The sequence below is a fragment of the Prunus avium genome, chromosome 4, assembly GCF_965620075.1.
Source record: "Prunus avium chromosome 4, drPruAviu1.hap1.1, whole genome shotgun sequence".
Classification (NCBI taxonomy): domain Eukaryota; kingdom Viridiplantae; phylum Streptophyta; class Magnoliopsida; order Rosales; family Rosaceae; genus Prunus; species Prunus avium.
In genome coordinates this window covers 16711026-16847592 of record NC_142287.1, presented here as the reverse complement: position 1 = coordinate 16847592, position 136567 = coordinate 16711026, and the positions used below count along the sequence as shown (strand labels likewise).

Here is a 136567-nt window from a genome sequence, read left to right as displayed (position 1 = left end):
TCAGTAGACGGAGCACTTCGATTAGCATTATGTGGGTTCATTCCAAGATTGTACTTAAACAAGCATGACAAAGATTAATTGGTACCTTAGAAAATCTAATTGCATCTTCGAATATTAGTAGAATGCCCTTTCCTAACTCAAAATGAAATGTTCTAAAACTTGTCTAGGATTTATTTGTTTGCGAGGATTCAACCCAAAAACACGAGGACCTTGTTCGTTAATGTCCCGACTACAATTTTTACTATCTTAATGTGTGACCCAAAAGAATTAATAGATAATTAATGCTGCTTACATTATAATTAAAAGCCACATATACCTTGTTGTTATCTTCTTTATAAGACCTCAGAAGATACTGAGAATTCCACTTCTTATCTTCGTTAGAAGCCAAATATTGATCATTCTTGACCAACAGCAGTAAGACAACCAATATGTAGACATCTCATCTTCAAACATGTTAGATCCTCCTTTATTTTTCAAGATATGTGGTCTACCACAGCATTCAACATATTGCAAAACAAAACAATTAAGCATATTCTGAATGTTAATGCACATGCAAATGACAAGAAAAGAAAAGAAATAAAACTAAGAGATACATAATTGTGTGCAAAGCACATATTTGCACTAATTAAAGGACCGGATGTTCATAAATCCACATTGAACAGAACAGTTAAAAATGAATTCTAAAAATAGTTGGTTCATATAAAATAAGTAATGTCAATTTTATGGTGATAAAGGCTAAAGCAAATTTATAGCTAATTAGAACCTAAGTTCTACAACTCAACAAATAAAGACAGTGTTAAGTGATAAAAAGGGTTGCGATTCCTCTGCTACATTCTTCATGTTTTGAAGGGAAGAAGATGAACAATTTTCTTGTATCTCATTCAAAAAATAGAAAGTGAAACAGACCTTGCAAAAATGCAGTACAAAGAGGATGACCACAAGATGTTGATTTCATTTTATCACCAGTAACTTCATTTAATCAGATTTGACAGGTAAGCAGCCAAATAAATTATCAGAATTTATGATAGAGTACCACCACATGAACTGAAAAAAAGAAATCAGTTAATATTTAAACAACAGACTACATATTTTTTTAATGTCATATAACTCACTTTTTTGGACTTGGAATCCTGGCCAACTGAATACCTCATCAAGTCCGTAATTGTTAGGACTTGATTCTAATCAAACCAGCCAGAAATTTACCCAACTAAAATTTTCACCATCTTAATGTATGGCCTAAAAGAATTAATAGACGATTAATGTTGCATACGTTATAACAAAAGCCACATATACTTCGTTGTTTCATTCTCTATATCATCACATGAACTAAAAAAAGAAAGCAATTACTATTTAAACAACAGGCTTCAGATTTTTTAATGTCTATATAACTCACTTTTTTGGACTTGAAACTTTGGCCGACTGAATACCTCATTAAGTCAGTAATTGTCCGGACTTGATTCTAATCAACCCAGCTAGAAAGTTGCCCGATTACAATTTTTACCACATTAATGTTTGGCCCAAAAGAATTAATAGATTATTAATCTTGCATACAATATAATCAAAAGCCACATATACCTCGTTATTGCATTACCTATAAAACATAAGAAGATACCGAGAATAGTGACCTTATCATCGTTAGAAGCCAACATATTAATCATGTCTTGACCAACATGCAGTACAAACAGGATGACCACAAGATGTTGATTTCATTTTATAACTGGTAACTTATCCAATCAGATTTGACAGGTAGGTTGCCAAATAAATTATCAAGATTTATGATAGAGTATCCCCACATGAACTGAAAAAGAAAGCAGCTACCATTTATACAACATACTTCAAATTTTTTAATGTCTATATAACTTGCTTTTTTGGACTTGGGAACCTGGCTAACTGAATACTTAATCAAGTCAGTAATTGTCCGGACTTGATTCTAATCAACCTTGCCAGAAAGTTGTCCGACTACAATTTTTACCATTTTAATGTTTGGCCCGAAATAATTAATAGATGATTAATAATGCATACATTATAATCAAAAGCCACATATATCTTATTGTTGCCTTCTCTATAAAACCTAAAAACATACCAAGAATACCGCCGCTTATCTTCGTTAGAAGCCAACATATTGATCATGTCTCGACCAACATTAAGTACAAAAAATATGACTACAAGATGTTGATTTCATTTCATCACCGGTAACTTTATACAATTAGATTTCACAGGTAAGCTGCCAAATAAATTATCAGGATTTATGATAGAGTACTGTTGCGTAGATTTAGCTCCACCAAAATGGATTAAGCTGCATCCTCAACTTGTGATACTCGCAAGTGCACGAACCGTTGGTAGTATAGCATATGTAAGTGCGAGGTCGATTCCACAGGGATTGGTGATTGAATGATCCAATTTAGTTTCCCTACACAAAATAGAAACAAAAACAAAGAACATAAAACAAGGAAGAAAGAAATAAGTAACTCAAGCAAATAAGTTCCCAAGTTCAATTTAGATTAATGGATTGATTCTAGCTAAAGTATGATTAAGCCATGGTGTGTGGTCATAACCTTGTGTTCCTAATTCCCTAATTTGATCATTTGTTGTCTAACCTAAAATTAAGCATTAGGAACCCATTAAGCATAGAAGAACATTTTAAACAACCAAGTATGTATCTAATCCCTGTTGTCGAATGTCCATACATACTCTTCCTATTCATAGTTCAATTCGAATTAAAGCATGGTGTATACTCTTAATTCAAACCAAGATAGCTAACATGCAAGCCTAAATGGTGATCAATCATTCAAACTAGCATATTAACTTATAAGCATAATGAATAAGAACAAAAACCATAATTGAAACTTGGAAACTAATTCAACTTGAAAACTTAAGAAAAGAATTTACATAACAAAGAAAAATAAATTACAACTAAGAAAACATTAAGGAAACTAAGAGAACTTTGAGGAAGAAAGGAAGTGTTTGAGAACTTTGAGGAGGGAGAAGAAAGTGTTTGGGAACTTTAGAGAATTTTGGAAGAACATGTGTTTGAGAGCTTTGAGGATTTTGGAAGGGAATGTGTTTAAGACATGGGGAATTTGGAAGAGAGTGTTTGAGAACTTGGAGGATTTGGAGAAGAAAGTAGAGAGGTGTTTTGAGAGCTTTGTGGATTTTGGAAGAGAGTGTTTAGGAACTTTGAGAATTTGGAAGAGAGTGGTTGAGAACTTGGAGGATGTTTGTGAACTTGGAGAATTTGAGAACTTAGGGAAGGAAGAGAAATGTGTTTGTGAAGTGTTTGAGACATGGAGACTTTTGGAAGAGAAGGGAAGTAGAGAGATGTTTGAGAACTTTGAGGATTTTGGAAGAACATGTGTTTGAAAGCTTTAGAGAATTAGAAGAAGAGAAAGGAAAAGTGTTTGATATTTAGTACAAAGAAAATTTAATAGAATGATCTTATTACAACAATTGAGAACTACAAAGGGAAACTAAGAGAATTTGAGGGAGAGAAGGGAAGGGAGCTCTAGAGAAGTGTTTGAGAGCTCCCCCCCCTTGGGGTGTTATTACAAGCTTAGAGAACTTCCCTATTTATAGGCCTAGGGGAAGTGAAAATCAGAATTCAATAAGACTAATGCATACAACACTTGAATTATAAAATCTGAAATGGTTGATGCACTTGTATTAGAAAATCTGAAATGGGTGATGCACTTGTATTAGAAAATCTTGAATTGGTTGATGCACTTCACCACTAAATCCCACCAGCAGCCCTAGCTCATCTTCATGTCACCATGACCAAGCTTCCAACCATAAATGATAGCTCATACCTAGCTCACCATGACCAAGCATCCAACCAGCACATGCTGAGGTCAGCATGACCAGCAACTTTAAGGGCTTACAACTTAGGCTTCTCTTAATCAAATTAGGACTTTAAGCACTCTACATTTAAGTTCAGAATGTCTTCTTTCCAGCCATATGTTATTTGGGCCAATCCAAGGTCGGAGGAAGAAGTTAAGGCCGAAACAAATTGCTAACTCATTTTCCGCGCTGATAAGATCCATCCTGAGCATGGTTCTGTGTTTGCTAGGTAACGGACTCCAGATTTATCCAATGGGGCTGAATTTTGGATATGTTATAGTACAAACCAATTGGAGCAACTTACATGAAGAATGTGGCCTCATCCGAGCTATGTAGGTTGCTGAAACAAAGCTTGCAATATGACCTACGGAACTGGACTGGCAGGGGGCTGTAGCCATAATGAATTTGTCTTTAAGCTCTTCATCAATTCATCCAAATTAGGCCTTAACATGCTTGAATTGCATGAATTATGTTCTCCAAAGCCATCATTGTTACCTAAAGCTCAATTAACTGAAAGATAAACACAAAAAGGATTAAAAGCACAAGTTTAACTCAAAAACATAACCAAATCATAAGCTAGAAGGGTAAGAAATAATATACAATTATGAACCAATCAAATACCCCCAAACCTAAATTTTGCTAGTCCTCGAGCAAAACAACACAAAACAAAGTTAAAAACAAAACTAGAAGTTAACTAAACCACTTTCGTAGGTAACTCGATTGCATTTAGCATTTGCAACAAGCCTTTAAACCTCTAGGCATCCCTAGTAGGAGGAGTTGTGTCTCCTGAGGGTTTAACAGATACGATACCCACAAACGTTTTACTGACTCTGTAAAACAAAGTAATTAGAAAACTTAAAGATTGTTAGTCCTTAAGCAAAACCAAAAACAAAAACAAACACAAAAACACAAAGAACTTAAAACAATTTTTCCGAACATTTTCTGAAGAGAAATGACTCATGCACATGACTTAAACGTTTTAACAATAAAAGCTCAATTTTTAGACATTATTTACAAAGCGGCAAAGTTCTAAACACAATATGCTCAAAGTGTAGTAGTGTGATAGCCAAATGCAACAAATTCCCCAATCTTAGTTTTCACACAATTTCAAAAATCATACAAAGCATAAGTTCAACTTCAAATCTCACCAAAGTTGTCCTCTCACAAATGAATCACTCAGAAGAGGGCTATAATGCACACTCAGTTATAAACATGAGAATAGAGTTAAACCATAAGGGACTTAACTCGCAATAGAAATATGAAGAACTTGCATTAATATGATCTCAAGAAGGATGTCAAACACTTAAAAGTAGAAAAATGAATGCAATTCAACCACATGACATTTAAGATCAATTTAGGTCTTTAACATGGGTTGTAATGGGGCCAAGGGTGTAAGGTGAGTAAGAAATGAAGGATATGGATAATACAAAGTCCAAGGAACTCGCAATGCAAGAGCATAAAATAATTGTTTACAAGACTTCGAATCATCACGATTAGATTTTTTTCTTTTACCTGATCAAAACTCCTTATACCCTTCATTTACATTGATTCACTCCTTTCCTGAACAACCACCAATTTATTTTGAAGGCCCAAAAATGAAATTTCATTCAACCACCACTTAATCACAACTTTTCTCTTTTCTTTCACCAATTGTGTGATTTTTTTTTTCTTCGAAATTCCCAAACTTAGTATGAAAAACACATCCCAATTAAAGCTCATGAGTTCTTTAGAAAGGTAAATATTTGTTTTTCAGGCTAAGGCGAGGAAATATAATTGGTTAAATGAAAGAAAAGGTTTACATGTAGGCTCAAAATGGTTAACAATGGAAAATCATGCTTAAGCATGCATAAGGTTAGCTTGAAAGGCACAAACGATCCAAAGAGGGCCTTAATATCACTTCTTAAATGTCGTGAAGTCAAATTGCATAAGAATGAATGACTTTTAAGTGTTCAACCAAATCAATAAATAATGAGATCAAACAACAACTTTGATGACAAGAAAATAAGAGTATGTATATAACACTCATGAATTGAAGTACAAGGCTCAAAAGCTCACTTTATATGGTTATATAAGTCTAATTTGTGCTTGATACAATTCTTTGGGTCATGCAAATCCTTTAATTGGAAAATTATGAAACAAATGGCAAGTGTAAAGAAGGTTTCAAACATATCATGCTAGAACAATGCCAAATTTTTTTTTATTTTTTAATAAAGAAAAAAAAACACTAAAATAAAATGAAATCCAATTTTTATTTAAGTCATGCAAACATTTATCACTATCTCATCATAAGTGTTCGGAAAGTGACTCAAAACAAAAACAAAACAAAACAATACTTAAAATAAAAACAAGCAAAAAAAATAAATAATTTTTTTTTTTCAATTATTATTATTTTTAATTTTAAGAAAAACCAAATTTACTTGCTAAACTCCAATACCCCCAAACCTAGAAATGAACATTGTCCTCAATGTTTAAAAATTAGCCACAACCAATGTCATAACAACAAATGAAGGGTATTAAAGCAAATAAAAATCACAAAACATACAAAAATAAAATAAAACAATTACAAAATAAAAATTACAAAACAAACAATCAAATAAAATAAAATAAAATAAATAAATAAATAAAACACGAAACAGTAAAACACTCAAAACAGTAAGCCCTAACAGATAGTCTTACACAAACTGAAACCCAAACAATTGAAAGCCCAACCCAAAATGAAATTAACCCAACAACGGTAAAACCCGACCCAACATGAAATCTGAAGCCCACACGTTTAAATTTAATTTTTTTCTTAAAAAGATAAAACGTGAATTATGAGCGCAAAGCGGGATTTCTAAAAAGAGGGAATGTGGTCCCTGATGTCGTTTCATGGATAGTCACGGGCAGAAAGCAGGAGCCACGTGTCGACGCATAGAGGCGCCGCAGATCCACAAGCGAAAATTACGGGCTCATGGAAAGGCGCGACAACTTTGCTGAACGCGTCCGTTCAGACAAAGCAAGTCATGACAAATGTGTTGGAAACGGTTGGAAAGTGAGAAGGTTGTGGGACTCGAGGAACGCTGGATATTCAGAAAACGCTTAGACGCTGCAACGGCTAGGGTTTGTTTGTCAAAGACTACATCTATAAGAAGGAAAAAGAAGGGAAAAAAACAAAAAACAAAAAACACACAAACTCAGAAACACAAAAGAGAAAAGAAGCAAGAAAAAGAAAAAAAAAGTGAGAAATCAAATGGCTTCTTCCTACCCCTTTTCGTTAGATCTCAACCTAGCTCCACCGACTCAGACACGAGGCCAAGCAGTAGCACCAGTATGGATGCCCTACTTTGCCTCCGCACGGGGGCCTGTGACTGTCAATGACTCAATACTCCTGGACAACGATGTTGCCATTGGAGTTTGCAGAAATTTAGTGACTCCCAAAGATATACGTGTGTTCGGGACAAGGGATGACAACCGAGTCACGAGTGATGCCCTGGCACTGAGCGTGCAGAGTACAGCATGTGTCGCAAGTTTGGGTCATCGCCTACTTGCGAAGTCCCATGAGGTAGAGGTGCTTAAAGCTCAGTTGGCGGCGGAGCGAAGTTTGGTTGAAGACTGTCAGAGTGCTATAAAAAGCTTGAAAAGGGAGAGGTCAAGGATTGTGGAGGTGAATCGACACCAGCTAGAAGTATTGCGAGACGAGAATAAAAATCTATCAAAGATGGTAGAGTTGTACTCTCGCGACATGAGAAAGCAACTGGAGGACCTAGACCGACCGGGTAAACGCAAGCAAGCGGATCGCGAGAGTAGTTACGCTCAAGCTAAGATTGCGATCTTTGGGAGCTCAAGTGATGAGCCCCAAGAGGCTGTGCGTGAAGCCCCGGAAGAGGACAGCCAGAGGGCCAAACTCAAAGCTCCTATGGTCGAGACACCGAGCGCCAAGAAGAAATGATTTCAGTTTTTATTTATTATTTAATTTTAAAGTGTATGTGTGTTTTTTTTTTCTTTAATTGGGAAATAAAAACGTTAGCTATCTCAAAGAAACGATTGACCCTAAATGTAAAGAACGACAATCAAACAAAAACACGAAGACCCAAACAAGATTTTTTTTTATTTTTATTTTTTATTTTTAGTTAAGTAAATACACAAATAACTGCTTCTTCTTTTAAGAGAAAAACTTAAGGATGACCAGTTAAGGGCCTCAGAAAACACAGCCAGGGGTTCCGGGAAGGTTGGAGGGGTCACAATGGTCCCGCTTAAAACCCTAACTTCTTAGACACCGAAGGTGTCGCCTTAAAGAACTCCTAGACACTGTATAGACTGCGGTTGCTCACTGGAGTTACCAAAAATTTAGCTCCTTCAAAGAATATCCTATGAGTTTTAAATTATACTACCTAATTAAATAAAAAACAAAATAAATAAATAAATAAATAAACTGAAATAAACACGCAATTCAAACAATAATTTAAAAGAAGAGTTGGGATTCTTGCACCAGGTGTCCAAGACGCATCTTTAATTTTGTCTCTTCTTCCAACTACATTATTAAGAAACCAGTCAAACAAGAAGAAAATAATTGAAAATAAAATAAAATAAAATAAAATAAAATAAAAACTGAAAAAGCAAAAACACAAACATCAGAAAACAGGGAGGCAAAAGTAAGTGAAAGTGTAGACATGCTCCCTTTTAAAAAAAAAAACGTGCTCGCAATTTGCGCCAGAAATGAAGGGATCCGAGAGAAAAGAGCACAGGATAGCACCCTCGAGATCCGAAGTGCTTTCGGCTCCCTCATCTGCATAAGTCTATTTAAACTCATCTCGGTGAAGTAGAAGAGCACCCCGCATTTCTTCCTGCAAATTTAGAGAAAACATCAAAAAATCCAAAAACAAAACAATGGCATCCTCATGCACTCACCTTGATGATCTTAGCCTTGAACTGTCCCTTGCACCACCGAATGCGCAGATAAGGGCTCCTCAAAACCATGTCTTCCCAAACTCCACATATCATCACGGTACGGCCTCAAACTTTGCTGAGGTAATACCGAACTTTTCTGAGGCAATGCCGAACAGAGCAGCGCTGCTTGGAGGCATGATTGGCAGCAAGCTCACACCGACAGATCATCTGCATGTGGCACAGAGGTCTGACAAAGCAGCGGTGGAGGAGTCCAATAATTTAACTGTTCTCCATGCGGTCTCGGTTACCAATTTGGGTATGCGATTGCTGGCGAGAACACGGGAGTGTGCCGCGATGAGCGAGGAAATAACTTCCTTGAAGGCTATGGTGGCGGACTTGCAGAAGCGGCTCTACTGTGCCAATCAGCACGTGGAAGCACTGCAGAGAAAAAATGAGGACCATGTGGAGCTGCTGCAGATTCTGCAAGTAAGAGACAATAGAGGCATGCCATGAAGATGAAGATGAAGATGAAGAAGTTGTTTTTATTTTTAATTTACTTGAATTTTTTTTTGTTTTTTGTTTTTTTTGTTTTTTTTTTGTTTTACTTTTTTTTTTCTTTGTTTGTAATGTTTGAAATGAAATAAAAATGTGTTTTTAACACTCAGAAATAAACTAACTAACCACACCACGTAAATAAATAAACTAACCTAACAAAACAAAAAAAAGAACATAAAAGAAAACAAAGAACTTCCAAATTGATTTTTTTTTATTTTAAATTTATTATTATTTACAACTAACTGACCACACAAAGAAAAAAAAACAACAACAAAGAAGTTCCAAATTGCAATTTACAAGGAAAATTAAATAAAAACTCAAATTTCAATTTTTTTTTAAACTTTTTAATTTTTTAATTTTTTTATTTTTGTTTTGTTTTGTTTTTTTATTTTTGAAAAAAAACACACAAATATACAAGCAACTCATGGATGACCAGTTAAGGGCCTCAGAAAACACAGCCAGGGGATCCGGGAAGGTTGGAGGGGTCACAAAGGTCCCACTTAAAACCCAAACTTCTTAGACACCGAAGGTGTCGCCTAAAGAACTCCTAGACACTGTATTGACGGAGACGCTCACTGGAGTTACCACGAGTCAGCTATTATAAAAAATCTTTTTTAATTTTTTTTTAATAAAAGAAATAGAAAATTAAAATTACTGAAGTAATAACAAAACAACTAAAGAGAAAGGATTGGAATACTCCCCCTTGAAGCGATTAGGTCGAGCATGATGCATTTGGAGGTCGCGACTTCTCCCACTGCTCCACACTCCCCATTCTTATGATTGAGGTTGCCATCTCTCTCCATTTTTATTAAGCTATCATAAATTGCTAAAACGAACACAAAAAACTTGAAACAGAATTAAAGGATTACGAAATATAAAAAAAAAAACTAAAAATGAAAAGGAAAAATCAACACATGTCCAATTCCATGCTTCAAAGCAACAAGCACCAATGGGTTGTGTAAGCTGGGACTTAAACCCAGTTCTCTTGCTTGTTGGGCAATTGTCCTTTTCTGTTGGACTACAAACACAACTTGTCCATTAATGTCATTAACTTTAAAACTTGAAATTGTCCAGTTAAGAAAAAAAAAAATAAAGTAGGAAAGCCAAATAGAATCAAACAATGTTACCGATCCCCGGCAACGGCGCCAAAAACTTGTTGCGTAGATTTAGCTCCACCAAAATGGATTAAGCTGCATCCTCAACTTGTGATACTCGCAAGTGCACGAACCGTTGGTAGTATAGCATATGTAAGTGCGAGGTCGATTCCACAGGGATTGGTGATTGAATGATCCAATTTAGTTTCCCTACACAAAATAGAAACAAAAACAAAGAACATAAAACAAGGAAGAAAGAAATAAGTAACTCAAGCAAATAAGTTCCCAAGTTCAATTTAGATTAATGGATTGATTCTAGCTAAAGTATGATTAAGCCATGGTGTGTGGTCATAACCTTGTGTTCCTAATTCCCTAATTTGATCATTTGTTGTCTAACCTAAAATTAAGCATTAGGAACCCATTAAGCATAGAAGAACATTTTAAACAACCAAGTATGTATCTAATCCCTGTTGTCGAATGTCCATACATACTCTTCCTATTCATAGTTCAATTCGAATTAAAGCATGGTGTATACTCTTAATTCAAACCAAGATAGCTAACATGCAAGCCTAAATGGTGATCAATCATTCAAACTAGCATATTAACTTATAAGCATAATGAATAAGAACAAAAACCATAATTGAAACTTGGAAACTAATTCAACTTGAAAACTTAAGAAAAGAATTTACATAACAAAGAAAAATAAATTACAACTAAGAAAACATTAAGGAAACTAAGAGAACTTTGAGGAAGAAAGGAAGTGTTTGAGAACTTTGAGGAGGGAGAAGAAAGTGTTTGGGAACTTTAGAGAATTTTGGAAGAACATGTGTTTGAAAGCTTTAGAGAATTAGAAGAAGAGAAAGGAAAAGTGTTTGATATTTAGTACAAAGAAAATTTAATAGAATGATCTTATTACAACAATTGAGAACTACAAAGGGAAACTAAGAGAATTTGAGGGAGAGAAGGGAAGGGAGCTCTAGAGAAGTGTTTGAGAGCTCCCCCCCCTTGGGGTGTTATTACAAGCTTAGAGAACTTCCCTATTTATAGGCCTAGGGGAAGTGAAAATCAGAATTCAATAAGACTAATGCATACAACACTTGAATTATAAAATCTGAAATGGTTGATGCACTTGTATTAGAAAATCTGAAATGGGTGATGCACTTGTATTAGAAAATCTTGAATTGGTTGATGCACTTCACCACTAAATCCCACCAGCAGCCCTAGCTCATCTTCATGTCACCATGACCAAGCTTCCAACCAGAAATGATAGCTCATACCTAGCTCACCATGACCAAGCATCCAACCAGCACATGCTGAGGTCAGCATGACCAGCAACTTTAAGGGCTTACAACTTGGGCTTCTCTTAATCAAATTAGGACTTTAAGCACTCTACATTGAAGTTCAGAATGTCTTCTTTCCAGCCATATGTTATTTGGGCCAATCCAAGGTCGGAGGAAGAAGTTAAGGCCGAAACAAATTGCTAACTCATTTTCCGCGCTGATAAGATCCATCCTGAGCATGGTTCTGTGTTTGCTAGGTAACGGACTCCAGATTTATCCAATGGGGCTGAATGTTGGATATGTTATAGTACACACCAATTGGAGCAACTTTCATGAAGAATGTGGCCTCATCCGAGCTATGTAGGTTGCTGAAACAAAGCTTGCAATATGACCTACGGAACTGGACTGGCAGGGGGCTGTAGCCATAATGAATTTGTCTTTAAGCTCTTCATCAATTCATCCAAATTAGGCCTTAACATGCTTGAATTGCATGAATTATGTTCTCCAAAGCCATCATTGTTACCTAAAGCTCAATTAACTGAAAGATAAACACAAAAAGGATTAAAAGCACAAGTTTAACTCAAAAACATAACCAAATCATAAGCTAGAAGGGTAAGAAATAATATACAATTATGAACCGATCAAGTACCACCACATGAACTGAAAAAAGAAAGCAGTTACTATTTAAACAACATATTTTAGTTTTTTTTAAAGTCTATATAACTCACTTTTTTGGACTCGAAACCCTGGCTGACTAAATACCTCATCAAGTCAGTAATTGTCCAGACTTGATTCTAATAAACCCAACCAGAAAGTTGCCCGACTACAATTTTTACCATATGAATGTTTAGCCCAAAAGAATTAATAGATGATTAATTCGGCATCCAATATAATCACAAGCCACATATACCTCGTTATTGCTTTACTTATAAAACGTAAGAAGATACATTGATCATGTCTCGACCATATGCAGTACCAAAAAAAATGACCACAAGATGTTGATTTCATTTTATCAGCAGTAACTTATTCAATAAGATTTGACAGGGAAGCTGCCAAATAAATTAACAAAATTTATGATAGAGTAACATGAAATGAAAAAAGAAAGCAGCTACCATTTAAACAATATACTTCAAATTTTTTAATGTCTATATAATTTACTTTTGTGGATTTGGGAACTAAGCTGATGGAATACCAAATCAAGTCAGTAATTATCCAGACTTGATTCTAATCAATCCTGCCAGAAAGTTGACTGACTACAATTTTTACCATTTTAATGATTGGCCCGAAAGAATTAATAGATGATTTATGATGCAGACATTATAATCAAAAGCCACATATAACTCATTGTTGCCTTCTCTATAAAACCAAAGAACATACCGGAGAATACTCTGCTTATCTTCGTTAGAAGCCAACATATTGATTATGTCTCAACCAACATGAAGTATAAAAAAGATGACCACAATATGTTAATTTCATTTCATTACTGATAACTTCATCCAATCAAGTTTGATAGGTAAGCTGCCAAATAAATTATCAGGATTTATAATAGAGTAACATGAACTGAAAAAAAGAAAGCAACTACCACTTAAACAACATACTTCAAATTTTTTAATGTCTATATAACTTACTTTTTTGGACTTGGGAACCTAGCTAATGGAATACCTAATCACATCAGTAATTATTCGGACTTGATTCTAATCAACCTTGCCAGAAAGTTGTCAAACTACAATTTTTACCATTTTAATAATTGGCCCGAAAAAATTAGTAAATGATTTATGATGCATATTTTATAATCAAAAGCAAATATACCGAGAATACCGCCGCTTATCTTCGTTAGAAGCCAACATATTGAACATGTCACGACCAACAAGAAGTACAAAAAAGATGACCACAAGATGTTTATTTCATTTCATCACCGGTAACTTGATCCAATCATATTTCACAGGTAAGCTACCAAAAAAGTTATCAGAATTTATAATAAAGTAACACCAAATGAATTGAAAACAGGAAAGACGTTACTATTTAAACAACAAACTTCAGATTTTTTAATGTATATGTAACTCACTTTTTTGGACTTGGGAACATAGCTGACTGAATATCTAATCAAGTCAGTAATTGTCCTGACTGAATTCTAATCAACCCAGCCAAAAAGTTACGACTATAATTTTTACAATTTTAATGTTTTGCCCGAATGAATTAATAGATGATTAATGATGCATACATTATAATCAAAAGCCACATATACCTCGTTGTTGCCTTCTCTATAAAACATAAGAACATACCGAGAATACCGCCACTTATCTTCGTCAGAAGCCAACATATGGATCATGTTTTGACCAACATGAAGTACAAAAAGATGACCACAAGATGTTGATTTCATTTCATCACTAATAACTTCATCCAATCAGATTTCACATGTAAGCTGCCAAATAAATTATCAGGATTTATGACAGAGTAACATGAACCAAAAAAAAGAAAGTAGCTACCATTTGGACAACATACTTCAAATTTTTTGATGTCTATGTAACTTACTTTTTTAGACTTGGGAACCTAGCTGATGGAATACATAATCACGTCAATAATGATCCGAACTTGATTCTAATCAACCTTCCGAGAAAGTTGTCCGACTACAGTTTTTACCATTTTAATGATTGGCTCGAAAGAATTAATAGGTGATTAATGCTACATACATTATAATCAAAAGCCACATATACCTCGTTGTTGCCTTATCTATAAAACCTAAGAAGATAATGAGTATACTATCGCTTATCTTCGTTAGAAGCCAATATATTGATCATGTCTCAACTAACATGTAGTACAAAAAGGATGACCACAAGATGTTGATTTCATTTTATCACCGATAACTTATCCAATCAGATTTGACAAGCAAGCTGCCAAATAAATTATCAAGATTAATGATAGAGTATCACCACATGAACCGAAAAAAAGAAAGCAGCTACAATTTAAACACCATAGTTCAAATACTTTAATGTCTATATTACTTACATTTTTGGACTTAAGAACCTAGTTGATTGAATATCTAATCAAGTCAGTAATTATCCGAAATTGATTCTAATTAACCCAGCCAAAAAGTTGCGACTACAATTTTTATCATTTTAATGTTTGGCCCGAAAAAATTGATAGATAATTTATGATGCATATATTATAATCAAAAGTCACACATACCTCGTTGTTGCCTTATCTGTAAAACCAAAGAACATACTGAGAATACCGCCACTTATCTTCGTTATAAGCCAATATGTTGATCATGTTTCGACCAACATGAAGTACAAAAAAGATAACCACAAGATGTTGATTTCATTTCATCACTGGTAACTTCATCCAATCAGATTTCACAGGTAAGTTGCCAAATAAATTATCAGAATTTATGATAAAGTACCACCACATGAATTGAAAAAAAGAAAGCAGTTATTATTTAAACAACAGACTTCAAATTTTTGAATGTATATATAACTCACTTTTTTGGACTTGGGAACATGGCTGACTGAATACCTAATCAAGTCAGTAATTATCCGGACTTAATTCAAATTTTTACTATCTTAATGTGTGGTCCCACAAGAATTAATAGATTATTAAAGCTGCATACATTATAACAGGGACGGTACTTGGCTTTGGCTAACCTGGGCTACAGCCTAGGTGGCTTTTAAAATCCCAGCCCAAAATTTTTTTATAGCCCAGCCAGCCATCCAAGTGAATATTCTAATCCTACCCTTCTTAGGAATCCTTTGCTTACACTGCTTGCATGTGGGGAATAAAAGGGAAAGCTGCAGTCTATAGCAACGGCACATTGGAGAGAAAAAAAAAAAAAAAAAAGGGAATGCACACAGCCTGTGGAAAAAAAGAAAGGAAAAAAGAAGAAATTTTTTAACTGTAGTTTTCTATCTACTTAGTATGTTTATATGTAAGGTAAATTTAGCCCAGTCAAGTTTGAAATCCTGGGTCCGTCCCTGCATTATAATCAAAAGTCACATATACCTTGTTATTGCATTCTCTATAAGACCTAAGAAGATACCGAGAATACTGCCGCTTATCTTCGTTAGAAGCTAATATATTGATCATATCTCGACCAACATGTAGTACAAAGGGGATGACCACAAAATGTTGATTTCATTTTATCACCAGTAACTTCATCCAATCAAATTTCATAGGTAAGATGTCAAATTAATTATCAAAATTTATGATAGAGTACCACCATATGAACTGGAAAAAAAAAGGTTACCATATAAACAACAGACTTCAGATTTTTAATGTCTATATAACTCACTTTTTTGTATTTGGGAACTTACCTGATTGAATACCTAATCAACCCAGTCAGAAAGATGTTCAACTACAATTTTAACAATTTTAATGTTTAGCCCAAAAGAATTAATATTTGATTAATCGTGCATACATTATAATCAAAAGCCACATATACCTCGTTGTTGCTTTATCTATAAAACCTAAAAAGATAATGAGTATATCGTCGTTTATCTTTGTTAGAAACCAATATATTGATCATGTCTCAACTAACATGCAGTACAAAAAGGATGACCATAAGATGTTGATTTCATTTTATCACCGGTAACTTATCCAATCAGATTTGATAGGCAAGATGCCAAATAACTTATCAAGATTAATGATAGAGTACCACTACATGAGCTGAAAAAAAGAAAGCAACTACCATTTAAACACCATAGTTTAGATTTTTTAATGTCTATATAACTTACTTTTTGGGACTTGGGAACCTAGTTGACTGAATACCCAATCAAGTCAGTAATTATCCGGACTTGATTCTAAACAACCCATCCAAAAAGTTGCGACTACAATTTTTACCATTTTAATATTTGGCCCGAAAGAATTAATAGATGATTTATGATGCATATATTATAATCAAAAGCCACATATACCTCGTTGTTGCCTTATCTATAAAACCAAAGAACATAACGAGAATACCGCTGCTTATCTTCGTTAGAAGCCAACATATGGATCATGTTTTGACCAACATGAAGTACAAAAAGATGACCACAATATGTTGATTTCATTTCATCACTAGTAACTTCATCCAATCAGATTTCACATGTAAGTTGCCAAATAAATTATCAGAATTTATGATAGAGTACCACCACATGAATTGAAAAAAAGAAAGCAGTTACTATTTAAACAACTAACTTCAGATTTTCTAATCTTTATATAACTCACTTTTTTGAACTTGGGAACATGGCTGACTGAATACCTAATCAAGTCAGTAATTGTCCGGACTTAATTCTAGTCAACCTAGATAGAAAATTGTTCGACTATAATTTTTACCATCTTAATGTGTGACCCTAAAGAATTAATAGATTATTAATGTTGCATACATTATAATAAAAAACCACATATACCTCGTTATTGCCTTATCTATAAAACTTAAAAAGATGTCGAAAATACCGCAATTTATCTTCGTTAGAAGCCAACATATGGATCATATCTCGACCAACATGCAGTACAAAAGGAGGACCCCAAGATGTTGATTTCATTCTATCACCAGTAACTTCATCTAATCATATTTGACAGGTAAACTGCCAAATAAATTATCAGAATTTATGATAGAGTACCACCACAAACTACTACAAAAAACACTTTGCGCGACGAAATATGTTTGTTGCGCAAAGTACAATTTTGTCGCGCAAGTTCTGTCGCGCAAAACCCGTCTCGCGCAAAGTATCTTTGTGCGACGAACGATAATAACTTTGCGCGACGAACACTAACGTCGTTCAAAGACACTTTGCGCGATAAATAGTAACCACTTTGTGCGACGAATTCTAACTACTTTGCGCGACGAATAATAGCAACCTTGCGCGATGAATAGTACCACTTTGCGCAACGAATATTATCTACTTTGAGCGACGAATATTATTTACTTTGCGCGACGAACCTTAACCACTTTGTGCGACGAACCTTAACGTCGCGCAAATATACTTTGTGCGACGAATCCTAATGTCGCGCAAAACTTTGCACGACGAAATATTTTTTTTATTTTTTATAAAAATTTAATAAAAAATAAACTAGTTAGTTTGCGCAACGAAATATTTTGTTGCGCAAGGATTTTGACATTTTGTTTTATTATTTCTCTTATATCAATTTCATTATATTAATTTTTTCAAATTTTTACTTTTTAAATTTAATTTAATTTTATGATTTTATTTTTTTAATTACTTTAATTTAAATTGACATATTCAAAATAAAATTACATATGAAAAATAGTGGTCAAATTATCCAATATATATAATATTCAAATGTACACATAAATTAACAAAATACAATAATAAAATCTACAAGCCTATTGTGATGGTAGTGGCGGAGGATATGTTTTTCGACTTTAGCCGTCAAAGTTTCGACAATTCCCTACAAAAAAAAAAAAAAAAAAAAATATTGTCAAATATCAAAAAAATAACATAAAATAATAACAAAAAATTGGCATAAACTCAAAACTAACTCTGAAAACACATATTATTGAAAAAAATTTAACATTTGGAGAGACTATACTATTTGACAAGATTTTGAGTGAGTGAGAATGAGAAGGAGAAGTGAGTGTGAGAGAATTAGAGAAGATAGTGAGAGAGAGATGAAAGAGTGAGTGAGAGTGAGAGATGATGAAAAGAGAGATAAGAGAGTGAGTGAGAGTGAGAGATAGTGAAGAAAGAGATAGGATTTGGGGAGAGGGAAAGTGAGAGGAGTGAGTGTGAGAGAAAGGGTAGGATTTGGGGAGAGGGAAAGAGAGAGGAGAGGTAAGAAGAGTAGAAGACATTGAGAAAATGGTGGAGGAGTGATGTTGGTTTTAAAAAACGGATTACTTTGCGCGACGAAATAATATATTGGTCGCGCAAAGTCTTTAAAAAATATAAAAAAAAAAATTTCCCATTTTTGGTGCCCGCCCAAATTTTTAGGGTTTTGCATGACAAAATTTTGGTCGCTCAAAGTTTTGTGCGACCAAAATATTCCAGGGTCCCATTTTTGGTACCCGCCAAATTTTTCGAGTACACTTTGCGCGACGAAATAATATATATTGGTTGCGCAAAGTCGTAATTTTTTTTTAAAAAAATTCCCATTTTTGGTACGCGCCCAAAATTTTCAAGTACACTTTGCGCGACGAAATAATATATATTGGTCGCGCAAAGTCGTAATTTTTTTTTTTTAAAATCCCCATTTTTGGTACCTGCCCAAATTTTTCGAGTATACTTTGCGCGACGAAATACTATATATTGGTCGCGCAAAGTCGTAAATTTATTTTTAAAAAAAATACCCATTTTTGGTACTCGCCCAAATTTTTAGAGTATACTTTGCGCGACGAAGTACTATATATTGGTCCCGCAAAGTCGTAAATAATTTTTTTTTAAAAATACCCATTTTTGGTACCCGCCAAATTTTTCGACTATACTTTGCGCGATGAAATACTATATATTGGTCGCGCAAAGTCGTAATTTTTTTTTTTTTAAATTCCCATTTTTGGTACCCGCCAAATTTTTCGACTATACTTTGCGCGACGAAATACTATACATTGGTCGCGCAAAGTCGAATTGTTTTTTTTTAAATTCCCATTTTTGGTACCCGCCAAATTTTTAGAGTATACTTTGCACAACGAAATATTATATATTGGTCGCGCAAAGTCTTTAAAAAAATTTTAAGCTACTAATAAATATATATACTATTCAATTTCTTAAGTGTTATACATACAAAATAAACAAATTTAAAGCTACTCAACGATCCAACCGTCAAACTTCTTTATTTATACTTCGAGATCATTTACACCAAAATTCAAAAAAAATAAACATTAAGAGATCAATTAATAGGACAAAACATTTCGACGGTTATAAAAGAAAAATCAAGATTTAACGGTTATTTCAACTCTGATTTTGATGATTTTTTACAGCTACACTCCTTGACCCTATATGAATACAATGACTGCATTCGATCGTCAATTTAAAATATTTACACTAGTAGATACCACAAAATCTTATGTTATATTTAATAAAAGTATAAATAAACTCTTAATTGTTAGTGAATATATTGTTTTGATGGCATATGTATTCTATGAAACTAGTTTCAACGATCTAACCGTCAAATTTGTTTGTTTATACTTCGAGATCGTATACCCCAAAAATCAGAAAAAATAAACATTCAGAGATCACGTTATGGGACAAAACTTTTCGATGGTTATAAACAAAAATCACAAGTTAACGGTTATTTTAACTTCGATTTTGATGATTTTTTCCAGCTGCACTCCTTGACCCTATATGAATACAATGACTCAATTTGATCTTCAATTTAAAATATTTTCACTAGTGATACCACAAAATCTTATGTTGTATTTAATGAAAGTATAAATAAACTCTTAATTGTTAGTGAATATATTGTTTTGATGGCATACGCATTCTACGAAACTAGTTTCAACAATCCAACTGTCAAACTTGTTTGTTTACACTTCAAGATCATATACGCCAAAAATCGGAAAAAATAAACATTCAGAGATCAAGTAATAGGACAAAACTTTTCGACGGTTATAAACGAAAGATCATGATTTAACGGTTGTTTCAACTCTGATTTTGATGATTTTTTACAGCTACACTCCTTGACCCTATATGAATACAATGAACCAATTTGATCATCAATTTAAAATATTTACACTAGTGGATACCACAAAATCTTATGTTATATTTAATAAAAGTATAAATAAACTCTTAATTGTTAGTGAATATATTGTTTTGATGGCATATGTATTCTATGAAACTAGTTTCAACGATCCAACCGTCAAATTTGTTTGTTTATACTTCGAGATCATATACCCCAAAAATAAGAAAAAATAAACATTCCGAGATCACGGAATGGGACAAAACTTTTCGATGGTTATAAACAAAAATCATGATTTAAAGGTTATTTTAACTCCGATTTTGATGATTTTTTACAGTTACACTCCTTGACCCTATATGAATACAATGACTCAATTTGATCTTCAATTTAAAATATTTACACTAGTGGATACCACAAAATCTTATGTTGTATTTAATGAAAGTATAAATAAACTCTTAATTGTTAGTGAATATATTGTTTTGATGGCATACGCATTCTACGAAACTAGTTTCAACGATCCAACTGTCAAACTTGTTTGTTTATACTTCGAGATCATATACGCCAAAAATCGGAAAAAATAAACTTTCAGAGATCAAGTAATAGGACAAAACTTTTCGACGGTTATAAACAAAAAATCATGATTTAACGGTTATTTCAATTTCGATTTTAATAATTTTTACAGCTACAGTCCTTGACCCTATATGAATACAATGAACCAATTCGATCGTCAATTTAAAAAATATATTTTCTAACAAAAACCCAATCCGAACTACAATAATATATTTTTCTAACAAAATAATTTATTTATTTTATTTATTTTTGTAAAGACTTTGCGAGACGAAGATTATTATTTCATCGCGCAAAGTCATCCAAAAAATTTTAAAACTAATTTTTTATTTTATTTATTTTTGTAAACACTTTGCGAGACGAACGAGAATTCGTCGCGCAAGACTTTGTGCACCGAATTTTTATCTTTCGTCGCGCAAAGTCATGCATAGATTTTTAAAAAGACTTTACGAGATGAACCACACTTCGTCGCGCAAGAATTTGTGCACCGAATTTAAGTGTTTTGTCGCGCAAAGTTACTTTTCGAGACGATGCTTTGTCGTCGCGCAAATGTTTGTCGCACAAAGTGACTTTGTGCGACGATTTGTGTTTCGTTGCGCAAAATGTAGTCGCGTAAGACTTTGAGCGACGAAGTTTAATTTTTGTCGCGCAAAGTCACTTTGTGCGACGAATTGTGTTTGGTCGTGCAAAGTTTGGTCGCACAAGGGTTTTTTTTTTACTAGTGACATGAATTGAAAAGAAAAAAGTAGTTACTATTTCAACAACAGATTTCAGATTTTTTAATTTTTATATAACTCACTTTTTTGGACTTGGGAACCTGACCGACTGAATATCTCATCAAGTCAGTAATTTTTAGGACTTTATTCTAATCAACCTAGCTAGAAAGTTGTTCGACTACAATTTTTACCATCTTAATGTGTGACCCAAAAGAATTAATATATGATTAATGCTGCATACATTATAATAAAAAACCACATGTACCTCGTTGTTGCCTTCGCCATAAGACCTAAGAAGATATTGAGAATACAGCTGCTCATCTTCATCAGAAGCCAACATATTTATCATGTCTCGACCAATAACAGCAAGACAACCAACATATGGACATCTCATCTTCAAACATGTTAAACCCTCCTTCATTTTTTATGATATGCGTCCTACCACAGTACAACATATTGCAAAACAAAACAATTAAGCCTATTTCGAAAGTCAATACATATGCAAACGACAAGAAAGAACAAAAGTAAAACCAAGATATACGCAACTATGTGCCAAACACATATTTGCATTGATTAAAAGATCGGATGTTTAGAAAACAACATTGAACAGAATATTGAAAAATAAATTCTAAACATCGTTGGTTCATACAAAATAAATAATGTTGATTTTATGGTGGGAAAACATAAAGGTTCTACAACTTAACAAATAAATATAGTGTTAAGTGACAAAAAACATTGCAATTCCTAGGCTACATTCTTCATGTTTTGAAGTGAGTAAGATGAACACTTTTCTTGTATCTCATTCAAAAAATAGAAAGTGAAACAAACATAGCCAACATGCAGTACAAAAAGGATAACCACAAAATGTTGATTTCATTTTATGACCGGTAACTTCATCCAATCAGATTTGATAGATAAGCTGCCAAATAAATTATCAACATTTATGATAGAATATCACCACATGAACTAAAAAAAAGAAAGCTATTACTAGTTAAACATCATACTTCTGATTTTTTAATGTCTATATAACTCACTTTGGACTTGGGAACCTGGCTAACTGAATACCTAATCAAGTCAGTAATTGTCTAGATTTGATTCTAATCAACCCAGCCCGAAAGAGGGTGTCAATTGGCCACAAGGGCAAGTGGTACTAGTTCACTGGTACACAACATAAAGTTCTAATGACTCGTTAGCAAAGCACAATTCCACATATCACGAGAAACTGAACATACTAAAAAATCATATAGATGTGAAAAAAGAGAAAATGCAATCAATATAGCGATCTGTGCAATCAATACAAGAACAAGCAAAAAAAAAAAAAACCATTTATGGTAAAGAAGTAAAATAGTTGAAGCAGTGTTGATATGGTAAGCAATTCAGCAATCTATGCAATAGCATTGTCCTAATGTTTCTTTGTCTCTGACTCCTTTAAGAAAATATAATCATTCTCAAGACAAAAAAAAAAAAGTAATTACAAAAAATACAACATCAGTAGATATGGCCTCACAGTTGTGCGCCACTCGAATTAAAATCAATTTCACTTTCTTTTTCATGAGGTTTGTAGAGAATCAAGGGGAGAAGAATGATAGAACTTATGCTGTTGAACGGGAGTAGCTGAAGGTTTTTGCTTGCTAAAACCCTTTAGATTATTCAGCTTTGGGAATACTTCGAGCTCTGGAAAAGGGACTAAAATTGTTAGGCCTGACTTTAGAGCGAAGCTAGATTTGGTAAACGGTCTAGACCCACTATTGTAGCAACAATGTTTTCATTCTCAGGCCCAAAGAAGGGTCTTTTAAGACATTCTCTTATGTGGATGACTGGTGTGGACAACTCTCTATTTTTTCTCTTTTGTATGTGGTTTAGGGGCGGGCTTGTTTGCTTTTCATTTGCTTCAAGATTGTTTTTGGTTTGGTGAGGCCCCTGAGCTTGTTCAGGATCTCCTCACTCAAGACTGCACCCGCAACTAATCTTTAATGCAATTGATCGATTTATCTCAAAAAAAAAAAAAAAAACCAAAAAAAGGGGCGGGCTAAGTTATAAAGTGAATTTGCAAAACATGACTACCTTTCAAGAGTGGTTGCTGAATGTTTTGAGAAATGCCGAAATGGGAGGGACTGATAAAGATGAGATATTGATGCAAATAGCCTGGGGCAGGGGGGGCCCGGGGGGGTGTATGGGGTTATGTGTGCAAGGGAGTCTTAAATATCGATGGTCCAAAAACTTGAAAATATTGACAAATTATCGATATCAGTAAAATTTTGATATAAACGAAATTGTGGTTTACTACAATATTTTATACTTTATATATCTATGGTAACTTAGTACATATAAAATAACTATCACATAAATCCCAAAATAATAATTTAGGATATTATCCACTTCAATAACTATCAGATCTAGAAGCAATATGTTTCAAATAATTAAACAATAGTTAAACTAATGAACTATAATGAAGAGTGGATGAGTTTAGGCTGCCTAAATGGATTTTGTTTAACTAAAAATTCAATGGTTTCGCAACAAGGACCAATCTGCAAAGAATTTGCAGGTTTGGGCTTATTTGCAATTTCCTTAAATTGTTAGGGCCAAGGTATAATTATCAAAATGTATGGGACAAAATTGTAAATTACAATAAGTTGAAGACCTAAAGTGTTAGGTTATGATTGAATCCCTTTATGCTTCAATGTTATTTAATTTTGAGGAATGTAAGTATTGACTAGGCTTAAATTGTCTTGGAGGTTATTGGAGGTTGACCTATTTGACTTGGTAAATTGAATGAATCCAACTATGAGCAAGGCCTTAAATATCGAAAGTTTCGAAAATATTAGTGGTCCAGAAACATAGAAATATCGACAAAATGTCGATATCGGTAAAAATTGAATAAAAACGACGGAAATTGTTAGAAAAACATGAAAATTTTCAATAAAACTTTAGAAGATGTTCATTTAGTCAATTATCTATTGTTTTGACACACAAAAATTGAAGAAAATACATTACGTAATGGGTTTAAGTGACTTAAGTAGTGCGAGCTGACAAATGCAGTAACTTAAAAATGAATAATATGCAAGTAATAAAAGGGGTTTATATATTATTATGTAGGTTAAGAGTAAAGGTGGGCTCGGTTTGCTTTGGTTCGGTTTTGAGGTCAAATTGCGCGCCGAACCATGAACTCCAATGTGGAGAAAATTTAAACCGTGAGCCGAACCAATGAGGTGGGAAACCTGCTTACTTCGGTTTGGTTTGGTTTGGTTTGGTTTGGTTTGGTGAAAACCTGCTTGAAAACATGTAGACTCTAAATTCATTCAAACTCAAACATTCATTCAAAACCTGCTTGAAATTCATTCACCATTCACATCACAATGTATTCAAATTCATTCATTCAATCAATCCTTTCAATTCAAACTAAAACATATGCATCGTTCATCATTCACATTCATCCAAAGTTTCAAAGTAAACCATATGCATCATTCACCATTTACAAATTACATCCATCATTCCAAGGGCGGAACCAGGAATTTTTCAACGGGTGGGCTAGCTAAAGTTATTAGCTTAAAATTTCATGATAATTTTTTTAGGCACTTACAATTTCTATAGTCTTTCTAGAAATAAAAGTAAACATTAAATCATATAAACCATGCTAGTTCATAGTTCCATAGACTAATTTTCAATAATTTTTAACATAAACCAAATAGGGTTTAACACCATAGTGGATTGAACATCTAAGGCTTTTTACCTAGATTGACCTTAGGTTCATTCATGCATTCATATCATACATGAAAAATTGTTTTATGTAAAAATATTGACTAAGTATGAAAAATGGATTTTCAGAATAATCATTTTCTCAAGATAATTTTTGGCGGCTTTTATTCCTCACACATCAAATAAGAAAACTTGATTTTATGGGATTTTAGTATGAAGTATATATTGACTTAATGAGCCATCATTTTTAGCCTAAATCGTATTTTGCACTAAAATCGATTTTTCATAATTTGATTTGGTTGGAATTTGATTTTCTAGTATTTTTATTTGAATCCAATGGAAATCAGCCACGTGTATTATACGTTTCCTTCACCTATAAGGTGTCCTTCAAATAATTTTATTTGAGGGATGCCTCAATAGAAGAGGACTAATATATATAGATTGTTATTATTATTATTATTCTTTATATATATACATATATTATTAAGTTATCACAAAGACATAGATCATCTAGCTTTCAATAGAGAAACTAGTCTAGCAGACACACCAGATGTATCCATTAGCAAAATAAGTAGTGTCTCAATCTTGTGATCTCAAAGAAAAGCTGTAAATTTCCTTTCAAAAGTCCTTTCTTTCTTGATCCTCCCATCAATTCCATTCATGAGTTATTGCGAGTCTCTCTCTCTCTCTCTAGGATATCAAAACGATGATTTATTTTATGAGCCATACATCAAACTTGAAATATATAAATGCTGTGGGAACGCATATTTCGGCCAATAAGGAGATGACATGTGAAAAAGGAATATTCCTTAGGTCAACTAATTACCCTAAATTATCTTTGATTTAATAGAGGAATATCTCCTTAAATCAAGGAACCAATTTCCACTAAATCTCTTGGATGAATTCCTATCATCTTTTTGGGAAAGAATAATCCTAACCAAATAAGGATTATTCTCCCAAAACCCTGGCACAAGAAGCCTATAAATACATGGCTATATAAGACATTCAAGGTAATTCTAAATTCTTCTCTAATGCCAAAAACCCTAGAGAAATCACACACACACACACACACACACACACACACACTCTCTCTCTCTCTCTCTCTCTCTCTCTCTCCCCTCACACACTACTAAGGCCACCCGACTCTCTTCATGAGAGAAAACTCCATCTGACAGGACCTGACCCAAATTCCTCTTTGGAATCCGAGCCAAACCCTGTGCATGTTCGACACCTGGCAGGTGCCAGTTACAATTGACCTAATTGCCCTTATAGTCAAATTTCAAATAAAACTGGGGTTTGACTTCTGCCTAAAATTCAGCAGAGTCTCCCCTGCAATTAGACCAATCACAAAATTACACCTGTTAAACATGCATAAAAAAAAATACACCAACTGCCAGCATGCAAACAAATACCTTCCCACAGTTAGACAAGCATTCTAGGGCAATATCAGAGCTCTACACAGAAGATTACAAGTATAAAAAAAATTATACAAGGCCTTACGTTGTCAAGGGATGTGGCGGAAGATGGACTTGGCCCGGTGGTGGCGCACTAACACACGACTACTGCCTGGGGGCGCAAAACATTAAAAAGGTGAGTGGACCAAAAACAAAGTTTTAGAAAATAGCATATGAACATACTAACCCCTTTGTAAAAACAGTTATAAAACTAAATCATTTCTTAAATATATACTTGTGGTGAAATCAATGCATTCATATCTATATCTATAGAGTCAATCACACACTTGATTAAACATTAATTTCTTGAAAGCATTGAAACCACTTTAATCTACCACCTAGGTGTACCCATTTATTATTCCGTCAATTCCTTTAATTTTCGTCAATTCCTTTATAATCCGTCAATTCCATTCTCGTGCCACTGGAGTGATACGTTCTCGCAGGTCTCGGTGACGCAAGGTCAACCCAAACCGCAATCTCGCAGGATTCAAGGGACACTTGGTCCACCTGATCCGCAATCTCGCACCTCATGGTTCGGGCGTCCCTGAATCCTGTGAGGCAGTGTCAAGCATGCTGACATATCTGAAGGCAACTGGTAACATCGAAAGCAACAATTTAATCCGTAGGCAACACATATAAACCGAAGGCAACTTTATTATTCTTGGGTACCTATGGTGGTTTCTAAGAAAATATAATTTTAGAAAAGTTAATGTGAAATGAAATAAATTATTACTTATCCCTGAACTCTGCTGCCATTTTATCTGTTAATTATCTAAAATTCTGGTATGCCATAATCTCTAGGCATTCTCAACTCAGCAGCATATAAAATATAAAAATAAAACATATAAAAGCGACAAATCAAGCTATTAAAACTCTGATAAATGAATAAACTCATTCAAGATCAAATAATGAGATTAAATTGCATAAATCATTTATAAAACAAAAAGGTCCACTCACGAGTGATCTGAGCTAGCTGGACCTTTCGAAGGTCCCTCCTGCGGGTCACCTGATGCCCGGGTGCCTTACTCACTTGATTTGGTGGCCGGAGAAGGGAGAACGAAGCCGGAGAAATTCTGTCAAAAACTGGCTCGTTTTCAACGGATTCCGGTGGATTTGCAGTGGCTGACGGCGGGGTTAGGCTGCGGTGAGATGGCGGGGCTGGGCTGGTTTAATCTTGGCCAGTTTGGTGGCCAGCCATGGTTGGTGGTGGTGGTTCTGTCCAAGAGGGGGCTGCGGCTGAAGAAGAAACAGGGGGGGGGGGGGGGGGTTTGTCGCGAGGAAGAAGAGAGTGAGGAGAGAGAAAGGGAGGAAATTAGATTTTTTTGGAAAATTACAAATTTGCCTTTTTTTTTTTCCGTATTTTCTTCGTTACAAGTCCGATTCGGGTCCACTACGTGTCTACGGACTCGTTTCTTCATGCTCTATGCAATGGTACAATCAAAATTTCCAAATTCTTCCCCGATCAAAAAGTCAACTTAAAACCTAATAAAATATTCTGAGGGTAGTTTAGTCTTTTCCTTTATTAAATTATTAATTAAATATTAATTAAGGTTTGGGTTGTTACACCATCAACTTTAGCTATTGTCGTATCTTTATCAAGATCAAATCGAACTAAGGCATCAGAAGGCCTTTGGTCAACACCCCCCGAGTGTGGTCTATTTACTCTTATTTATTTTGCAAGGATCGAGGAAGAGAGAGAAGGAAGATCGAAGATCAATGAATCAATCCGCGAATATTCCCCATGTGGAATTTTGCTCAAACAGCTGCATGCAGTAACTTCCAATGCAATGAAGAAGAAGAAGAAAAAAGAAGGGATGCCTGGCAAATTCAGGCGGCCCATCCCATTGCTTATTGTAGCTTCTACAGAGTGCTCATCGACTTTGTTTGTGTACCATGACATTAGTGGCGGACGCATGATTGTGACCTCATAGGATCATAGTATAAAAGTCTCAAAAAAAATTTAAGAAGAAAATAACACCAAAAAACAGAAAGATAGTGCTTCCATTCATAATTCATGGAAAAACTAACAATAAAAGCAACAATTATCCATGACGAGTTTTCATCTATCAATTTCATTAAAAATATAAATTAGACTCATTTGAAATTAGGGAAAGCGGCGACAACACATTAACTAGCTGTGGCGGTAAGAGGTTGGGTTGGTGTCTGCGAAGTGGTGGTGGGGGTTGATGGTTTGGGGTTTAGGGTTTGAGAGAGGGAGAGTTTGAATCTAATTTGGGAAGGGTTTTGGGTGTGGGAATGGTCTGCAGTTAGGTAAAGGGGCAGGGTTTATGTTTTTTTTTTAAAATTTTTAATTTTTAAACCTTGCTCAAAACAACGTCGTTTTGGCCAGGCATTTGGAAAAAAAAAAAACTTGTGCTACGCAACCCTTTGGAGCCTTTCATCAAGCACCTTTTGTTTATTATAGGGTCGCCAATCTATTGGCCATACGGTCACCTGAGGACGTCCATAATCATTTTTTCTCGCAACCATGGGTTGCTTGACCCCATTTATCCCGTTGTTCGTGCGTCACTCCATGACACTGCAAGTGTTTCATTGGCTTTTAATTAACTCACTCGATATATTTTTATTGTGATTAATTGCTTTTAGTTAAATAATCAACTCTTTAAACCCTCGAAAGACGTTTTAATTTAAAAACGTCCTATCTACAAATATATATACAATACAAAGGTATGCGTACATATATGTCCATCTCTGAGATATATTTAAATCATAAATAAAAGGCAAAAAACGAATGAGCCAACGTGGGTGGCAGGCTTTTGGCTCGCTTTGGTTGGCCGGCACATCTCATGCTTATTTTGTCATTTTCTAACTTTTAAATTCCATAATTGGTGTTTCTTTCTCTACTAAAAATATGCAATTCTTTGTCTCTCTCCCCAGCCTAACTTCTTTAGTATTTAATCTCATGCAAAAATTAGTTTTTTCACCCTCCCGTGCATCCATGGCGATTCGAAGTTTGAATTAATCCATGATATATATATATATATTGCTCACATCAGATGACTTGATTTTAATTAAAGTGCGGATACTAAAGGTGAAATATAAGATCAATCCAATGCTACTGTAGCTTTGATATGTATTAATTGACAAAACTTAAAGCCACGCGCAGCAGCTCTTTGATGTTTTTTTTTTCACGCGCAAGTGATAGCCTCAACTTTATTGATTATTTGTTCAAGAATGGTTACTGTCATTGTATGAAATTCGTTCAAGTTGGGTTCCTGCATATGTGAATTATGCTTTTTCAGCCAAGATGACAAGTAGCCAATGAGTAGAATCAAGAGATATGTTTCCAAAAATAATTCTTTAATCGACTTTATAACACGGTTAAGTATGACACTTGTACGACATCGTCATTAGGAGTTAGTTGCTGATCATACTGATAAGAATGAGAAACGTGTGTTGAAATTGCCATTAGAGATGGAAAAGCAAATGGCTGAGACTTACACATGTAAAATTTTCTATGAATTTCAAGATGAATTATGGTTCAGTTTGTTATATATGGTTGAGTTGACAAGTGAGATTGACAATTATTGTGTGTACAAAGTTATGAGGAGAAACAATGACCATGGTTCCAAAGTGCAAAAAATTTGATTTTACTTCGTGTAGTTGCAAAAAATTTGAGAGTCAAGGAATCACATGTACACACGTTTTGGCATTTTTAAATACTATGCGGTTCACTTATTTGCCACATCAATACATCTTAAAGAGATACTAAAACTGAAAATTTAGAAAGAGTTTTTGATGATGATGGTCTATAATTAAATGATTTTTTCGAAAATTCATTTCTTGTGAGATGAACTAGATTGTTTCAATTTGCTTCAGATGTAATTGATAAAGCTATGACAAACAAAGAAGCAAGTGGCATTGTAGCAAAAAAAAAATTACAAAATCCGGTTGAGGAGATCAAACCTATAGTTGATGCTACAAGTGGAGTTCTGGAAAAATGTAGTACTACTCGAGCACACAAGTTTAATGAACCACTTTCCGTTAGAGAAAAAGGTTGTGAAAAACGGTATTTTGTAAACTTTTAGGTTTTTTGTAAAATTTCTACAAATTACATATTTCATGAGTTCTTTTAACTTTGTCTTAATAATAAGGTATTATTTGCTTAAAGAGAGAAAAATGATGGGAAAAAAAATGAAAAATTGAGAAAAAGTGAGTGAAGGAAAAAGAAAAAAGAAAAGAGAATGAAACAATTGTGAGAGAAAAGTATGAGAGTGAGAATGAAAAAATGAAAGAGAAGAGAAAAAGAATGAAATAATTGTGTCCAGATTTGGTTTCAAAGTGAGAAAGAACGGATAAAAAAAGAACAAAAAGAACAAAAGGAAAGGCGAAAAGGAGAGAGAAAAGTATGATAAGGAGAATATAATATTAAATTAGTTCAATAATCATTAAAGTTGATGCTGCCATTTGAGGGTGAAAAAAAAAGCAACAAAGAGATGTTACGTGTGGCTTTAAGTTTTGTCAATTAATACATATCAAAGCTGCAGTACCTATTGGATTGATTTGACGTTTTACCTTTAGTGTCCGCATTTTAATTAAAATTCGGTCATCCTGATATGAGTATATACAGAGAGCTTCAATTGAGGGACATCTTTGTAGGGCCCATTCCGTATTGTATTTTACTAATCCAAAATGTCTATTTTGTAGACATTCATTCAAAGATCATCTCTACAAAAAATCACTTGAATCCGATATGTTGAAATATTGAAATTTTAGTACTTTCTTGAAGCACCGTGTTCATTGATTTTGTAGGACACAATTGGATATGGAAACGGTTTCCGATTTGTCCAATGTTTTGCAAGGATGATCTATGAATGTAGACTTAAAAAATAGATGATTTCAATCATTGAAAAATATTTGTAGGAGATCCTAAAGGGTGTCCCTAATAGAAGCGGACTATATATATATATATAATTTACCCTACAATTTTATTTGAGGGATCCCTCAATTACAGTCCCCTCCTTCTATTGAAGGATCTCTCAAATAAATATTTAAGGGACGCCCTTTAAGGTACCCTAATTTTTTTTTTTCTTCCAATGATCCAAACCATCTATTTTTTAAGTCTACATTCATAGATCATCCTTACAAAAAATTAGACAAATCGGAAACCGTTTCGACATCTAATTGTGTTCTACAAAATCAATGACCATTGTACTTCAAGAAAATACTAAAATTTCAATAATTTAATTGAGTAGTCAAATGATATCGGATTCAAGTGATTTCTTGCAAAGATGATCTTCGTATGTGTTGGCACTAAAAACTAAACAGATGGAGATGAGTGCAACTTACAAGCGAGATGGACGATCGAGAGATCGATTGGATGTTGGATGCCGATTCTTCCTGCCCTTGGATGCCGATCCTGAATAAAAAGAAGTCGAGACTCGTAAGGTCTATGGAACCGGTGTGGAACCAGCCTAAGACCCTCCGATGCCGAAGTAAGTTTGTTGTTTTAAGAGCTCTTGCTGTTGACCATATAGAAGTATAAAAGTCAAGCTGAAAAGTCTTACCCCTGTATTGTAGTGGAGGGGCCTATTTATAGAGGGCATTTAGTATGCTCTTAGTGCTCATTTTCGATGTGAGACTCGTGGGAGGGCCTTCTGAGGTCGACACGAGTCCTTAGATATTTTGGGCGGGTACTTCGAGGTTGATTCACTACAATCGGTAAGGGATGCCGATTGTAGACGAGTTGGGCTCGTAATGGCTGTTCGCAGCTTGGAGACAATTCCATCGGTGGCCGATGCCGATTGTCCGAGGCCTTGGGTACTTGGGCGAGTTTTATGAGATCCACGTGTCGTTGTATGAGTGGAGGGTCAGATATGGTACAAACAGTATGAGTATCTACAAAATAGACGGTTTGGATTAATGAAATACAATGTATGGTGGGCTCTATTTTTTGGGTCTTCATTCATATATCATCCTTGCAAAAAATTAGACAAGTCGGAAACCGTTTCGACATCTAATTGTGTCCTACAGAGTCAATGAACACGTCTACAAAATAGACGGTTTGGATTAATGAAATACAATGTATGGTGGGCTCTACAAAGGTGTCCCTCAAACAAGATTATTTGAGGGATCTCTCAACCGAAGCTCACATATATATTCTATTGGGGGACACATTTGTAAGACCCACTTCATATTGTATTTCACTAATTCAAACTGTCTATTTTGTAGATATTCATTCAAAGATCATCTCTACAAAAAATCACTTGAATATGATATCATTTGACTACTCAATTGAATTATTGAAATTTTAGTACTTTCTTGAAGCATTGTGTTCATTGATTTTGTAGGACACAATTAGATGTTGAAACGGTTTCCGATTTGTCTAATTTTTTGCAAGGATAATCTATGAATGTAGACTTAAAAAATAGATGGTTTGGATCCCTCAATAGAAGAATATATATATATATATATATATATATATGTGTGTGTGTGTGTGTGGAGGAGTTTCACTTCGATCAACTTCCAAATTTTTAATCAATTGCCGGCCAGAATTACGTTGATCTCTTCATCTGTTTGTCCTCAAGGTATCCCATTATTCTCAAACTTTCTCCATTAAAATACACCTCATTTGTTTTCTTTCAGCTCAAATACAAATAGAGCACAACAGCTTTAGAAATTGACCAAGGAACTAGATATGGCAATTTCCCTAAGAAACCCATTTACTGGGTTCCTTATGTTCATGTGGTTTTTCGTTCCTTGTTTAGCTGAATCCCCCACACACCAACTCACTTGTTGTTTGACTCTTCATGACATCAACAACTTCACTGCATTCCCTACCACGGAAAATGACTCTGCCGCTAAGAATTACTATACGTTGCTCAATTTTTCCATTCAAAATCTTCGTTTTGTTGATCCCACAGTTCCTAAGCCAATAGCCATCATAATTCCCGAGAGCCTTGAGCAGCTAATAAAGTCTATATTTTGCTCTAGACAAGGGTCGTTGGAAATTAGGGTGAGGAGTGGAGGACACAGCTATGAAGGCACGTCGTCCGTTGCCGAGGATGGGGCTCCGTTTGTGATCATCGACATGATGAATTTGAACCGGGTTTCTGTGGATTTGGAAACTGAAACGGCGTGGGTGGAAGGAGGTGCAACGCTGGGTGAGACTTACCATGCAATTGCTAAAGCAAGCAATGTTCATGGGTTCTCAGCCGGGTCATGCCCAACTGTAGGTGTTGGTGGCCATATTGCCGGTGGTGGGTTCGGTCTAATGTCAAGAAAGTATGGGCTCGCGGCAGATAATGTGGTGGACGCACTTCTTGTTGATGCGGATGGACGGTTGTTAGACCGAGAAGGCATGGGAGATGATGTGTTTTGGGCTATTAGAGGAGGTGGTGGGGGTGTTTGGGGAGTTGTCTATTCTTGGAAAATCCAACTCTTGAAAGTGCCACAAATTGTAACTGCCTTTGTTGTGTCTAGACCAGGCCAAAAAAGGCATGTAGCAAAGCTAGTAGATAAGTGGCAACACGTTTCACCTTACTTGGAAGACGGCTTCTACATTTCATGTTTTGTTGGTGCTGGATTGCCACAAGCCAAGAATGCCACAAGCCCTAGTGGAATATCAGCCACATTTAAAGGGTTTTATCTAGGCCCAAGAAGCACTGCCTTGTCTATCCTAAATCAAGCTTTCCCTGACTTGGGTATTACACAAGATGATTGTACCGAAATGAGTTGGATCAAGTCCATTGTGTTCTTCTCCGGCCTAAGTAAGGGCAGCTCAGTCTCCGATTTGAGAAATCGGTATTTGCAAGAAAAAGGGTTTTTCAAAGCCAAATCTGACTACGTCAGGACTCCGATTTCTCAAGCCGGAATAGAAGTTGCGCTAGAAATACTTGAGGAGGAACCCAAAGGGTACGTCATCTTAGACCCTTATGGTGGGATTATGCACCATGTGAGCAGCGAGTCCATTGCTTTTCCTCACAGAAAAGGCAATCTCTTTACAATTCAGTACCTGGTGGAGTGGAAAGAAGAAGACAATTACAAAAAAGATGACTACATAGATTGGATAAGAAGATTATACAATTCAATGACACAATTTGTGTCATGGGATCCAAGGGCTGCTTATATCAACTACGTTGACCTTGACCTCGGAACGATGCGTTTTGTTGACCCTAGTGTTACAACTAAGGATGCTGTGGAGATTGCTAGGGATTGGGGTGAGAAGTACTTCTTGAATAACTACAACAGACTGGTCAAAGCAAAATCACTTATTGATCCAAGCAATGTTTTCAGAAATCAACAAGGGATCCCTCCAATGTCTTTGGCGAGTCTCAGTTCAGTTCTGCATGCTGAGATTTGATTTAATGTGATCATGTCAAGGGAAATGAAAATGTTCATCAAATTCATCCCGAATTTGATTTCTTTTTTTTATATTCGTAAATTAATTGTATTAATATTGTCCTTAAAGGATATATACAAGGGCTCTCTTCTTTCAAATTCTCTATTTTTTTTTCATTTTTAATTATTGTTTTGCATCATAACACGACCAAATTGCCCTAAAAAAGGGATTCATCTGCCCTACACGTGACACTTTTTGATGGAACAATAGATGAAGTTTTCAAACTTTTTTTATTTATACCGAAAAGAACGAAACCTCTAGGACAAGGAAGCTCGAAGAGGTCAAAAGAGAAGAGAAATACAACAGAGCGGGTAATGGCGATTTTATGGTGAGCACCACAATGGCGATATTTTATATAATTCATAATCCAAATTGATTGAAAAAAAAATACAGTAATGGGATACTTGATTTGACAAAATGGCAGTTATCTAAGAAAAACAAGATGAGGTATCTGAATGAAAATTGCACTAGAGAAACTTTCTAAGACGTGGACACCAGGAAAAGTTATAAAGAAAATTCCAAAAGCAAGAAACCCAAAAGATTCATGTACATCTCTAGTATTATAAAGCCACCATAAAAATGGGACAAGAACACCTTTCAAACAAAACGAAACAAATGTCAAATTTATATTTAAAGTTCAGATGATGAGATGAGTAATATTAATATTGTAAAAAGACAAAAAGAAAACAAAAGAATAAAAAAAAATTGAAAAACTGAAGACAAACTAAATTACAATCTTCTTCAATTTCAACATAATAATCAATTTCCTGATAGTTTTTAAGAGGAATGTCCATACAACTAATATATTCTAGACACAAACTCAACCTTTTTTTTTCCTTCCAACGAAAACCTAAATTTAAAATTAATTATCATGTAATTAAGATCATATTTGTTCTAATATTACACACTAAATTACAATCTATGCCACATGCACATTCAGGTTGTGTGAATGAATGTTACATTTTTTTCTTCATAATAACAATTCCTAATATCTAGCAGTATCCCGAGTCTCTACATTTAGCATCCACGCATTTATACGCAATAAAAAAAAAAAATTTAACCATTCAATTAATCTAATGGAGATGAATTATTCTACCTTAGAATAGTTGTGTTATATTAAAACTCACAATTTGCACTGTATCAAAGAACAAAGTGGCACCAAAACGGCAATAAATAATCAATATTTGTTTTGGTAAATAGTAATAATGATTTTGATAATGCATGAGCCAAAAAAGGTTTTTTTTGAAAGATAGCAGAGTCAAAAAAGGTTAATTACTTAATATCAAGACTAAAAATTTATTGTGGTTCAATAATTTTTAATATTTTGATAGCAAGCTTTGAGCTTTTCTTGTATTTCTTTTCATGGTCTTGCAAGTCAAGGAGAGAAAGATACGCAAGAGAGAAGCATGTGTATTTCCCCTTTCTTCTTTTGAGAATCTCAAAAATATTTCCATGTTTATTTTGTTGGTCGATATGCAATTAGTCTAATTGTGGTTCGACCAAAAAGTACATGGGTTCATAATATATATGGATGAAGGGATTAATTTACGGGTTTGGATAATAATTAATTAAAATAATATAATTATAAGACTGAATGAAAGGAGAGAAGAGTAAAGTGATACGGTGTAATGAGTGAGGTTATAACTACGTTGAGGTGGAATACTTAATCTCCATTAGATTAATCAAATGGTTAAGATTCTTTTAAATGCGTGAATGCTAAATGTAGAAGCTTGGGATCCTATCAAGCATATCCATAATGCTATTTTTTGACTTTAACGTTGAGTAATTATATCCTCAATTTTAGGGATTATGTTTCTAACAATTCAAATCCTAACTAATTTCAGTTCACTCCCATGTCCGTGTTTAACCTATTTCTAAAAAAGAAGAAACAAAATCAATATAAATATACGCTGGGGGTGGTATTTTATATCAATATGCATGTGCAAACGTGCCTACAAAATTGTCCACCTTTAAAGAAACAATAATTTACCTATCTTTTCAAGTAAACTATTTTATTTTATTTTTTTAGAGATGAATTAAAATATTTTTTAGGTACCTATATTTTCCAGGTAAATTAATTTTCAGGTTATTTATTTTTAGGTAAACTAATTTTCAGGTTATTTATTTTGGAAAACGATTTTCCCACTCCCCTTTTATCCACCTACACTCCTTTTTGTTTAGAAAAATGAAGTGTAAGTGGATAAAAAGGGAGTGGGAAAATCAGTACCCTTTATTTTTTCGTAAATTATTTTTCTAGTTATGTACAATAATTTATCTATCTTTGTAGGTAAACTATTTTTTTCTGGTAACTATATTTTTTGGGTATTTTTTTTTTTCGTTTTTTAGGTACCTATATTTTTTTGTCAATATAAATATATGGGATAGGTAAAAGCGTTTTTTCTTTTTGGGCTAAGGACTTATGTCTGTATTTATATGTATATTAATTTGTGGGGGTCTTTTTTGTTGGAAGGCTTAGTTGGACCGGATGGTGTGAATGAAGCCATCAAGTCCCCTTTTCTGAGTTAGCAAGAACTAGCCCAAAGTATCCCAAAGGAGAAGCAAGTCCTAGGGAATACTCTGTTCTTCTTCCAATGGTAACTTTTCTATGTTCAGGTGCTAGTACGTGGTGTATGGCACCTCCGGAAAGAGTTGAGGATGTACCGGAAAGTGTATGACACCTCTAGAAAAAGTTGAGGATGATGTTGTACAGAGATCATAAACGCTTGGCATGAGAGCGTGTTTCAGTGAATCAATATGGAAGGGCTTGGCATGAAAGGCTTTTTGGTGTGGGAGCTGAGAATTCATAAGTTTAGCAAGAAAGAGTGCTTTTGCTGCTCGGATTGGTATAGGTTGCTGGAGATGAGATGCATGTTGTGTTTTTGGAACTGGGATGGTTTTCTGGTTCATGTGCAGGGCTTGGAGTGTTGTTATGGAAGAAGAGAAGCATGATGGAGGAAGGCTTGGGCTTTGTATGTTTATGGCAGTGGGTTTTTTGGAAAACGGAGGATGAGCTTGCCTCATGTTCTTCCCCTTGTTTTGGCCTGTGTCTGGGTTTGGTATTGCCTTCTTTTATAGGCGCTGGAGCTCTAACACCTTTCGATGAGCAATGAATGAGCAATTGAGTAGTTGGCAACACAATCAGTTGGTTTATGGCCGTTTGACTATGGTTTTAATGCCGAAAGGTTGGGAGGTTAAGCCTATAGCTTTTAATGTTGGAAGGTTGGTAGTTGGGGGTTGAGTGCTGGGAAGAAAACGAGTGATCTCTCTATGCTTACCCATGTAATTGGGCTCAAGAAAGTGGGCCTGAGTTTTAGTGCCCCTAAGCAGCCCAAAACTTCCACTCTATGATCCCTCAACAGGCCTTATGGACCCTTATAACCATCCACACCACAACTCGCTTAGCAATCCCCAGGCATGTATGTGGCCTGGGCCCACTTAAGCTTGTTGGGTGATTTGGCAGTAAAATGAATTGCTTGTTGCATGTTATTTGGGTGCTTAATTATTGTCTAGCTTGGCATGGCATAGATATCAAAGCTTGCGTAGGCATCTCATAGACATACTTGAAGAGCCTTCCACTACTACATTTTACTATTTGCGCGACGAAGACGATTTGGTCCGCAAAGCACATTTGAGTTGCACAAAATTCAACGTGACAGAAGCTTCGTCGTGCTGAAACCATCGCGCAAAGATCGTGAAGAAAGACTTTGCGAGACAAAGTTTTTTAATTGGTCGCGAAAACTTGAGCGACGGTTAACCTTCGTCGCACAAAATATTCGTCTCTCAAACCTTTGCGCGACAAAAGCACGTTCGTCGCAAGTACATAGCTCGACGATTCACATTCGTCGCACAGAATTGTAGGGACGAGAGCACTGTTCTTGTCGCAAACATTTGCGCGACGACATGGGTGGCACGACGAAGTTGTCTTAGTCGCTTTTTCTTTTTTGCGAGACGAAGACCTTCGTCGCGCAAAAATAAAGTATATTTTTTTCAAATTTAATTTTATGTTTTTTTATTTTGTAAAAACGTGAATTGGCGCGACAAAAACTTTTCATTGCGCAAAAAATAAAATAAATTTTATTTTACGTTTTTTTTTATTTTGTAAAAAAATAATTTTGGTTTTTTTTTTTGGTAATAAAATGAAATTGCAATAAAAAAAAAATGTAATGAAGAGAAAAAAAATTTAAAAAAATAATATAAATGTATATAGTACAAGAGAAACGTTTAAAATGTAATTAAGAAAGTAAAAAGCTAATAAAAAAATGTTCCAAAATCTACGTGGTCATCTTGCAAATGTGGCTCGGAGGTCTAGGCATTATTGACAGGGGCAGAGGTGTGGTGGTCATGCTCGGGTTGGAGGGGCTCGGAGGTCGACAAGGGACCAAAATGCGGGATTGGAATGCCGGACTGAGCGAGGGACTCTAGAAGCTGTGACATCTGGGTACTATACGACTCGAGTTGGGTCTTAAGCTTGGCCACCTATGCTGTCAAAGCAATCACCTGACTGTTTGACTGCGATGATGAAGGGGCTCTAGGTTCCCGCCGCCGGGCATTCCCCATCCCTCGACAATATGTCCCTGGCCTCCTCCTGAGAGTCTGATCCAAGGTCTCCGTCAAGATCTAAAATCCCGCATCCTGTGGAGGATACACAGACTCGAGCGGAGTATCGGGAGGAAGTTGGGAGGCAGACTCCTGAAGAACCAACTTGATATAGTACAACCCTGGGTGCGTTAGTTTTAACACTCAGAGCAATAGGACAGAAATAAGAGAAGCTGAAGGGAAGAAAAGATAGAAGGCAGGCAGAAATCAGAGAGTTTAAGAGAAGGTCTAACCAATATTCAAAACTGAATTTTAAAGAAATACATAGAGGTATTTATAGCAAACTAAAACCTAGAGACAATAGGATTAAAATCCCCAGCTAAAACAGAAATCCTATTCCTAATAAAATTAGAAACTTAGAAATCCTACTAGAATTTGGGAAACTAAAGAATTTAGGTCCTATGCATCCTGCATCATTCTACTCCGGTCAAAAGAACTCGACTCCCACGAGTTTAACGACAACGGAGCCGACTGTAAGTATGAATAAGAGGAGGACGAGTATCAGAAACTTCAGTTGCTACCAAGTCATCTTGAACTCGACGGAGAAGAGAAGGATCAAGCTGACGAAACTCATCTTTAGTAATACAAGTAGCATCTGTATCTGGACGTCCCACCCAACGAACCAAAAAACGAGACAACCCCCCAAGGGCTGAAGCCACCACTTCATGATCTAAGACTTGTGAGATCTGATCCGTAGGAGCAGCATGGGAAGTAGGCACACGAGGAGCAGCAGGAGGAATGATAGCGGGGGTCATTTCAGTTGCAATAGGAGGAGTAAATGTACGCCGGTATGGAAACAAATCAGATACGTTGAAAATGGGACTAATATGAACATCATAAGGAAGTTCTACCAAGTAAGCATTGGCACCCAACTTGCGAAGGATACGATAAGGACCCATCGATCGAGCATGAAGTTTCTTAAAAGAATGTTTGGGAAATCGCTCACGGCAAACACGTACCATAACATAATCACCTTCTTGGAAGTCTTGAGCGCGATGATGGGTATTGGCTGCAAGTTGGTATGTTTCCGTACTTAGAGAAATTTTCTGACGAACCTCCTCATGTAGGTGACGAATGTGCTCAGCAAAGGTAGTTGCAGATTCCGAAGGACAGGCATCAATAAGAAGGGGAGCAAGATCAATGGGTGGACGTGGCAGTACACCGTAAACAATTTCAAAAGGACTTTTACCTGTAGTTCGGTTGGCAGAATTATTATAAGCAAATTCTGCTATAGGAAGAATAAGGTCCCAATTACCCTGCTTATCACCGACTAAACATTGTAATAAATCTCCAAGACTACGATTAACTTCTGTTTGACCATCTGTTTGAGGGTGAAATGCAGACGAAAACTTTAAAGAAGTACCAAAGAGCTTCCACAAGGTCTTCCAAAAATAACTAACGAACTTGACATCACGGTCTGAAACAATAGAAACAGGAAGCCCATGTAGGCGAACAACCTCTTTAAAAAAATAACTTGGCCACATAAGAAGCATCAGCAGCTTTGGAACAAGGCAGAAAGTGAGCCATTTTAGAGAACTTGTCAATGACAACCAGGATAGAATCATGGCCGCGTGCCATTTTAGGAAGGCCAAGAACAAAGTCCATGCTTAAATCTTTCCACGGGGTATGCGAAATTGGCAAAGGATTGTATAAGCCAATATTTTGCTTTCGAGCCTTGGCAAGTTGACAGGTGTGACATTGGGCTAGGATGTGAGTGACATCTCGCTTCAATGAAGGCCAATAAATCGATCGGCAACTAGAGTGATGGTCTTATCTTTACCAAAATGTCCAGCTAGGCCTCCAGCATGTAATTCCCACACAAGGAAATCACGTAAAGAGGTACGGGGAATGCATAATTGCATTCCACGAAAGAGATAACCATCACGCAGCAGAAAATCAACATGATCACGATGATTTCCAGCAGTAACATCCTGAAAAATGAGGCCAAAATCTGGACAAGAAGAATATTCAGTTTTGATTTTATCAAAACCCACAACTTGTGCAGTCAATGATTGAAGGAGAACGCTACTCGGCTGAGTGCATCAGCAACCTTATTATCAGCTCCCGGGCGATGTCGAATCACAAAGGTAAAAATCTAAAGATACTCAATCCACTTAATATGGCGGCTACCGACGTTACTTTGAGAATGAAGATACCTTAACGCTTGATGATTAGAATATAAGACAAACTTGTTTGGTAACAGATAATATTGCCAATAACGTAGCGCACAGACTATGGTGTAGAATTCCTTGTCGTAAGTCGAATACTTTTGCTTTGCCTCATTAAGCTTCTCACTAAAATAAGAAACAGGATGTCCTTCTTGACTTAAGACGCCCCCAATGCCAACACCAGATGCGTCACATGCTACTTCAAAAACCTTGGTCAAATCTGGACAGCGTAGGACAGGTGCTTCTATCATTTTTTGTTTTAACACCTCAAACGCTTAGGTGGCCGCATGGGTCCATTGAAACTCACCTTGCTTCATACAGTCGGTAATAGGAGCCATTATAGTACTGAAACTAGGAATAAAATGTCGGTAAAAAGATGCTAACCCATGAAAGCTTCGAGTCTCGGTTAAAGTTGAAGGAAGTGGCCAGTTTACAATGGCGTGAACTTTGTCAAGATTAGCACTTATGCCAGCTGCGGAAACAATGAATCCCAGAAATAAAACTTGTTCTTGAAGGAAAGAACACTTCTTCAAATTAACAAACAACTTTTCCTGGCGTAACATATGAAAAATTGTTTGGAGGTGTTACAGATGGTCCTTTTTCGAATGGCTGTAGATAAGGATATCATCAAAGTACACAACCAAAAACTTTCCAATATAAGGATGCAAAACATGGGTCATTACGCGCATAAATGTGCTAGGCGCGTTAGACATTCCAAATGGCATAACAAGCCACTCATACAATCCATCAGGAGTTTTGAATGCTGTTTTTCATTCATCACCTTCCCTAATACGAATCTAATGGTAACCGCTACGAAGGTCAATCTTGGAAAACCATTTTGAACCTACCAACTCATCCAACATATCCTCAAGTCGTGGAATAGGGAACTGATATTTAACTGTGATCTTATTAATAGCTCTACTGTCGACACACATTCTCCAAGAGCCATCTTTTTTGTGAGTAAGAAGCACCGGTACAACACATGGGCTCAGGCTATGGCGTGTTTAGTTTGGCACGTTCAGACGAGTTCATGCGGTAATGAGGAAGATTCAGAAGTTGTGATCCGGGTACAAGGTCGATGGCATGTTGAATGTCCCTCATGGATGGTAATTCTTCTAGGAGGTCATCAGGCATGACAACAGAGAATTCATTGAGGAGTTGATGTAGAGGTTCGGATTTCTTATAGGAAGGGGCCGCAGATATCTCTTTGATCATGAGAGCAAATACAACCCCTGTCTCCCAACTTTCTTTTTCAAAATTGCCATAAGATAATAGAGCCAACCGATGAACTGGTGCATTGTCTTTCTGCGATGGAGAGGAGGTGGTAATATTAGTCTTGGTAAGTTTAATCGCAGGATTGGCTGGTCGAAAAGTAATACTTTTGCCTTCATGTTGAAAAGTGTATGTGTTTTCACGGCCACAATTCTGCACGCGGTGGTCATAGAGCCAAGGTCTGCCAAGTAATACATGTGCAACATTCATAGGCAGTAGGTCCAAATAAATGTCTTCATCGCAGGTCCCTAGCTTAAGGGAAACAAGACACAGCTCAGTGACCGGTAGTTTAGTTTTATCAACCCAAGCTACGTGAAAAGGGTGGGGATGTGGTTCGAGCTTAAGATTAAGACGAGTAACAGCAGACTTGGAGATGACGTTCATGGTACTACCACCATCAATAACCAGTTTACATGTTTGGTTATTGCATGGAACATAGGTATGCAAAATACTAGTGCGTTTCCACGAATCAGGCGGCGCGGGTGCCGAATAGATACAACGCATAACAGAAACCTAATTTAGTATGTCGTCATCAAAACAATTGTCAATTTCTGGGTCATAGATACCCTCAAGAGGTTCCACAATCTCTACATCACAAGGTCGTCCGTGCTAGCGCCGATAGTTAATGTGCGTTGTGGACAACGAGAGGCAATATGTCCTTTAGCATGGCAATGGAAACATTCAATGTGGGAATTATTAGAGACGGTCGGTCCTTTGGTAGGTGGTGCAGTAGGATTAGATGGTCCAGAAAATTCGGACTTCAAACCCGGAGTGGTAGTGCGGGCTTGGTTGGTGGTCGCAGACTGACCAGGATATCTTGGATATCGATGTTGTGGTCGCATATATGTCTCAGCTTCCAAGGCTTGGGAATAAGCATCTTCTAACACATCCGGACGTGACCTATTGACCTCGCATTTGATATCAATATGAAGGCTATGAATAAAACGAGAAACTATGACTGCCAGTTCTTCCTGCACGGCAGAACGCAATTTGTACTCCACAAAGCGAGAATAATAGTCTTGGACTGTTGAAGCACCCTGGGAAAGAGTCCATAATTGATCTAACAATTGGTGACGATAAAAAGATGGAAGGTATTGTTCCCGGAGTTTCAATTTCATCTCATCCCATAAAATCACAGGAGTTTGTCCCAGTTGTTGGAGATGATGCTCGGTAGCCTTCTAGTATTGCTTGCGGCTCCTACAAGTTTGAGTTTGGCGAACCGAATCCGTTGTGCATCGGACATGTCATACCATTCAAAATAATCTTCCATAGCCAATATTCAATCAACAAAGAAAGTAGGATCCCCACGACCATCGAAGTCAGGGGCAGTAGGCTTGGCATGACGGGCGATCTCAAAATCATAGTTTCGGTGGGCGACGTGATGTTCATGTGGTCGGGGCGGCGAGGGCGGGATAGTGGCGTCCACCAGAGGAGAAACCATCGTATGTTGGGTATAATGGGGTTTAGGTGCAGATCCTGCGGAAAAAGTGGGTTCGGACCGAACCATAGAGGTCCCCGCAGAAGATGATGGAAGACCCAGGTGGCCTTGGAACTTGGAATCCTGAGACGGATTGGGAAGGAGACCAGCCTGGAGAGAAGGTGTGCATGAACTAGAGAGAACAGCGGATGTGGAGGATGGTGTAGGAGTCGCGGTTGAGAGGTGGTTGACGAGCAGTGTCACGGAAGCTTGTAATTTGGCAATATCTGTGGACATTGATGAAAATTCAGTCTTTTGATCAGCCATCAATTTGGCGAACTGATTGTCCAAATTAGTGACAGCGGTAGAAATTTTCGCCTTTAATTACTAAAATTGGTCAGCCAAATTGGGAACGGTGATATTGGGAGCCATGACGACCAGTAGAGGTAACGAAGCAGACTAATAGCGGCGGAGCAAGAGGCTCTGAATACTAATTGATGTAGTACAACCCTGGGTGTGTTAGTTTTTACACTCAGAGCAATAGGATAGAAAAGAATAAGAGAAGCTGAAGGGAAGAAAAGATAGAAGGCAAGCAGAAATCAGAGAGTTTAAGAGAAGGTTTAACCAATATTCAAAACTGAATTTTAAAGAACTACACAGAGGTATTTATAGGAAACAAAAACCTAGAGACAATAGGATTAAAACTAAAATAGAAATCCTATTCCTAATAAAATAGGTAACTTAGAAATCCTACTAGAATTTGGAAAACTAAAGAATTTAGGTCCTATGCATCCTGCATCACAACTGGCTCTTCTCCATCATTGTCGCCTGGTTAACATAACATAAAATATTAATTAAAACCTTCATATAATAACCATGAAACTTGAATGCGTAAGATAATAATTAAAATTAAAGAATACTTACATGAAGGGACTCGGCCAACTAATTCTTAGGTCGAACATAAACGTCGCCAAAGACGTCGATCTCCGGGAATTTGGACCCCCCCTGAATTGAATAAGAGAAGAAAAATGTTAGTACGAAAAAAACAAATTAATATTAATGACATTAAAAATTGAATATAAACGAATTTATTATTACCTGCCGCCGCTCCTCCATCCTATATGAGAAGGGCTTGGAACCTGAATGGTGGAGAAGAATCTTCTTGTCCCTATTGCCCTTATTTGCTTTCGCCTTCTTCTGTTATACAAAAAATAAACATATTAGTTGAAATTGAAATGAAATGTAAAAAATTAAATAAACATTAGTAAGAAACGTGTAATAATTTTCAACTTAATATAAAAAAAAATACCACATAATCGGGCTCCTGAAAATGACCACAAAGCCACGCCCAACTATCCTCCCGCCCCTCAAGCTCCTTCGGGCAACCCTCCTGAAGAGCGACTTGCGGATCATCAAATGCCTGAAAATGGTGGTGCAAGTCGCTCTTCCACTGCTTGTACCTCTCAGCAAAGAGTCTATTGACATACGCCAACGACTCATTGTCAAGGTCCTCTAAATTGTAGTTCGTCTGCAATAAATTAATTACATACATTAAGTAATAGAAATATATAAAGTTTGAAGGAAAAACAATTAAAAGGTAGGATACATACCGACAACTGTCCGCGTACCTCCATCCTCATCTCGTCAGGCATGACCTTCCAAGACTTCCATTTCATCGGGCAATAGGTCCGAACAACGTGACCAATGTCGTGGGCCAATGAGCTATGCTGGTCCGCCGTTGGTGCAGCCCGATGCCGCTCATCGTATCCAATGTTGATACGACTGTTGGTCACCCGGGTGACCTTCGTCGTCTTCAATTGGCGACAAGGTCCCCGGGTGTTCTTCTTGGCTGCAAAGAAATATAAAATTAACATTAAATAACAAATCCTACTAAAATTTTGGTCCAAAACAATTGGAGTTCAAGGAAATCTTTACCTGGTTGTGACCCCGACGCACCAATAGCGGATGTTGATGTTGTGTCGGTTGTGCTGGGGGGGCGGTGACGACGCCTGGCGCTAACAGGTTGCGCCACTGATGACGCCGGCGCATGGGAGACCCCAAGACCAACCGGCAAGTGGTCCATTTGTGCTGGAGTAGTGGCAACTGACGACTGAGCCGGGGGAGGCGAACTCTGTGCAGTCGTCACTGCCTTACGACTTCTAATCAGGTTTGACATCTGCACAACTGAACAAGCATCCAAAGTTAAAAATATAGTTACTCTAATATGTGGTCCAAAACCATTTAAACATTTATTTAATTTTTTTTTACCAATGTGTTTGCTAGGTCATAGTCAAAGTAATCAAACAAATAGGAACCCATTCAAGAAAACAAAAAATCCTAACCAACCATCAGACTAAACTCAGGGTCTTAGCCATGGTCCTATTTACTGTAGAAATTACAGAGGTAGGTTAGAAACTTTAAATGTTGCAAATTACTCAGCCCACCAACCCCCTTTTTATTCACCCATCAGATTGAACTTAAAAATCCTTGGTCTTCATTAACATTTCTTGCCATCCGAAACATTTGAGCTCAAATATCGCTTAACAAAATAAAGATGGGTTTCGATCGATGTTATTGGACAAGCATCTTGACCGGTATTCAATATGCTAGGAATGGACATTAAATATTAATATATATATATATATTATACATTGACACAAATTATATAAAAATAGCCTACACAACCATATGCAAATAAGTACAAATAAGTAATTATCAGATTTTTATTTTATTTTATACAAGCGATGGAGATTTCGAAAACACGACTTTGAGTGCATGGATACACATTTTTAATCACTTTAAGTATAAACTCTTTAGAAAGATAAGTGACCATAGGAAGAAAGAATTGAGAAGTTTTAAAAGTCTTGGAGTAAAGTAATTGAGAAGTTTGTAGAACTCTGGAGGATTCTGACTCAACGTGCGGCATGTGTAAATTAAAGTGCCTAGCTAGCTAACAGGCTCAAGGGTCAATTAGTGTACTTAAAAGGGAGCAAAAACGAAAAAGCATAGAAATAATAGAGAAACACATAAACTTGCAATAAAAATAACTAGTAAGCAGGAACAATTACATTTCAACAAACATACCAATCTTGGTCCAAAACAGCTGGAGTTCAAGGAAATCTTTACCTGGTTGTGACCCTGACGCACTAGTAGCGGATGTCGATGTTGTGTCGGTCGTGCTGGGGCGGCGGTGACGACGCCTGGCGCTAACAGGTTGTGCCACTGATGACGCTGATGACGCCGGCGCATGGGAGACCCCGGGACCAACCGGCAAGTGGTCCATTTGTGCTGGAGCAGTGGCAGCTGACGGGTGAGCCGGGGGAGGCGAACTTTGTGCAGTCGTCACCGCCTTACGACTTCTAATCAGGTTTGACATCTGCACAACTGAACAAGCATCCAAAGTTAAAAACATAGTTACTCTAATATGTGGTCCAAAATCATTTAAACATTTATTTAATTTTTTTTTTACCAGTGTGTTTGCTCGGTCATAGTCAAAGTAATCAAACAAATAGGAACCCATTCAAGAAAACAGAAAAACCTAACCAATCATCAGACTAAACTCAAGGTCCTAGCCATGGTCCTATTTACTGTAGAAATTACAGAGGTAGGTTAGAAACTTTAAATGATGCAAATTACTCAGCCCACCAACCCCCTTTTTATTCACCCATCAGATTGAACTTAAAAATCCTTGGTCTTCATTACCATTTCTTGCCATCCAAAACATTTGAACTCAAATATCGCTTAACAAAATAAAGATGGGTTTCGATCGATGTTATTGGACAAGCATCTTGACCGGTATTCGGTATGCTAGGAATGGACTTTAAATATTAATTTATAACATATATATATATATATATATATATATATATATATATATATATATATTATACATTGACACAAATTATATAAAAATAGCCTACACAACCATATCCAAATAAGTACAAATAAGTAATTATCAGATTTTGTTTTTATTTTCTACAAGCGATAGAGATTTCGAAAACACGACTTTGAGTTCATGGATACACGTTTTTAATCACTTTAAGTATAAACTCTTTAGAAAGATAAGTGACCATAGGAAAAAAGAATTGAGAAGTTTTAAAAGTCTTGGAGTAAAGTAATTGAGAAGTTTGTAGAACTCTGGAGGATTCTGACTCAACGTGCGGCATGTGTAAATTAAAGTGCCTAGCTAGCTAACAGGCTCAAGGGTCAATTAGTGTACTTAAAAGGGAGCAAAAACGAAAAAGCATAGAAATAATAGAGAAACACATAAACTTGCAATAAAAGGGACTAGTAAGCAGGAACAATTACATTTCAACAACCAACACACCAAACTAATGATAAATCCATTTCCATGCCAGCACAGAAACCATATCAATCTCTTACATGCAAATGCCACTTGATAATGACAATTCCAATTTCAGATACATAGATGGATCAATATTGTTTTCAACTCCCAATTACTTCTACTTTTTTTTTTTCGTAATATTATTTCTAAGTTAAAACCAATTAAACTTTTAAAAGAAAAAAGGAATTATGAACACCAAAATAGTTGTGACAATACAGCAGAACTAGGATCGGAGAATCAACTTTTCTTAGAAACCCTTTTACACAGAAACAGAAAGGAGGTGAAATTAAATTAGGCCTAGCCTTGGCCTCACCTCAGCTATAACAAAGCTATGGCCCTCCCTCCCCATGCTATATATTTATATATCTTCTCCAGCATCACAATAGACCAGTGGGATTAATATTTCATGATGATTACTAAGAAATCACAACAGACCAGTGGGATTAATTAAATTCTGAGCCAAAAATGAGGACTTTGGTGTTAAGACAAACAAAATATATAAAAATAGCCTACACAACCAGAGGAATTTTACCAGAGGGGGTTTGCAGAGAGAGAGAGAGAGAGAGACCGCTGACGCAGGCGCGAAGCTCGAAGGCCGACCTTCTAGTCTCCGGCGGTGGCGAGATCTAGGGTCTGCGAGGGGTATGGGGGGCTGGGCCGTCGTCTGCGGGAGTGGCTTGGCCGTCGGGTCTGACAGGGGTCGGGTCTGCGAGGGGTCGAAGGAGAGAGGGTCTGAGAGGGATCGAAGAGAGGGATGAGAGGGTCTGAGAGGGGTCCGGTCTGCAAAGGTATAATAGAAAACAAACAAAAGCGCCTTTTTTTTCAGAAGTGGGACGAACAAATGAACGCGTCGCGCAAGGTAATGCCAAAATTATCGCAACCTACGCAACGAAAGAACACATTCACGTCGCGCAAGGTATTTTTACTATTAGACCGCCAAAATTATCACAACTTGAAACCTTGGGCGACGTAGAAGAATATTTTACGTCGCTCAAACCCTAAACTGCGAAAATTATCACACATTGCTCTACGTAGGTAGGTTTGGCATCACGCAAAAGGGGTGTACCCTAAATCCTACACCCTTAATTATCACACATTGCGCGACGTGGGTGTTTACTCCGTCTCGTAAGAGGGGTGTACCCTAAACCCTAAACCCCCAACCTGCGAAAATTATCACACATTGCGTGACGTAGGTGGTTTGATGCGTCTCGCAAGGTTGTTTTATTCTAAAAAATGTATTCTCTATATATCGTTTATTCCTATGAAATACCAGACAAAATAGAATGATCTTAGAAGGATATAATGAAATTCTTTGATTGGTTCTTCCTAGAGAAATGCTCCGTTTTAGTTATTTGATCAATAGGGACAACAAATAATTAATTAATTTATGTTTCCTTATCTTGAATGCAATGTATGAGCAACTCCTTGATTTTACGAGATTCTAACTGCAAGGTTGAGAGTGAGCCATGGATGTGGCGCACGAACGCTCTGTCGGTACTTAAGAAGTACCAAAAGCAAGCATGACATCATTAGGGACATGGAATTAACCTGATTATTAATAATAAAAATTAGGTTGAAACTCATGTAATTAACCTCTTTCTTTTGGTTAACTCGAGAGACAAAAAAAAGGGATATATGGATATATCTCTGAGAAATCTCATTTAATTAGTTGTAGGGTAATGAAAAAATAGGACACCAAAAGAATTTGACCACTGAGCCGTATGAGGTCGGGAACTCTCAAGTACGGTTCGAAATAGAATAAGAAAAAGCCCACTTCAAATTAATAGTAGTTGGATTGCGAGACGAAAGAACTCCCGTTCTATCAAAATATCAAATATTTCTATATAAAAAAAAATTATTTACTTTATTATATTATGATTTATTATGAAATGTTTTGTTTTAATATATGACGAATCTAGTATTTAGATTTGTTACTGAATTGAGTTAGGTGGGTTTACAATGTTTTGTTTTAATATATGATGAATCTAGTATTTAGATTTGTTATTGAATTGAGTTAAGTGGGTTTACATACGCATAAAAAAAATTGTGGACAAAAACAATTTTGTTTTAGAATTATTTCGTAACATTTGCTTTGGCTCGAATAAGTGTTCTGAAGAAACTTCAGTTAAGTTATGCTATATAAAAAAACGAGGATTCTTGAGTTTTTTCTCTCTTGCAAAGTATTCATTCTTCAGTTCCTTTTTTCAAGGGTTTGCTTTGACTGTTAAGAGTAGATAACCCGTTCCATGTGTCTTTGTTTCTATTGCATTCTATATGGGGCTAATAGTTTTCATTTCCCATCTCATGGAAAACCCTTTTCACTCTGCTTAGCCCTATCCCTCTCTAGGGGTATTTTAGTGATAGGTTCTCTAGGAGCTGGACGATCCTATTTGGTCAAATACCCAGCGACAAACTCCTATGTTCCTTTCCTTATAGTATTTCTGAACAAGTTCCTGGGTAACAAGCCCAAGGGTTTTCTTGTTGATTATAGTGACGATATTGATGATTTCCATACTTACTTTTTTTATATTAGTTTTTGGATTTTTGCCTATTGATGATGAATTTTAGTTGTGATTACTTACATGCAATTTGATGATGAATTTTAGTTATAAAAAAATTGATTTATGACATTAAGTTGTTGCAATTTTTTTATAGCATTTTTATATTAGATGATGTGAGGGCTCCAGTTTAAGTTTCAGTAGTGGATACCACAAAATCTTTACACTAACATAATGAAATTACAAAAAAAATCATTTACTATGTTTTACATGGCAAGTCGCAAATAAATTGCATTATTCATCATCTGAACTATAATAACTTTCGTTATCGTCGTTATCATCACTTTCAATCTCCCAATCCTCCTCCTCTATAACTACATCACCGTCGTTGTTTGGGCCCACTTCAACATCGTATCGTGGAAAATCACCGAGGTCAATTGTGATTGATTGAATCGGTATTTCGATTGAAGACACTCCTTATATTTGAAACGGTTCTTGTATAACATTTGTATCTCGAAGTGTTTCGGCATCATTCTCCATTGAAGATTCTAAACGTTGGTCAGCGACGTTATTGACGTCGTTGTCAGTTGGGTCTAGTTCTGGTATAGTGTTGCGTAGATACAGCTGCACCAAAATGGATTAAGCTGCATCCTCAACTTGTGATACTCGCAAGTGCACGAACCGTTGGTAGTTTAGCGTATGTAAGTGCGAGGTCGATTCCACAGGGATTGGTGATTGAATGATCCAATTTAGTTTCCCTACACAAAACAGAAATGAAAAAGAAAGGAAATAAATAAAACAAGGAAGAAAGAAATAACTAACTCAAGCAGATAAGTTCCCAAGTTCAATTAGATTAACGGATTGATTCTAGCTAAAGTATGATTAAGCCATGGTGTTTGGTCATAACCTTGTGTTCCTAATTCCCTAATTTGATCATTTGTTGTCTAACCTAAAATTAAGCATTAGGAACCCATTAAGCATAGAAGAACAATTTAAACAACCAAGCATGTATCTAATCCCTGTTGTCGAATGTCCATACATACTCTTCCTATTCATAGTTCAATTCGAATTAAAGCATGGTGTCTACTCTTAATTCAAACCAAGATAGCTAACATGCAAGCCTAAATGGTGATCAATCATTCAAACTAGCATATTAACTTATAAGCATAATGAATAAGAACAAAAACCATAATTGAAACTTGGAAACTAATCAAACTTGAATACTTAAGAAAGAATGTACATTACAAGAAAAATAAATTACAACTAAGAAAACATTAAAGAAAGCTAGAATTGAGAACTAGAAAGCAAAACTAAGAGAATTTGAGGGAGAGAAGGGAAGGGAGCTCTAGAGAAGTGTTTGAGAGCTCCCCCCCTTGGGGTGTGTTTACAAGCTTAGAGAACCTCCCTATTTATAGGCCTAAGGAAGTGAAAAATCTGAATTCAATATGGCTAATGCATACAACACTTGTTTTATAAAATCTGAAATGGTTGATGCACTTGTATTAGAAAATCTAAATTGGGTGATGCACTTGTATTAGAAAATCTTGAATTGGTTGATGCACTTCACCAATAGATCCCACCAGCAGCCCTAGCTCATCTTCATGTCACCATGACCAAGCTTCCAACCAGAAATGATAGCTCATACCTAGCTCACCATGACCAAGCATCCAACCAGCACATGCTGAGGTCAGCATGACCAGCAACTTCAAGGGCTTACAAATTGGGCTTCTCTTAATCAAATTAGGACTTTAAGCACTCGAAATTGAAGTTCAGAATGTCTTCTTTCCAGCCATATGTTATTTGGGCCAATCCAAGGTCGGAGGAAGAAGTTAAGGCCGAAACAAATTGCTAACTCATTTTCCGCGCTGATAAGATCCATCCTGAGCATGGTTCTGTGTTTGCTAGGTAACGGACTCCAGATTTATCCAATGGGGCTGAATTTTGGATATGTTATAGTACACACCCATTGGAACAACTTTCATGAAGAATGCTGCCTCATCCGATCTGTGTAGGTTGCTGAAACAAAGCTTGCAATATGACCTACGGAACTGGACTGGCAGGGGGCTGTAGCCAAAATGAGTTTGTCTTTTAAGCTCTTCATCCATTCATCCAAATTAGGCCTTAACATGCTTGAATTGCATGAATTATGCTCTCTTGCTCTATTTGCCTACAAAACACACAAAGGGAGGCAAATAACTTAGAAATCTAAGAAACTAAGCAAAAGAAGTAAGTAAATAGGGCATGTATATGTATGAAATTATGAGCTTAACATATAGCATACACGTTCCTCTTATTCATCTTCTGAACAACTTTCCAATCGTTCCCGGCTTTAGGGTCATCTGGATACACAATCTATTTTGCCATGTTTGCCAAAATGTAAGGGTCGTCATCATACTAAGTTCTGTTAATGTTCATAGATAGTAAGCCATGGTCGATTTTAACACTTCCCTGCCTATTTGGGTTTGTATCAAACCATCGACACTTAAACATGATCACTTGGTATTGGTCTTTGTAAAGCAATTGCACGACAGTTGTGAGTTTGCCATAGAAATCAATGTCCGTACTTTCGCCTCCACCTGGGACCTGGACACCGCTGTTTTGCGTACACAACTTGTCATCTCATGTAGTCCCCAAAAACTTGACGCCGTTAACATGGCAACCCGAGAACAATTCAGCGCGAATCGTGCCGAACGCCAAGTTATATAACTCTTCACTGTAAGTGGGGGAATTTGATGATTTCAACTTATTCACCTAATCTTATACAAAAACATTCACATGTTAGTTTGAGAAAATTAAATACTACAATATATATGTCAAATATAAAACACTTATAACTTACATATTCCAAAAACCATTGTGGAAACAATTCACGGTATTTCTTGGCATACAAATGTGATGGATGTTCTTGCTTCCTAATCTCTTCATGCTCATCTAAGTATGCCATTATCTCATCACAATTGTTCAGTACGAACCAATGCACTACTTCCATGTCATTTCTGGAAAACGACTCTCCTCGTACAGTATCTCCAAAGGGTCGTGTGCTTTGGGCAAAAACAGAAAGTTTCTCATTTCTCACACCTTCGTCATTATTGCGCTGAGTACGATTGAAAGCCATCTCCACATCTTTTAAATACATTCCACAAAAAGTAAGCGACTCATATTGAACCCTAGCCTCTATAATTGATCATTCGGGCTTCGCCCTGCTGCGTACATTTTTTTCCAGCTCTCCGAGAAGCCTGCCAAAATAAAACGATACGATACAAATTAGCAAGCATGGGATAATGATGCATAAACAAATGATGAGGATTATATACCTTTTTATTGGATATATCCAGCGATAGTTGACAAGACCAACAAGCAATGCCTCTTCTGGCAAGTGAATGATCACGTGGATCATACTTGTGAAGAAATCTGGAGGGAATATCATCTCAAACTTGCATAGGATTTGGACAATGTAATGGGGCAACTGATTAATGTCTGTCTTTCGCAACTTTTTTGCCGATAGTTAGGAAAAAAATTTGGACAACAACATGATTGGCTTCACTACATCTTCCGGCAATAGGTGTCGAATACCCACAGGAAGTAGGCGTTGCATAAACACATGGCAGTCATGGCTCTTTAGTCCAGCAAATTTACCCCTGTTAACATTCACGCAACGCGCGATATTAGAAGCATACCCATCGGAAAACTTTACAAACGATACAAACTTTAGAAACTCTTTTTTGTCATTCGGTTTCATAAAAAAAATGCAAGATCCTTTCTAACTTTATCATTGTCCCTGCTCATCCATAAACCCCTTCGTATGCCCATTCTTTCCAAATCAAGACGAGCTTTGATCGTGTCCTTTGTTTTGCCCTAAATATCTAGAATCGTGCCCATCAATGTGTCAAAGACATTTTTCTCAACATGCATTACGTTGAGATTGTGCCTCAATTTTAGTTTCGACCAATATGGGAGCTCAAAAAATATAGGCTTGTGCGTCCAGTTCGTATGTGTAGAAGGTCTGGTCCGACTAACAGTTTTCCCAAATGGTGCAAAATCCAAACGGTTAAGCTGTTCCAAGATCTGATCGCCGGACCATTCTCTAGGTCTGAGGCGATGCTCTGTATTCCCTTCAAACTCTTTATCATTTTCTTGCCACTCGTGGTCCCATGACAACCATCTCCGATGACCAAGGTAACAAACTTTTCCAGCGTGCCAACCAGAAGTTACATCTTCCTTGCATACAGGGTATGCCATATAACCCTTTGTGCTCCACCCAGAAACCATTGCATATGTGGGAAAATCATTCACAGTTCACATAACTGCTGCCCGCAAAGTAAACATTTTCCCAGTGGATTTATTGGGCACACCATTTGTCCATAAATCCTTGAGCTCATCAACCAACGACCTTAAGTAAACATCGATTGACCTGCCATGATCCTCAGTTATCAAAACAGTCATCATCATGTATTCTTTTTTCATGCATTTCCAAGGCGGTAAATTATATGGGAATATGAAAATCGGCCAAGTGTTGTGGTGTTGGTTTAGAACCTCGTACGGATTGAATTCGTCAGTGGCAAGTCCCAATCTAACATTTCGAGGATCAATAGCAAACTTGGGGAACATTCGATCGAATTCTTTCCATGCCTCCCCATCTGCAGGATGCCACATCACATCGTTGTCTACCCATTTTTCCTTATGCCATCTTAGCCATTCTATTTTGATATGTCATTTTGAACCTCGACTTATTGCATATAGGGCATATATCCAATGTTTCATACTCTTTGTAGAATAAAATACAATTGTTTTTGCAAGCGTGAATTTTTTCATAACCCAATCCAAGACCATTCAACACTTTTTGCGCGTGTCTATGGTCTTTCGGTAAACAATTGTCCTTCGGAAGCATTCTCTTGAAAACCCCCAAAAAGTAATCGAAACACAGGTTCGACATACGATACTTTATTTTTCCGCGCATTAGCTCCACAATATGCCATGAGAACGGAAAAGCTCTCGCACCCTGAGTATAACACTTGGTTGGCATTTTTTAATAGTTTTTCATATTGTTCGAACTCTGCACTGTTCATTGGCGTAGGCACGTCATCTTCCCCTTCCTGATTGATGTTGGTTGATGCAAATGGAAAAACATCATTTATAATATCCATGACTTGTTCATTAGGATCCACAATAGGTTCAACATTGTCCACTGTTGTGGCCTTTGAAGACGAAGCATTGTCTAATTGTTCCCCGTGATGGTTCCAAGTGCTACATGTCTCAATCATTCAATTCCTTACTAAATGAAATCGAACATTTTCAATTGTCTCCCATAACGTGTTGTTACAGCTCCTATAAGGACACCGGATTCTAGTTGCACCCGGGTTGTGTGTACGTGCAAAGTCAATAAAATATTCAATTCCATTCAAATATTCGTCTACGCATCTATTCGGGTTCTGTATCCACCTCCTGCTCATAATTCCTGGAATACAACAATCACAACAACTTTATACAAAATTATAATATCATCTTATGCCTCCGGTAAGGGCCCTATCTCATGCGGGAATGCATAGTCATGTCATGTAATTTACTACTACATAAGATTAGATTTTGACGTGGATGAATTTCGGCAGCATCTCGATACAGTTCTTGAGGTGTACCGTAGGTTTAAAATACATATGTACCACCCGAAGAACGTACAGAGATGACACCGAAATCTCCACAAATGAAACCTAATCTTGTAGTCATAAATTACGTAACATGACTATGCATTCCCAAACTGTCCAAATATTGGGACAATTCAAGAATTAATTGGACTGCAATCATGCTTTCGCATCCATGCGCGAAATCCAACTAATCCTTTTACGGGAAACTAAGTTTTACTAAAAATAAAAAAAAGTACGAAGTTAATTTCAATTAACTTCGTACATCACAACACATTGTTCTACGTCACGCACAATTTAACAACATAATATAAATATAATTCCACAAAACAATATAAACATAACAAACTAAGTTTAACATAATGTAATTAATTGTATATTTTTAAAATATAAAACGAAGAAAATACATTCTCAATCGTTCTCCACCAATCACTAATCACACATAATATCTCTAAAGACAACGAAATTAATGGCGTTAGTATGAATTTACATTAATACTTTTAAATTAATGATAAAAAATACTTACCCAATGAACGTAGCGAATTCCCAACAGAGACAGAGGCAGAGGCAATCTGCAATTTTTTTGCAGTTTGCCTATGCAATTGCTGAATCCATAATATATTAGACGAAGGATTTTGCGCGACGAAACGGGATTCGTCGTACAAACTTGAGTCGCGCAAAAGATAGCATTCATCGCTCAAAAACTCATTTTCGTTGCACAAATGGTCATTTTAGTCCCCCAAAATACAATTTTTGTCGCGCAGGTATGTGCCGACATCCAACTTTATGCGAAGAGAAAACATTTCGTCGCGCAAATCATTGTCGTCGCGCCAATGCTCCTTTTTCATCATGCAAGTTTTTGGCGCCAAATAACATTAGCCCGAGTTTTTTTTTGCGCAACGATAACGTGTATTGTCGCGCTAAGTATTCTTTCGTGACGATAGATGTCGTCACGCAAGTATTTGGCGCCAAATAATATAATCCTGCGTTTTTCTTGCTAACTTTACGCGACGATAACGTTCATTGTCGCGCTAAGTTTTCTTTCGCGACGATACGTTTCGTCGCGCAAGTTTTCGGCGCGAAATAAAATAACCCCGCATTTTTCTTGCTAACTTTATGCGAAGATAGCCTGTATTGTCGCGCTAAGTGTTCTTTCGCGACGATTGTTCGGTTCATTTTTACACATGATTTTTCATGTTATTCCCCTTTTATTTTGAGTTAGTTTTTGACATTTTATAGCTTTTTACTTCCTTTTTGTATTTTCTTAGATTTTACCTTGGTTAGATTGAAAATGAGCTAAAAGTGCACTACTTGTTATAATTTCTGTTTTTGTTCATTTTCGTAGGTCAACTTCTTGGCCTGGGATCAGCATGCTCCGGTGCTCGGATGAGGTCATGATCTTCTTGAGACTTGTTCCAATGGATGTTAACTACAACATATCCAAATTTGAACTCCATTGGACAAGTATTGCCCATCCAACCGATCCTGCATGTTACCACAGCTCTGAAATCCGAATTTGGCCAGCTTTTACCTCCTTTGTGTTATCTTGATTTTCTTGTTACCATAACTCTTGGTAACAAGAAGTTACCTTAGCTTTGAGATATTTTCTGAAGCAATTGGCATCTTATTGAGGACAAAGCTTCATCATGGCAAGGGGACAATGGGCTAAGGCTTTATCAAAGGTGGTAGTTTAATATTAAAAGGTAAAAGCTGGAAAGGAGGAGAGAGGGAAGAGAAGTCAAAGGGGCAATCTGATTTGGGAGAGCTTGAAACGGGAGAGAAGCAGGATTCTATCATTCCAGACAACTAGAGAGCAGATTTTGGAGATTTGGAGCTAGGAGAAAGCCAAGGTGCAGCCAAGAAAAGTGGAGAAGAAGACTTCCACCATTGATGATCTTGAAGCTTTCATCATTTTCTGAAAATCTGTAAACTCTTTCTAATTTCATTTTGAGTTTGTATTTGAAATAAGTATGAGCAACTAAACTCCATAGCTAGGGCTTAGGTTGAAGCCCTAAACATGATTACCTTAATGTTTTGATACTTGAGTGTATGAATTTCTAGATATTGTTGATGAATTCCAATTCACCAAATTAATCTATCCTTGATGTGTGTTTTTCCTTGGTTGGCCATCTTTGAAAGCATGCTTCTTGAGATTGTTGGGATTATGTGTATCTTCATGTTATCCTAAGCAATAAATGGATGAAGTAAGAATCATCCATGTGAATTGGTTTCTTGAATACCTAATGTAAACACCATGCTATTAGGATTCTTGTGATGTTCATATTCTCTTTGAACTTAATGGGTTCTCCTTGTAATTGAATCGAAGTACGAACCATACCTAGGTTCGGTTATGGGGAGGGCACAAGTATTGTAGCATGAACCATGCACTTTACGTATATTAGAGAGAATCAATGCGTCTTGAGCCACGACCCATGGTCTTGATTGCGAACATTTTCATCAACACGTTTAGAGTTCATCACTTGAGTATTTATGAACATAGGTAGAATTGTTTAGGGTGGATTCCGAAACCCTAGTGTTTGTTACATTTTGATTTCACATCTTGATAATTCATCTCTGCCATTCTCATTTAAATTCGAAGTCCATTTACTTACATGCAATAGAAATAGATCACTTGAACCAAATCAAACCCCCCCCCCCCCCCCCAAATGTGTGTGTGAGTTGCGTGTTCGACACGTTATGTGTCTTTGTTACTGAATTTTATTTGTTTCCGTAATTGTTTTGGACTTTTGGTCCGAGTTGTGTTCTTGCATTTTCTGTGCTGAATCCAACCGTATAAAGAACGTGAATTTTGGACGTACGGTTGGAAAGTTATAGGTCGAAAACTAAACAGAGGTCGGAATTGAAAAACAGAGAAAAACGATTCTGTGAAAAACCGACCGGTCGCTAGTGTCTCAACGACCGGTCGCTCAACACACAATTCTCAAATTTCGATTCTGTGAAAAAACGACCGGTCGCTTTTAGCCAACGACCGGTCGCTAGTCAGTGTTCACGACCGGTCGCAAGTATCAAACGACCGGTCGCTCGTCATATAATTCTGAAATTTCGATTCTGTAAAAAAACGACCGGTCGCTTTACATCCAACGACCGGTCGCTGGTACTGTTCACAGCACATTTTCTTCTTTTGTTTTGTTTGTTTCTTTTACATTTCTTTACTCATTTTTAATTTCCATTTTGCATTTGTGGTGTGTTAAATAAGTGTTCTCTTTGTACTCGAATTAGAACTTATAGGAAACCGACAAGTTCTTCGTGGGATCGACCCCGTACTTGTATAATCTATACTTCAATAGACTCGTGCACTTGCGGGTATTTTTAATTGGTTGTTTGCACATTAATTTGTGTCCTCTTAGGAATGCAACAACGATACATGTCTTCACGGAAGTTTTAAAATACCTCCGCGTTTTTCTTGCTAACTTTACGCAACGATAGCCTGTATTCTCGCCCTAAGTGTTCTTGCGCAACAATATCTGTCATCGCGCAAGTTTAGAAATATAAAATTATTATCCGCCATATTTTGAGCTACGAATGCATTCTTGCGTCGCGCAAGGGTTTCTTGTGCGACGAATTTCTGTTTGTCGCGCAAAATATCGTCACGCAAAGGGTAACGTAGTAGTGTTCGCTTCTTTTGGCTAGGCTTGTTTTAAAATAAAGCAATGCATTGGGCCTAAAATATGCTTGGGCCTTCCTTGGATTTTTTGGAGCCTCAACATAATTTACCTACATTTTCACAAAATTTGCAACTCACCTTTGGCTAAGGACTTACCTAAACTATAGGTAAACTATTTACCTAAAATAAATCAGGTTTTAAGCTTAATTAGGTAATTTTTTGAGTTGGATCCTAGTCATCGGGTTTTACTTAGAAAAATAGGGTTTTAGCTGTAGAAAAATAAATGGATGGATTGCAAGTAAGGAAATAAGAGTTTGAAGAGGATAGCCAAATTTACTAATTCATTTACAGAGTTCAGGCAAATGAGTAAGGGAGCTTTTTATTACTACTTCCTCTCCCTGATTTCTTAGGAGACGAATCACATATTGAAGAGTTCTTTACATCGCCATGAGAAGCAATGTCCATGAAAAAGGTCTTCCTTTTTTCCGTTTGTTCTTTCAAGTTTTGTATTTTTATTTTTATGTGTATAGAGGAATGATTTGAAGAGGAAAAGTGCTCAAATAAGTTATTTTCATCAAACACCTCTGATTTTCTCTTTTCGTCTATATTATACTTCATGTGTTTGCCCCTTTCTATGCTAGTTGTCTAAGGTCTAATCCCCCTAATTATTCAATAACAATAATAAAAAAAATCCCCTAATTATAGTTTTTAATGTTCTCAAATAGTCTGCACTTCGCTGAATTCACTTTTACCATATGGTAGACCTTAAAATTGGACTTTCAACATTGAGGTTGATGCTTGGGGTTTTTTTTTTAAATTTCCCCTCTCCTCCCTTTTTTCCTCCTTTTATTTTTTATTTTTTATGCAAAGGGAGTTTTTGCTCCAACATGCTTTGCTTATGCCTTTAGGAATACCAGTTGGTAAGCAATTTCATACACTATTCTTCAGATTGGTATTGGTTTAGTACATTTTGCCTTAGAGACTTGAGTTTATCATGACCTTGCCTAGGCTTCATACCCTAGAAATCAAAGCTTTCATTCTTGCCCTTCCATCCAAACGAATGGAATGTTACACAACAAAATTGAAAAGACAGTGGTATGTACATGTGTCCAGCCACGTCATCCAGGCCTAACAAACTCGGGTGGTCCTAGAAGACAAGAATCGATGGGCTTACATCTTACTTTTCATCTCATGCTGAATGTTTGCTGCCGTAGTCTCATTAACCATTTTCATGAGCCTTATAATTATATGCAAACAAGATCGGTACATCCATCAATTGGAGAGAGAGAGAGAGAGGGAGAGATAGTATATAATTTGCCTTCGGATTCAGGACAAATTGAGTGATATCGTATGATTGGATGATGAATGACTCGTGCATGCACTATCTCATGGCATAATAATCATGTCGATAGTGGATACCAGTTATTCTAAATGAAATAAAAACATAAGAACCACAAACGGTGCACGAAACATAAGAACCACAAATGAAATAAAAAACATAAGATATCACACAGCACGAAACATGATATCTCGAAGGAAGTGGCGTTGCCTTACCACTCACGACGAATCACTTGTTGATATTTGTGGTTGGGCAGAGTGCAGGCACTACCACAAAAATCGAAGTAGACAACGGGAATCCACCGTCGTCTAGAAGGTTTTTAAACCGTTATGAAATCGACCGCCATATTTTGATACATGAAATAATGACGGCAAATAACCGACTTCGTTAAGACATATAACGTCATCTCAAAAGACAAACCGACGTCATTAAGACATACAACGTCATCTCAAAAGACAAATCGACGTCTAATTACTATAAAAACAGCAAAAAATGAAAACTTCAACAACCTTAGACGACGCTTTTAGGAAAATAGAGACATCTAAAGAGGATTACAAGTCAAGAACTTCATACGCACCGACGTAACAAATGTTAACCACGACTCCATTTGAAAACATACCTCGTTTATAACCTCGACACCGACGTTGTTAAGATAAACTACGTCAACCAAAAACAAAAACCAACGTCTAATATCTATAAAAATGCAAAAAACGAAAAACTTCGACAACCTTAGATGACACTTCCAGAAAAGAGCAGACGTCTAAAGCATATTACATGTCAAGAATTACAAAGTAATCGCCGTAAAATAAATTAACCACAACACAAGTGTAAAATAACTGTCGCTTATAATATCTTCCACGTCGCTTCCCAGGAATACACCACCTTCTTAACAATATTCCACATCACAAATTTTAACAACCGGCGTTCAAAAGCCGTATAACTTCCTAACATGTTAAAAGAATGAAATTATTACCACTATACGACGACGGTGTACTGCGGGAACCGACGTCTAATTGATATAAAAAACAGCAAAAATGACAACTTGGACAACCTTAGACGATGCTTTTTAGAAATCACTGATGTCTGAAGTGGTTAACATGTCGCAATTTTTTCCTCCACCGTCGTAACATTCTGTAACCACGACCCAAATATTACGACATGGTCGATCAAAAAACTTTTCACGGCGTACAGTGGAAGTAAACCACCATAGATAAATGATTGAACGACGATTATTGGAAACTAACTGTCGTGGTTAATCTGTCCACTATGTTTGTAGTGTTCAACTGTCCGTCATTGTTATTTTACTTACCACGTCATAAAGGGTATAGAAATGGACGTGGTTGGCGTTTTGCACGGCGCTTTTAACACCATCATTGAAGTGTGTGTATTCTCTGAGACGTCAATAGTTGTCGTTTTTCTGACGTTTAGAAGAGCTCTCACAATAGGTAATAGAATTGAGTGGCCTTTATTATATGCTTTAGACGATGGTAAGTATTTATCGGTAGTTGTAGTGTTGTCATAAAATTCGTTACCGTCGTGTTATTTGAAAATCTCCGACGTGAATTTTTTAGAGTAACGGCTTATCATGACCGTCGTTGTTGGTAATATCTATTAGCCGTCGTGTAATATGAATTTTAATTAACCGACGTGTTTTTTGTTTCAAATGACGGTTTGTATTTATGTACGGTCTTTTGGATAGTTCATTCCACGTCATTGGTTAAAATACGATGTTGGTTATGATTTAGACGTCTGTTTTTGCAATTTGTTAACTGGACCGTCGTATTTTACATCTTGAACCCAGTATTTTTAATACTGGATTTGTCGGGCCCAAATCCTGCATAATGAAAAAGTGATAAAAATAATGTCAAACATTGAAATTTATTGCAAAATTAATGTAATACAGAGCCATTAATTAATGTTATACAATTAACTGCATAACTAATGTCATACATTACAACAATCAATCAATCCATATATCGTCACACCCATCTCTAATACTTTCACTCCCAAACTCACCCACTAGGTCATCAAATGTGTCAACATTGGGTATCCCTCTAGTAAATGGCTCACACTCAATTCTAATATCACATAGCACATCATCACTAATAGCATCATTATATTCTCTATTAGGCATTGATAACACTACCGACTAACCACGATGCATTGGGTCGTCAACAAAAAAATACTTATTTGACTACAAGGGTAAATCCAAGTTCGTCGACTACAAGGCCCGAAGTGTTATCTATCCAATCACACCTGAAGTCTGGATTCTAAACTTTTGGTAGTCAAGATCCCCCTTGCTTAATTCACTCAATTAGCAATTTAAATTGAAATTGGAATACCCTCGCTTCGATTGTTTTCCAAGAATGTTGAGCCAGGTATGTAAGCCATGTATCTTAGCCAATAGAGAGATGGGACTTTGTCAGTTTGTCAGTACGGCTCGCTCGGCATTACAGATGTACATAGGTTGATCAATATTTTTGTTGTTATAATGAGAGAACTTGGTAGATTTGGAGGGACAATGAGGGCATTGTAGACCGCCCATGCCTTATATTTACTATTTACTTTCAGTTGGAATAGAGAAGTTACACAAAATTTAGAACTGAATATTAGGTCAAACTACATATTCATGTTTAGCGTCCCAACAGAAAATTGGTGGAATTTTTATTACCTATATAAAATATCATCACATCTCTCGAATGCTTATACGTATGTTCGGTTATAAGGCCCGAGGACTGTTTGTTCGTTGTGTGTGACATATTTTGTGCATGTTGAAGTTTAGTGATTTTAAACTGTGTTTTTGACAGGTTGAAAATTTTGGTAAAGTCCGTTTTTCAGGGGAAACTCTGCCGAAATTTCGATATAAGTCTCGGTCATCTTTTTCTTTGTTTTAGGGGAAGAGGATGTTTGTAATTAGTAAGTAGGCCAGACATCGGTTAGATGTTGGAAAAACCACAGGATCCGTCAGGGTTCCGTGGAATTCAGGGTAGATCCTGTCAACTTGGTATCAGAGCACTAGGTTAAATTTCCTGTGGACTGCGCACCTTATGTACATCTTTAGTATTGGGCAGTGTAGTGTGTTCCGTTACGGAGTGAGACCTTTTCGACGTGGGTACCTCATTAGATGTTTCAGGTACGTCTTCTAAATTGTTTCCTTTGATTCTTGATGAACTTTGAATTCCGGGTTTTAAGGTTGCTTGAGTTGGTTTGAATCTTAGTTGCCTCGATTCTCGATTAAGGGAGTTTTGGGGGAATTTAAAAACAGTGAAAGAAAAGGAATCAAAAAGTTAGCATACTTCAATGAGTTTGGGATGTTACCCTTATGTAGCATCCAGGGAGAAATAGTGCAATCGTAGGCATCTCAAGTCTAAGAGCCTAGGCAATCTTGGAGTCGGCTAAGGCCGTTAAAGAAAGTTGAGCTCCCATTTTCGTCTCTAAATCCTAAACTCCCTAAACCCTCATATATAAAATGGAAATCTTACCACTTCTCTCAGTTATTTTGTTGGACCTTACTCGGACACCCATTTAAAGTTGGACATCTAAATGTCAAATTCAGCATTTGAGTCTTCCCACAGAGGAGCCACAAATGGATCTGGGGCTTCAGCTGGGGGAAATGTTAAATCGGCTACTGGAGCCTCAGTTAGGGGAAATGTTAAATCACCGAACTCCGCCAATAGAGTTGGTGGAAGAGGAAGTGTTTGGGAGGAAGAAAGGCTCAAAGATGAAGAACTGAGAGAGGATGAGGAGCTCAAAGTGGGAGATTACTCGGACACTCATTCAAAGTTGGACATCCAAATGTCAAATTCAGCCTTTGAGTCTTCCCACAGAGGAGCCACGAATGGATCTTGAGCCTCAATTGGGTGACATGTAAAATCACTGAACTCCGCCAATAGAGTTGGTGGAAGAGGAAGTGTTTGGGAGGAAGAAAGGCTCAGAGATGAAGAACTAAGAGAGGATAAGGAGGTCAAAGTGGGAGAGGGAGAGGGAGGGCTCAGAGGTCATACATTTTGCTTGACTTAACCGCAACGGGCTGGAACGTCGCAGACTCTGCCGCCGATGGTCCAGCTCCGGTTGCAAGCATTACAGATGTACATAGGTTGATCAATATTTTTGTTGTTATAATGAGAGAACTTGGTAGATTTGGAGGGACAACGAGGGCATCGTAGACCGGCCATGCCTTATATGTTCTATTTACTTTCGGTTGGAATGGTGAAGTTACACAAAATCTAGAACTGAATATTGGGTCAAACTACATATTCATGTTTAGTGTCCCAACAGAAAATTGGCGGAATTTTTATTACCTATATAAAATATCATCACATCTCTCGAATGCTGATATGTATGTTGGGTTATAAGGCCCGATGACTGTTTGTTCGTGGTTTGTGACGTATTTTGTGCATGCTGAAGTTTGGTGATTTTAAACTGTGTTTTTTATAGGTTGAAAATTTTGGTAAAGTCCATTTTTCAGGGGAGACTGCCGAAATTTCGATATAAGTCTCAGTCATCTTTTCCTTTGTTTTAGGGGAAGAGGATGTTTGTAACTAGTAAGTGGGCCCGATATCGGTTAAATGTTGGAAAAACCATAGGATCCGTCAGGGGTTCTGAGGAATTCGGGGTAGGTTCTGTAAACTTGGTATCAGAGCACTAGGTTCAATTTCCTATGGACTCCGCACTTTATATCGAAATTTGACTTCTCGATTAAAGCCGTTAAAGAAAGTTGAGCTCCCATTTTCGTCTCTAAATCCTAAATTCGCTAAACCCTCATATATAAAATGGAAGTCTTACCACTTCTCTCAATTATTTTGTTGGACCTTACTCGGACACTCATTTAAAGTTGGATATCTAAATGTCAAATTCAGCCTTCGAGCCTTCCCACAGAGGAGCCACAAATGTATCTAGACCTTCAACTGGGGAAAATGTTAAATCAACTACTGGAGCCCCAATTGGGGGAAATGTTAAATCACTGAACTCCGCCAATAAAGTTGGTGGAAGAGGAAGTGTTTGTGAGAAAGAAAGGCTTAAAGATGAAGAACTGAGAGAGGCGGAGGAGCTCAAAGTGGGAGATTACTCGGACACCCATTCATAGTTGGACATCCAAATGTCAAATGCAGCCTTTGAGTCTTCCCACAGAGGAGCCACAAATGGATCTTGACCTTCCGCTGGGGAAAATATTAAATCAGCTACTGGAGCCCCAATTGGGGGAAATGTTAAATCACCGAACTCCGCCAATAGAGTTGGTGGCAGAGGAAGTGTTTGGGAGGAAGAAATGCTCAAAGATGAAAAACTAAGAGAGGAAGAGGAGCTCAAAGTGGGAGATTACTCGGACACCCATTCAAAGTTGGACATTCAAATGTCAAATTCAGCATTTGAGTCTTCCCACAGAAGGGCCACAAATGGATCTGGATCTTCAGCTGGGAAACAAGTTAAATCAGCTACTGGAGCCCCAATTGGAGGAAATGTTAAATCACTGAACTCCGCCAATAAATTTGGTGGAAGATGAAGTGTTTGGGAAGAAGAAAGGTTCAAAGATGAAGAACTAAGAGATGAGGAGAAGCTCAAAGTGGGAGATTACTCAGACACCCATTCAAAGTTGGACATCCAAATGTCAAATTCAACCTTTGAATCTTCCCACAGAGGAGTCATGAATGGATCTGGAGCCTCTGTTGGGTGAAACATAAAATCACCGAACTCCGCCAATAGAGTTGGTGGAAGAGGAAGTGTTTGTGAGAAAGAAAGGCTTAAAGATGAAGAACTGAGAGAGGCGGAGGAGCTCAAAGTGGGAGATTACTCGGACACCCATTCAAAGTTGGACATCCAAATGTCAAATGCAGCCTTTGAGTCTTCCCACAGAGGAGCCACAAATGGATCTGGACCTTCAGCTGGGGAAAATATTAAATCAGCTACTGGAGCCCCAATTGGGGGAAATGTTAAATCACCGAACTCCGCCAATTGAGTTGGTGGCAGAGGAAGTGTTTGGGAGGAAGAAATGCTCAAAGATGAAGAACTAAGAGAGGAAGAGGAGCTCAAAGTGGGAGATTACTCGGACACCCATTCAAAGTTGGACATTCAAATGTCAAATTCAGCATTTGAGTCTTCCCACAGAAGGGCCACAAATGGATCTGGATCTTCAGCTGGGAAACAAGTTAAATCAGCTACTGGAGCCCCAATTGGGGGAAATGTTAAATCACTGAACTCCGCCAATAAAGTTGGTGGAAGATGAAGTGTTTGGGAAGAAGAAAGGTTCAAAGATGAAGAACTAAGAGATGAGGAGAAGCTCAAAGTGGGAGATTACTCAGACACCCATTCAAAGTTGGACATCCAAATGTCAAATTCAACCTTTGAATCTTCCCACAGAGGAGTCATGAATGGATCTGGAGCCTCTGTTGGGTGAAACGTAAAATCACCGAACTCCGCCAATAGAGTTGGTGAAAGAGGAAGTGCTTGTGAAGAAAAAAGGCTCAGAGATGAAGAACTAAGAGAGGATGAGGAGGTCAAAGTGGGAGACGGAGAGCTCAAAGGTCATACCTTTTGCTTGACATAAATGCAACGAGCTGGAACGTCGCAACCCTGTCGCAGATGGTCTAGCTCCGGTTGCACGCATTACAGATGTACCTTGGTTGATCAATATTTTTGTTGTTATAATGAGAGAACTTGGTAGATTTGGAGGGAAAACGAGAGCATTGTAGACCGCCCATACCTTATATTTACTATTTACTTTCGGTTGGAATGGTGAAGTTACACAAAATCTAGAACTGAATATTAGGTCGAACTACATATTCATATTTAGCGTCCCAACAGAAAATTGGCCGAATTTTTATTACCTATATAAAATATCATCACATCTCTCGAATGCTTATACGTATGTTGGGTTATAAGGCCCGATGACTGTTTGTTCGTTATGTGTGACGTATTTTGTGCATGTTGAAGTCGGTCTTCTTTTCCTTTGTTTTAGGGGAAGAGGATGTTTGTAACTAGTAAGTGGGCCCGACATCAATTAGATGTCGGAAAAACCACAGAATCCATCAGGGGTTTAGAGGAATTCGGGGTAGGTCCTGTCAACTTGGTATTAGAGCACTAGGTTTAATTTCATGTGGACTTCACACCTTATGTGCATCTTTAATATTGGGCAGTGTAGTGTGCTCCGTTACGGAGTGAGACCTTTTCGACCTGGGTACCTCATTAGACGTTTCAGGTACGTCTTGTAAATTGTTTCCTTTGATTCTCGGTGAACTTTGACTTCTGGGTTTTAAGGTTGCTTGAGTTGGTTTGAGTCTTAGTTGACTCAATTCTCGATTAAGGGTGTTTCGGGGAAATGTAAAAACAGTGAAAGGAAAGAAATCAAAAAGTTAGCATACTTCAATTAGTTTGGGATGTTACCCTTGCATAGCATCGAAGGAGAAATAATGTTGTCGTATGTATCTCAAGTCTGAGAGCCTAGGCAGTCTTGTAGTCGACTAAGGACGGCAAATAAGTTGAGCTCCCATTTTCGTCTCTAAATCCTAAACTCCCAAAAACTCCCTAAACCCTCATATATAACATGGAAGTCTTACCACTTCTCTCAGTTATTTTGTTGGACCTTACTCGGACACCCATTCAAAGTTGGACATCCAAATGTCAAATTCAGCCTTTGAGTCTTCCCACAGAGGAGCCACAAATGTATCTGGAGCCTCAGTTGGGTGAAATGTAAAATCACCGAACTCCGCCAATAGAGTTGGTGGAAGAAGGAGTGCTTGGGAGGAAGAAAAGCTCAGAGATGAAGAACTAAGAGAGGATGAGAAGCTCAAAGTGGGAGAGGTTGAGGTTGAAGGAGAGGGAGAGGGAGAGCTCAGAGGTCATACCTTTTGATTGACATAACCGCAACGGGCTGGAACGTCGCAAACTCTGCTAGACAGCCGCCAACAGTCCAGCTCCAGTTGCAAGCATTACAGATGTACCTAGGTTGATCAATATTTTTGTTGTTATAATAAGAGAACTTGGTAGATTTGGAGGGACAACGAGGGCATTGTAAACCGCCCATACCTGATATTTACTATTTACTTTCGGTTGAAATGGTGAAGTTACACAAAATCTAGAACTAAATATTATGCCAAACTACATATTCATGTTTAGCGTCCCAACAGAAAATTAGCGGAATTTTTATTACCTATATAAAATATCATCACATCTCTCGAATGCTTATACGTATGTTTGGTTATAAGGCCGGAGGCCTGTTTGTTCGTTGTGTGTGACGTATTTTGTGCATGCTGAAGTTTGGTGATTTTAAACTGTGTTTTTGACAGGTTTAAAAATTTGGTAATGTCCATTTTTTAGGGAAGACTCTGATGAAATTTCGATATAAGTCTCAGTCATCTTTTCCTTTGTTTTAGGGGAAGATGATGTTTGTAATTAGTAAGTGGTCCCGACATCGGTTAGATGTCAGAAAAACCACAAGATCCATCAGGGGTATCGAGGAATTCAGGGTAGGTCCTGTCAACTTGGTATTAGAGCACTAGGTTCAATTTCATGTGGACTCTGCACCTTATGTGCATCTTTAGTATTGGGCAGTGTAGTGTGTTCCATTATGGAGTGAGACCTTTTCGACGTGGGTGACCTCATTAGACGTTTCAGATACGTCTTGTAAATTGTTTCCTTTGTTTCTCAGTGAACTCTGACTTCTGGGTTTTAAGGTTGCTTGAGTTGGTTTGAGTATTAGTTGACTCAATTCCCGATTAAGGGTGTTTTGGGGAAAATTAAAAACGGTGAAAGAAAAGGAATAAAAAAGTTAGCATACTTCAATGAGTTTGGGATGTTACCCTTGTGTTGCATCCAGGGAGAAATAGTGTAGTCGTAGGTATCTCAAGTTTGAGAGCCTAAGTAGTCTTGGAGTCAGCTAAGGCCGTTAATGAAAGTTGAGCTCCCATTTTCGTCTCTAAATCCTAAACTCTCAAAAACTCGCTAAACCCTCATATATAAAATGGAAGTCTTACCACTTCTCTCAGTTATTTAGTTGGACCTTACTCGGACACCCATTTAAAGTTGGACATCCAAATGTCAAATTCAGCCTTTGAGTCTTCCCACAGAGGAGCCACAAATGGATTTGGAGCTTCAGCTGGGGGAAATATTAAATCACCGAACTCTGCCAATAGAGTTGGTGGAAGAGGAAGTGTTTGGGAGGAAGAAATGGTCAAAGATGAAGAACTAAGAGAGGAGAAGGAGCTCAAAGTGGGAGAGGGAGAGGGAGAGCTCAGAGGTCATGCCTTTTTCTTGACATAACCGCAACGGGCTAGAACGTCGCGGACTCTGCCGTCGACGATCTAGCTCCTGTTTCATGCATTACAAACGTACCTAGGTTGATCAATATTTTTATTGTTATAATGTGAGAACTTGGTAGAGTTGGAGGGACAACGACAGCACTGTAGACCGCTCATGCCCGATATTTACTATTTACTTTCGGTTGGAATGATGAAGTTACACAAAATCTAGAACTGAGTATTAGGTCAAACTACATATTCATTTTAGCGTCTCAACATAAAATATCATCACATCTCTCGAATGCTTATACGTATGTGCAAGGAATAAAATGTAGGGCATAAGTTGCAAGATTGGGGGGTAGGGGTTGCGGGATGCGGCGGGGCATGAGGTGGCGTGAAAAGTTGGCCTTTAGCTCCACATGGGGATGGATCATGTATGTCGAAAATGATAATTGCCCCTTGCCAACCAACACTGAAAAAAGACAAGAAGGACAAGGTTATTCAGTGGTTTCCATGAAAATGGGTTCAAGGTTAGCAGAATATGGAAACTAAACCAACAACTGGATATAGCATTGTTTGCATGAGTTAACATTTCATTGAATGTCCAATTTGACTTAGATGATCGCACATTTAAATTTAATTTTCTAAAAAGTAATTCATAATATCCATGTGAATAACAGTTTTTGAACAAGAGGTTCTCCTCACGCCCTATGTGCCAGGTGTTGAGCTGAATCAAACTATACTATTTGTACAAGTAAAAACCTGTAACTCGAGACCGTCCGTAGCTATATAAGCTTTATAAATCTACATTTGAATTAGTTGCAACCCTATCTCACAACAAATTTAATATAACCTTTAAAAAAAATTAATGAACATTATCGTTTAAGAGAACAAGTTGGAAGGATGGACCATGTTGGGAAGGAATGTGAACTCTGTAGGGGGTAGGACATTGAGGACAATGCCAAACCGTATGGCCAATGGTTCCAAATAGATGTTTTCATATGTGTGGGGTTTTATTCAAAAGGTCTTCATGTTATTAGGAGTGGAGTCATTCATTATATGAGACTTTATATTTTGTTAAGTTTCCGATGTGGGATTTTTTGTATTCTTCAACAAATAGGGCCAATGTGGTCTAGCCTAGTGAAAAGAGCCTTGACTTGCGGATCACTGGTATCAGGTATTCGAACCTCCATGACATGTTGATAGTGTGTTTGTGTATGAGAGAAAACCCCCTCCCTATATCACTTGTATAAAAAAAAAAATTGAATAAAAAATACGGTTAGAACCAAGAGCAAATAGATTATCGGGTTATTCGCAGCAATGGTCCCTCAACTATACCCGTATTTACAGTTTGGTCAGTCAATTCAATTATTAGTTGCAAAGGTCACTCAAGTAGGTGTTTTGTTGCACCATTAGTCCTTCCGTCAAATCTGTGACTTTTTCTGTCAAAAGTGAGGGTAAATTCGGAAATTCATGATGCTTTCCTGAAAACATTTTAAAACCTAGAAAAGACATAGTCCTAGAACTCCTCGACGTCGTCGTTTCGGGGAATGGGTTTGTGGCTACTTCGTCTTCGTCTTCATCGTCGGCTTCTGGTATAGGGATGATCCGAGATGTGGGAGAGAAAAGAGACTCGTAGTCGTACAATGGCTTCAATGAGGCTCTGGGTGAGGTGGCCTCCACTATTATCTTCTTCTCCACTTCCCTGGGCTCTGGGTGAGCAAGAATCATGAGGTATCGTCCTAGCAGCCTCTGGCTCTGGTCTGGTACCATAATAACAAGGGAAACTAAAGAAAACAATTTGAGTGGGTTTGGTAGAGATATGGTTTGGGGAGTGTGAATGAATTTTGTCATCAATTTGATGGGTTTGGGTTCATGGTTTCGAGCGGATGAGTGGGGGCAACTAAAGAGAACAATTTGAGTGGGTTTGGCAGAGATATGGTTTGGGGAGTGTGAATGAATTTTGTTATCAATTTGATGGGTTTGGGTTCATGGTTTCGAGCGGATGAATTGGGGCATCTGCACCCAGTAAGCCTTAGCTGGCTCCGTCCCTGTGGCTGCGCACATGAGTAGCTATGCAAGGGAAATGGAAGGCGTGACCACAATCTACTGTGTATATGGCTGTGCCCTGCTCTGTCTTCACACTGTTCAAGCAAATCCCACAGTTGCTCTGCAAAAGTCCCCACATTAAACGAAAATTTAATAACCCAAGGGAGGAGAAGCAAGAATTGGGTTGTGGCAATGGAGGATTGTGGAGGAATGGGAGGGTTGTGGATGAATTTCCGAATTTACCCTCATTTTTGACAGAAAATTTAACAGAGTTTGACGGAAGGACTAGTGGTGCAACACAACACCTACTTAAGTGACCTCTGCAACTAATAATTGAATTGAATGACGAAAATGCAACTATGGGTATAGTTGAGGGACCATTGCTACGAATAACCCTAGATTATCATAGTGCAGTAGAGGAGGTTTTTGCCCAAAAATGTGTAAATCAAATAAAATCAATATGATCCAAGCTAAATCAGATGCAATACGAGCCATTGCTTGTACTTAGCTATGCTAAATATCCGGAAACAAATATTATTATTATTAATTTTAATTTAATTTATGATTTTTAATTTTAAAAAATATTGGTCACGTGCTACAGAGCGACATTTAGATAGGAAATTAAATGGAATTCGAAAACCTTATGAAATTGGTTATTTATAACAAGTTTAAAGTCAAATTAGCGTGATATATATATATATATTTTTTTGGTCTAAATCATGAGGTGGTCTTGGATGGGCCCTAACTATGGGTGGCACCTTTAAGCCTTAACCACAACCCAGACTAATCTCCACTCACACCGGGTCGGCCCGTAAGGGGTAAAGTGTTGGCCAAAGTGGTGACTCCGTACGAGAGCAGGGATCGAACCCTTGACCTCTCTTAAGGAATGAGAGTGCCGAACCACTCACACCAACCACCTTTGTTGCGTGATATATTTTTTTTAATCAAAGATTAGCGTGATAGTACAAGCTGGAAGCGGCACAATTATTTATTTATTTATTTTTGTGTAAAAGAGTGAGCCGAATCCCAAACAAGAACAACTAAACATGAAAATAAAAGCCTGTGTCTAGATCTAGAGGCCCTCCTCCTATTATCATCCTCCATCAAACGGCCCACACCACAAGGTGGGTTTCCAAGAACGGACGTCACAGTTATTCTACTTTAGCCATATTCGATAATAAAAAATAATATAAAAAAACACTTCAAGCCATATCTCATCTTATCTTATATTGACCAAAAACTAGACCATATCTTTATGTCCTATGGCGATTCAACCTTCTTCTTTTTTTCTCTTTCGTTTTCACTTTTGTCCTTTTGTCTTTTTATTTTTAAAGTTGCATACTTCTTTCACATTTTCTAAATTTATAAATTTCAATAAGTTCAATACCTAAACTATTACGGTGCGTTTGGATGAGGAAAATAAATTTAGAATTTTTGAAAAGAGTTAGAATTTTTAAATTAACATAAACCAATTCCTGTGTTTGGATAAATAAATAAAACAAGAAATCTAGAAATTCCACGTGGGAAAAAAAATGGAATTTAGAGGTCATAAGTCCCAACTTTAAATTCTATATGTAAATAGTCATCATTTCTAATATTCAAAGATGATAAACGTTAAATTCCGTGTTTAAATCCATTAGCCAAACAAGAAACTTTACAAATTCTAGAACATTAATTTTCGTCATTTTAAATTCCATCGTTTATGAATTTCTTAGAGCATTTACAATTATGCTCTCTATTTTTTTAGTTAAAATTTAACTAAAAACACACAAAATCTATTTTAGGAGCTTGCTATAAAATTTCAACTAATCACACTCTCTAGTTTAGGAAGTCATAAATGCTATAATTCTTTTTTAATTCAATATTAATTTTAGATTTAAAATATTCATTAAATAAGGCAACATGTAATTATAAGGAGCCACTAGGAGTTTATTCTCTCTCCTCAGATTTAGGGGCTCCTAGAAGTCTCCGTATTTTAGGAGCTTGATAGGGAGCATGGTTGGAGGTGGGTTTTCTCACTTCCTCCCTAAATTTTATCTAAATAGATGGTTTAGGGAATCCATTATGAATGCTCTTAGTACTTTTAAATATCATTATCCTTATCCAAACGCACCATTAGATTATGATTGAATCCCTTCAGGCTTCAATGTTATTTAATTTTGAGGAATGTGAGTAATCTTAAATTGTCTTAAAGGTTATTGGACCTATTTGAATTGGCGAACGTGGTGCGGACTATGGTTAATGAATCCAAGTAAGAGAGGAATCTAGATACGGGTTCTTCACTTGCCTCACAAGCCATTCTCCAAAAATTATACTTTCATATTTTGACAAATTGATTTATACATTTTTGAATATCCATTAAATCGTGTGGTTGAATATTAGAATTTGCGTTGAGCTTGAAATGACATTTGTTTTTGTCTAGAATATAAGTTATGAAGATTCTAAACAACTAGAAAAGAATAATTTTTTTGGTCAAATGACTGGGAAAGAATGATTACCCATACAAGTTTAAAGCATGTACTGGATAAGCGAGAATCACTTGAGAGTGGAAGTACCTCTCACGTGCCTCTTCATATAATCACTTTAAGTGATTTTAAGATTATACAGAAAAGTGATTCTTGATCTATATCTAAAATCAATCCCAAACAAGTCCTAAGTTATCAAGTTATCAAGATTATAAACAACTTGGAAAGAATGATTACCCATACAAGTTTGAAGCACGTATGCTTAATATAACAAATAGAAATAGAATAGCCCCTAAATCACGTATGAGATAATATCAAATAACACAGCAAAAAAGGAAGACTTGTTACTTATACAGACAACTGCACAAAACGCCCAATGTCAACGTATGTGCCAATAATGGGAGTGCAAAAGTTTTAGCCCCCGTAATTTTAAATTTGTTTCTGAAAATGGATAGAAAAGCGAATTCACACGGAAGCCTGGTTGGGAGAGATGAGTATAGACTCACCCAGAATGAAACATCTGGAGCGCGTAACCTTGCATACTTACCGGCCAAGTATAGTCAAAGGTCTTTAGTACAATCCTTCTTCATCCTCACTGACGCGCTCTAAAAGGCCAGAAATATAAAATGAGTACCACCAGAAGATCTTCTGTTTCTTCTTTTCAGTAGGATCAAAATGGCTCCTTTGCTGGATAGAAGCAACTGATTGCACGGCACCACACTGCAATAAAATGAATTACCAAATCAATTAACTGGAAACTGAAAGACAGCAAGATAACTCAAACTATATATAGGATTGAAAAACCAGAGACATACGTGATATACAAACACCCAGCAGAGAATGACGGCAAATCGTCGTATCATCATCATATGCCTCTTCAACAAGATATTGTATTGCAGCATGAAAGTTCTAAAAACGTTCTCTATTTTCTTATAGTTTGTACGCTAACAACTTTCTATGAATGAATCCAACTGCTCCTAAGCCAGATACATGGTGTAACATGAATCCAGGAGGATGCCAGTCTAAGCGATAGGATCCCCAAATTGACGTGAGTAGCACAACTACTAAAATCAGAAAACCAATGACCAACTAATGCATTGTATAATTGTTACCTTCTCGCATCTGAGTAGACAATTATCCTCTGAAAGTGTAGTGTCTGGACTTTTGCACCCAATGCAAATGACATATTCAGCTGAGAAAGAACAATAGTGTGATAAGAAAAAAAAGAAAAAAAAGAGAGAGAATATAGTAACAAGTGCGCAACACAAGAAAGCAAATCGTAAAGGACAAACATAACTGAGAAGCATGCATCATCAATAAGGGAGTTTTCAGAACAATCTCCGATCAATAAATAAATAAATCAATCAATCAATCAAACCACAAAGCAAAGTACTCACTGGCATATCGCCGCAGTAATTCCTCAAAGTCCTCTGCAGGAAATCTTCCATCCACAAATAACCTCTGTTGCTTACGAAGCGTTCCGCTTGCCCCCAGTTCAGCCAGCAAGAAAGCCATGACGTGATCTGGGTGCCTATGCATCCTGTAATTTTAAGGAAGAACGCTTTTAGATGGGATTATTAAAGTGATAGATTGGTAGATTCATTATATGATCAGGGAATATGCTATGTAATCTTTTATTTTTTACAATTATGGACATCCATTAAATCTATAGAAACACCTCTATGGGAGAGGGATATATATAGGTAAAATGAGAAACGGTCAGAAGAGATTTGAATGGACAACAGCAGTTTCAAACAAAGAACAATGAACTGCTTTCTCTTACACCAATTTTTAAAGATAAGTGATTTTCTCATAGTTTACCAAACAGGTTGATTTTCTCATAGTTTCTCATAGTGATTTTTTCAACAATGAACTGCCTTCTCTTATAATCTGCTTTTGTTTAGGAATTATAGCTGTGATTATAATATTTGTTTTCATCATTTGATACTTATATGCTCCGTCCTTGGGGGATATATTGTCCTCCAAGGTTTGTAATAATCTAATTTGAGCTGCCCATTTATGTTGGTTTCTTATTTATAAACAAAAGGAAAGAGATAAGATCAAGTGAATTGAAATAGTGGGATAAAACAAGTGAACATCTTGTCCCATTAAGTTGTACTTTGGTTTCTTATTGAAAAGCAATCTTGGAGTTTGAGCTGCCCATTTACTGATTAGGTTAATGAGATTATTTTACTTGCGTATGACGCTATATTTGAAAATCAAAAGCTGGTAGATGGTTATTTTCATCTTCTTTTGATGTATCCTTCATTGTTTTTATTGAGGCATGTTTTAACATCGACCTCTTCTTTTTTATTCTTTGTGTTTGATTTTCAGGATGCCTTAGATTCTGGAAATTGCAACAGTAGATTCTGGAAATTGCAACAGGATTCGTATTTTGATGAGGTTCCTGACTGTTATGGTATGTATCATTGCTACTAGTGGTCTCTGACATGAAATTCAGAAAGAGATTGAGAGCACAAGAATAAAACCACATTTTATCTCATTCGTCATAGGCCTTAGTTCTCTCATCAATTACTCGGGAAATCTTTCAATTGATCGAAATGTGATGGTTTTCATTCACATGCTGTCAACTTAAACTTAGGACATTTCTTTCCACGTTTGGCTCTTCATTTAGATACATTTGTACCTTTGCTGCAGTTTCTAGAAGTTCTTTATTGAAAAAAAGGTGCGAAATAAAATAATTTTTAAGTTTGTTATTTAAATCGTGTACAAGGTACAAAAGTCTAAAGCTTCATCTCCTACTCAGTGGAGTACAATTTAAAGGAATTGCACAAATTCTCGAACATTAATTTTGGTCATTTTAAATGCCATCATTAATTTTTCTTAGAGCATCTGGAGCGCGTAACCTTGCATGCTTCGCTGCCAAGGATAGTTATTAGTGATCTTTAGTACAAGTCGTGGTCCATCCTCACCGACGCGCTCTAAAAGGCCAGAAATATAAAATGAGTACCTCCAGAGACAACGCATGCAGAGCATAATATGAAAACTGTACGTAGAAATCAATGGTTCAATTAAATGACCTTGTTTCTTCTGTTTCTTCTGTTTCTTCTTTTTCTTCTTTTCAGTAGGATCGAAGGGGGAAATCTGCAACCCGAAAAAATAAAAAAAAAAAGAGAAAAGCTGGGATGAAAAACCACTATACTTGGCTCTAGTCCAAGAGAATCAAGACATCAACTCAGTATAGCTCACTGGACTAGCAACTTGAACCCCCATCACATCACATTCTAGCCAGGTAAGCACAACAATCTTAGTAGAATGCACCACACCAATCTAGGAAAACTTTCCACTCTACAATGAATCAATACCTTTTTCCATTTGGGTTGTTATTAGATCACCATTAATTTTCCACTTTCAGTTCCCCTTTTGTAATACTATCCAATCCTCTTTTTACGCTAAAACTGTGTCAGGGAAATTAGATAATATCTTTTGCAGACTATAATCAGTTGGTATGACAGGAACTTACATCGGCGACCACCTTGTCCTTCCCCTCATTCAGACTGAGGTCTGCCATGTTGATGCTCGGGCTCCTTTGCTGGACAGGAGCAAACTGATTGCACGGCACCACACTGCAATAAATGAATTACCAAATCAATTAACTGGAAACTGAAAGACGGCAAGATAACTCAAACTTCAAAGCATATGCCAGGCTATATAAGGTAGAAACTATGGGTAAACACCCATCAGAGAATTACGGCAAATCGCCGTATCATCATCATATGACTCTTCAACAAGATAATGTATTGCAGCATGAAAGTGCTAAAAACATTCTCTATTTTCTTGTAGTTTGTATGCTAAAAACTTTCTATGAGTGAATCCAACTGCTCCTAAGCCAAATCCATGGTGTACCCTGAATCCAAGAGGATGCCAGTCTCGGGGATAGGATTCCTAAATTGACGTGGGTAGCACAACTACTAAAATCAAAAAATCAATGACCAACTAATATTAGAGATGCTGACGGCATTGTATATATGATTGTTACCTTCTCGCATCGGAGAAAGAACAGACAATTATCCTCTGAAAGTGTAGTGTCTGGACTTTTGCACCCAATGCAAATGACATATTCAGCTGAAAAAGAACAACAGTGTCATAAGAAAAAAAAGAGAGAGAGAGAATATGGTAACAAGTGCGCAACACAAGAAAGCAAATAGTAAAGCACAAACACTCTCTGATCAATAAATAAATAAATCAATCAAACCACAAGCAAAGTACTCACTGGCATATCGCCGCAGTATTTCCTCAAAGTCCTCTGCAGGAAATCTTCCATCCACATATAACCTCCGTTGCTTATGAAGTGATCCGCTTGCCCCCAGTTCAGCCAGCAAGAAAGCCATGACGTGATCTGGGAGAACGCTTTTAGATGGGATTATTAAAGTAATAAATTGGTATATTCATTATATAATCAGGGTTTATGCTATATAATCTTTTATTTTTTACAATTATGGACAGCCATATTAAATCTATAGAAACACCTCTATGGGAGAGGGATATATATAGGTAAAATGAGAAACGGTCAGAACAGATTTGAATGAACAAAGTAATTGAACTAAAGGGAAAGAAACACATCAATGGTTCGGATGAGATAAGAACAATGGTTTTGGTTCATCTGACAAGGGAACTGAAACCTACGTCTTGCACACATCCACGAAATTCAGAAAATTAGTTTGCTCTGGGCCCTCACGAACCCATAACTGTCTTAGGCTTCTCTTTAGACAGCTCATAATCATTCTCCCAAATAAGTTTTATAATCTTATCAAAAGCCTGCAGATATTGCATCCAAAAAACCAATAAAAATAGATGCATACATATACAAATACATAGCTTTAAACAGCATGAAATTGTTAAGCATATTAGATTTCTTTATCAGAGTAAGAGAGAAAGAAAAAGAGCAAATCAAACAGATACTGTGAAATAGGAAGGAGAGTGGAAGTTTTTTTGTAATTGCAACTCAATTTCACATTGGTCAAATGAGGTGCAAATACAAAAATCTAATACTTACATCTTCTACAGAATCCTCCGTCACCTCAAATGTATTGAGGTCTGACATGATGTTTGCTGCGAGACAAGTGAAACTAAATCAATATCTATCAAGCACCAAAATCCACGTAAACCAGAAACCAAACAAGGCCAATATATAACTCATAAAAGATTAAATAAAAAACGCAAAGAGTTCAAGTAACATACAAAGCAAAGGAGCAAACCCTAGAGAGCGAAGAAGGGAATTGAAGTATAATTGAGGGTTACGGAAACCCTAGATATAGAACAAGAGAAGACGCTGGGGATTGTAAACAGAACATGCTATATTAAACAACGCTTTCCTTCTTCTGGAATTGGTTATTTTATTTTATTTTATTATTTTAGAACTAGCCTCTCCGCACGCACTTCCATGCCTGCGAGAGGCTTTTTTTAGAAAAATTTAAATTTATTTTAGAATTAAAAAAGATAATGGTTAGTTGTGTTCTATAAAAAGAGGACCCATTAAATGATTTTTCTTTTAATTTTAATTTTTTAATATGAAAAAGTGTGAATTTACCATATTATCCTCATTTAATTAATAATTTCAATTCTTAATGTTTGCATTAACCAAGGGCATTTTTTGGTATTTTGAATGTTTTACCATTCTCTGCCTTTTGCTTTATATATATAGATTAAGGGGGTGTATCCAATTCATACTTATAAAGACTTTTTTTAAGTGAGTGACTTTCATAGAGTTGACAAATTCTTAAATACTTTCATAGAGTTGATAAAAGTCACTAGTAAATTGGCAAGACTTTTGCTCTTAACAATTAGTCTTAGAAGTATGGAAAAGTCATTCATTTAATAAGCTTTTTAAAAGTCATTAACTTTTTGGATACCACCAAACTTTTAAATACTCTTTAGAAGTCATAACTGAATACCACCAAACTTTTAAATACTTCTTAAAAGTCACAATTGAATACCACTAGACTTTTATATACTCTTTAAAAGTCTAAATTGAATACCTCCAGACTTTTAAACTCTATAAAAGTCATTAAAAGTTTGAATTGGATACACCCCCTAAAAAAGATAACAGGTAGTTGTGTTCCACAAAAATAGGATTCATTATCTGATTTTGTATTTAATTTTATTATTTTTTTAATACAAAAGTGTGAATTTACCATATTATCCTCATTTAATTAACAATTTCAATTCTTAATCTATATATATAAAGCAAAAGGTAGAGAATGGTGAAACATTCAAAATACCAAAAAATTCCCTTAGTTAATGCAAATATTAAGAATTGAAATTATTAATTAAATGAGGATAATATGGTAAATTCACACTTTTTCATATTAAAAAATTAAAATTAAAAGAAAAATCAGATAATGGGTCCTATTTTTATGAAGCACAACTACCAATTATCTTTTTTAATTTTAAAATAATTTTTTTTTTAAAAGCCTCTCGCAGGCACGGAAGCGTGTGCAGAGAGGCTAGTGTTTCATTAACCAAGTGCATTTTCTAGTATTTTGAATGTCTCACCATTCTCTGCCTATATATATAATTTTATTTTTCAAGTTTCAATTTTTAAAACCCAAACAATAATCTAGCCATTTTCTATTTAAATATACTGTAAATAAAGTTATTGGCCTTTTGTTTAAATCTTGTTAGTATATACATTGTAAAAAAGATTTAAATGAAGTTGTAAAAAAATTACAAAAATAAAAGCAATACATATGTCAAATTTGGCTTGGGCCCATATATTGGCTTGTTTAGTGGCCCAATACAAGCATGACCCGATCCCATATGGGCTAGGACCGTGGGCTCGGGCTAGGATTGATGATTTTCATAAATGGACGGGCCCATCATGGCCCGTTTATTAAATGGGCGGACTCTAAACGAACCTGATAAATTTCCAAAAAGTTATGTATGAATTTGACATAATTATTGACACAAATAAGTTCTATTTTACAAAATTAAAGCAAATAAATTGTAAATTATAATATAGACAAAAAATACATAGATTCCAATTCGATACCTGTCAGTGTCAACCCAGCCAATATCGAATTCTAGTTTGAGGCTTGGGCTTGGGCTATTTTGTTCATGGAGCTAGTGATTTGGACCAATACAACAATGGCCCTAATGCACCAATATGGGACATAAAAGTAAATTACACACAAGTTCTCTACAAAATCATAAGAAACGCTAGCAGTCTGCAGATGGAGTTTGAAGCTGCGCGAGTGAGTCTCTCTCTCTGGTCTCTGTTAATGAAATTTAGGGCTGGTCATTATATGTTCATGTAGATGCCTCTTTGAGTAGCCCTATGAATTAATTTTGAACCTGATTATATGTTCATTTAGCTCTTATTAGGTCATCAAGGGTAAAGATCTATTCCCTTTTTCCATTTTCTATTTGTGTTCAAAGAGACTAGGCTAAAATACTTGGTTTAAAATGAAAAAGGTTTAGCACAACTAGTATAAACAAAATGAATTCACCATTTAGAATGTTTTTGTTGTATAGGTTGTGGCTAAAGTTCATTTCCCAAGCATTAGATGCATGTTTCCTTCAACTTATTTGCTACATCAATATATCTTGAAGAGATGGACTAAAAATGAACATTTTGAGAGTTTTTTATGATGACGGTCTAGAATTAAATGATTTTTTTAACAAATCATTTCTTGTGAGACGCACTAGATTGTTTAAACTCGCTTCAAATATAATTTGATAAAGCTATGACCAATGAAGAGGCAAGTGACATTGTTGCAAAAACATTGCAAAATGCGCTTGAGGAGATCAAACCTATAGTTGATGCTACAAGTGGAGTTCCTGAAAAATGTAGTACTACTCAAGCACACAAGTTTAGTTTAACCACTTCCAGTTAGAGCAAAAGGTTGTGGAAAACAACTAAAAAGAGGAAAAGAGAAAGCAAAGAGTAAGGGTAGGCGTTGTCATGAATGCGGAAAAATTGGACAATCACACGATAAAAGAAATTGTCCAATGCTAAAAAATGGGTGAGTATGTGCAATTATTATTCAATTTTTTAAATATATGAATATTGCATCAATCGTCTTAATTATTGTTTTCCTTTGATGCAGATCTTCCACTTGCGATGATGCAAATTGAAATTTATCTGATACATATGAGAGTTCTTCCTCCTTAAGTAATATTGATGTTTATATGTGTGTTAGTTTATTTGCAGGAAAATTGAACACATTCTAATATTTAATTTTCCTCTAACAAGTTAAAAGTTACCTAGAAGTACAAATGTGGGTTGCATACTACAATCATGAAATGGGACATCTTGCACTTGAGTCTAAGGCTCTGCGAATAAACATGGGGACTTGTGAATCTTTTAGATTTTTTTTAATACAGATGAATTTTAACCAAAGAGATGCTGCAAGTACAAGTAATTTGTGGAACTTTATATTTCACGAGTTCTTTCAACTTTGTCTTAATAATAAGGTATTATTTGCTTAAAGTATATTTCTTGCTGGAGCATGTCAATTATAAAGAAAACATAGGTACTCAAACAAACAGTGACAATTGGTTTCAAAGAGAGACAAACCATGACGACAAAAAAAAAAACATATAGAATGAAAAATTGAGAAAAAGCGAGAGAAGGAAAAAATAAAAAAGAAGAGAGAGACTGAAACAATTGTGAAAGAAAAGTATGAAAAAATGAAAAAGAAGAGAGAAAGAATGAAACAATTGTGTCCATATTTGGTTTCGAAAAGAGAAAAAATATGGAGAAAGAAAGCTGCAGTACCGTTGGATTGATCTGACGATCCACAAACCTTTGGTTGAACAAACTCCTCACAATTCACAAACCTTTGGTTGCATTTTAGTTTTAGTTTTAGTTTCTTTGTTTGATGCATTAGCAAAGAAGCTCTCAATCATTTTGAAAAATATCAACCCGCTCTGTTGATACTGTTAGCATATGGACGGTCGCTTTCGGGTCCAAGATAGATAGGGCATGTGCATTGCACATGTTGAGGGGTCTATCAATGCCCAACTGTTTTCCTCTGCACATGGATGAGATAAGAGACCATCAACAATCAGTCCCCACATTTTTCTGACATAGTTACCATTTTAGCCTTGGACAATTGCAATTATGTGGTGAAAAAAATAGATATAGGTAGGTAGGTAGGTAGGTAGGTGACAAATAGATATAAGAATTGGAAAGGAAAACCTCATATTATCTCAGAGAAGACAGGGTATAGTTTTTCATCTTCACCAAACTAGCAGTTACATGGCACCCCAACTAATTTGATCTAATGGTATTTGTCTTTACTTAATTGAAGAAGATCTCACGTTCGATTTGTATTGATTGTGCAATGACGATATATATTTGTGATGAATTCGATATCTAATTGTGACAAACTCATTGTGGTGTTCTGTAACTTTATTTCGGATACGAGGAATTCTCAAATTATCCTTCTCTCTTTTCTTTCCATCTTTCAGATATTTTTTTAAGTGAACAAAGTTAGCCAATTACTATAGAAAACAAAAAAGAACGAAGGATACTTTAGAGTTTTCACAAATTTCACTAAAACCTGAAGTTGTTGGTCTTTATCGTGGCGCAGATAAGATGACGTGAGCCATGTCATGTGCCTCCCTTGTTAAAACGGCAAACATTGTCGTAATCTTACACGAAAGCAGAAAAATTCATTCGAAATTGCATCGTGACCTGAAAACCAATATGTTGAAATTGAAACTGCAAAATGAGTTATAGCTAATGCCCCACTGCAACTGCTTATAAATACCACCACCTTCCTTCATAGCTCCACACAACTCTCTCTCTCTCTCATCATCTCAACTTGCGCTTTTGAACTTCATTTTTAAAAAAAAAATCTCCAATCCAAATTTCAAGACAAAGAAAATGGCTTTTAAGTTAGGCATTTTCATGCTCTGTGTAGCAGCTTTGATGCTTGTTTTACTAGAAGCAAACCAGGTAACCCTAGCACTTCTGCAGCTCTCTCTCTCTCTCTCTCTCTCTCTCTCTCTCCTTACTATAATGTGTTTTCCATTGAATTTTGCAGGCCTCTACTGTGGAAACACCAGCATTGCAACAACAAGAGAATTACCAACCAGTGAGACCATTTATATATATAAATATTATTTTTCTTTGTCATCAGTTCAGAATAAGTTGAAGCTTAATTTCTATGGTTAAATTAAAAAATTTAATTATTCTTTGTAATTTTGCAGTATGGTACTACCCAAGGCAGCCTTCGTCCTCAAGGTGGGTTATACATTTATTTAACTCTTATCTTCTAATTTTGGAGAAAGAGGAGCTATTACAATTTACAAGGCCTAAAAAGTCTATACAAAATATATTCAACCATAAGTAATTAAGAAGTTATAACGTGGGCTTAAATTGGCCACGGGAATAAAATGTTTAAAATGTTACCTGTTATTTTCTTCGTCCTTTACTATTTATCTGACAACCCAGCTGCCATGGTGGCCCACAAAATTAAAAGAAGAAGGGCAATCTAAGGTAAAAAATGGGGGATTTAGGGCAGGTTTGGGAGAGTAAGGATGGAGATGGTATTGTCATACTCGGTTCTGAATCGGCCCGTTATCATCACCATTGATGGATTTACTATGTTAATATATACCTATAAAATATGTGAATATATTCATAATTTAATCTTAATATCTACCTGCATATACATGTTCATAACTTAACTACAAATGTATAATATCAAAACAGTAAAATAAACATTCCATCTAGCATGCTTGAGTAATAAATAACAATCTGATTTTCCAAATGATGTTTTTGTTTCCGTTGAGCTTTGAAGGCTTAATGTGACTAATTAACCTTAAACTTATGTGTTTAGAGTGCGGACCGCGGTGCACTACTCGGTGCTCGGCCACGGCATACAAGAAGCCTTGTCTGTTTTTCTGCCAAAAGTGTTGTGCGAAGTGCTTGTGTGTGCCTCCTGGAACATATGGAAACAAGCAAGTTTGCCCTTGCTACAACAACTGGAAGACCAAGAGAGGAGGACCAAAATGCCCCTAATTAAAATGATACCTACTCTAATTTCTGCATTATATTGATAATATATATAGTTATAGCCAGGTTTTCTTAATATGTAATAACCTTCGAAACCAATGATCAAAAGGTCAAGGTTTGGGGGTTCAACTTATTTAGCTATGCTATAAATTTTAGTAACTTATATTTGGATAATGCAGTTAATGCAATGAAGGAATAATTATAAATGCAAACGTGTGTTAGATCATTTGATTAGTGTAGTAAGCGAAGCGTTGCACTCAAATTCAATCCCCGCTACTTATAAATTATGTTAATTTAAAGTATGAATTGATGAGCTAACCTATTGAACACGCATCCAGACTGAAAGCGATAATTTCAATCTATTGTACACACACAAGGACACAACAACCAACCATGTTACACTAAACTTTGTCTACCCTGAGGTGGCCATGATTTTACTCTTGAGTGGCCCTCTCACAAATATATTGGCCCTCTCATAAAACTTTTCTTGGCTGCCCTCTCAATATTCTTCCTAAGGAAACAATAATTTTATTTTATTTTAACACAAACAATATATTGTTTCCATATGTTTGAGGGACACTACTTCCCTCCTTACTTAGAAGGAGGCATTCTTACTTCCTGCAAATCAAAGTTTGGCACATATACAAAAATAATTCATAAAAAACATAAAAAGAAGAATCTCAACAGACATGTCAAACTGTGATTAGCAGAAAAGTAGGAATTCCTACTTCCAAAGAAGAAGGCAAGTATTTCCCATGTTGGAGAGGCACACACAAGCACTTGGCACAACACTACTTTTGGCAAAAAAACAAACAAGATGACAAATGTGAGGTCAGACTTCTTCCGCAGTGAACAAAATGACAAGTTGTGTGTGATGGCTTCATGCCAAGATGAGCTTGAGGGGAAGTTACCAAAATCCAGAAAGCCCTAGGCACGAGGGGTAGGTTAGGGGTAGATTTTTGTCTAGCAAGTGACATTTTGATGAAAATTGGATGAAATTATAAAACATTGATGGTACGGTTGAAATTCACTATTTATAGAGAATCTGAGTGCTAAATTGATTATAAAAATATAAGGAAAATGCTAGGCGTACCATATTTATATACAACATTGTGTATTACCTTTCTAATAGAGGTGTGCCCAATTGTATTGGTAGGCTCTACCTCTATTAAAGATATGGTATATAATGTGGTATATAAATGTGGTAAGTTTTGCATTACCCAAAAAATAATCGAGGGGGTAAAGTATAAGGGGAAACGGGGATTTACCCTTTTCTTAAATAAATAAAAAGAAGCATGGTGACACAATTATTTATTCATTTGTTTAGTTTTTGGTACAAGGTTGGGCCTAAAAATGAAAGCCTGTCCCTCCAAATGAAATGCTCTACCAAACCAAACGGCCCACACCACAAAGGTACGAAGGTGGGTTTCCGAGAAGAAGACGTAGGTCCCAATCATTCAACTTTAATCTTATATTGACCAAACACTAGACCATATCTTTAATCTTATGTCCTATAGCTATTCAACCTTTGTTTTTCTCTTCCTTTCGTTCTCACTTTTGTCCTTTTTGTCAATTTATTTTCTCAAGTTGCATACCTTTTTTCAATTCAAGTCACATCCTCCATTGCATTATTGATATTAATTGGCATATGCTTTCCACGACAGATTGATATAGACACACGTAGGTTTACATTTCATATAGCTAACATGCGTTGAACCTTTTTTACTCCGACTGCATGTAGGGTTTGTTTGTATGAAATGCCGTAAAAGAAAGAAATTAGATTTGATAATAAGGGGTAAGTTATAAGGGGTTCACTTTATAGCCATCAGATCAATCTCATGGTTGAACTGTTATGCTACAATCGGGTTGAAATTACCCATACCAAAAGATGCAATCCGAAAGTGCAAAGCACGCTCTCTCATCCTGGTTGACCCACACCAAGTCAAATAATATGGGTAGAATATTTTCAGATATATTTCATTCTCCGAAAGGAGGTATTTATAATACAGGTTACAAACCCTAGTAGGGTTTAATTAGGAAATAAGTGGAATCCTAATTACATAATATCTACACAAAAGGTAAAATAAATAAAACCCAAATAGAATAGGACTAGGACTCGCCAACACTCCCCCTCAAGTTGGAGCAAAGACGTCACGCATGCCCAACTTGTCAAGCGAGTTGAGAAAGATACTTGTAGAAACAGCTTTCGTAAGAACATCAGCTAACTGATACTCTGAACGGATGAAGGGGAAGGACACAATCTGCGCATCCAACTTTTCCTTAATGAAATTTCGATCAACCTCCACATGCTTTGTACGGTCATGTTGTACAGGATTATGAGCAATTGCAATCGCAGCCGTATTGTCACAATATAACTCCATGGGTTTATTAGGCCCAAAACCAAGGTCTTTCAACAATCTTCTCAACCATAGTAACTCAGATACACCATGGGCCATTCCCCGATACTCGGCCTCAGCACTAGATCTAGACACACCTTTTGTTTCTTGCTCCTCCACGTAACAAGATTGCCACCCACAAACATAAAATACCCAGATGTCGAACGCCTATCTGTGGCTGAACCTGCCCAATCAGCATCTGTATACCCTTCTACATTTGTATGGCCATACTTGGAGAAAATTAACCTTTTGCCAGGAGTTACTTTCAGATACCTTAAAATACGAGTCATAGCCCCCATATGATCTACACTAGGAGAGTGCATAAACTGACTCACTATATTTGTAGCATACGCAATATCTGGACGAGTATGAGCCAAATAAATCAACTTCCCCACAAGTCGTTGATAACGTTCTTTATCAGTTGGAACTTGATCGGGATATATCCCCAACTTATGATTCTGCTCACTAGGGGTATCAATCGGTTTACAATCCAACATTCCAGTTTCTGCAAGTAAATCCAAAACATACTTTCTTTGGGATAGAAAAATACCATGTTTAGATCTGGCAACTTCAATCCCAAGAAAATACTTTAAATCACCCAATGATTTCATCTCGAACTCAGAAGCCAGATACTTCTGAAGACTCTGTATCTCTACATGATCATCTCCAGTCACAATCATATCATCAACATAAATAATTAAAGCCGTCAATTTACCTTTATGACGCTTTAGAAACAAAGTATGATCAGAGTTACTTTGCACATATCCAAACTTCTTCATAGATGCAGCAAATCTTCCAAACCACGCTCTTGGAGACTGCTTTAATCCATACAAGGATTTCCGTAGTTTGCACACCACACCCTCCTTAGAAGTCACAGGGATACCTGGCGGAGGATCCATATATATTTCTTCCTTGAGATCACCATGGAGGAATGCATTTTTGACATCAAATTGTAGCAGCGGCCAGTCACGGTTAGCAGCTAAGGATAAGAGTACGCGTACAGTGTTGAGCTTAGCTACTGGAGCAAAAGTCTCTGTGTAATCCACTCCATATGTCTGAGTATACCCTTTTGCTACCAATCTTGCCTTGTAACGATCAATGGAACCATCAGCCTTGTGCTTCAAAGTAAACACCCATCTGCACCCAACTGCTTTTTTTCCTTTTGGTAAAGGAACTATCTCCCAAGTAGCATTCTTGTTCAAGGCTTCCATCTCAACATGCATTGCATCTACCCAGTTTTGATCAGATAGAGCATCCTGCAACTTAGTTGGCACACATACACTAGATAATTGACACAAATATGATGCATATGACTTAGATAAACGATGAGTTGACATATAATGGTTAATGGGATATTTAGACTTGGCATGTATATCAGGAGAATATTGTACTTTAGGTTTCCCACGGGTAGTACGTGGGGGCAAAGAATAGGTAGGCATATCACTAGAAAGTACCTCATTATCACAACTTGATTGAGGCAGTGGCAGGGCAGAGGGGGGTCTTGTATCAATTTCATCTGTACGAGAGTTGCTAGTATCACTGTTATGTCCTTCTGAGAGAGGCTCGAAAAATTCCAAAATATCACCTGGCGACCGGTCGTGACATTCCTGGCGACCGGTCGCTTCACTCGTATCGTCATTGTCGTCGCTCGTCGAGGCAGGCGACCGGTCGTTTCCTATGTGCGACCGGTCGTTTTCAGGCAGATTCGTTAGCGACCGGTTGTTCACTTCTATGCGACCGGTTGTTCACTTCTATGCGACCGGTCGTATCTAGGCAGATTCGTTCACGACCGGTCGCTTCCTCCATGCGACCGGTCGCTTCCTGTTCTTCAGAAATTCCTTCTTTATGTCCAACATCTTCCATATTTTTCACTCCGAAACTCTTCAATTCACTCCCCCTCTCCCCCTGAATTGGAGATGAGGGAGATACATAATAAGGCACTTCTTTATGGAAAGTCACATCCAAAGTAACATGCACCTTCTGGGTAGGTGGATGATAACACTTATAACCCTTCTGAGTAGAAGAATAACCAATAAAGACACATCGCAGAGCACAAGGATCAAGTTTACTCCGTTGATGAGAGTAGACATGAACATAAGCAACACACCCAAAAACTTTAGGGGGCAACTTGGAAACGGAGACAGGGGAAACATGGTCACCAAACACATCATGCGGAGTCTTGAAATCAAGAACCCGGCTAGGAGTACGATTAATCAAATAGGCAGCAGACAGAACAGCATGCCCCCAAAGGTGATGGGGAACAGACATATCCAACATGAGTGAGCGGGCAACTTCAAGCAAGTGTCGGTTCTTTCTTTCAGACACACCATTTTGTTGAGGAGTAAAAGGGGTTGTCGTCTGGTGAATAATCCCTTGAGTACGGAAGAAAGACGCTAAAGTATTATTCACATATTCACCTCCGTTGTCTGTCCGAAATACTTTGACCCGAGCATGAAACTGAGTAGACACCATAGTACAAAACTCTGGAAGGATGGAAACAACATCATGTTTATTTTTCAGCAAGAAAACCCAAGTAAGTCGGGTACAATCATCAATAAATGTGACGAACCAACGAAATCCGTTCGAAGTAACGCGAGCCGGACCCCACACATCAGAATGCACTAAATCAAAAGGCTTTGCAGCTTTACTGTCACTTAAAGGAAATACAGTGCGATGACTCTTGGCCAAAATACATGTCTCACACTTAAAACTGGACTCATCACAGGAGCGGAATAAAGATGGAAACAGACGCTTAAGGTAGCCAAATGACGGGTGTCCCAAGTGACGATGCCATAACCAAATTTGTTGTTTGTCTTTGACACTGCAACTTTGAACAGTATTAACGACACGATCACGAACTGGTGCAGAAGGCAATGTCAAATAATATAACCCCCCCTATCCGTTTACCATGCCCAATCATCTCGTGAGTCCTAAGATCCTGAAAAGAGCAATGGGTAGGATAGAAAGTAGCAGAAGCATTAAGTGTATCAAGTAAGCGACCAACAGATAACAAGTTACAATGGATATTGGGAACTAATAACGCATGAGACAAGGACAGAGTTGGGGTGAGAGAAATGGTGCCCTAGCCAATAATTGGAGAGGGCAAGCCATTAGCACTAGTTATGTATGGGTTACGGGTGTTACTAGACAACTCATCAAAAAATTTAGCATCATAAGTCATATGATCAGAAGCACCAGTATCAATTATCCAAGTATTAGAGCCAGTACCTGGAATAGAGTCAGAGACACGCAAATTCGCAGAAACAGCAGCAGCACCAACAATGGAATTATCACCCATGATTGTAGCAGAAACCCAACAAATCACGCAGAGTATACAACAGAACACAGCACAGACACAAATCCGGCAGATGTACGAAGACAGTAGAGGCACACAGTAGAGGCACGAACACAGTAAAGGCAGATGCACACAGCGGAACACGGCAAAAGCACAGGAAATAGAGGCACGAACACGACAGAGCACACAGCGGAACACGACAAAGGCGCAGGCACAAGAACCCTAAAGAAATTAGGGCACACAGTAGAACACGGGTGGGCACAACACACACAGGTCACCAGAAACTAGGCTCTGATACCAAGTCAAATAATATGGGTAGAATATTTTCAGATATATTTCATTCTCCGAAAGGAGGTATTTATAATACAGGTTACAAACCCTAGTAGGGTTTAATTAGGAAATAAGTGGAATCCTAATTACATAATATCTACACAAAAGGTAAAATAAATAAAACCCAAATAGAATAGGACTAGGACTCGCCAACACCTCCTTCCTCCAAAGCCACCCACTCTGCAATATGTTCTTCTTGTCTCTCTCTCTCGCCATCTCTGGTTTGAGGTTATCAAAGAACCAAACTCCATTCGCCAAATATCTTGCAACCAACACAGACATAGAGGGTTTTGAGTCTTTTTTTATTATTGACACTTTATCACCCCAAAAGTTTATTTTCTGACGCCGAACTCCAGCTCGCCAGCCATCTCCCTACTGTCCAATCCAATTCTCCACCCATCCATCGTCATAACCCAGCTCTACTCGAATTCGGAACCCTAGTTTGACCTAGCCAAGCCGCCGCAACTCACGACCTTCGTTGTCGACCTCCACCGTGAAGCCACTATCGCGACTCCACAGCCAAGCCACAGTTGCGACCTCCGTCGTCGTTCTCCACAGCGGTGAGTTCTGATATTGGTTTTGTACTTTCTGTCTGTTATAAATTCATTGATCCCCTTTTCTTATTATTGCAACGGTAGGGGCATTCATGGGCTCCATTTTTGGCTACGGTCCTCTCTCTCTCCCTCTCCCTCTCTGTAAGTCCTCTTCTTCTCCCTCTTCAAATTTCAGTAATCCTCCGTACCACTGACCTGAAACACCTACTTCTCTGGCTCTCTTCTTCTTCATGTCATTCAATTTCAATTTTTTTTTCCTTTCTAAATTCTACTTTAAGGATTTAGGAATTAGGGATTCAGTTGGGCATTTAGAACTTAGGGGTTAATTTTAGAAATTCTAATTTAGGGATTCATTCAATGCCTAATTTATGAGCTGTGGCTTTATGAATTATCAAGTGGACTACTTGTTTTTAATTGATCATTGATAATGGTATTATTGTAGTTTTTAATTGATCTTTGCGTATTTCAGATTTTAGCCTTACAATTTTAGTGCCTGGGTGTGTAGACAGGTTATTAAATTCTTCTAGTATTAATGGAAGTTGTGTTACTAAATTACCAGTACCTACGCTCTTGGTTGACATGGTTGTTCTGAATTGTAAGATTAGCTTACTATTCGATGGACCCACTTGCTGATATTAGGAAATAGAGTTATTAATTGAAATGAATGGGAATGTGCTTGTTTCTTATGCTATTAGATTTTGTGTGAGTGTGATGCTAATCAGCCATTGGAATACACATCTTTTGGTGTTAATATTTGAAGTATTGGAACATGGGAAAGTTGAAAACAGGCATCTTCATGAGATGCTTGAGCAAAATTTGAAGTATTGCAAGAGCATTAAGTAGACCCCCCTTCGTATGGCTTGCTATAAAATGTAACATATGGATCTGCATTCCTTGTTCTAAAGTTGCCCCTGTAGATTATTTGTTTCAATTCATGATTCTCTTACACCTATATAGAAACATAGGATTGGTTTGTTTTTATTTTATCAGGAATTGTTTGTTTTTTAGAAAATGGAGAATATTGGACTGCTTCAGAAAATTTTGGTTGTTCTGTTCACTATTGCCTTCTTTAGGAAGCTTATATAAAGTACATGTGGAGCTTTTGAGTCAGACAATTCCACATTGCCCCATTTTTGGCCAAACCATCTGATGATTTTTTAATGGTTCTTTTTGTTCCTAATCATGTTCCCGTAATATTACTTTGTACAGGAATAGTTACTTTTCTTCAATCTTATCGGATTGGAATGCGGCTGTTTTTTAGTTTCATTGTTCTGTGTATTTCTATTATGGATGTTGTAGTTGTATCTGGTTCTGTATTGATGTTATGGATGTTGTTTGGATATATTGATTATTGGTTGGTTGATTAAGTTCACCCCTTGAGGTGTTTTGATGTTTGGTTATGTCCCTCTTATTTAGTTTAACAGTTTCTTTGTGCTTCATGTGTTCCACATTTTCCGATTTTCTCTTCTTGTGTTCTAGGTTAGGAAGCTCTTTGCCAATTAGTATGAGTTTCTTAGGTCTTTTAGTGATTGCGTTTTTCTTGTCTCAGTTTCTATTTTGTTTTTTTGGTCTTTGTTTCTCCTTTTCGCTAATTTCTTGTTTTGCCATCTCTTTTGCAGGCTTCTTTAATTTTTTTTTAATGACAGTTGGACCTAGATTTTTGAGTTATGGAAGATTGTTGTCATTGAGAACTAGCATCAATTTGGCGTGGGACAACATTCCATTCTGTCACAGGAAGTGTGCTGTAATTATATGGAAAAAAACATGTAACTGAGGAATTATATATTTTAGTCTTGTAATTTAGTCCTCATTCAATGAAATTGAGTTCAATTTACTTGAGAAATTTCAGTCTTGAATTTGTTCTTTTTATATTCGCAAGTGTGTGCAATAGAAAAATCCTTCTTTTTCACAGAACAATGAAAAAATACTTTTACTTATATTATACATTGAAGAGAGAACATTGTATACATTGTGTATTCTGCCCCTGTATTGCCGTTATATTGTCTTCCGATTGTTCTCTTATTGCTGCCATATTACTTTTTTCACCTATGTATTGGCAATTATAAAGTTGAAGTTGTACATCACCTGTACGTATTGTCATCTAATTGTCGTTATATTGTCTTCCTATTGCTCCCTTATTGCTATCAATTCAATTTTTTCATCTCTGTATTGGCAATTATAAAGTTGATGAATATCAGGTTTACGTATTGCCATATGATTGTTGTTATATTGTCTTTGCTCTGTTATTGTTGCCATATCAATATTTTCAACTCTTTCTTGGAAATTATAAAGTTGAAGTTAGACATTAGATTTACGTAGTGTATTTTTTTAGAGCGTAGAGAATGTCACAATGAGTTTCTACTAATTTTCGGTGTATTTTTTGGATTTTTATTTCATTTATTATGAATTTTGTAAGTTAAATTCTAGAAAATTATTATTAAATGGTATGGAGTGACACATGATGGATTTTTATTTAATCTATTATTATCAAAAAGTAATATAATAATATTTTAGGGTACATAAAAATATAATAACAATTTAGGATAAAAAGTAATAGAATAATAATTTAGGGTAAATAATAATATAATAATAATTTAAGATTAATAACAATATAATAACAATTTAGGGTAAAAGGTAATATAATAATCATTTAGGGTAAATAATAATATTATAATAATTCACAGTAAAACGTAATATAATAATATTTTAGGGTAAATAACAATATAATAACAATTTAGGATAAAAATAATATAATAATAATTTAGGGTAAATAATAATATAAGAATAATTTAGGCTTCCATAATTATAAGGAGTTTGTAGTAATTTTCGGTATATTTTTCTGATTTTTAATTATTTTTTTATGATTTTTTAAGATAAATTTGGAAAAAGTAAACAAAATGGCACGTGGCGCAATCATAAGATACCACCTGTCAAAAACAATGCCTGCTCTCCTTTCAGCTGCAGCTAGGTGTGATTATCTATAATTCATTTATTTTTATGTTTTTTGGATTTCACTTCTAAAATTCATAACAAATAAATTAAAAAACCAAAAAATATACCGGAAAGTCCTACGAACTCCTTGTGATATTCTCTACACTATCAAGCTACAAAAATACAATTTCACTTAGAAAAATATAAATTGATGACAAAAACTCACATTTATTTCTCAACGATTTAAAACACTAGTTGATGTTCTATAATATAACACTCATGTTCTTTGATTCGAGGCTTACTGTTGACATAAATATGTGAAATCATGATTTTAGACCTCCATAGTCAAAGACAATGTCGTAAGGAGTTTGTAACAATTTTCGGTGTATTTTTCTGATTTTTAATTAATTTTTTATGATTTTTTAAAGATAAACTTGGAAAAAATAAACAAAATGACATATGGCGCAATCGTATGACGCCACCTGTCGAAAACAATGACTGCTCTCCTTTCAGCTGCAGTTACGTGTGATTCTCTATAATTTAATATTATTTTTCATGGATTTCACTTCTAAAATTCATTAAAAATTAATTAAAAATTAAAAAAATACACCGAAAATTGATACAAACTCCTTACAAGATTGTCTTTGACTATAGAGTCTAAAATCATGATTCCACATATTTATGTTCACAGTAATTGTCGAATCAAAGAACATGTGTGTTATGTTATAAAACATACTTTAGTATTTTGGTTTGTTTTAAAACAAAGTTGAGTTTTTGTTACCATTTTTAAATTTTATAAGTTAAAATTATATTTTTGGAGTTTGAGGTCGTAGAGAATGTCACAAGAAGTTCGTATCAATTTTCGGTGTATTTTTTGGATTTGTATTTAATTTATTATCAATTTTATAAGTTAAATCCTAGAAAAATAGTATTAAATCGTGTGGTGCGACACATGGCGGAAGCTGAATGGGGCGCAGTCAGTGTGTCTGATGGCTGTCCTCCTGTCAGTGCGCCACGTGTCAGTTTTGATACTTTTATCAAATTTATGTTTAAAAATTCATAAAAAATTGATTAAATAACAGGAAAATACACCGAAAATTGATACAAACTACTGATAACATTATCTTCGATTATAAAGGTCTAAAATCATGATTCCACATATTTGAGTTCTTGGTAAGCGTTAAAATCAAAAAACACGAGTGTTATGTTATAGAACATAATTTAGTGTTTTGGTTTGTTTTGAAACAAAATTGAGTTTTGGTTATAATTTTCAAATTTTATAATTCAAAATTATATTTTTGGAGTTTGAGGGCGTAGAGAATGTCACAAGAAGTTCGTACCAATTTTCGGTGTATTTTTTGGTTTTGTATTTAATTTATTATCAATTTTATAAGTTAAATCCTAGAAAAATAGTATTAAATCGTGTGGGGCGACACATGGCGGAAGTTGAATGGGGCGCAGTCAGTGTGTCTGATGGCTGTCCCCCTGTCAATGCGCCACGTGTCAGGTTTGATACTTTTATCAAATTTATGTTTAAAAATTCATAAAAAATTGATTAAATATCAGAAAAATACACCGAAAATTGATACAAACTCCTGATAACATTATCTTCGATTATAAAGGTCTAAAATCATGATTCCACATATTTGAGTTCTTGGTAAGCGTTAAAATCAAAGAACATGAGTGTTATGTTATAGAACATAATTTAGTGTTTTGGTTTGTTTTGAAACAAAGTTGAGTTTTGGTTATCATTTTCAAATTTTATATGTAAAAAATTATATTTTTGGAGTTTGAGGGCGTAGAGAATGTCACAAGAAGTTCGTACCAATTTTCGGTGTATTTTTTGGATTTTTATTTAATTTATTATCAATTTTATAAGTTAAATCCTAGAAAAATAGTATTAAATCGTGTGGGGCGACACGTGGCGGAAGCTGAATGGGGCTCAGTCAGTGTGTCTGATGGCTGTCCCCCTGTCAATGCGCCACGTGTCAGGTTTGATACTTTTATCAAATTTATGTTTAAAAATTCATAAAAAATTGATTAAATATCAGAAAAATACACCGAAAATTGCTACAAACTCCTGATAACATTATCTTCGATTATAAAGGTCTAAAATCATGATTCCACATATTTGAGTTCTTGGTAAGCGTTAAAATCAAAGAACATGAGTGTTATGTTATAAAACATACTTTAGTATTTTGGTTTGTTTTAAAACAAAGTTGAGTTTTTGTTATCATTTTTAAATTTTATAAGTCAAAATTATATTTTTGGAGTTTGAGGTCGTAGAGAATGTCACAAGAAGTTCGTATTAATTTTCGGTGTATTTTTTGAATTTGTATTTAATTTATTATCAATTTTATAAGTTAAATCCTAGAAAAATAGTATTAAATCGTGTGGGGGGACACATGGCGGAAGCTGAATGGGGCGCAGTCAGTGTGTCTGATGGCTGTCCCCTTGTCAATGCGCCACGTGTCAGTTTGATACTTTTATCAAATTTATGTTTAAAAATTCATAAAAAATTGATTAAATATCAGAAAAATACACCGAAAATTGCTACAAACTCCTGATAACATTATCTTCGATTATAAAGGTCTTAAATCATGATTTCACATATTTGAGTTCTTGGTAAGCGTTAAAATCAAAGAACATGAGTGTTATGTTATAAAACATACTTTAGTATTTTGGTTTGTTTTAAAACAAAGTTGAGTTTTTGTTATCATTTTTAAATTTTATAAATAAAAATTATATTTTTGGAGTTTGAGGTCGTAGAGAATGTCACAAGAAGTTCGTATCAATTTTCGGTGTATTTTTTGGATTTGTATTTAATTTGTTATCAATTTTATAAGTTAAATCCTAGAAAAATAGTATTAAATCGTGTGGGGCGACACATGGCGGAAGCAGAATGGGGCGCAGTCAGTGTGTCTGATGGCTGTCCCCCTGTCAATACGCCACGTGTCAGGTTTGATACTTTTATCAAATTTATGTTTAAAAATTCATAACAATTTGATTAAATATCAGAAAAATACACCAAAAATTGCTACAAACTCCTGATAACATTATCTTCGATTATAAAGGTCTAAACTCAAGATTCTACATATTTGAGTTCTTGGTAAGAGTTAAAATCAAAGAACACGAGTGTTATGTTATAGAACATAATTTAGTGTTTTGGTTTGTTTTGAAATAAAATTGAGTTTTTGTTATCATTTTCAAAATTTATATGTCAAAATTATATTTTTGGAGGTTGAGGGCGTAGAGAATGTCACAAGAAGTTCATATCAATTTTTAGTGTATTTTTTTGATTTGTATTTCATTTATTATCAATTTTATTAGTTAAATCCTAGAAAAATAGTATTAAATCGTGTGGGGCGACACATGGTGGAAGCGGAATGGGGCGCAATCAGTGTGTCTTAGCGAATTTATTACTTTTTCTTAGAAAATTCATAACTAAATACACAAAAATCACAATAATGTTCCGAAAATTGCTACGAACTCATTGAGACTTCATCTTCCTACTGAATTCTCTGTTTCATGGTTATGCTACATTAGTATTTTATTATTATTTGTCCTAAATTATTATTATTATTATTATATTACTTTTTAGCCTATACATTTGTTAATTATATTTACTCCAAATTTTTATTTTTATTTTTATTTTGCGTGCGAATAGACCATTTCTGGTGCTAATCAGTTTCTCTCTTCTTCAATTTGTTTTTTTCTTTTTCTTTTTTAGGGTTAAGGGATGTTTTGAAAAATAAAATGGAAATATACAAGCCATCCATTCTACAACATCAGGAAAAAATTATTAAAAGTCATTCACTATTCAAGTTTTGCTTAAGAAACGTGTAACCAAATCGTTTGGGATATGCTAAGTGGGAAAATGTCATTCCCAAGCACCGGTGAAAAGACACCTACTCACTCCATGCATGCCTTTTCGTTTACCAAATATCAAGATTGCAGTTGTGCAAAATATCTGTGTCAGGAAAATGTCATTCGTAGCCGTCTATGATGTCAGTAATCATTCCACTATATAATATATATTATACATTTATATATAAAACGGTTTATGACAGCACAAACACCAGACAAAATAGATTAAAACCCAACATTTAAACAACATTTGTACAATGTAGCCAGCCAACCTTTTTAAAGAAACTGAACCCAACACCCTAAAACTCAAGACAAGAGAAGGGAAAACGTCATCGAAATGCAAAGAGAGTCAGACCGTCAAAAAGTCAATTAATAACCTATTTGCATAGCCATTTTTAGGATTTTCCCGCCATCAAATTCATTGATACAAATGTGATGGATTACTGACTAGTCATAGAAGGTCCCATCAGATACTTTTTCATTTTCCCACACCAAACTACCCATAGTAATGTTATTAAAATGGAACCAATGATGATGGATTCTTATGCAACTAGTTGTCTTAATGAAATATAAATAAAATAATATATTTAAAGCAGTGTCCCCTCAATTTTCAAATTAATATTTGGTAGTAAAATATTATATTGCTTTTCGGGGTAAAAGGTGTCACAATTCTGACGGTACAGGTGTCCAGATCGTGACCAACCTACCCACACACAGAAAAGAATGATATAATTCGATTTGGGCAGAGATGAGAGAGAGCTAAGTGAGAAGTTTAGGGTTATGAGTGAAGGGGTATGACTGAGAACTATGAGTGAGAAGGTATGAGTCGAAGAGGTTTCGGTGAGAAGATCTGAGTGAGAAGATGTACAAGTGAGAAGATTCAACATGTCTTCGTCTTCATCTCCCGCTCAAACAAAGAGGTGTTAGTATTGTGGAGCTGCAATGGTGCTTTGGGTTTCAAAATCAGATAAAAATCGAGGGAAGCCATTTTGGAAGTGTCTAACCTCCTATGTAAGTTTTCATTTCCAGAATATGTATGTGGGTGAAAAAAACCTAGGTCTAACTCTGACAGAATTATTTTGCATATATGATGCCTACAATTAAGGAGCCACCAGTTGCAATGGATTCGAATGGGTTGATGTAACCTTCGCTGAAGCAGAACAACAAGATGACACGTATGATGCTACAATGCTGAATATGCTGAAGTCCATTAAGGGCTTGGTATTAGTTTTATTACTTGTATCAATTGTCATATTATTTGTTCTTTTAATGACCAATTAAGTGCACAGTTTCAAGAATTGTAAAAGTTCTCCCCAAAAAGACAAGTTGCACACACCACCAATGAGTTTCAAACCCATTTTGTAATTTTTGTTCTTGAAATAGGTGGATTGGTATTGAGTTTAAATTATTGTTTGAAACAAAAGCATTTATTTGTCTGAAACCCAGCAAACACTTTCCAAGACTGACTTTAAAAAAATAAAGTCATACGAAGACGATAAAATCACAATACAGGGCCAATACGATGCAATAATAAGACAATACATTTTTTTGAAAATTGCACAATTATTCAGTGTATATAGATTGTTTATTTGCGTATACTTAAAGTTTATTGATTGTTTACTGAATGTATATCGCATGATATTGAATGTTTATTGAAGGTTTATTGATTGTTTACTGCATGTATTTCGCATGTTATTGCTCCGATATTGAATGTTTATTGAAGGTTTATTGATTGTTTACTGCATGTATTTTGCATGTTATTGAATGTTTATTGAAGGTTTATTGATTGTTAACTGCATGTATTTCGCATGTTATTGAACCGATATTGAATATTTATTGAATGTTTATTGATTGTTTACTGCATATATATCGCATGTTATTGCTCCGATATTGAATGTTTATTGATTGTTTACATGTTTATTGAAGATTTATTGATTGTTTACTGCATGTATTTCGCATGTTATTGAATGTTTATTGAAAGTTTATTGATTGTTTACATGTTTATTGAAAGTTTATTGATTGTTAACTGCATGTATTTCGCATGTTATTGAACCGATATTAAATATTTATTGAAGGTTTATTGATTGTTTACTGCATGTATAACGCATGTTATTGCTCCAATATTGCATGTTTATTGGGGGCAAAAGTACCACTCAAGTAAGATTTAAGGAGTTATATTTAAGGGGGAAAACAGTCCTTATTCTTTCTTTTAGTAGGAAGAACAACTGTTAAGTATAATTTCCTATTCAATACGGCTTCCTTATGGTTGGTGTAATTATGGAGTGATGTATATTGCATGTCTATTGCGTGTATATTGCATATCTATTGCGTGTATATTGCTTGTCCGTTGTGTGTATATTGCTTGTCTGTTGCCTGTGTATTGTTGTTTATTTCATTCGTAAGCAATAAACAATCAATACACACGCAATAAATGTACGATATGCACGCAATAGACAAGCAATATAGATGCAACAGACATGCAATATAGACGCACCAATATACATTACTTTTATGGAACATAATTTAGTGTTTTGGTTTGTTTTGAAACAAAGTTGAGTTTTTGTTATCATTTTCAAATTTTATAAGTCAAAATTATATTTTTGGAGTTTTGGGGCGTAAAGAATGTCACAAGGAGTTCCTACCAATTTTCGGTGAATTTTTTGGATTTGTATTTAATTTATTATGAATTTTGTAAGTTAAATCCTAGAAATTATTATTAAATGGTATGGAGTGGCACATGGCGGAAGCTGAATGGGCGCGGTCAGTGTGGCTGACTGACTGTCCTCCAGTGATTGCACCACTGTCCATTTTGATCCTTGTTTTGTTTTGTTTTTTTATAAAAAAATTCGTAAATAAATAATTAAAAATCAGAAAAATACATTGAAAATTGTTACAAACTCCTTATGGCATTATCTTCAATTATTGGGGCAATACAAAGACAATTAAGGGCAATACAATGACAATACAAAAGTAATTAGGGCAATACAATGGAAATATGAAGGCAATTGGAGGCTATATAATGAGAATACTAGGGCAATAGGAGGCTATACATTGGCAATACGAAAACTCCAATAGTCCATCTGAGAGAGAGAGAGAGAGAGAGAGAGAGAGGAGGGGGGAATACAGGGACATAATACACAACGTATACAATGTTCTCTCTTCAATGTATAATATAAGTAAAAGTAATTTTCCATTGTTCTTTGAAACAAAAAAGTATGTTTCTATTGCACACACTTGCGAATATAAAAAGAACAAATTCAAGACTGAGCTTTCTCAAGTAAATTGAACTCAATTTCATTGAATGAGGACTAAATTACATGATTAAAATATAGTTCCTCAATTACATGTTTTTTTTCTCCATATAATTACAGCACACTTCCTGTGACAGAATGAAATGTTGTCCCACGCCAAATTGATGATGATTCTCAATAACAACAATCTTCCATAAGTCAAAAATCTAGGTCCAACTGTCATTAAAAAAATAAAATAAAAAAACCTGCAGAAGAGATGGCAAAACAAGAAATTAGCAAAAAGGAGAAACAAAGACCAAAAAAACAAAATAGAAACTGAGACAAGAAAACCGCAATCAGAAACTAAAAGACCTAAGAAACTCATACTAATAGGCAAAGAGCTTCCTAACCTAGAACACCAGCAAGAGAAAATCGGAAAAATTGGAACACATAAAGCACAAAGAAAATGTTAAACTAAATAAGAGGGACAGAACCAAACATCAAAACACCTCAAGGGGTGAACTTAATCAACCAACCAATAATCAATATAACCAAACAACATCCATAACATCAATACAGAACCAGATACAACTACAACATCCATAATAGAAATACACAGAACAATGAAACTAAAAAACAGCTGCATTCCAATCCAATAAGATTGAAGAAAAGTAACTATTCCTGTACAAAGTGATATTATGGGAACATGATTAGGAACAAAAAGAACCATTAAAAAATCATCAGATCGTTTGGCAAAAAATGGGGCAATGTGGAATTGTCTGACTCAAGAAGCTCCACATGTACTTTATATAAGCTTCCTAAAGAAGGCAATAGAGAACAGAACAACCACAATTTTCTGAAGCTGTTCAATATTCTCCATTTTCTAAAAAACAAACAATTCCTGATAAAATAAAAACAAACCAATCCTATGTTTCTATATAGGTGTAAGAGAATCATGAATTGAAACAAATAATCTACAGGGGCAACTTTAGAACAAGGAATTCATATCCATATGTTACATTTTATAGCAAGCCATATCAAGGGAGGTCTACTTAATGCTCTTGAAATACTTCAAATTTTGCTCAAGCATCTCATGAAGATGCCTGTTTTCAACTTTCCCATGTTCCAATACTTCAAATATTAACACCAAAAGATGTGCATTTCAAAGGCTAATTAGCATCACACTCACACAAAATCTAATAGCATAAGAAACAAGCACATTCCCATTCATTTCAATTAATAACTCCATTTCCTAATATCAGCAAGTGGGTTCATCGAATAGTAAGCTAATCTTACAATTCAGAACAACAATGTCAACCAAGAGCTTAGCTACTGATAATTTAGTAACACAACTTCCATTAATACTAGAAGAATTTAATAACCTGTCTACACAAAATTGCAAGCTGCCCAGCCACTAAAATTGTAAAGCTAAAATATGAAATATGCAAAGATCAATTAAAAATTACAATAATACTATTATCAATGATCAATTAAAAACAAGTAGTCCACTTGATAATTCATAAAGCCACAGCTCATAAATTAGGCATTGAATGAATCGCTAAATTAGAATTTCAAAATTAACCCAACTGAATCCCTAATTCCTAAATCCCTAAAATAGAATTTAGAAAGAAAAAAAATTGAAATTGAATGACATGAAGAAGAAGAGAACCAGAGAAGTAGGTGTTTCAGGTTAGTGGTAAAGAGGATTACTGAAATTTGAAGACGGAGAAGAAGAGGACTTACAGAGAAGGAGAGGGAGAGAGATAGAGGACCGTAGCCAAAAATGGAGCCCATGAATGCCCCTAATGTTGCAATAATAAGAAAAGGGGATCAACGAATTTATAACAGACAGAGAGTACAAAACTAATATCAGAACTCACCGCTGTCGAGAACGATGACGGAGGTCGCGACTGTGGCTGGGCTGTGGAGTCGCGATAGTGGCTTCGCGGTGGAGGTCGACAACGGAGGTCGTGAGTTGCGGCGGCTTGGCTAGGGTCAAGCTAGGGTTCCGAATTTGAGGAGAGCTGGGTTATGACGATTGATGGGTGGAGAACTGGATTGGACAGTAGGGAGATGGCTGGCGAGCTGGAGATGAGGCAAGATTTGAGAGAGTGCGAGAGAGGAGAGGAATTAGGAGAAGTTGGGCGTTAGAAAATGAATTTTTGAGATGATAAAGTGTCAATAATAAAAAAAAAGACCCAAAACCCTCCGTTGTGTCTGTGTTGGTTGCAAGATATTTGCTGAATGAATTTTGGTTCTTTGATAACCACAAACCAGAGATGGCGAGAGAGAGAGAGAGAGAGAGAGAGAGAGAGAGAGAGAGAGAGAGAGAGAGAGAGAGAGAGAGAGAGAAGAAAAACATATTGCAGAGTGGGTGGCTTGGGAGGAAGGAGGGTTAACCAGGATGAGAGAGCGCGCTTTGCACTTTCGGATTGCATCTTTTTGGTATGGGTAATTTCAACTCGGTTTTACCAAAAAGCCAATATTGAAAACTCACCGTTGGATTCATCCAACGGCTCTTACATACCCCTCAAAAACACCCCTTATAACTTTCCCCTCACTATAGAAGCTCCCCAAGGTTGGGCCTAAAAATGAAAGCCTGTCCCTCCAAATGAAATGCTCTACCAAACCAAACGGCCCACACCACAAAGGTACGAAGGTGGGTTTCCGAGAAGAAGACGTAGGTCCCAATCATTCAACTTTAATCTTATATTGACCAGACACTAGACCATATCTTTAATCTTATGTCCTATAGCGATTCAACCTTTGTTTTTCTCTTCCTTTCGTTCTCACTTTTGTCCTTTTTGTCAATTTATTTTCTCAAGTTGCATACCTTTTTTCAATTCAAGTCACATCCTCCATTGCATTATTGATATTAATTGGCATATGCTTTCCACGACAGATTGATATAGACACACGTAGGTTTACATTTCATATAGCTAACATGCGTTGAACCTTTTTTACTCCGACTGCATGTAGGGTTTGTTTGTATGAAATGCCGTAAAAGAAAGAAATTAGATTTGATAATACATAAAACATTAGATAGATTGTATGCACTTAAAATACATAGTGTATTCTTTCGTTACAAAGAACACCATAAGGAAAAAGAGATTCAAACTATAGTCTTAAATGTGAAGCTAAGCATCCTCACTCTCGCTAGAGCTATAAATTCCCTCGAGGATACGGTTTAGGACATCCTGACCAGAGTTGGAGCCACAGTGAGGTCACTGGGGTCAATCAACCATATGGAAGCCATGAAAATAGGCTTGGAGAGGTCCACCTGAACCGGTGGTGCGACCCTATGGACTGCCTTCATACTACTCGATGTTTTGCTTGAGGAAGAAGAAGTGTACTGCACTTTTTTATTTATTTATTTATATTTATTATAACTCCCTACGTAAAATGACGTTGTTTTGGCTCTGTTAATTTTTTTTTAAAATGATCTGGCCACAACGACGTCGTTTTGAGCCAAGTCATTTATAAAAAAAAAAAAGAAGAAGAAAGTTTTCTTTCAGCTTTCCCCCACCCTTCAAAGCCCATTCGACATTCACCCCCAAAAACCCCAATTAATTTATATTATTCTCTCTTCAAACCCTAACCCAACCTCCCTAATCCCACATGTTATAGTGCCCCCGATGTGTTCCCACTGCCGTCGGAGTTATGCCGCCGTCCACCACCTATTATTGCAGCACTATTATTGTTTTTTGGTTAATTGGCATAAATTTGGTTTGAAATTTTACAAATTGAAATCACTCAAAAGCAGAAATCGAAAAAATGATAGATTGAAATCATTCAAGTATATTTGTCCAAGAAAGGAATAACATTTGGAAGAGAAAAAATGGATTAAAAAAAAAAACCTCTCTTAAATTTTCTTTGGAATATTTACATCATCACCACGTAGGGTTTGAATTCTGGATCTGTCAATAATAGTGAGTTTGGCCATTTTTCTTTCCCATGTGCATGCATCAGTCATGAGTTGCCACTAAACTCATTTTTTCTTTATTTGAGGACACAATGATAGTACACAAGAGTCTGCTGCTTTTTGAATATAAATTTGGTATATTCTCTAACTCCAGTTCCCGTGAATGTGATTTTGGACAATTGTACTTGTCTTCTTGTTCATATATTCTACCATGTTGCTTTCCTTTTGACCCGCTTTTCCTTGGTGTGTGTCTACTAGGCATATATATATATATATATATATTTATAACAGAAGATAAGATATTTACAAAAAGTATAGTTTATAACCGACTAATATACTCACAACAAAATTACACTGTTATAATGGGTTAGTCATCGTTATTCATGTGAATTCAACCTAGGGCCTCACCAAATTAAGTAGAGACAATACAATCGGACTAAAAACGAGTTGATGACTAATATGCGTAATTGAATATCTCCGAATATTAATTATATGTTAATTTCACTCGTTAATATATCGACCATCACGTAGTTGTAGGAGAAGTTGGATCACAAATATGACGACGTAAATTATTTCTTCAAAATTTAATTTAAAAGAATTGATTTGTACTGCATTAGGTGAGCAATGTTTTTGTTGCTTTGCTTGTATGATTGGCCCAAAATTGAAAAGCAGAAGGATCAAAGAATAAAGAAAGAAAAAGTAGCCAGGCCTAATGTATATCAAGTTGCAGTATATAGTATTCCTGTCAACTTTTGCCTCAGAATTCAAGTCCTATAAATATAAGCACTCACTCCATTACACTCTCAGCATCTCAAAGTTCACTACAATGGAGCACTTTCGTTTCATTTTCCTTTCTTCTTTCCTCTATGTAAGTTTTCAATAAGGTCCACAAACAAAATCTTAATTAGTAATTAGTCTCGTGTGTGTTTCTGTGTAACCTTCAGTACTTGATTAAATAGGAAAATAATTAAACTTTACTTTTTCTCAAACTTTGTTGCAGGTCATATTGCTGGTTGGAGTCTTTGCTTCTGAAGATGTATACTGGGAGACTTACTGGCAGTCAGCTTTGCCAAAAACTCCAATTCCCCAAGCTGTGCAGGAACTTTTACACCCTGGTTAGCTTCAAATACACCCCAAACAAAAACCCTTTCTTTTTTGTAGCTATATATTTTCATCAAAGTTGGTAAGGATGTAATTTGTGGCACAAGTTTGAGCTTTGTAGTTTCATTATTCCAGGCTAGGCTCATTGGTAAACTTTAGCTACTGCAAACAAACCAGATCTCCTGTCCTCTGTGTGTGTGGGTGCTTTCTTTTTTTTTTTTTTTGGGTTCTTTTTGTTTTTGGGTTTGTAACATATGCCCCTGTTAAGGAAATCAACCAGAAGTTCTGGTCCAGAACTGATACTGACTACACAAAATTTATATACTTCCAGTAGCTTTGAGCAAGCTTTTCTACTAATTGTACCATGAAGTTTACAAGCAAGACTTATAGCAATCAAACAACAGACAGAAGATTAAAATTATGTACAACTTTTGTAGCTGCATATTTAAACTTTTTTAAATGTTTCTTGTTGCTTATACAGAGAACTGGCCAGGGACAGAAGGCAAAAGCACATACACTGGGATCAGCAAGGATGCTTTGAACGTCAATACCATTCAATCCGGGTCTGCATTTCCCACTGCAGGTCCAGATAGCTATGCCAAAGCCGCCACAGGAAAAATCCCAGTTGAGCAAGGCGTTACGACTTTCTTCTTTGAAAAAGATCTGCATTTGGGGAAGAAAATGACCTTACACTTCCCCAAAACCACAAACAACGCTAACCTTTTGCCGCGTCTAGTTGCAAGGGCCCAACCCTTTTCAAGCAGCAAGTTACCCGAGATTCTAAACCGCTTTTCGCTGAAACCCGAATCAGCAGAAGCAGAGATAGTGAAGCAAACAATCGAAGAATGCGAGGAACCAAGCATCGAAGGGGAAGAAAAGTACTGCGCGACGTCATTAGAATCTTTAGTCGATTTCAGTGTTTCGAAGCTCGGGAAATATGCTGAGGTGTTCTCAACAAAAGTGGACGTAGAAAACAAGCAGGAATATAGGATTGCGAGGAGAGTGGAGAAAGTTGGAGAGAGGTCGGTGGTCTGCCATAAGCAGAAGTATGTGTATGCTGTGTTTTACTGCCATGAAATCCGTTCAACAAGGGCTTACAAGGTTTCTTTGGTGGGAGCTGATGGAACAAAAGCAGAAGCGGTTGCTGTTTGCCACACCGATACAAGAAAATGGAACATTAAGCTTTTGGCTTTCCAGCTTCTCAAAATTAAGCCAGGAACTGTCCCTGTCTGCCATTTCTTGCCTAGTGGGAACCTTCTTTGGGTTCCAAACTAGAAAAGATTAGAACCTCATCTTGTGAAAACGATCATGTTTGTGGCAGAAACAAATGTGAGGGAATATATATATGTGTGTATGTATGTGTATTTCTGTGTACTTAACCTAAGTTAACGGTTGTCATGTGTTGTTGGGCGATTAGAAATTTCAGAAATTTCGTTGGCTCACAAACATGTGAATAAATGGTCCATGTCTGCCTGTCTACAATAGTGTTAGCTATATGGAGTTTAATAGTCCATGTGTGTTTAAGCAGAAGAAAACATGGTGTCAATCACATTTCATCTCTCTCTCTCTCTCTCTCTCAGTTTTTTTTTTCCTAGCAAAGCCCCCTGACTGGACGAAAATTGTTACTAAAATCACAACACTTGAGATAAAAATTTCTATGCCAGGATGTCCTGTAGGATAAAAGTTGTCCTAATATTATCAAATATTTACATTCTTTGCCATCACACCTCAAATGTCAACGTGTTTTCCCTTCCAAATTTTACGGGTTTTAGTCTTTCATCGTGCCAACATTATCTTGCATTCTCATACAATATATATATGTACCTAAATTATGCGATATGAGTAATTTATAGATAATAGGTAGATTACCATTCATAAATATTAATAGCTGCAGTCAGTTATGGGTATCACTAGTAAAAAACATCCCTTGCGCGACCAAACACAATTCGTCGCACAAAGTGACTTTGCGCGATGAAAATTAAACTTCGTCGCTCAAAGTCTTACGCGACTACATTTTACGCAACGAAACACAAATCGTCGCACAAAGTCACTTTGCGCGACGAAATAGCATCGTCACGAAAAGTAACTTTGCGCAACGAAACACTTAAATTCGGTGCACAAAGTCTTGCGCGATGAAGTGTGGTTCGTCTCGTAATATTTTATTTTTTAAAATCTATGCATAACTTTGCGCGACGAAAGACAAATGTTCGGTGCACAAAGTCTTGTGCGACGAAAGGTCATTCGTCTCGCAAAGTGTTTACAAAAATAAATAAAATAAAAAATTATTTTAAAAATTTTTTGGATGACTTTGCGCGACGAAATAATAATCTTCGTCCCGCAAAGTCTTTACAAAAATAAAAAAAATAAAAAAATTATTTTGTTAGAAAAATATATTATTGTAGTTCGGATTGGGTTTTTGTTAGAAAATATATATTTTAAATTGACGATCAAATTGGTTCATTGTATTCATATAGGGTCAAGGAGTGTAGCTGTAAAAAACCATTAAAATCGAAATTGAAATAACCGTTAAATCGTGATTTTTCGTTTATAACCATCGAAAAGTTTTGTCCTATTACTTTATCTCTGAATGTTTATTTTTTCCGATTTTTGGCGTATATGATCTCGAAGTGTAAACAAAAAAGTTTGATGGTTGGATCGTTGAAACTAGTTTTGTAGAATGCGTATGCCATCAAAACAATATATTCACTAACAATATATTTATACTTTCATTAAATACAACATAAGATTTTGTGGTATCCACTAGTGAAAATATTTTAAATTGAAGATCAAATTGAGTCATTGTATTCATATAGGGTCAAGGAGTGTAGCTGTAAAAAATCATCAAAATCGGAGTTAAAATAACCGTTAAATCGTGATTTTTGTTTATAACCATCGAAAAGTTTTGTCCCATAACGTGATCTCTGAATGTTTATTTTTTCTGATTTTTGGGGTATACGATCTCGAAGTATAAACAAACAAATTTGATGGTTAGATCGTTGAAACTAGTTTCATAGAATATATATATCCCATCAAAACAATATATTCACTAACAATTAAGAGTTTATAAAAAAAAATTACGACTTTGTGCGACCAATATATAGTATTTTGTAGCGCAAAGTATACTCGAAAAATTTGGGCGGGTACCAAAAATGGGAATTTTTTAAAAAAAAAATTTACGACTTTGCGCGACCAATATATAGTATTTCGTCGCGCAAAGTATAGTTGAAAAAATTGGGCGGGTACCAAAAATGGGATGCGGGAATATTTTGGTCGCGCAAAACTTTGAGCGACCAAAATGTCATCGCGCAAAACCCTAAAAATTTGGGCGGGCACCAAAAATGGGAATTTAAAAAAAAAAAAAAAATTTAAGACTTTGCGCGACCAATATATTATTTCGTCGCGTAAAGTGATCCGGTTTTTAAAACCAACATAACTCCTCCACCATTTTCTCAATGTCTTCTACTCTTCTTACCTCTCCTCTCTCTTTCCCTCTCCCCAAATCCTACCCTTTCTCTCACACTCACTCCTCTCACTTAATCTCTCATCTCTTTCTTCACTATCTCTCACTCTCACTCACTCTCTTATCTCTCTTTTCATCATCTCTCACTCTCACTCACTCTTTCATCTCTTTCTCACTATCTTCTCTAATTCTCTCACACTCACTTCTCCCTCTCATTCTCACTCACTCAAAATCTTGTCAAATGGTATATTCTCTCCAAATGTTAAATTTTTTTCAATAATATGTGTTTTTAGAGTTAGTTTTGAGTTTATGGCAATTTTTTGTTATTATTTTATGTTATTATTTTTATATTTGACAATATTTGTTTTTTTTTGTGTGTAGGGAATTGTCGAGACTTTGACGGCTAAAGTCGAAAAACATATCCTCCGCCACTACTATCACAATAGACTTGTAGATTTTATTATTGTACTTTGTTAATTTATGTGTACATTTGAATATTATATATATTGGATAATTTGACCACTATTTTTCATATGTAATTTTATTTTGAATATGTCAATTTAAATTAAAGTAATTAAAAAAATAAAATCATACAATTAAATTAAATTTAAAAAGTAAAAATTTGAAAAAATTAATATAATGAAATTGATATAAGAGAAATAATAAAACAAAATGTCAAAAACCTTGCGCAACAAAATATTTCGTCGCGCAAACTAACTAGTTTATTTTTAATTAAATTTTTTTAAAAATAAATAAATATTTCGTCGCGCAAAGTTTTGCGCGACATTAGGATTCGTCGCGCAAAGTATATTTGCGCGACGTTAAGGTTCGTCGCACAAAGTGGTTAATGTTCGTCGCGCAAAGTAAATAATATTCGTCGTGCAAAGTAGATATTATTCGTTGCGCAAAGTGGCACTATTCGTCGCGCAAAGTTGCTATTATTCGTCGTGCAAAGTAGTTAGAATTCGTCGCGCAAAGTGGTTACTATTTGTCGCGCAAAGTTATTATCGTTCGTTGCGCAGAGATACTTTGCGCGAGACGGGTTTTGCGCGACAGAACTTGCACGACCAAAAGTTCGTCGCGCAAAGTTTTTGTGCGACGAAATTGTACTTTGCGCAACAAACTTATTTCGTCGCGCAAAGTGTTTTTTGTAGTAGTGTATGTTATCATTCTTAAAAAAGAACCAAGAATCTTAATCTCGCGCATTCATATTCCAAGTCTGATTTAGACACCAGAAGTCATATGGTTTACAGCTCACCCGTGTTGTCTTTCTTTTCTTTCAGTACAAAGGTCTTTTATAATTGGTTGGGAAGAAAACGAAGGGAGAAGTCTCCAGTCGGGGAATGCATGAGATATTTACCTAAGATGTTGGTCTCTAACTAGAAAAGTAAATGTGGGGTTTAATTTATAAACGTTGTTTAAACTCAGATAAGTCAAATCGAGGAATGAGCGATTTCGACGTGAATTGAATCTAAACTCGACCATGCCCACTCATAATAATGACCTAAATGGTCCCCAAACTATGGCCTCAGTATCATTTTGGTCCACCAACTAAAAATTTCAATCTAAACGTCCTTCAACTCTTCATAATATACCAGAATGGTCCATCCGTTACGGATTTCGTGACTTCTCATAACGCGATGGGCACGTGATGGCCTCGTGACTGAGTTTTGAAAGGCATATTTGACTTTTTGAGAAGCCCTATCGTTGAGAACGAAAATATCTCCATTTTGCTCTTCGTTTCTCTCATTTCCCACGATTACCATCGACTGAAAGGGATTCTAAGGCTTGTTCCAGAATTGGTCGATGCTGTAGTAATGTGCGAGTCGTTGAATTGGTGAAGTTAGTGTGTAATTTCAGTGTTAGTTTTGGAGTTCGAAATTGGGAGTTTGGGTTAGGGTTTGAATTTGGGGATTTTTGAGATTTTTGGAAATTCACTAGTTGCTGATAATGGAGTTCGAATTCCGTTTGGGTGGAAAGACTCCCAAATACGGTAAGGGCTTCTATAATGCATTTTATGTTGTTTTTGTTTGGAAATGGATGAAATGGATGAGTTGTATGTTGTCTTTATGCGTAAAAGATTACTTTTTCTGTGTATGTGTTCGGTTGTTTGATTGGTTTATGTTTAAAGTAAGGGTAAAGGAATCGTTTTCTTGTATGTGGATTTGGCTTTTGCTACATTGACTGCAGAGTGTAAGCTTTATGTATGTGGTCCCTTGGTTGTGGTTGCTATATATGGGGTGTTTTTAAACGTCTGTGGTCCCTTGGTTGTCTGCTTCACACCCAACTAAACGATGACTTTAGAATAACAACAAAACTAAACTAAACTATGTTTGCTTAACAACAAAACTATGACTTTAGAATAACATACTATTGTTTCAATTTTGCAGCTACCAATGGAATGTGCACTCTAGAATTACATCATGGGGGCTGGTTTCAAAATGGGGTTTATAAAAAGGGTAAGGTCTGTTATTTGGGCAATATTATAGAGGATTTTCTGTCTTTGTTAGATTTACTGAAAATTGGGAGAGGTCTTGGGTATGATGTTGACATTTCTCAAGTTGAGCAACGTTTGGAAATTAGGTGTGAAAATGCTGAGGGTGGACTGGAGCTTGTTACATCATATGCAACAGTTGTTGAAATGGTTGGTCACATACCATCCAATAAGGTTATTGTGTTATACTATAGTGAGATTCAAGAGTATGAGTATGATGCAGATGCAGAGAATTGTGATAGAGAAGAGACTCGGAATTACCAAGTGAATGAGGTGGCTTATATTGAAGTTGGAGATGAGGAGACTTTTGAGAATGTTGGGACAAAAGTGGCAAATGAAGATGCGGTCAAAGATGTACCAAATGAAGATGTAGGGGCAGAATTACCAACTGAAGATGCAGGGGCATAATTACCAAATGAAGATGTAGGGGCACATGTGACAATTGATAATGAAGGGGCAGAGGCGCCAAATGAAGATGAAGAAGCAGATTCAGAAATTAAAGACAGTGATTATGAGTTCAGTGAAAATGAGGCAGAGGGCAGGCCAACAGTTAGAGAGAATTTAGTGGATGAGGGGACTAGTCATGGGGCTCCAGGGACTAGTCATGGGAATACCATGTCCCCATGCAATCTCAGCAATATTTCAAAGATGTGAAAACCCAATTGCTTATGTGGATGATTGTTATAAGCTGGAGACTTATATGAAGGCTTATGAACCAGTGATTCACCCAATCCCTTCAATGGACCAATGGAGTAAATGTGGCCTTCCTCCAATTAAACCTCCACTTTATAAGCAACAACCAGGTAGGCCTAAAAGAGTTAGGACGAAGGAGCCTGGTGAGGTTGAAATACCAGCCCCCATCCCACCAAACCCTATGCCTCCAAATTATGTTGCCCCACCATCCAAGCTTGGAAGGGTTTTCATTCAAATAAGATGTCGTGGATGCGGTCAAAAAGGCCATAATAGAGCAACATGTGATAGACAAAACAATGAAACCCAAGAGGTATGACTGTTAGACCCTTGTTTAGTTCTATGTTTAGTTCTATGTTATTTCATTGAAATAATTTTGTTAAACATTTGCAGGTTAATGCATCTTCAGCTCAAATGGAGCAAGGTTCTTCTTCACAACCAAGTTATACCACAGTAAGAGGGAGAGGCATAAGCAGAGGGAGAGGCATAAGCAGAGTAAGCTTTGGTTGCTCTTGTGGTTTTAAATTGCAAAAGTCATTAGGGAACTAAAATCATTTATTTTTTTAAGATGACAAGAGGTAATGGAGAAAGAGGGAGAGGCATAAGTAGAGGACGAGGCAATGTTGCTCAAGCCCCGGTTTACCCAAATTCACAAGAAAGTGTAAGCTTTATTTTCTCAAAAATTCAATTTTGTATTACTTATGTTTTTGGAAAACAATAAAGATCACTCACTTTTTCAGGTGACAAGAGGTAATGGAGAAGGAGGTTTACCATCTTCAAAGCTAAATGCAATTAGAGGAAGAGGCTTAGGAATAGGCATAACTGGAGGAAGAGGCTTACCATCTTCACGGCCAACTGTATGTTTTTGTCATTTGGTTCAATTCTTACTCATTTCACTAATTGCCAATTTTTCACCTATTATACACCTGACATTACTATATTGTTTAGGTGGCAAGAGGAAGCAGACAAGGAGGACCAGATTTGGACAACATTTCCCATGATAATAACATGGCCTCCAAATAGGGGAAATTATTGCCAAGTGTGCTGTAGGTTGTATATTTTGGGATATGTAATTGTCTGGCCAGAGGGATTTTGTGACAAAAGGACTGATTCTGACTTTAGAACTCTGTAATTGACTTGGGATATGTAATTGGTATTGGTTTTGAAGGGCTAGAACTCTGTAATTGCTTGCCTATTATGGGTTAGGTACTTTTTTGGGCAGGAGACTTTTGTGTACTTTGTGTAATTGGTTTTGAGCTAGAACAGCTCAAACCGTGTAATTGGTTGTCTATTTTGGGTTATGTACTTTTCTAGGCAAGTGCATTTTGTGTCCTTGATCTAATTGGTCTTGAGTTTTAAGGGCTCAAACTCTGTAATTGGAATTGAAATGTTTATATGGATGTTCATTTTGTAAATTGCCTGTGTGGTCAACAATGTTACCATCTTTCATTTTGGTTGCTCTTGTAAATTGCCAGCTGCATTTTGGTTCCTCTTGGATGTGAATGGAACATTTTTGTTGCTCTTGTAAGCTTTGGTTGCTCTTGTAAATTGCCACGACCATTTTGGTTGCTCTTGTAAGCTTTGGTTGCTCTTCACCATTTACATTCAAACCACATTATCCCAGATATTCAAATCCCAATTCCAGAAAATTTGAGAACACTAATGCACATTCATTCTACACTTGAAACAAAAGTTTCACCATTGCATTCAAAGGAACAAACCTCATAACAATTAAAACTTTCCACCCATCACAAATGTTATAAACAAACCCCAAGACAAAATCAAGGAAACCCACATTATCAATTGTCTTTGCCCATGACCCCATTTCAAAACCTTTTTTTTCCTGAACCATTTCTTTCAATTTCTGCTATAGTTCTTTATTTTTTGCTTCCACAGATCTGAATTGTTCTTCCTTTGCTCTACCTTCCTCCTCCATTGCTCTAAGCCTTCTAAGCAAACCAGGGACCACTTGTTTTCCTCTTGGACAAGTTTCATTATCCACCCATTCAAAAAAATGCGTACCTCTTTTGCTATTCTGGCAAATCAAACCAGTGATCAATTTCAGACCTCATCAAGCAATTACAAATGGAAAAGAACAACTTTTGCAACCCAAATAATAACTTACCCAATTTTTATCACAAGCATCAAACCTTCTTCCTGGGTTCAAATCTGTCCACGAAGTCCGACAGATTATCTTCGTCCCACAGGCGCAGTACCGAGTCGTCCCACTTGAGGTCGTTGAAATCTCCGACATTGCGAACCTAGGGTTCTAATTTGGGGGTTTTTCAGGTGGAGCTTATGATAGAAATGGAGGGAATGCATTCCTACGGAATGCTTGGTCGTTTTACAGGAGGATACTCACCTAAAAAGACGGTTTTGTCCCTCGATTTCACGGAATAATAAACAAACTTTGACGGATGGACCATTTTGGTATATTATGAAGAGTTGAAGGACGTTTAAATTGAAATTTTTAGTTGGTGGACCAAAATGATACTGAGGCCATAGTTGTTTGGGGACCATTTAGGTCATTAACCCTTTTATTATGTGGCAAATCAGACACATTAAAGCTAGGTTCCAATTAATCAGCCAAACCCGAATTAGTGATGAGTTGAGTCACCATCCACTTGGAACGTACAACATTATTCACAAACCAAAGACACTACTTAAGACAATGTCCACCAGTGAAAAACCATGGAAGATTGGTTCTTCTTTACAGACTTTTTATTCTAAATATTTTCATGTTCTTTCTCCCCAGAAAAAAAAAAAACTAAAAAAAAAAAACAGAGACTTTTCACCATTTTTATTTAGTATTAAAGTATTAAAAAAAATTAGTTTCTTCTTTTCACTAAAAGAATAAATTATTCAAAAGCAATTGAGTATAATATATTAGATTTTATGGTATGTACGTATTGACTTGTAAATATTATCATGTAAAAAACTAAAAGAAAAAAAAATTAAGAATAAACAAAGAAACGGGCTAGTGGGTTGGCGGGTCACATGGGTATTTTAGCAGATTGGCGGGGTTACATAGGTATGCGGGTTGGCAGGTCAACCCGTCATGACCATTTTATTAAACAGGTTACATAGGTATTTTAGCGGGTTGATGGTTTGACCCGAACCCCACCTGTTTATTAAACGGGTCATGACGAGTTGACCCGAAAATGAGCTAAAAATTTAACCGCTAATTTTCTGTGCAAGTTTCAAGTCATGTCGAAAATTTCGACCCACCCTTTCGATGTCACTCATGATCCTACTATTTGGGCCTAATATGATTAGACATAATCGAATCCATGTAGTTTTTTTAGGGCCAGTTTTGCATTGTTGTGCTATGAAAATAATCGATGTCAGATTTGCTGTGAGAGAAAGCAGTTTGGCGTTTGGTAAACTTTTTGTTAAAAGTGTTGTTGGTACCATAATCAGTTTCTAAGTGTTTGGTAAACTTTTTGGTGAAACTGCTTTGAGCTATGTATAATGACTAAAAATGGCATTATGTTGAAATGACTTTTCTGTTAAAGTGTTTCATAACAAGGAAAGGACTTTCACTTTCAATTATATATATATATATATATATATATATATATATATATATATATATATATATATTTTATTAAATATGTTTCCATCACACCCTAAAAAATATTTTAATTATAAAATATTTAAAGTATTATGTTGAAAATTAAGTATTTGTATCCAAATGTTCTAAACTAATGTTTAAAGTTAAATCCAATATATTCCATTAAAAATGAATATTTTGTCAAAGAAACAAAAAGAGGAACATTATAAAAAATAAAATAAAAAATAAAAAAAACCAACAGCAATAACTATTGAAGTTAAAACCCTAGAAATTAAAGAGAGAGTGAAGAATGAAATTTATAGTTAAAATCTTAGAAATTAAAGAGAAAGAGGGAAGAATGAAATTGAGAAGAAATAAACATAATATGCCTCATACCTGAGTCTTGTAGCTTCTCAGGAATGTGCTTCAATTGATTCAACAAGAAAAAATAATAGGAAGAATATAAGAGATTCAAGATATAAGAACTCTGGGAAAGAGATGGCGTGAAGAAGCAAAAGGATGCGAAGGAGAAAACGCGCGAAGATAAGAGATTGCGTGAAATAGATTGGGGTATTTTCGGAAGTTTGTAAATTTCATTAAACCCAGAACTTCTTCGAAACTAATTCCACATAATCAGAAAATGAAAGCACCTCATTAGCTGCTTTCCCTTATAGCTTTCTGTCACAACAATTTTTAACAATAAGTGATTTTCTCATAGTTTACCAAACAGGTTGGGCTTCCTAATTTTTTTAAAAAATAACTTATCACCCTAAATAAGAAATGCCAAACAGGCACTTAGAACATCAAATATTTGCCTAAGAAATTAAAAAAAAGAAAAAGAAAGTAAAACTCTCTCTCTTTTTCTCTCCCCTCTACCCTCTCCCTCTACCCCACCAATTTCTTCTCCCCTCATTCCCTCATGACCACCACCTGCAAGCTCCAACCCCCAAACCCATCCCACAACCAACCCCCCTGCCCCCCCCAACGAACCCAACAACCACCCTGACCCCTCCCTCCGGATTTTCCTTTGTTGTTGAGAAACCACAACCAACCACCCTCCTCCCTACCCTACATGGGTGGTGGTGCGGTGGCACTCCAAGCCCATCACCAATTTCAATTTTCATGTTACCATTTTCTCTGTGTCACCATGTTTCTCTCTTATTTTTGTGACACTTGTCCTCTCACTTATCATTAACCTAACTCTGTTAACTTACCCTTGAATTAAAAAACATTGATATTAACAAAGCAACAACCCAATAGCCCCGAGCAACCACCCACCCACCAAACTCCAACAGCCGACCACCACAACCATCCCACAGTCTCCACCACTTGCCTTCCTCTCTCTGTCACTCTCTGTCTCTGTCTCTGTCTCTCTCTCACAAAGTGAAGCTGATTTGAGTTGAATCAAGTAATGGTTTTGGAAGGAAACAAACTTGGCAAAGATACAGAGGCTCCAAGGCTGAAATTTTGAAGAATTGATAGAGATTTTTCAATTTGGAAAAAAAAAACACCTTTCAAGATTTTCCGACGTCATTGAGGAGGAGGGCATGTGGTTGTTTGGAGAAAAAAAATTTCAATTTGGCGAGGAAGGGAAAGAAAGGTTCACAGTTGAAGATGCACTCGAAGTGGAGATTAGGTTCGGCTGAGATCAACAATCTTGATCTGGTTCAACAATTTTATGAGAGACAAAGGGAGGTGTGGGTGGTGGGGGCAGAGGTGGTGGGGGCAGAGCTGGTTGCCGATGAGGAGGGGGTGGTTGTGGAGAAGATAAACGAACTAGCTTTTGAATAATTATTTCATTGAATTTTAATAAAAATTAGTAGACTTAACAACTTTAGTAGTATGTTAAGTGAAAGGACACATGACAAAAGAATAAGGAGGAAACAAGTGGGTATAGAGAAAATGGTAACATGAAAATTGAACTCCCATCGTTGTTCCATATATATGTTTTTTGTGCTGTGATGGTGGGTGTGGCTGAGAATGGTGGGTAGGGAAGAGAAGGGGGCTTGGGTTTCATTGGGAAGAAGGGACAAAGAGATTCAGAGAGAGAAAAAAGAAAAGGTTTTTGTTTGTTTTTTAATATTTTATTCAATGTGTTTAAAAAAAATTATTTTATTCAATTTAGGAAAATAATGTGGGCCCTACATGTGCCATGTCATCACTTAACAGATTTTCTAATAGCTAATCTAACCGCAGAGAGTCACATTGCAAAAAAATTACAAAATAAGGGTATGTAATTGTTAAAATTGAGAATGCGAAGACAAACATGCCTTACGGGTACAACTTTAGGATACCAAATTGAAATTAACCCTTCCTTTTAATAGTGATTATATTATTTGAATGAAATTGGCATGAACAATTGCAGACGATAAATGATGTGATTGCTGGAATAATCTTCTTGGGCACCAGAATATACATGCAAGAGGTTACCCAAAAATCAAGCAATGAACATTGTACGACGTTGGTGCTGCTTAGAACCAGAAACATCAAGGGTTACACGCCAATCAAAGAGATGATCGAACCCAATAATGCCAAAATGTCACGGGGAAACCAATTTGGCTTCTTACATGTGTCAGTGCCCAAGTCAATTGAAATCTCAAAACGCACTTGACTTTGTTTGGGAAGATACCGCCGAGAGAGCTTTAGAGAGAGAGGCTCCTCCTTCTCTCTAGAACTTCTCTCCTTTCCCACCGCCCTCTTCTGAGCAGCTGGTGGTTGTGCTGCCGCCCTTCGGGGCGGCACCTCTGCCACCTCTTGTGTGGCTTCTCTGCCATCCTTTGGTGTGGCTTTCCTTTCCCTTTTTTTCAGTTTGCTTTGGTTTGCCCTTCCTCGTATGTTTTTCCTTATGTAGGCCCAGATCTCCTCCACATCCCCTCCATCACTACTCTTCAGCAATTTCACATCTCTCACCATTTTTCCCTTTCATACACTCACCCCTCATTAGTCCATTTCTCTCCCCCTCCCAGGAAAACTCAAACCCTAAAATCCCCCTCTCTCCCTAGAATTTTCTTGGTTGTCTACTTGTTTGCTGCTGCTGCTTTTTCTTCCCTACAATCCAACCTCAAATTTGAGATCAGGTTATGAAGGTGTTGGCTTTGCAGTTTAATGGTCCATTTGGACCTATACCTGCTACTGGATCGCTTGAGCATGACGCATGTTGGTGGCTTGCTTCCCCAACTCCACGCTCTACAGATCGCCTTTGTTGGTTCCCCTGAACCTTCTTGTTCTTCTGGCAGCGACGGCGGCTGCTTAGTGTTTCTAGGATTTGATTCTAGGGTTTTTGTATTTTGGGGTTTTTTGGTTATATTGGGCTTTTTGGTATTTTGGATTGGGCTTGTATTTTGTTTGGTTGAGCCCTTGTTTTATATTTCTGACTTTTGTATTGGGCTCTTAAGTAACACTCTATGGTAATGACATGATCATTCCTTTGACCAAAAAAAAAAAAAAAAAAGAGAGAAGTTCTGCAGCTAGCTACCTCACTAGCCGGTTGTTGGACGTTTTGAAGAAATTTAGAGGCCCTGAGGTATGTAATTAACAAGGAAATTTGACATAAACATAATTTTTATTATTAACCACTTAAATTTTATAAAGTGTAGCAATTTACCAATTTCTCCTGTTTTATAAGTATTAGTGTCAAATATCTAATATGTTATGTTGCTAAAATCTCATTTTATGCTAAAATCTCATTTTATACTAAAATGCAAGTACTCTCGCAAGATATAGAATGTTTTATAGGAAATAGGGATGGGCATGGTCCAGTTCGGCCTGATTTTTAGTCAAAATTAGAAATGAAACCGTACTATACATCTGATTCGGTCTGGTCTGATTTTAATGAAAAATTAATTACTCAACCGAACCAATCCGACCAGTTTAGATTCGGTTCAATTTCGATTTTTTCAATTTGGACCGGCAAACAATCCCAGCTCTGTATGACGAAACAAGTCCCCAAGATCTACAAGATGTTGTCTGGGCAGCGTGCTCAAAGAAGGAGAGAGACTGCAGGGAGAGAGCTAGAGTTGGAGCTGTGCTACCTCGTGCGGGTAGCTGGGCTTGGATGCATGTGGGGATTGGAGCCCAGTGGAAGGGGATGGAGGTGCAGGGGATGTGGCTGCGTCAGCAGGAGGGGGAGAGGAAAATACAAGGTCGGCATTACAAAGAAGAGAGAAAGAAGAAGAAGAAAGAGCCAGCACAGATGAGAGAAAAGAAGAAGAATAAAAGAAATAGTAAGAGTCGACAGCACAGAGGAGAGAAAAGAAGAGGAAGAAAAAAGATGAAAGAAGAAGAAAGAAGAAGAAGAAAAAAAAAAAAAAAAAAAAAAAAGAAGAAGAAAGAGTCGGCATTGAGGAGAGAAGAAGAAATAAAAAAGAAGAAAAAAAGAGAGAAGAAAAGTCGGCAGCCAGAGGAGAGAAAAGAAAAAAAAGAAAAAAAAAAGAAAAAAAAAGAAAAGAGAAGAAATGTCGGCAGCTAGAGCAGAGAAAAGAAAAAGAACCAAAAAGAAAAAAGAAGAAAGAAGAAAGAAGAAGAAGGAAAGAAAAAAGAAAAAAAAAAAAGAGAAGAAAAGTCGGCAGCCAAAGGAGAGAAGAAGAAAAAAAGAAGACTTTTGGAAAGAGAGATGATGGAGGGGACGGCTAGGGTATGAGAAATGGTTGAAGGAGAGTGGTACAAATGAATATAAAGAGTTGGGCATGTTTAAGAAATAGAGTTGGGCTTGGTGAGATGGTTAAGAAATGGAGTTGGGCTATTTATTTATTTGACTTTGGGAGTTGGGTTTGGTGGAGAGATCTAATAATATGTAATTATATATATTTTAATTTGACCGGTCTGGTTCGGCCTGGTCTGGTTTTTGAAGGCATGGAACTAGAAACCAGAACCGATTAGAACCGGTTCGATTCGATTTTTTGACCGGTTGTTGACTTAACTTGATTTTTTCCCCGTTTTTCCGGTGTGGTTCGGCTTCGATTTCCAATTTGCAGGTTTGAATGCCCACCCCTAGCAGGAAATATAATTTGGGCATGATGACCTCATAAGTCAATTTTGTGTAATCCATTCAAAACACTTTAAATGTACTTATCCACAAACTTGCTCTTAGCAGGGGCGGCTTTGAAATTTTAGGGGCTATGTGCTAAATGAGCAGCAGGGTCTCTAAAACAAAGTTTTGAAAAAAAAATATTGAAAATTGGATCATATATATTGATAGAAAGTTTACAACTAAAGCTCACCAAAAGATAGTAATATACAAAACTATTTTTTTTTTTAGTAAAAGTATATACAAAACTATGGTCTAACATGAATCTTGCCAATGTTGGGTTGGTTTTTTATTTTTTTGCCAAAGTTAGATAGGGGGTGGGGGGAAACTCACACAGACGGGTACCACGGGGGTTTGAACCCAGGACCACTTGGGAGCACACAAAAGGTCTGGGCCAATCCAACTAACACCCCATTGATTGATGTTGGGTTGGTTTAGTGTCAATGAATCTTGTCATGAGAAGAAGTCACTTAATTATAGATTGCCTCTCACAGAACCACAAAAAGTCCAAAAATGTAGTTAAATCAAGCTATCAAAATAAAAACTGCAAAATTCATCATTATTTACCTCAATTTGTCGTCGCCCAAAATGAGAATGAATGGTCTAGGGATTTTCTTCAAGAGAGAATGGTTTAGAGTGTTTACCTTGGCCATACTGTTCTAGTAATGAATTTATTCTTATGTGAATTTAATTTAGCATCGGATTTTATTTAATTTACCAATTTATAGCAGCATTGTTTGCAATGTGCTGAAGCTTTCCTTCGTGGGTGAAGGCTTTTTCCTCCCTTACCTAGGAAACTTGCTCTTGTGTGTTCAAATTTCAAAAATTTCTCAGGTGCAACCAAATCATGCATCATGTAAACTTTATGTTCCATTTAGGAAATTTCCTTGATGGGTCACAGAGATCTTTTTGTTTTGTTTTGAAAATGGCAGTGATAAATAAAGAAGATGATATCATTAACTAGGCACATGAAAGTGAAAGATAAACCGTGTGGGCCACCTGGGAAAAGCTTTTCCACCACACTACGATTTTCCAGGAAGCTCTCCTTTTCTCTTTATTCCATTATTGCCTTTACTAAAACCTCTTCTCCACTAATCCCATAACACTATAGCATCTTCTTCTCATTGTTTTCAGTTTGGGGGCGGGATGGAAATCAGATAATTAAAGAAAGAAAGCAGAGGATCCGTCTTGGAAAGCTCCTTTCTTTTTCTATGTAAATTCCTCAGTTTTCTCAGTAACCAAACAGAGGTATTTATGTCTCAAAGAAAAGCATTTGCTTATTAGCTGTGGAAATTGAGAGAGCAACAACTGGTTTCCTGGTTTGCAAATACTCATCGTGGAGATCAATCTTCTTCTGAGCCATCTTTAACACCTAGGAGTAATCTTTACAGGCCCTCCTTGAGTTTCAGGGATGAGGTCGTACAACTATAATGTCTATGACGAGCCCATAAAGGTAGTGGTCACTCAAAACTTGATCATAACCATATCCATAGCTAGCCAGCCAAGCTAGCCTAACAGTTTTTTTTGTTGCATATATTTCTTGATTGGTGTCTTTAATTTTTAATTGAATTTATAATTATCTAGTTTCTTTTCTTCTATAGGCTACTTCAGAATCAGCAGAGTGGATATTTTTAGCCACTAACCTTGGCCTAGAGATGTTGTCAGCTGCTTGTGATCAGGTTTCCTCCCCCCCACTACGCACTATTTGGTATGCCGTTGGCTATTGCAGCTATGCTCATTTCCATCTGGGAGCTAACAGCATACCAAATAGTGCATAGTGGATGGTAAAAAGGAAAGAGTTGTGTTGAGGAGATGGGGAATGCTCTGGCGGTTTTATCATCCACCACCTCGTAGTAATAAGCTTTTTGGTACTCTTCCTGACATTTATGGACTAGTTTCTGGCATCTCACAGTGCATTTGATATATAGTTCAGTATGTTTACTTCCTTCGGCATGCTGATAATCCTTTCAAAGCATCCCTTTTGCCTGCCATATTTCTTCTCTGTTTAGGTGGTTCAAAACTGAGTAATAACCGAAGGAACGCCAATACCACTGACAACAACATCTTGAGAAAGCCTTTGGATAGTAATTCCTCTACCTCTACCTCTACAACTACTAGCACTTCAAGTTCAAGCCCGCTATTTCAGGCTCAAGGGGGTCTTCTTCTATCCAGGTGGAGAGCCCCTCGGATGCGCTGGACTACCACTCTGTTAAGCTTTTGGGTGGCCATGAAAGTGAGAACTAGTCCTTGCTTTCTTCTTTAATTATCCTTTGTTCATACGTTGTCTTCAACAACTTACAGGTAAAAACAAAAAGAAAATGGAAAAGAAGAGGACTTGTTATGAGTTTTTCTCCTGTTAAATCCTTTTCTTTTTCTGTTAAATTAATAATGTTGTGGGTTTATACATTAGGGGCTACACCAGAGTCGGTTCTTGAGCTTATGGATGTCAAAAATTTCACCTTGGCACATGTCAGATCTCATTTACAGGTGAGCTAGTTTTCTTAACCATCATCATTTCTTTAATTAAATGTGTGTTCTTCTTGTACCTTTGACTATTATATGCATTATAGCTAGCATGCATGTTTGGCTTTTCTTATAGCTCCCATCTTTCCTTTTCATCTTAATTGAGACACTAATATTACGTACTAAAGAAGCTTAAGTAAAGATGCAGTGTACCAAATTTGCAATTTCAGGGGTCTTAGTGAAATTCTCCCTAGAATATTGCACATCATTCATATAAAATGTTTGAGCTATTTAGTTATATACCAATTCTTAGCACTAGTGATATAGATAAATTGTAATAACCCAGACCTTAATTATTATTTAATTAATAATTTAATAGTGGAAAAGACTAAACTACCCTCATAATATTTTATTAGGTTTTTAAGTTGACTTTTCGACTGGGGAAGAATTTGAAATTTTCGATCGTATCATTGCGTAGAGCGCGACGAAACGAGTCCGTAGACACGTAGTGGACTTGAAATCGGACTTGTAACGAAGGAATTACGAGCAAAATGAGTTGAGGGGCAGTTTAGTAATTTTGCAAGATCAGATTTTTAAAATCTGATTCTTCTTCTCCCTTTCTTCTGCACGCGACCAGCATCCCCCCCATTCCTTTTTCTCTTCTAGCCGCACCTCTAAACCTCCATAACCACCCAGCCACACCGCCAACCACCATCGGATCAAACCCAACTCGACCGGCGTGACCTCCGTTGCCCAGCCCCGACCTTCCCCGCCGTCTAGCCACCACGATCTCGCCGGAAAAACCAGAAAATCCCGCCGGTTTTGACAGGATTTCGTCGGCTTCGTTCATCGTCATCCGGCCACCAAATCGGACGAATTAGGTATGGATTTCTAGCTATTTTTCATGATCTAGCTGATGGTTGGGTAGGATTTGCGATATTTTAAAGTTTGATAGGGTGATTTTCGAGTTGAAATTCTGCCGGTTTTGCGTCGCCGATTTCAGCAACTTCCGGCCACTTTTTGGCCATAGTCCAAGAACAAAAGTGGTTCCAAATTAGATGTTTTACCTAGGCTAGATGTTTGCGCCAGCAATTTGAAGATTTTCCGCCCGCAGGAATTTACTATGCACACCCACGCGTTGCTGGCGCGTGGGCGGCGCGTGAGTCAGGTGTCGGGGACCACTCTTGGTCCTAGAATGATCATCGTGTCCTCACGAGCATGTAGGAATTTGCGGATCTCAATTTGGATAACGTTTGAACCCCGAACGAATCTCACATATTGTGCGATTTCCTGGTTCAATACGTTTAGACCGTTGGATCGTAGTCAACTTTTATTATTCTTGGGTACCTATGGTGGTTTCTAAGAAAATATAATTCCAGAAAAGTTAATGAGAAATGAAATGAATTCTTAATTATCTAAAATTCTGGTATGCCAAAATCTCTAGGCACTCTCAACTCGGAAGCATATAAAATAAAACATATAAAAGCGATAAATCAAGCTATTAAAACTCTGATAAATGAATAAACTCATTCAAGATCAATTAATGAGATTAAATTGCATAAATCATTCATAAAACAAAAAGGTCCACTCACAGATGCTCTGAGCTAACTGAATCCTTTGAAGGTCCCTCCTACGGGTCAACTGGTGCCCGGGTGCCTGAATAACTATCATAATATTTTATTAATAAATCTGCTCAATAAAATAATATTAAATCAAAAACCCTAACCCCCGGCTCCTAGAAGTGCATGCGTCCTTTTAAAGGTCATTCCTATGCCCACATTAGCTTTTCTCTCAAAGGGCATGATTTAGAAGTAACTCGGGACTCAAAAGCGATAAAGTCCCGAAAAGTCAACCCGGGACCCCGTGGGGTCCACGACCTCCAAATTCCGATCCGATCATTCCCTAGAGGTTCCAATATGCCTAGGACACATGTCTCGAGAGTTTGATTTCGATCGAACGGTCGAGTTTCTCACGATCGCATAATCAGACAGATGAATGATTTTCCGTAATACTAACCCTAGGGTTGGCCTTTTCGGAGTATCTGGGGCTCCGATTCACGTTCTGTCGAATCCTACATGATCCTGAAATTGCCTAGATCAACATACTCCAGTTTGACTACGATCCAACGGTCTGAACGTATTGAACCAGGAAATCGCACAATATGCGAGATCCGTTTGGGGTTCAAACGTTATCCAAATTGAGATCCACAAATTCCTACGCTCTCGTGAGGACACGAGGATCATTCTAGGACCAAGAGTAGTCCCCGACACCTAGCTCAAGCGCTGCCCATGCGCCAGCAGCGCGTGAGTGTGCATAATTAATTCTGGCGGCCGGAAAATCTTCAAACCGCCGGCCCAAACTTAGGTAAAACACCTCATTTGAAACCACTTTTGTTCCTGGACTGGCCAAAAAGTGGCCGGAAGTGGCTGAAATCGGCGACGCAAAACCGAAACAATTTCAACTCGAAAATCACCCTATCAAACTTCAAAATCTCGCAAATCCTACCCAATCATCAGATAGATCATGAAAAATAGCTAGAATTGCATACCTAATTCGTCCGATTTGGTGGCCGGATGACGACGAACGGAGCCGACGAAATCCTGTCAAAATCGATGGGATTTTCTGGTTTTTCCGGCGGGATCGTGGCGGCTGGACAGCAGGGAAGGTTGAGGCTGGGCTGCGGAGGTCACGCCGATCGAGTTGGGTCTGGTCCGGTGGTGGTTGGGTGTTATGGAGGTTTGGAGGTGCGACTGGAGAAGAAAAAGGAATGGGGGGGATGCTGGTCGCGTGGAGAAGAAAGGGAGAAGAAGAATAAGATTTTAAAAATCTGTTCTTGAAAAATTACCAAACTGCCCCTCAACTCATTTTGCTCGTAATTCCTTTGTTACAAGTCCGATTCAAGTCCACTACGTGTCTACGAACTCGTTTCGTCGCGCTCAACGCAGGAGGGACCTTCAAAGGGTCAAGTTAGCTTAGAGCATCTGTGAGTGGACCTTTTTGTTTTATGAATGATTTATGCAATTTAATCTCATTATTTGATCTTGAATGAGTTTATTCATTTATCAGAGTTTTAATAGCTTGATTTATCGCTTTTATATGTTTTATTTTATATGCTGCCGAGTTGAGAGGGCTTAGAGATTTTGGAATACTAGAATTTTAGATAATTAACAGATAAAATGGTAGCAGAGTTCAGGGATAAGTAAGAATTCATTTCATTTCTCATTAACTTTTCTGGAATTATATTTTCTTAGAAACCACCATAGGTACCCAAGAATAATAAAGGTCGCCTTCGGTTTATATGTGTTGCCTACGGATTAAATGGTTGCCTTCGGTTTATTAGTTGCCTTCAGTTATGTCAACATGCTAGACTTACGCTCCGCAAGTCCTAGAGGTACCCGGGACCGAGGGAGCGAGGTACGCGGGTCAGGTCGACTAAATGTCCCCTGAATTCCATGAGGATTGCGGCTCGGGTGACTTTGTGTTTCTCGAGGTCTGCTAGGACGTGTCACTCCGGTGGCACGAGGATGGAATTGACGGAAACTAGTGGAATTGACGGATTAATAAATGGGTACACCTAAGTGGTAGATTTAAGTTGATTTTGATTCTTTCAAGGAATTAATGTTTGATCAAGTGTGTGATTGATTATATATATATATATATTAATCCGTCAGAGCCCAGTTAAACCAAATAAACTAGAACAATGCAATAGACGCTCTGATACCAGAAGGGAACTAGAACCTATAATCTAGAAGAACTAGATTAAAAAGGATTTTTAACTAGTTAAAAGTGGAAGGCTTGACTTTTGTTGGCTTATGTATTTAATGGCTTGAAGACTTGGAAGAGGAAAGGGACTAGTTAACTACGGAAGAGGATAAAGAGTATGACTAAGTAATTGACTTGGAAGATGACTTGAGCAACTAAAAAATAAAAAATAAAGAAATAATGAATAAAATAAATTATTGAATAAACATAAATTGAAATTAAAAGATTAATCATAAGTTTAAAAGAAAATGGACGTATGAGAATAAATTGTATAAATAAAAAACTATGAGGGCACTGAGTTTAATTAAATAAATAATATAGATTAATGAGAATAATTGGACTAACATAAATTAGAATTTGAAGGACTATGAAATAAACACAGAAAATAATATTATTGACTGTGGAAGCTTTGAAAACAAAGTATGAACTTACAGAAATCTTAGTTCAGTGAAAGCAAGCAATGCCACACAGGACACTCACACTCCACTCTCACTCACAACTATTGTAGTTGCCTCAGGTCTACAAACTCTGAGAGAACTTTGAAAACTGAAAGAAACTTACAATGTTTATTGAACAAAGCTTGAAGGAAACTGAGAATGAAAACTCCTAACTTATAGCCTTGGCTTTCAAGAGAGGACAAAATAACTTTTGGCTTTAACTTAAGTAAAAAACATTTAACTTAAACTTTGTCGGGCATCTTTGACTGGAAGGAAAGGCATCTGCTTTCACATGGGTGAAAGGACTTTAACATCTGCTTTCACATGGGTGAAATGCATCTAACTCAGCTTTCGGCTACTTTAACTTTGGCAGAGGCATCTTTGACTAGGAGAGCTTCAATCTTCAGAGAGATCATAAGGATCTTGACTGTCGGGCACGTAATCTGACCATCTAGGCTTGGGCTTCTGACTGAATTGTTGACTAGGCATTTGACTGGAAGAAGATTCTGATTTTGGGCTAGCATCATCATCGTCTTCATCATTCATTTGAGAGACTTGGGCAAGGAGCTGCTGTGCTAATTCTGTTAATTCTTTCTTAGATTTTCCTTTAAGGGAGGCATTTGAACTGCTTGGAGAGACCTCTTTAACTGTATTTGAACTGCTTGCAAGCATCTGAATAGGAGGATAATTTGCATTGACTCGAGTAATAATTTCGTGTAGGATAACTTTATCCCACCATTTTACAACATAATGACGGCTTAGAATTCTGGTTTCCCAATTAATTTGATAACTCCATTTTAAAATCCAAGGAATTCTGTATTTGGCAAAGAAATGGAGGAGCATAGGGAAAAACTTTTCTTGCTTAGTTAATTGATGCTTCTGGGTGAAATAATTGAATGTGGGACAAAGGGCTTCTGGAAGGATTTCCCAACAGGGACCAATAATGTTCCACCATTATTTCTCTATTTTTTATTTTTTAGTTGCCCAAGTCATCTTCCAAGTCAATTACTTAGTCATACTCTTTATCCTCTTCCGTAGTTAACTAGTCCCTTTCCTCTTCCAAGTCTTCAAGCCATTAAATACATAAGCCAACAAAAGTCAAGCCCTTCGTCCCTGTTGGGAACATTATTGGTCCCTGTTGGGAAATCCTTCCAGAAGCCCTTCGTCCCACATTCAATTATTTCACCCAGAAGCATCAATTAACTAAGCAAGAAAAGTTCTTCCCTATGCTCCTCCATTTCTTCGCCAAATACAGAATTCCTTGGATTTTAAAATGGAGTTATCAAATTAATTGGGAAACCAGAATTCTAAGCCGTCATTATGTTGTAAAATGGTGGGATAAAGTTATCCTACACGAAATTATTACTCGAGTCAATGCAAATTATCCTCCTATTCAGATGCCTGCAAGCAGTTCCAAACAGTTAAAGAGGTCTCTCCAAGCAGTTCAAATGCCTCCTTTAAAGGAAAATCTAAGAAAGAATTAACATAATTAGCACAGCAGCTCCTTGCCCAAGTCTCTCAAATGAATGATGAAGACGATGATGATGCTAGCCCAAAATCAGAATCTTCTTCCAGTCAAATGCCTAGTCAACAATTCAGTCAGAAGCCCAAGCCTAGATGGTCAGATTACGTGCCCGACAGTCAAGATCCTTATGATCTCTCTGAAGATTGAAGCTCTCCTAGTCAAAGATGCCTTTGCCAAAGTTAAAGTAGCCGAAAGCTGAGTTAGATGTCTTTCACCCATGTGAAAGCAGATGTTAAAGTCCTTTCACCCATGTGAAAGCAGATGCCTTTCCTTCCAGTTAAAGATGCCCGACAAAGTTTAAGTTAAATGTTTTTTACTTAAGTTAAAGCCAAAAGTTATTTTGTCCTCTCTTGAAAGCCAAGGCTATAAGTTAGGAGTTTTCATTCTCAGTTTCCTTCAAGCTTTGTTCAATAAACATTGTAAGTTTCTTTCAGTTTTCAAAGTTCTCTCAGAGTTTGTAGACCTGAGGCAACTACAATAGTTGTGAGTGAGAGTGGAGTGTGAGTGTCCTGTGTGGCATTGCTTGCTTTCACTGAACTAAGATTTCTGTAAGTTCATACTTTGTTTTCAAAGCTTCCACAGTCAATAATATTTCCAATTAATATTATTTTCTGTGTTTATTTCATAGTCCTTCAAATTCTAATTTATGTTAGTCCAATTATTCTCATTAATCTATATTCTTTATTTAATTAAACTCAGTGCCCTCATAGTTTTTTATTTATACAATTTATTCTCATACGTCCATTTTCTTTTAAACTTATGATTAATCTTTTAATTTCAATTTATGTTTATTCAATAATTTATTTTATTCATTATTTCTCTGTTTTTTATTTTTTAGTTGCTCAAGTCATCTTCCAAGTCAATTACTTAGTCATACTCTTTATCCTCTTCCGTAGTTAACTAGTCTCTTTCCTCTTCCAAGTCTTCAAGCCGTTAAATACATAAGCCAACAAAAGTCAAGCCTTCCACTTATAACTAGTTAAAAATCCTTTTTAATCTAGTTCTTCTAGATTATAGGTTCTAGTTCCCTTCTGGTATCAGAGCCGTAAGAGTTGAATGTATTGAGTCTAAGTCTGCTACTCATATCGCCCAAGTGGCTGATTTAAGTTTTCTGAGTTAGCAAGTCTCCCAAGTTTCTTTTAATTTAGTCAACCTCCAAAGTTTCTTCCAAGCCTACTCCTAGTTATCTAATTCCTTAGGTTCCTCTCTCTCAAAAGTCCGTAAGGTGAGACCTTTTTACCAAACAGTAAGTCCCAGGTAGAGGCATGAGCGGTTAGGCATGAGAAGGTGAGAGAGAGAGTAGCCTATAGGTTCTTAGGTACCTTAGAGTCAGTGTTAGGAGTTACCCAAGAGTCTTTCTATTTTAAAAGTCATGTAAGAGTCTTTCTAATTTAGTTAATTTAGATTTTTCACGTAAGCAAAATGAGTCGTTTATTTAGAACCAATTCAATTAATTCTTCTAGTTCTAGAACCAGTTTGGACCCAGTTCCAGATATAATTAATGAAGAAGTTTTAGAATTTGAGTCGTCTAGTTCAGAATTACACTGTAATGATTGGAATATACCTAAAGTCCCTAATAAAGAAATTTATAGGCAAAAATGGTCAATTAATGCATTTAGGCAAACTACGCATATTAAGACAATAGTACAAGTCTATGCCCTAGGAAAAGAACATGAAACATGCCAATTACTTAACCTTGACGCTATTAAAAAACATAGGCAAGAAGGTAATAATTTTCTGCATATAGGTTTAGTTCAAGTCGTTGTTAAGCCCTTAACTAAACTAGGTCTTAAATCTGCAATATTATTAAGCTTAAGAGATGCTAGATTTAAAGATTTCGAAGAAGGAGTTTTAGGAATCATTGAGTCAAGTCTATGCCATGGTCCAGTCCATTTTGATTGCTATCCAGATTTTACTGTAAGCCTTAGTGATCCACATATTTTGAAAGTTTTAACTTTAACCATTAAGACGCACGGTTATAATGTTTTGCCAGGTACCCAACCTTTAGCTTTAATTTATAAAATTTATTACAAGGTGACAGGCACCAACATTAATTTTCAGGCCTTAAGTAAAAGCCCAAAAAATCAAACGCTTTTAATTCAGAGTCATACATCTAATGCTAATATTATTGTCCCTAAAATGATTAGGTGGTCAGATGTCAATTTACCTAAAGAATGGTTTTTAACCACTGAATGCCCCCCTAAGCCAATTCAACGTAGTTTAAATGATTTAGACTATATTCAACCATATTTAGATGGTACGGTAAAAATTAGTTTTGATAGACCAATAAAGTCAACAGTCCAATTAGAACAATTACCTACGCCTAGTCAATCTTTTAAGTTTCCAGCAAGACATTCGTCGGCAGAGTCGTCTTCAATAACAGAACGAGATTTAGAAGCTGATAAAGCCTTGATGGATTTCAAAATTAATGAATTAAGAAAGGCCAAGCAAGTAGTTCAACCAAGCTACAATAGAACCCCTATGGCACCCCTTGAGCCAATGCAACCAGAGTCACCTACTAAGTTAGATATGCAAGATTCTACTTTTGAAGTTTACAATTGTGATGCCCAATTAAGAGTTCTTAATAAACCATTTAAAATTCATTGGTCAAAATTAGATGCCCATTTCCAAGCCCCTGAAAATGCCGAAAGAAAAGCCAAGTATCATGATTCTTTCCCCCAAGCTCAAAGAAAAGAAATTTTCAATGAGTGGAAAGAATATCTCAAAGCCACTAGGTCCGAGTCACCTTATCTAGATTATGTAGAAGCCAAATATCTAGGTCAAAAGTTAGTTACTTTAACCCAGGAAAAATGGGAAAAAGCCGATGCCACCAAAAGTTGTCAGTACGCACCCCCCAGTTGAAACAATAGTAATTAATCATAGGAATACCAAAGTTGTTGCAAGCCCTTACAAAGTAGCTGAGTCAAAAGATGAGCCAGTAAAAAAGGTCATAGAACAAAACAATTTTGCCAACACAAGCCTAATAGTAATAGGAAAGCAACTAGATAAGATAGAAACAAAAGTCGATAAGTTAATCCCACAGGAAGTTACTCTTAAGCCTAGAAAAGAAAAGCCTTTAGTTCACTTTGAGTTAAAACCAGAGTCTGCCCTAAAAGTCAGTCCAACAATGCGTAAAATAGAAGAAATGTTTCAAGAATTAACCTAAGTTAAACCAAAGCCTGATAAAGAAAAAGACAAAGGAAAGGAAGAAGAAGCCTCAGTTAAAGTCTTAAGTTTTGATATTAATTCTGATAGTGAGTCATTCATGTCTGAAGAATCAAACCAAAGTTTAGATTCAGAAACCAGTAATATTTCTAAGATTGAGCAAGCTTTTAGCAACTTACAAGTTAACCAAGATGCCCAGAGTCTTAAAGTTAGTCGTCTAATAGGTAAAGTTAATCCTACAAGTCTTACAAAAAATTGGTATCCTAAGCCTACGCCTCCAGATGTTCAATTTGAAGAAAGAACCCAAAACCAGTTTTCAGTATCCTCTGATAAGCTATACGAGTGGAATATCGATGGCTTATCTGAACAAGAAATACTTAATAAATTACAACATATGTCTATGGTAGCCAATAGTTATGCCACTAATCATCAGTTAAGACAGTCAGAAATAGTTTCCCTTTTAGAAACAGGTTTTACAGGAACACTTCGTTTCTGGTGGGATAAACATCTCACGGAAGCTGCCAAGCTTACGATAATTCATGCCTTTAAAACAGATGAAAATAATTACCCTATTTTAGATGAAAGAATAGGAACAAGCATAGAAGACGGAGTCAATGTCCTTTTATATACAATAATTGAGCATTTCATAGGAACGCCCAGTATTACAACAGCCAGAATTCATGATCAGTTAAGTAATTTACGATGCCCTAAGCTAAGTGATTTTAGATGGTATAAAGATGTTTTCATTTCCAGAGTCATGCTTAGAGATGATAGTAATCAAGCCTTTTGGAAAGAAAAGTTCATAAATGGTCTCCCCAATTTATTTGCCCATAAGATTAGAACAGTCTTAAGCAATGAATCAGGACAAATTAATTATGATGAGTTAACTTACGGTAATATAATTAGTACGATCAATCAAGTTGGTATGAAAATGTGTGTAGATTTAAAAATAGGAAAATCAATCCAAGCCGATAGGAAAAATGCTAAGTATGAGTTAGGTAATTTCTGTGAACAGTATGGTCTAGCACCGGTCCCGCCGTCTAGACAAGTCAAAAGAAGCCATGATAGACGCTTTAGTAAAAGTCGCCATTTTTCCCATAGGAGAGATTCCTTCAAAGATGATAATGAATTCTATAGTAAAAGAAAGTTCACCCCTAGGAAAAACAAATGGTCAAAAGGTTATTCAAAAGGTTTTAAGAAAAGCCCCCGACAAGGTAAAAAGAGTTACTTTAAGAAAAGCACAGATAAGAGTAAAGTCAGGTGTTACAAATGCAAAAAGCAAGGTCATTATGCTAATGAGTGTAAGGTAAAAGAAGCAATTAAGCAATTAAAGTTAGCATCTGAGGAAGAAGCCAAATGAATTAAAATCTTAGAGTTAGCCAACACTGAGTCAGATCCTATGCCTACAGATAGTTCACATGCCTACAGTTCAGACAGTTCCCAGTCTAATGAGCCAGAAGTTCAATTAGGTTGTAAAGATAAGTGTTGTAGAATCTTAAATAAATCAATTTGTGTTTTAACTAAGTAGGAAGAACAAGAAGAATTATTAATTGATTTAATTAGCAAAGTCCAGGATCCTGAGTTAAAAACCGAATATATATATATATATATATATATATATATATATATATATACGATTGCAATGATTTCAGTACGTGTATATATATAAGAAAATGATTTAGTTTTATAACTATTTTTACCGAGGGGT

At 36.5% G+C, this 136567-nt stretch overlaps 6 protein-coding genes, 1 long non-coding RNA gene and 1 pseudogene across 7 annotated transcripts; 3 read left to right on the top strand and 5 right to left on the bottom strand.

Annotated features, from left to right (window-relative positions):
* The first annotated feature begins 33137 nt into the window (after nt 1–33137).
* LOC110761601 (berberine bridge enzyme-like D-2) lies at nt 33138–35123 on the top strand. Its single transcript, XM_021964096.2, has one exon. It carries the CDS (start codon nt 33328–33330, stop codon nt 34990–34992), a length of 1665 nt encoding a protein of 554 aa, XP_021819788.2. The 5' UTR covers nt 33138–33327; the 3' UTR covers nt 34993–35123.
* A 4956-nt stretch (nt 35124–40079) lies between these two features.
* LOC148294921 (uncharacterized) lies at nt 40080–43509 on the bottom strand. The gene is made up of 2 exons (XM_088252304.1): nt 42857–43509; nt 40080–40369 (listed from the first exon to the last, which is right to left on the bottom strand). The coding sequence occupies exons 1-2, from the start codon at nt 43449–43451 to the stop codon at nt 40080–40082; spliced, it is 885 nt and encodes a 294-aa protein (XP_088108430.1). The 5' UTR covers nt 43452–43509.
* A 1559-nt stretch (nt 43510–45068) lies between these two features.
* On the bottom strand, nt 45069–49704 carry LOC110761603 (uncharacterized). The gene is made up of 8 exons (XM_021964101.2): nt 49362–49704; nt 47611–47868; nt 46420–46668; nt 46095–46333; nt 45794–46012; nt 45583–45681; nt 45409–45489; nt 45069–45312 (listed from the first exon to the last, which is right to left on the bottom strand). Exons 2-7 carry the CDS (start codon nt 47858–47860, stop codon nt 45427–45429), a joined length of 1119 nt encoding a protein of 372 aa, XP_021819793.1. The 5' UTR covers nt 47861–47868; nt 49362–49704; the 3' UTR covers nt 45069–45312; nt 45409–45426.
* Nucleotides 49705–76241: 26537 nt separating this feature from the next.
* On the bottom strand, nt 76242–77186 carry LOC148294920 (eukaryotic translation initiation factor 2 subunit beta pseudogene; annotated as a pseudogene).
* A 1329-nt stretch (nt 77187–78515) lies between these two features.
* Nucleotides 78516–81060, bottom strand: LOC110761568 (uncharacterized). Its single transcript, XM_021964053.2, has 7 exons — nt 80874–81060; nt 80689–80744; nt 79906–80031; nt 79672–79757; nt 79156–79258; nt 78713–78776; nt 78516–78613 (listed from the first exon to the last, which is right to left on the bottom strand). Exons 2-7 carry the CDS (start codon nt 80734–80736, stop codon nt 78516–78518), a joined length of 525 nt encoding a protein of 174 aa, XP_021819745.1. The 5' UTR covers nt 80737–80744; nt 80874–81060.
* Nucleotides 81061–85301: 4241 nt separating this feature from the next.
* Nucleotides 85302–86897, top strand: LOC110761572 (protein GAST1). The gene is made up of 4 exons (XM_021964059.2): nt 85302–85596; nt 85685–85735; nt 85851–85884; nt 86483–86897. The coding sequence occupies exons 1-4, from the start codon at nt 85525–85527 to the stop codon at nt 86662–86664; spliced, it is 339 nt and encodes a 112-aa protein (XP_021819751.1). The 5' UTR covers nt 85302–85524; the 3' UTR covers nt 86665–86897.
* A 16366-nt stretch (nt 86898–103263) lies between these two features.
* On the bottom strand, nt 103264–105711 carry LOC110761573 (uncharacterized). The gene is made up of 3 exons (XR_002527404.2): nt 105142–105711; nt 105005–105063; nt 103264–103527 (listed from the first exon to the last, which is right to left on the bottom strand). It is a non-coding gene; the product is annotated as an uncharacterized LOC110761573 (long non-coding RNA).
* Nucleotides 105712–107895: 2184 nt separating this feature from the next.
* Nucleotides 107896–109844, top strand: LOC110761591 (BURP domain-containing protein 6). Its single transcript, XM_021964088.2, has 3 exons — nt 107896–108051; nt 108184–108298; nt 108766–109844. The coding sequence occupies exons 1-3, from the start codon at nt 107896–107898 to the stop codon at nt 109557–109559; spliced, it is 1065 nt and encodes a 354-aa protein (XP_021819780.2). The 3' UTR covers nt 109560–109844.
* The last annotated feature ends 26723 nt before the right edge of the window (nt 109845–136567 follow it).

Excerpts from the sequence above, each read along its gene's own strand:
- LOC110761591 (XM_021964088.2), top strand. The coding sequence starts at position 107,896 with ATGTATATCAAGTTGCAGTATATAGTATTCCTGTCAACTTTTGCCTCA. Across the intron at positions 108,052-108,183 it reads TCCTTTCTTCTTTCCTCTAT|GTCATATTGCTGGTTGGAGT; the intron begins GTAAGTTTTCAA and ends ACTTTGTTGCAG. Across the intron at positions 108,299-108,765 it reads GCAGGAACTTTTACACCCTG|AGAACTGGCCAGGGACAGAA; the intron begins GTTAGCTTCAAA and ends TTGCTTATACAG.
- LOC110761572 (XM_021964059.2), top strand. The coding sequence starts at position 85,525 with ATGGCTTTTAAGTTAGGCATTTTCATGCTCTGTGTAGCAGCTTTGATG. Across the intron at positions 85,597-85,684 it reads TTTTACTAGAAGCAAACCAG|GCCTCTACTGTGGAAACACC; the intron begins GTAACCCTAGCA and ends TGAATTTTGCAG. Across the intron at positions 85,885-86,482 it reads AGGCAGCCTTCGTCCTCAAG|AGTGCGGACCGCGGTGCACT; the intron begins GTGGGTTATACA and ends TTATGTGTTTAG.
- LOC148294921 (XM_088252304.1), bottom strand. The coding sequence starts at position 43,451 with ATGAACGTCATCTCCAAGTCTGCTGTTACTCGTCTTAATCTTAAGCTC. Across the intron at positions 40,370-42,856 it reads CATCGACCTTGTACCCGGAT|TCATTCCTCCTGCTGCTCCT; the intron begins CACAACTTCTGA and ends TGACCCCCGCTA.
- LOC110761603 (XM_021964101.2), bottom strand. The coding sequence starts at position 47,860 with ATGTCAAACCTGATTAGAAGTCGTAAGGCGGTGACGACTGCACAAAGT. Across the intron at positions 46,013-46,094 it reads AGGTACGCGGACAGTTGTCG|ACGAACTACAATTTAGAGGA; the intron begins GTATGTATCCTA and ends AATTTATTGCAG. Across the intron at positions 45,682-45,793 it reads TTCAGGAGCCCGATTATGTG|AAGAAGGCGAAAGCAAATAA; the intron begins GTATTTTTTTTT and ends TTTGTATAACAG.
- LOC110761568 (XM_021964053.2), bottom strand. The coding sequence starts at position 80,736 with ATGTCAGACCTCAATACATTTGAGGTGACGGAGGATTCTGTAGAAGAT. Across the intron at positions 80,032-80,688 it reads CGGAGGATTCTGTAGAAGAT|ATCACGTCATGGCTTTCTTG; the intron begins GTAAGTATTAGA and ends GCGTTCTCCCAG. Across the intron at positions 79,259-79,671 it reads TCTTTCTCCGATGCGAGAAG|TGTGGTGCCGTGCAATCAGT; the intron begins GTAACAATCATA and ends CATTTATTGCAG.
- LOC110761601 (XM_021964096.2), top strand. The coding sequence starts at position 33,328 with ATGGCAATTTCCCTAAGAAACCCATTTACTGGGTTCCTTATGTTCATG.